Here is a 144,179-nt window from a genome sequence, read left to right on the forward strand (position 1 = left end):
CTTGGCCAGAACTTTCGCCTTCACATTCAAGAGGGAGATGGGACGGTATGACGCATGCTGCTCCAGAGGCCTACCCGGTTTGTGGAATACCACCACCTCCGCGTGCCTCCAGTCCGGTGGGAGCGAGCCGCGCTTCCCCGCTTCCTCTATAACCGGTCTAAAATGCGGGGCCAGCTGTATAAAGAATTTTTTGAAAAATTCACTGCAGAATCAGTTGGGTCCTGGAGCCTTCCCGGGGTTCAGTTCCCCCAGTGCAGTGCCCCACTCCTCATCTGTCAGCGACTGCTCCAATTGGTCCCGCACCTCATCCGACACAGCCTTGGGTGGTAAATCATCAATGAATTTATCGATGACGGCAGCCGAGAGGCATTCCTTCGGAGAATAGAGTTCCGCATAGTACGCAGCAAAGCTTTTGCCAATAGCCGGGGGATCGGTAAGTGGTTCCCCCGCCAGGCCCAGGACTCCCAGTAGGGCCTGGGAATGAAAGGCGCCCTGGCAAAGTCGATGCAGCATCTTGCTGGACTTGTCCACCCATTGATACACTTTACTACGCGTCGCCAGCCAGGCGGGCTTCATCCATTAAAAGGGCCGCATAAGTTTGTTGTGCCAGTATTAGTTGCCGCCTGACTGGGCCCCCCTCCACCTCCCGGCTCCTACGTTCCAGCAACTCTATGCCCGCCTCTGCTTGCAATAGTTCCTTCTTACGCTCCCGATGCGCTGCTGCACACCAGGAAATATCCACCCCTCTCAGTGTGGGTTTCAGTGCCTACCACAGTGTCACAGCACAGGAAACGGACCCCACGTTGACAGTCAGATAGTGCTCGATAGCTTCACTCATAAGGTCCCTATAATCATCCTTCTGCAGGTGCCACACAGACATACGCCACCTAAACGGCTGTCGCCCTCGACCCATCTGAAGCGTAAGGGCCACCGGTGAATGGTCCGACAGGCCCTGGGGCAGAATGTCAGCCGATACCACCCTGTGCACCATTACCCTGGGGACAAAGAGATAGTCGATTCTGGAGAACGAGTCATGTACTGCGGACAGGTAGGTGAATTCCCGACTATCCCCATGGAGGCACCTCCAGACATCCACCCAATCAAGCCCCGTCACTAGGGAGTGCAATTTCGTGGGATGACCGCTCTCCAGTCCGCCCCCATTTCGCCATCTATCCCGACCCAGCTCCATGACATCATTCCAGTTCCCACCAACCACCGAGTGCGCCTCTGGCATATCTGCCCAGATGTTCATGAGCCATTCCATTGCAGAGGAGGGGGAGCATAGACACTACCCAATATCAGAAGATCATCCCCAACCTTGCCCCAAAGGAAGATATATCGCCCCTGTGTGTCTGACCAGTGTTTTTCGTGTGTATAGGGGACCCTGCGGTGTATCAATTTCTCCACCCCCTGTGAACCCTCATAAAGCCAGAGTTAAAGACGTGTTGGAACCCGTATCTCTGCAGATAGAGGGCCTTGGTGCCCATTAAGTGTGTTTCCTGTAGCAGGAGCACGTCTGCCCCAGCCCACTTGGCATGTTGAAGTATGGCCTGCGTTTAATCTTGTCTAGAGCCCCGCAGACATTCCAGCTGGTAATGCGGAGGGTACCAGGGGTCACCCGCATCCCTTGCGATGTATTGGCCATCCGGACAAACAGTCATCGCAAAGGCGGGTTAGGGAACTCTACGGTGTATATGCAAAAATGTATTGACCCTCAGTGGACGCGCAACCCAGGAACAACCCCCCAACAACAAACCCCCCACCCCATACCTCAAAAACACTGAAGTATCTTTCGCGGCCGGCCAGGAACCCAATCCCCAACTGGGGGACAGGAGCCGCTCCGGCCAATGGATCCCCAACTCACAGTCCATGCCCCTCGGACACCTCCCCAGCCAGCAACAGCCTGGCATAAGGACCAGCCCAAGTTCAAGCCTATCCGACAGTCATCCCACAGTCTGGAGCCCCGCAGCACCCCGCGGACCACAAGAATCAATCTGCTGATGTCTGTCTCTCAGAGGCGGAGCCCCCCCGGGAAGGGGCATTACATGATTGGAAGCGACGTCTGGACCGTGACCTTCAGCTGGCTCCGGGGGCCTCTTGATCTACATTTTTTAACTAGACAATCAACACCTTAAAGCCTGGTAGCTCAGACCTGAACTAGCAAGGTCAATTCAAATTCTTTTCCAATCAACCCTCCAGCTGGGGAGCTTGGACCTCAGATTTCTCAATATGCCTTTTGGGTAGATACACCCATGCTTCATCGGGCACGGCTAGAACTGTCCTGCTGGACATCTTGGGTGACCTCAGGACCTCATCGAACAAAAAATACAATAGGAACAGGACACAGTCTAGTATGTGTTGCGTGCTAGCCAAGACACAACAGACGGTATAGCAAGAACTATCGGCACCAGTGCAGTGCTTAGAAGGCATGCCTGGAAGCCATTAACCACATTTTCAGGGGCCTTGCACGTGTCTTTGCTAGATATGTCTTTTGATGAATCAAGGTTGTTTGGTTCAAAGCCAGTTGAGCACTAGATCAATTTAAGGTTAGGGAAATACAGCACAATTTTGAGATTATTGTCTCTTGCCAAGCAGTTTCACCAACAATACCAAAAAATCAGTGGGCAATTCTATAGGGCTGGCTTAACAGATAACACAAGCCCTTCCATTCTGTAGCACAGCAGACCCCCATCATTTCGAGGCAGGATGTGGCAGCAGCCGAGGAAGCTAGCACCGGCAGGGATAGTAACTCTCCAATTGCTCTTCCCCTCCTGCATTGCCCTGCAAGCGATTTTGGTTTGCACTCACAGGCACAAGAACAGCCAGTGGAAGGCAGGATACTTTATTTTTTCCAAAGAGATCCATCACATCACCTCCCCTTTCCATCCCTGCGTCGAGCTGTCCCCTTTAATTACCTCCCCCCCTGCCGATCTGCCTCACACTATCTACTTCACTTACCCCATTTACCTTTCCCCATCCACCTTCCTTTCCGCTTTAGTAATGTGTATTTGCTGTGCTAATAACTCTTGTTATTGTGTAATCACTATTTTTCTCCTATGTTTACACTTGCTCCTGGAACTGATGTCATTTTGCAACATGTACCTCACTGATCCTCATGTAAAGCGGTCTGATACCTCCGGGTCTAGCCAGCGCTATATAAAACTCTGCAAATAAAATAAATAAACAAATAAATCAGACAGGTGGGTCTTGCAACTTATTCAGGGCTACACCCTACTTCATCTCCTCCCTACCCCATATTTCTTTCACACCAGGGTGACTTTTAGAGCATCACTCCGCAATCTTAATGCAAGAAGCAATGCTATGTCCAAGGGTGCCAGTGAGCTAGTACTGGACTCGGACAGAAGAGAAGGGTGCAACTAGCACTATTTACTTGGGTCAAAGAAAGACGGAGGCCTTAGGAAAACACTGTGTCACCAGCCACTGAATATCTTTTTAAGGATATAAAGATTCAAATTACTCACTTTGTATTATCTTCTAACCACTCTGGATCCTGGAGACTGAATGGTGACTGTGGACTTGCAGAATGCATACTTTCATATACTTATCCTGTAGTCTCGCATATATTATTTACAGTTCCTGGAGGGGTCGGAACACTTCCAACATGCAGTTCTCCCCTTCGGCCTTACCTTGGTTACTGGGGTGCTCAGAAAAATGATGGCAGTGATCGCTGCCAACTTTTGGAGGTCAGGGATAAATGTGTTCCTCTAGCTCGATGATTGGCTGCTCAAGGTGGGCTTGCAACAGTCAGTTGTATGCTGGCTGATCTCTAGGCATCTTTGGGGTTCTCAGTTAATGAGTCAAGCTCCCACCTGTTCCCCACGCAGAGGACACCCTGGGGCTGCCCTGAAACAATAGTGTTCAAAGCCTTCCCACTACAACAGTGAGTCCAGGACATTTAGGTTATTATCCTAATATTCCGGATCAATCCTGGGTCTTGGTAGGATTAATATGGGGATTCTTGGGCTCCTAGCCTTATGCATTCTCCTCATCCAAAAGCCAGATCGCATAAGCAGGCCATGTAGTGAAACCTCAGATTTCAGTGAAGCCAGCCTCAGGCTGCCTCTTCAACTCGATCCAGATCTCACAGAGGACAGCCCAGGAACTCAGTGTGTTCTGTGGTGGCAGAAAAATGACAACCTGACCTGCAACTGTCCCTTCTCCACCTAGACTTCATGGTTGTTACAGAAGCATCGCTGGCATTCGCTGCTGGATTTGGGGTCACCTGAGAGAGGTGACGATCAGAGGTCTCTGGTCTCAGACAGACAGCTAGCTCCACAACAACCTTTTGGAGCTTCAGAAACTCCATCAGGCCCTGAAAGCCTTTCTTTCATCCATAAAGGGGAGGGTGGTGCAGATCCTCATGGAGAACATGACTGCGATGTGACACTTAAACAAGCAGGGTGGAGTGGGGTAATGGGTCTTGTACCAGAAGATCTTATGTCTATGTAAGTGGCTAGTTCAGCTGAACATCTCTGTGGTAGTCAACCATCTGTCTTGATCTCTGAATGCCAGAGCAGATAAGCTGAACAGATTTCGGCTGGTAGATCACAAGTGGCATCTACACCCCAAAGTGAAAAGAGGAATCTTTGACTAGTAGGTTCTTCCTACGTTAGATCTATTAGCCATTGGTCAAGCATGTGCAGTGTCTGAGGAAAGACAGGACAGTGTCAGCCCAAACCATCTTAATGGCCCCACTTCCAAAGGATCTCCCATCTCAGCAACAGACAGCATACCATACACCTCCATACATGCCATTGATGAGTGGCAAATTAATGCTTGTAATATGCTGACTAAAGTTATTGATGTCTTCCTTGTTACCAGACGCCCTTCGATGAAGTCCACCTAAACTGGGAGGACGAGGAGCAACACCATAGGCTGAACACGGGACACCCCGCCTCAGACAGTAAGAGTATGAATGCTAATACTACGTAACTTAACCCCTCTGGTGGGTTACAGTATGGATGATTGTGGTTTTTTCCTGCGTGCAGGCTTGCAAGGGTCCATACTCTGGGCACTTATAGTCTGTTGACTATTATATTTTCCTTCTCTCCCTTTAGATTGAACAGGAGTGTCTCCTCCCTTCCCCCCATGTGGCAAGTAGTTGTTCCAATTAGGGTAAGCCTTACGAGAGCACTTTTTGACTCTCGATATGTTTGTGTACTCACATAGAGTGGCACATGTCACGTGATTTGTCACTCACCGTAAGGTATTACGCATGCGTGTATCTTTCCATTTAATGTTTTCATATCTTGACCCTTTTTCTACAGTTTTTTTCTTTACATTTGATTGTTCAATTTCCCCTATAGGCTTGACAGCTGGAAGCCAATTAGGTAGTGGAGTGTGGCCCCCGCAACACCCGCGCAGTGGTACTTTCTTGCTACCTGTTGGTAAGAACGGAGCCCAATTTTGTAACTCTAGGTCCTGATGAATGCCCTGGACCCGCTCGGGCCAACTAGGCAGAAACATGTCGACCTTGCACAAGACGGCTAGGGGACACTAAATACCCCACTCACCGTCCTTTTGTTTTTATTATCATATAGTTATTGGTCACAATAAAAAAAAATTCTGGTAACTATAATGATTTATTACCTCACGTTCCACCCCACGGGCCCCCACTCTTTAGTTTAGAAGTGCATCCCTGTCTCCAGGTGTATGCCCGCGCTCCATCAAACGAAGGTTTTGGAGGGCGAGGACTGGCCGATGATGAAGCATGACACCAGGTGGTGTGTGAGGCCAGTCCGTCACTTTTTGTGAGATGTCCCAACTCACAACAATTCTAGAACTGTAGTAGGGTCACACTACTCTAGGAGCAGCTTTCTGTGATTAATATTTGTAATGGAGGCTGCTAGCTCCTAGAACCCTGCGCTTCTCGCTCCCCCCTCCACACACTGTGGAGTTCCTCTTGTGATTACAATTTATGTACAGCTGCTGGCTGTGGGAACATAATTAGGGGTACCACTCCCTCAGGATAGGGTGATGTTCTGAGCCGCATATCTTTTCGACCAGAACAAGCGGACAGACCCTCCTGTGTCTGCCCCCCGAACTGAAACAGTTTATTCCAAAGTGTGATAAATTATCACACTCCCCTTACCCTACTTGCACCATGGATACCGAACTCTCGTTCGGGGATGAGATTCTAGCAGAGATCCTCAACACACCATCTCTACTAGCAGAAACCACAGTCACCAACACGGTCAAAAACTCGGATGAATGGGAAGCTCTCTCTTCTAAGAAAAAAGAACAAATACGCACTACACTTCATGGGGCATTTATGACGGAGTACCTCCGGAAGAACACGGCCCCGAGAGGACTTATCGTCACCAACGAACCAAGATTGTTCCTTAACAATAAGGAGTTCAGAATTAATTGGTCGAGCATTGCCTGGAAGTGTACGAAAGACTGGCTCATTCTTATTATTAACACCGCCAGACAACTGGCAGATGCCCTCCTTATCGAGATACAACAGAGTGAGGGTAAACTTAAGGCAACGGTCCAGCTTTCAGCCTTTAAGAAGAAACTTGAGGAAATCAACAAAGATCACTCTGATTACAAAGAGTACCTTACACAGTCGAAACAACTACCTGTTGGTAAGAACGGAGCCCCATTTTGTAATTCTAGGTCCTGATGAATGCCCTGGACCCGCTCGGGCCAACTAGGCAGAAACATGTCGACCTTGCACAAGACGGCTAGGGGACACTAAATAACCCACTCACCGTCCTTTTGTTTTTATTATCATATAGTTATTGGTCACAATAAATAATTTTTCTGGTAACTATGATGATTTTTAACCTCACGTTCCACCCCACGGGCCCCCACTCTTTAGTTTAGAAGTGCATCCCTGTCTCCAGGTGTATGCCCGCCCTCCATCAAACGAAGGTTTTGGAGGGCGAGGACTGGCCGATGATGAAGCATGACACCAGGTGGTGTGTGAGGCCAGTCCGTCACTTTTTGTGAGATGTCCCAACTCACAACAATTCTAGAACTGTAGTAGGGTCACACTACTCTAGGAGCAGCTTTCTGTGATTAATATTTGTAATGGAGGCCGCTAGCTCCTAGAACCCCGCGCCTCTCGTTCCCCCCTCCACACACTGTGGAGTTCCTCTTGTGATTACAATTGCCTGTTAGAAAGCCTGACACACAGTCTTTCAGCATGCCAAGCTATTAGAGTATTTGTCATTTGTTCTTTTATCTGCCCAGCAAGGCCTTGTGGTGGGCATTATAAAAGGTTATTTATCACTGTGGTGCAAGGGTGCCTGTCTTGTAAGGAGGATTGTTTTACTGCAGTGAAGGAGCACTTTCCTGCACAAAAACAATGCCCTGAGGCATTTTCCTCTTCTGCAGCACAAATAGAAAGAGTAAGTAACGAGGAGAAATTTAGATATTTCTCCTTGTTACGCCTCACATGGGGCGATGTATTTTTTTGGTGCATTCCCGGGTGTACCAGTAATGTTAAATCTGGGAATGCGTCAAAATCCATGGTAGTTGCTTGGGAACACCCACGCAACGCCGATGGTACGTCTTCCAAGGACAGAATAACGTTACACAGTGCCTTGGGCTGTGTTCCAATACCCTGGATTTATGAAGCTACTCAGGGCAATGCAATGTAGCCTTGCTGGCTTCATAAATTGCATTTTAGGCTTCCGCCGTGCATGCGCCACATTGTGTGGTGCAAGACTGATGCAAACCCAGTCATAAATGTGCCCCCCAATATTTTATGCTGTGAACCCTCTTTCCTTCCTTCATTCTTTCTATCTTTCTTTTTTCTATCTATCTATCTATCTATCTATCTATCTATCTATCTATCTATCTATCTATCTATCTATCTTTCTTTCTTTCTTTCTTTCATTCTTTCTTTCTTTCTTCTTTTCTTTCTTTCTTCCTTTCTTTCTCTCTTTCTTTCTTCCCTTTTTGCTTTCCTTTTTTCCTTCTTTATTTCCCTCCTTCTGTATTTTTGCCTTCTTTTTTACTTCTTATTTCTTTTTTGCCTTTCATTTGTCTTTCCTTCTTTTTTGTTTTTTGCCTTCTTTCCTTTTTTCTTTGCTTCACTCCTTTTCTTCTTTCCTTCATTCTTTCATCTTTACCTTTTTAATATTTTTTCTCTTTTTCCATCTTTCTTTCACTTTTGCCTTCCTTCATTCTTTTTTCTTCTTGCTTTCTTTTTTGCCTTCTTCCTTTTGTTCTTTCTTTCCTTTGTTCCTTCTGTTTTTGCATTATTGACAGATTTCTTTCTTTCCTTCCTTTCTGTTTTTGCCTTCAATCCGTTTGCTTTCCCTTTTTACCCCTTTATTTCTTGTAATCTTTCCTTTTTTCTTTCTTTTTTGCTCTTTTCCTTTTTACTTGCATACTTTCCTTTCTTCTTTCTTTTTAGATTCCTACTTTGTTCCTTTCCTTCTTTCTTATTTGCTTTTTTTCTTTCCTTCTTTCTTTCTTTTTTGCCTTCTTTCCTTTTTCTTTCTTTCTTTTTCTATCTGCCTACTTCCCTTTGTTCTTTCCTTTTGCCTTCTTTCTTTCTTTGTTTCTTTCTTTCCAACTTTCTTTGCTGAATTATTTTTTTTTTCTTTCCTTCTTCCTTCTTTTTTGCTTTTTTCCCAATTTACTTCTTTAATTCTTTCTGCCTTTCTTCCTTAAATATTTATTTCCCTCACTCTCCTCCTTCCTTTTTTCTTTCCTACCTTACATTTTTGCACTTCTTCCCTCCTTTTTGTCTGCTTTTCTTCCTTTTTGTTTGCCTACTTTCCTTTTTCCATCCATCCTTCCTTACTTTCTTCCCTTATTCATTGGCTTCTTTCTCAAAAGAAGGGCTAGAAGCCAATGCTGATGGCTTTTTTAGGTGTGTGTTAGCCAAGACCTTTTGATTTTACTAAATGTATGTATAACACAGTTATTCATAGGGTTTTCAGCCAGACTTCATGAATTAGTCTGTGATTGTGTCATTCACATTTTTCTTCCACCCACACCAGCATACATTAAGGGCCATTTTTAACCCACTTCAGCCATAGACTTACTTCGTTATGAGTTATGGATGACGCCCTTTCACATGGAACACATCCACACACAAGGTAGTTCCCTTCAGTACCTGGTCTACCATGATAGTGTTTACTTTTTAGAGACCTGGAAAACACTATTGCCTTTAGCCACTGTTTTCTTTAAGATTATATGAGGGCCCACCAGCTTCCCAAACAATAAAGTTTTGCAAAAATCCAACAAAACAAAACAAGAATTTCTAAAAGTCTGGTGGCCAAAGCCTGACACCAGACCTATTAGCTTTGCCAATGCTTGTTCCCAGTGGTGCACAGTACTTGGAGGGGCCTTCTGATCAAAATGTGTGATTTCTCATTGTCTAATCGGTTCCTCTGACAACGTTTTTTATCTGTTCCTCACAGCTCAAGCAAAGCATCATCATGTGGAAATTAGCTCTTTGTAGGGTTTTCTAGAGCAAAGGAAGGGAGGGAAGGAGCTTGTCAAGCTGCATAGTCCTCTACATCAGAATCTGTTGCGCATTGGCCAATAAACAGCCTCTTGAAGGTCTGCAGGCTCATTCCGTTTGAGCCAAGCCTTATGGTGGCACAGGTTGAAGCAGTTTTGGTATCGGACATCTGTGAGGCTGCAATATGGGCATTGGTGCATACTTTCATGACTGCCTGATGGTCAGGTCTGGCTGAAAGGTCCCTTTCTCCGGTCCAGCAAGACTTTATGGTCCACTCCCAAGACCCCTGTCATTTTGGAATGTACTACTTTAGTATTTATTACTCTAAAAATAGATCCCTGGCTGCCCTTCCATTCTGACAAGTGTACTCCTGAACATCATAGTAAGGTCCCAGTTTCGTTCTGTCATCAACATTTTGTAAGATGCTCTACTTCTGAGAGTGTGGAAGGAGAAAGGCTGAAATGACTAATGTCAGCATGAAGTGGAGGCACTGTCACTTCTAGGGCAGGATAGAGTCACTGCAAAGCCACATAGCACCACCTACTGGTGCGCTGGAACTTTGCTGGAAATTGTTTCTGGATCAGGTCTGGCACTTGGGGATGTTCTAAAGGTGTGGAATCTGTAGTTAGATATCCACCAGAAAAAAATGTTCCAGAAGGTAAGTAACGTTTTCTTCGTTCAAGGGTTTTCTGTACTCTGCATCGTAGTGAGGAGATTGTGTTTTTCTTTTCAGATGATGACGACGAGTTTAAAGTGTGTGTGGGTGGGGTTAGAATATCAAACGTGTTATGGAAAATGGCATGAACTTGATTTTTCTCAGCCAATTCTCATGACCTGATTTATTTACCTTTGTAATATGATGTTGTGTTCTGGTGAGTTGGGTAATACTGTAGAACATAATATTGCTTGATAAGATAATGACCTAGTGATATAAAATCTAGAGTTATACCCTCAAAAAATATTGGAAGCATTATTTGTTGGACGTCATTTAAATGTCCCTAGACACCCTATTAACATTTGCCCATATAAAGGTGGCCTATCTGGTAACAAAATATTTATATTTGCCAAAATCAAGATGAAGTGATGGTTCTGAACTCATGGGGGTCTTTTTGACTTTGCATTTGCCTGTGTTTGTTAGTGCTTTGGCTCTTACTCACGAGCTATTGTGAAAACGTGCCATGCAAATGTACACTATCAGTTACTAGGCATTGACATTTGTTGTTCACTAGATGCCTCATTGTGCACAGCTTTACCATTCATTCTGAACCATATCCTTAGATATTTGATGTTGGGTCTGTGTGGTGCTGTGCATAGTCTATACATTGCACTGCATAATGATCTCATTTAGAAGCTTGCAAGATGGCACCAACCTTAAAGAAAAGAAGAGATTGAGACACAAAATCATCAAAGTTGAAGAAATATTCGGATATAAGGTAAACAAGGTGGGTTTGAAGCGTCTTCTGAATCTCTGAGGTGATGGCATGGATTCCTCTTGTAATTCCAACTATCTGACACAAAAGAACACAAATAAAACACTTGCAGGATACAGCTCAGTTTGATTTTTTATTTAAGTCTCCAGCCAATTAATTCAGCTAAAGCTGGCAGAGAGTAACAGCCTCAATCGGTTTCCATTGCATGTCATGGAAATCTGCGGATTAAAAAACGAAAATAATTAATGGTAATCACAGACCATCATATTCTTGACAACAAAACATATTAGGTGTAACATGAGAAGGTGTTTAGGTCTGTGTCAATCTCGCGGTGATTACTAATTGCGGTGAGGGTGCAGGTCAGCTGCTGTGTGATGTATTTGTGGGTCAAATCTTTTTATTATCATTTTCAGAAAAGGCAAACAGCCTGCGCCGACCATCACGAGCCAAACAATGTCCAATGTAGTGCATATGTACGTATTCGGTGAACATATGTACATTCCAAATAATATTAATAGCCACCCATAAATCCTCCCCAAATGTGCCCTCTCATTCTGTCGCCATCCCTTTAGATGTCCACGACTGCACTCATCAGATCTGGAGCATAATTTGTCCTCCTACCTTTCTTTTAAGCATTCCTAATAACTTCCCAAATTTAGGCTTGATCCCTCAATTCTACTGTTCTGATCAAGTGATTTTAAGCATCCTCACGAACCTTGGACAAGTCATCTCCTCCAGTTTAGTTGCCAACATATTCATATATGGTTTCCACGTTTTTGCAAATTGTTCTCCCTTCCCTTCCACTGACATAGACATTTACTCCCTTCCTATGAGCTCCCAAATCTTGTACAGCCATGTCCAATAACTAGATTCCTCAGCTCTACCCCACATACCGAGCAACACCTGCATACCTGCACAGAGCGGCAGAGTAATCAGACCCCACCTCAGATAAAGTGCAGTGTATGATAAATTGTCTTACACCCCCAAAATTATGTGATCCGGCCATCCAATCAATGTAGGGTTAAGCATTAGGGCCCCATTTATGGGATTTTGGTGTAAGGCAGTGCAGAAAGGCACCTTGCTGCTCTGCCCTACACCAAAGTGAAAGGCACGAAATGCACTTTATTTAAGCAATACAGTGCATTCCTGCCCTTTCTCCCTGTGCTAGAGCTCCTTCCTGCACAAAACAGATTGCAGCTCACATGACTAAGAGGAAAAAATTAACATATTTCTCCTCATTACACCTCATAAAGGATGTAATGAGATTTGGTGCTTCCCCGGGTTTACATCACTTTGTAAATCTGGGCAGCGTCAAATTCCATGGGTGGTATGTGGGAAAGACCACCGCAACGCCCATGGAACGCCTCCCGGGCACACAGTTTGTGCTGCTTCACCTTACTCATGATTTATGAGGCCACTCAAAGCCATTCATGGTGGCTTCATAAATCGAAATGAGAGCCCTGTGCCATGTATGTGCCACTTTACATGGTGCAAAAGGGGCGCAGGGCTCTCTTAAATAAGCCGCAAGTCTATTTCTTCAGGTATGTCTGCCCATTATCTTATCAGCTTTGGGCATTTCGACAACAAACTTAGCAAATGCCCCGTATTTCCAACTCCCCCCCCCCCGCCCCGAACAGAGAGCACTTCTACCCCTATTCCACTGTTGGATCCATGCGGAGTGTAGAACCAATGTACTGCTATGTTCATACGGGTTTCTATCACTGCTTCTCTGAATGCACTAGTTGCAGACCTGATGAAAATGTCCTTCCATGTTTTTGCAACTCAGTTATCGCCCCATTTCTTGTTCCCAGCATTTCTGTATAGCGGTTTCACGGGTTGACGGCATCATATTTATAAATCTAGTGCAGAACTCATTTCTCATCGCTAGTATCCATCTCTCAAATGGAGTCGACCATTGTATTATATATTCAGTTGTAAATCGCACTTGTAAGTAGAGTCACTGATGTCTGTATTAATTTATGTAAATGCTTTCTACGGTGAATTGCAGCGCTGATGGTCTGTTGGGTGTCTAGACCATGTGTTATACCAGGTAAAGCATTTTTTCAATTTTTTTTATTTTTCAAAAACCTTTATTGACAAATTCAATACAATCATAATTCATTTTGCATTGGATCAGAGCGACGTACACAGTAGATTTATAATCGGATTACGTAAATGCAATGACATTACCAACATACAAGAGACAAATTCCGTGAGGCACTGCTGTGACAACAAAATGAACACTTTGTTCCTAAAGGAGATGGGGGCGCAACTGCAGGGATGGTGGCAAGCACAGTGAGCAGGGGAGGCAGAGGGATAGAGGGAGGCAGCTACTGACCAGCATCGCCGTCGGGGAGCATAGGCGAGGCAGCACGGCTCGAATGTGAAGTGAAGATATGTCACCAACGGACCCCATATGTCAATTGGGCGAGATCTCGAGGGAAGTAAGTCCCAGAATTCTGATAGCAAGGTCTAACTCTCGAGGTGTCTTCAAGCCAATGAGCAAATTGGGGTGCCGGTTTGCGACCCCAGCACATGGCCACCCTACGCCTTGCCAGAACCAGCAGCATTGCTATCAGGTGGCGAGAAGCATCCGGGCAGAATTTCACAAAGCCTAGCAAACACAACAATGAGTCGGGCTGTACCGGTGCAGAGGTTATTTCGGAGATAGCGGACCATACCGCCTGCCAAAAGTCTGACACCTTAGGGCACAGCCACGCTAGATGAGCAAAATCCGCAACGGGGGCAGCGCAAAGCATGCAACTGTTGTTAGGTATGAGCCCTAATTTGTGAAGATGAGCAGGAGTGCGATATAGCCTATGCAAACAATTTGAAATGGATAAGACGAAGCCGGTAGTTGGGTGACAGTTTCTTCGTCTGATTGCAGCAGTGGAGCCAGTCAGCCTGGGCGATGTCCATGCCCAAGTCCTCGCCCCACGCCACACGTGCCCAATCTGTGGTGATGGATGTAGACGATAGCGTGAGGGTGTATAATCTAGTGACTATTTTGTGAGGAGTTGGTGATGTATATATGAAATCAAGAGCAGGCATCGTGGGCGGAGGCTGGGGGAACGTAGGATGTAACTCCCGACATGTAGCGCGCAACTGATAAAACAACTAAGTGTCCAACAGACCAGAAGAGGCGGGAAGAGAGTAGAACATGTCACCAGGATAAAGATCAGCCATTGTTGACAGGCCCAAGCGTGAGGCGTGTTTGGACATGCCGGATGGTTGGAAAGGGGGAAAAGCAGGATGCCGCACAATCGGCTTGGTGTTAGCTGATAGCATCGGAAGATTGGAGAGCTGGCGCAGCCCGGCCAAGGCCCAGCACAAGGTCTCGACCATGTCTACCTCCGCGCGCGGGCGTCTCACTGGGGCAAATAGGGCAGTGGTCAGCGGCCAGAGAGATGCAATGTCAGTCTCCACAGCCACGTGTGGTTGATAAGGAGAGGGGTGAATCCAAAAATGCAGAAAACTGGCCTGGGCGCTTAAAGCGTAAAGCTTGAAATTAGAAGCGCCCATACCTCCCACTGACATAGGGAGAGTGAGGATATCATACGCAACTCTAGGCTGCTTACCGGCCCAGACAAGAGAGATGATCAAGGAACAGATTTTACGAAAGAAATGAGCAGTGAGGAGGATAGGGATGTTTAAAAAGAGGTAAAGGAATCTCGGCAGAACCACCATCTTAGCAATGGCTATATGGCCGGCAAGAGACAGTGAAAGCCGATTCCAATGCCGAATTTTTGACTCAAGCCAATCCACTGCACGCCCGAAGTTAGACCTCCAGAGGTCGTTCAAGTCCCTACTCATCCAGATGCCCAAGTAGTGGGTGGGGCCAGTGGCCCAAACGAAGGGAAAGTCCGGCGTAAATGGTTTGGTGGCATCCGTAAGGGGGAACAACACGGACTTGCTCCAGTTCACCTGTATGCCCGACAGTCCACCGAAGCATATTATCTCACGCACCAGTGGGCTGAGATTGTCTTGAGGGTGGCGGACGTATAAAGTGATGTTATCAACATACATAGAGAACAGGAGGGAGCGGGCCGAGAAACCTATACCCCTCTGAGTATGATGCTGCCGAAGTCTGGCCGCAAGAGGCTCCATCGCGATGGCGAAGAACATAGGTGATAAAGGGCACCCCTTGCCAAGTGCCGCGTTCAATCAAGATGGGATCCAATAACTGCCCATTGATTCGGAGGCAGGCCGAGGGGCGAGTATAGAGAAGAGATATCTTTCGTATGAACGCATTGCTAAAACCAAGGCGTGGAAGATGAAAAAATAAAAAGGGCCATTCGAGCGTGTCGAACGCCTTAGTGGCGTCTAACAGAGCGGCAACAGCGGGGAGACTGGGGTTGATTTGATGAAGAACCAAAAAAATGGTCCTGAGATTATGCGAGGTGGCCCAGCCAGAAATAAAGCCAACTGGTCAGGGAGAGCAATGAGAGGCATGAGGAGGAGAAGGTGGGAGGCAACTAATTTAGCGAAACTTTTATTGTCAGTATTAATGAGGGAGAGGGGGCAATAGGAATTGTGAAAGTCAGCTGGTTTGTCAGGCTTCAGAAGTAGTGTTATCATCGCCTCACGGAGGGACTGAGGGAAGAGGCCATTGTCGAAGGAGTCGTTGTACATGGTGGCCAAATGTAATTCTAAAAGTGATGCGAAAGTTTTATAAAAAGAGGCTGGGAGACCATCCAGACCGGGGTGCCCATCGCTAGGTAGGCTATTTATGGCAGCAAGTATCTCCTCCTTGGTGAAGGGCTCGTCTAAGAATTTCCGATGATAATCCTCTAGCCACACCAACGCGATGGTCTCAAAATATTGTATGAAGGCCTCGCGCGAGGGGGAGGAGCCGGTGGTGTAGAGCTGCGAGTAATAGTATGTAAAACGGGCCTTGATTTCCCCAAGAGAGGTGGTTCTGGTGGGGCCACCGTCACTAAGAGCCGTAATGTACGACGCAGCATGAGGGGGGCTCAGGAGGTTGGCCAAAGTCTTTCCAGGTCGATCGCCCTCCCCGAAGCAACGGGCTCGGGCTTTTCTGCCCAGCAAGGCAAGCTCTCTCTCAGCCTCCTGAGTAAATTCAGTGTGCTTTTGTCTTAATAGCGCGAGGGTCTCGGGCCTGGGGTGGGCAGCCTGAGCGGCATCCAGTGCCATGATTTCAGCCTCCAGCTTCGCCAGGGTGGTGCGGATAGAATGAAGGACACCAGCCTGTTTAGAGATGCACTCGCCCCGTATTACGGTCTTGAAGCCTTCCCAAAGAACAGAAGCAGAGTCTACCGAACCCACATTTAGATCAAAATAATTGGTGATAGCTATTTGGATCTCGTCACAGAAGACTGTATCACGCAGTGCGTTCGGAGGGAGCCGCCATGTGAATGCTCGCTGTGGGGAGTGAGGGAGGCGGAGACAGATTTGAACCGGTGCATGATCCAAAAAAGTACGTGCCATGTGAGTGGCCGAGGTGAGCCAGGTGAGAACATCCGGGGACGTAAGCCAGAAATCAATGCGCGACCAGCAGCCCGAGCCCCTGTGTCGCAGGTGCCCTCGCGGGTGTTGGGCCACACATGACGCCAGGCATCATAGAGCGAGTTGTTAGTGAGAGTGGACTGAAGTAAGGTGGTAGCACGCGGATGGGAAGAATGGGGGCCAGAACGGCCCAATACTGCTGACAAAGTAACATTAAAGTCCCCCCCAGAGAAGAGCTGCCAGGCCGAGGGAAGAGATAAGATGCCATAAATAGGCGAAAAAATCGGGGTCTTCCGAGTTGGGGCCGTACACAGCAGCGATCGGCATGGGTTGAGTCAACAAAGAGCCATGTAGAATCACGTATCTACCGTCGGGATCCGTAAGCACCTGAGTAGTTTGCCAGGGGAGACCCCGACTTATCAAAATGGAAACCCCCCTTGCGTAGGAGTAGTAAAACAAGGAATGTGTTTCACCCCAATATCGCAACTGGAGTCTGGAGGAGATCTCGGGCAAAATGTGCGTCTCCTGTAAGAGGCAAACATCTACCCTGCAAGTCTGAGTGGATGAGCCTGGCTTTTTCGGTGATCATTAAGAACACATATGTTCCAGGTCCAACAAACGGTGTCAGTCATGTTGTGCTATACCCTAGCGAAATGGGGCGCAGAGCGAATAGGGTAGGCATCAAGCAGAACCAGATGATGTGCTGCAAAGTAATGGCTCCAGCCGGCAGGGAGGCAGGATGGTCATCCTTAGCCAATAGTTGGGAAAGTCGGAAGCAAACAGCATGGGCAGGCCAAGTCATGAGGGAAGCGTCAATGCGCAGAAACCGGGGAAGAGAATAGAAACAAGCATTTGCAATGCAAATAGGTCTCGCATTTGTGAGTTAGAGCTATTGACATTGTAAATGGCAATGTTTTTTACCTACACGTTTTATTTTTGGAGTGAATGTATGTAGTGTGCAAAATCCCTTGGAAAGGTCCTGCACTTTGTAATTAATATATTGAAAAAGACGCAAAGTGTGGATTGTGTCAACAATTGCTTGGCACGTACCTCATGGGGGAAGTGTCGCCACACATACACACCGTGGTGCTTTACTAATGCAAAACTCATTAATAAAAGTAATGCTTACAGACTAACCAACGCGATAGGGATAGGAGCATGTGAATCCGAATCCCGGCTTCTCTTTCATTTTCTAGACTATTTGACTCACTCTCCTGCGTCTTGGTTACCCCCCAAATACTGGGAGGCAATGAAGTTTGCCAAGGGGGCGGGGGGCAGGCGTGCTTCAGGTGTACATGAAAATGTATTCATTGCATAGTTGTCAACGGTTGCCCGGTGCTATTAGTTAACCATGTGCAGATTTTATTAGGAGTACTTTACTCACATCTATGAGAAAATCGACATTAACGAAACAAAATGCCAGAATGCGTGTCAGTCTTCACAGTGTTTTAGACAGTACTGGTTGCTTAGTTTCATTGCATTATTTTTAGTGTTTACTCTTTTACACAGCATCCAAAGTAGGTTACCTAACCGCAAAGCCCTGAGTTGTTAAATGACCCATAGAAGGGAGTATTTTAGAGTTGAGCAAATGTGTCCAAATTGAATTTTGGTAGTGCCATGAATGATCAGCCAGTGAGGTACTCAATGAGCAAGTATTTAACTACACGTTCAAAATGTGCCGTATTGTGGCTGTTGTTTGTTTGTACACAACCACCTCTCTGAATGTGTTTATTAATACAAAGATTCATCCACTAGACAGTGCTCACAGAGGGACGACTAAAGCACAGAACAAAATGTATTAATTTATCCTGAGTGTGAAGGCATCAGGAAGGCTTAGGTGCCCGACCAGAGAGGCTAGGGATCCCAGCACTTCTACAGACTCTGCCGAGCTCCTCTGCACCAGCAGGGCACAGCTCAGAATCTGCTGCTTCTGCATAAATAGGTGAGGGGGATGAGGTTGGGGCATGCAGGAGTTGCCGGCAGATTTCCAGGTTATTGAATGTGATGATTCTGACGTGAGGCAATGGAGACTAACTTTATCTGTTTGTCTGCATCAGTCTATTTCTCTACCATCTACCGGGCTCACTGTCATGTATCCATTCATCTCTCTTTGTCAGAGGTGCGCGAGCCAATATATTCATTAACAGGTAGAGCCAGCCGGAGACGAGCCAAGCATATACGAGCCAGTGGGCGAGCCGTGAAAATGATCAGCATGTTAATCATACAGTAAACATGATGTAAAAGTGCGATAATGTCTCTTCAGAATCTTACAAAGTGCATTTCTTTAGCGTGTCACCTCAGTACACAAGATTATAGCACTGAATTGAGAGGAAGTTATTAAAAGTGCTCATTTTAAGCATGAGTTTAAACACTGCCACACCTCCCGCCCAACAACAATGCCATTTGTGAACTAAGAGGCGTCAGTTGCCATGCATACCCCGAATGTTGCCTAGAGTCTTATTATATTTAGAGTAACATTAAAATCTAGTTCATTAAACACAAGAAGTTGTTGTACAGCACGCATCTTGAACTCGCATATTTCAATGAGGCAATTATAAAGATGAAAACGGAAGTGCCGGCAGGAAAGAAAACACAAATGGGAGGGGGGTTGGGGGAGGGTGAGAAGTCCAGACTGTGGGAGGGGGCGGTGCGGTGGGGAGACAGGGAAGAAAATAGCGTTAGGAGTAAAGGGGCCAATAGCCGTGGAAGGATACAAATGATGAATGAGGAGGGACTAATAAGCCTCAAACCAATTGGATGGCAGCATTTAAGACAAAAGTCAATGGGCAGAGAGTGGGCGGAGCTTCCACGGAGCTTCCACACTACAGTATATTAAGCCTGGGCAATGCACTACGCTACGCTCGCGTAGTTAGCGAAGTTTGCGCTACTTCGCACCACGCAAATTGCACGTAGCACAGTGCAAACATGCGTAGCATAGCGTTGCGTAGTGCAGCGGTCATTTTTTGCTTGCTCGCGGACCTCAACATCAAGTTGGCGACCGCAAGCAAGCAAAATGACATCCCGGCGAGACTTTTTCCTTGTTTGCGATCAGCAACATCAAGTTGCCAATCACGAGCGTGGAAAATAAACATCCCGGCGAGATTCTCAACGTGAGGAGTTCAGGTTTCTCATTGCGAGTGGTCGGGTATGCTCGCGACCGCTTGCGATGAGAAACTACCAGTTCGCGTTGAGAAAGCTGCCGCTCGAGTAAAAATCTACTCGAGCAGCAGAAAACTACAGCTCGCACTGTGCAAGATGTCGTTTTCAATGATTGCACAGTGCCGGATGCTTTTCCGCACTGTGCAATCATTGAAAACGGCATCTTGCACAGTGCGAACAGGGTACTATGCAGTTCGCGAAGTGCTACGCGTAGCTCGCGTAGTGCGAAGTGCACTTTGCGTAGCTTCGCGTAGCGCTACTTCGCAAACTACGCCCAGGGTTACAGTATATACTGCATGTCTCGCACAGCGATGGCAATTCATTTGCGCTGCAATGCTAGGCGAGACCTAAAAGAAAATAGTGTCAGGAGTAAAGGGGACAATAGCCGTGGAGGGATACAAATGATGAATGAGGAAGGACTAACAAACCTCAAATCAATTGGAAGGCAGCATGTAAGACAAAAGCCAATGGGTAGAGAGTGGGCGGAGCTTCTACGAAGCTTTCACACTACAGTATATACTGCATGCCTCGCTAAGTGATGGCAGCACATTCGTGCTGCAATGCTAGGTGAGACCTAAAAAGGGGAAAAGCAGTCCCACCTGGGCAGGGGGTGTGCCATGCACAGACTTGCTGCAGAAGGAAACAATAATTTCAATGAAGTGATGCGATCTGACCATACAGAACCAGTTAAGATTAAACGTCAAAACCCCAACCCCAGTGTCACGCAGGGAGAAATCCAGCACCCCCGACCCCGACCCCACCCACCCCGCCGAACCCTCCCCCAACCCCCCACCAACCCTGATCTAGGTAAATGCAGTACCCGAACCGCCCCACATAGCAGACCCTCCCATAATCGCCACATGAAAAGAAATCCTGTAAGCTTTCCAATTTCCCAACCACCACCCAGCAAACCCACCCCAACAAATTAAAGAGCAGCGTCAAAAGGACCCCCAACCCCACACCCACTCCAACCCCCCCAAACAGGCTGAGATATCACCCAAACCCACCCCAGGAACCCACAACATTAAGAAAGGGAATTATCCCATGAGGGCATGGCAGGGCGCAGCGTACACCCCTGCAGTGAAGCAGGGTGGCCAAGCTAGAAGAACATCAAACAATTAGTATAAGAATAAACATTTTACATGACACAGCACTTCAATCGTTATCATTGAGGTGTCCAGTAGCGTCAAACTGAGAGCTAGATGGACTTGTCGAGTTTTTTGGCAAAGACAAGGGTGTCGCTGGGGTCCGGAAACACAAGTGTTTTTGCGCCCTGCTTGACTCTCAGCTTTGCCGGGTAGGCCAGTGAGTACGAGACCTCATGATTTTGTTGAAGCCGTGTCGTGGGAAGGAATTCACGTTGGGTGGCCTGGACGGTGAGGGTGTAGTCCGGATAAAACGATAATGAGTTGCCTTGATGAATGGTTTTCCCCTTATCACGAGCCTCATGGAGGATAGCGTCCCGATCTCTGAAGTTTAGGATTTTCGCAATGATGGGACGAGGCGGCAGCCCGGGACCAGGTCGAGGGCCAAGGGAGCTATGTGCACGTTCAACAATAAAAACTGGAGAGAGAACATCATTGAAAAGATCCTTGACGAGTTGCTCCACAAAGTCCTTCATGCGAGAGATATTGGTGGATTCCGGAACGCCAGTAATGCGGAGGTTGCTCCGGCACGAGCGCGCATCCAAATCCTCATTTTTCTCATGGATCACAGCTAGAATTTTATCCATCTGCAACATCTTCTGGTGATCCCGGGTGGCAGCGTCCTCGGCATCCGAGACCCTTGACTCGACGTGGAGGAGGCGATTGTCGTGAGAGTCATCCCGGGCCTTAACCAAGTCTAGGCGGGTGGAGAACTGGTCAAATTGAGGTGCAATGCTGGTGACCATTGATTTTATGTCAAGCATAATTGCTTTCAGGTCGTCATCGCGAGCATGAGTCGCATCCGTGGGGGGTGAAGAGTCGCCACCGTCCGAACTGGCGCCATCCTGGCGGGTAGACTTATGCTGATCAAATGCAATTTTGGGCTGTTTGGGATCAGTCCTCCCCATGACGGCGAAGACCAGACAGCAGGCGGCGCCAGGCAGCAGAGGAAAGGTGGTGCAATCTGGATGAGCTGCAGTAGGGAGTCAAAAGAGCAAGCCTCCCAATCACAGCAGGTAGGAGCGCAGTCAGGAGAAACAGGTGAGGCGACAAAGGGAGATGGCAGCAACGGCCAGCCACCAGGAGCAGCAAGCACACCAACAGCTGGTGCAAAGGGGCTGCAAATCACATATGCCGATAGGGGGATCCAAAGTGCAGAGAGTACCCCACCAACGCAGCACCGCACCAGTGCCGAGGACCTAGAGGGAGGTAAGTAGACGAGCCAAACACCGCAGCAAGGTAAGTTGAACACTCAGCGCACAGTCCTCCAAGCACAGCAAATGGAAGCGGTGTCAAGAGAAAAAGTGACATGGCAGGAAGGAGTGCAGGATGACTCCTCAGAGTCGCAAATGCCTCCCACGCGAGCGTCTAGCGTGGAGAGTAAGGAGCTTGGAACCCCAGCAGTGTGAGGTGCAGTCGCCAAAGAAGTGCAGGCTCCACTCCCGGGGGAGGCGGCAAGAAGAGTGCAAAACGGCCACACACACAGGATCCATAGCAGTGGTAAGCATCAATGGCGGGAGCACAGGGGCGGCAGGCGGGGCGAACTATGGAGCTTCAATGCCGAGTAGGAGCCCTGGGTGCCCACCCGGGGCTCGAGTCAGCCCAGGGAGCCAAAGCAATGTCACACCGCCAGCAGGACCCACCGGGGCAGCACAGTAGGCAGGCAAGGCAAGGGCCTAGAGCAGAGTCCACCCGAGCCTCAAGTAGTAGTATCCGTGTATCACCGACAGCAGACTGGACGATCAAGGGCACAGGGAAGTTGAGTGCGCTCTGTACCCCACAGTGGGTAGTAGGCCGGGGGGGACGCACGCCAAACCAGGGCACCGCCAGCAGGGAGACGAGGGGGGCCCACCGCTTCCGTCGGCCGGTCCAAGCACGCGTGACCACAGTATAGTGCTGGCCGGGTTAGAGGGAAAATGGTGCCTCAGCTGCCACGGCCCAGACCGGGCGGTACAGCCCGTGAGCCCCCACCCCCCCAGAGACCACCACTGGGGCCACGACACTCACCAGACCAAACCGTGTGGAACACAATGATGTCCCTCGGGCAGTGGAGGGCCCGGGAGTTTTGTGCAGGAGACTCTGGAGAATGGCCTGGTCCGAAAAGCCCCGTCGCGCAGAGCAGTCACTAACTTCAGGCGGTGTAGCTCAGTCCTAAGTCACCGCCAGGAGACCGGAGCGGGATCAAACGGCACCGCAGGAGGTCCAGACTCATGAAGTGCTGTGAAATGTCAGGTTAGGTGTCTAAGGGCCATATGTATGAATGTTTGGTTTTGCAATTCTAAAATACCGAAATTTAGAGAATCACTATTTGAGAATCGCAAAACGAGATGTATGTAAGATTTGCAAAATAATTTATGAATCCTACATATTCCTTAATCACAATTAAGGAAACACTTTCCATTCATTTCTATGGGCCTAGAGGCCCATGGGAATGAATGGGAAGACATTCACAATTTGCGATTCGCAATTAGAGAATCGCAAATTGCACCCCTGAAATAAGCATGGGTGCACATTGCACTTTGAAAAATGCAAAAAAGTAAATCTTTTTAAAGAAATTGCAAATTACCACCAACCTTAAGTTGTGATTCCTTAAGGCCAAATTGCACTTTTTCAGTACTTCTTACATTGCATTTCAGCAATCACAATTTGCGATTCCTTAAATGCAATTGCAAAATAGGGAATCGCAAATTTTGCAATTCCCTATTTTGCCAGGCAGTTTTTCATCGATACATGCCACTAAGCCCAATTGCGATCGCAATTTGGAATGATACATATGGCCCTAAGTGTTGATGACAGAAGTGATAGAGAACTTGGCGGGGGAGCTACTTCGGGTAGGGTTGAAAGAAACAGATGTGTCATAAATGGGGTAAGCTGTGCAGGAGACCCAACTGGTACACAGTGTGCTTGAGAATCGTTGGCCACTTACATTAGAGTTGTTCTACCATATTTCTTGTACTGGAATCTGAAATAAATTATTAATTTAGAATTCCCAGACCATGGTTGTGGCTGCAAATCTAATGGGAAACAGGTTTCCCTTGCTGAGAACACTAAACAGCCTAGCATCCTTTAAGAGATGCATGACATTTAATAAGGCTCTGATATTTCCCAGACTAGAATGTTGTGGAATGGGGACTATTTACAGACTGGTGGAAAGGATACATTGCCACAAATCTGGTGGAGTACCCTGTCCACCAAACTGATGGCCGATCCTCTCTATTTAGAGTTGAATGAACTATCATAATTAGGGCAGTGAAGGCCCCCAGGCAAAATAAATTTGACTAATGATCCAACAGACATCCAGCAATCAATCTAAATATCTCAGACAATCCTCCCCATTCAGGGCAAACAATCTCATGTATTAATATTCCTGTTTGAGCCCACCAGGAAAAGCCTGGTGGCCCCCAACGTGTTTTTTATTAAATGCTTACTCATAATCTGGGGGATTTCCCAGAGAGTATGGCGTATTAGTTTCTGTTTCTCAAGTACAAACTCTTGCTTTGAAAGTTGATTTTGAAAACAAAATTGTTAGCTGAGTGGCCGGCTGAAACATGGCGGATGTTCAGCAAACTTACAATGTCTTTAGAGTAGCCCTCAAAGTGGTGGTGGCATCTCTGAATGCACTGAGGTCTGCACCAGGCAAGCAGAGATCTCTAAATACGGCAGGTGTATTCTGCTAGATTTGGCTCAAGGTATGACCTCCACCCTGTTGGTGGATGGCAGGCCACACACCATAAATCTTAATAACACCCACAGAATGGGTGACTTACAAAGGAATACTAACCTCTAGAGGCTTCCGAACAAAGTAGACAGACTCTGCTTGAACTAGAAGATAAGAACAATCTGCTTGTAATGCTCCTCAAATCTGCTGATATGTATTTCACTTTTTCCTCGCCCCCTCATACACTATGTTTTATCTTTAATCCATCGAGGCAATGCCAGAGCCTTATTAAGTTCAATTTTGTTGTTCATTTGCATGCTAAGGAGCACCATCTTGGCAAAATGATTGGTAAGTTTTGACTAATCAAGGCAGCTGCCATTTGTTTTGAAAAGCAAAGGTGCTGGCCACGGCAGACTCCTATATTTTTCACTGTATTTTGGATGGCGGTGTATCTTCCAGCTCTGGTGATCCTGGGAAACGGCACATGTTGCCAACGCACCAACTAAAACTGCAGAGAGCGTATTTGATCAGTGAGGTGGCCATGGTAATGGTGATTTGTTAACATGCTTCTGATGGGAAAAATTAAATCCATTTCAGGGGAATATCTGGCATATACAATATGATTACTTGAACCTACTTCAGGCTCTGTTGCGTTACCCCATTCTTACCATGTTTGAATGAGCTTTCGAAGATGTGTCCCATTTCGTTTCTCCTCGTCATCGTGTCTCTCGCTGTAAACAGAAATAAGAGATTTGTATCTGTTAGCTCATGTTTTGTCGCAGTTATACAAAGCTTATAAAGTCCAACTAAGTGATACAATTATCATGTAGAGCTACCAAGAAAGACTTACTGTAAAAAACACAGTACCTGACAATGTAATGTTATCCGAGAAGAAACAAACATAGAGTAATAGAAATTTATTTAAATTTTCCTGAAAATGGCAAAATTAATATTCAACAATCTAAAATAATTGTAAATGATATTGACTATATTCCCAGAGTGTTCCTTATGCAAAAGGAAATAACTCACCATAAGCATCTAAACCTGTTAGAGCCAGACACACACCAGTAAATAAGTAAAAAAACTGTTGCAAATAATTTATTTCTGAGGTCATAATAGCACCTTTGAGATGAGTCCAGATTGCACTCACTCCTGTGTTTGAGCACCCTTTTATCATCAGTTGTAACCTAGGCCCTCATTATGAGTGGTCCATTAATACTTCTGTCTGAGGATATGGATGAGTGTGTGCGCCATAAGGGATGGAGGCCCCATGAGCCAAGACAATGTTATGCTAATAATGAAGGCGAAGTTTAAAGGTCAGTTTAAGATTCGTAGTCAGTCATTTAGAGTATGGCAGAGTGAGTGATTCTCATTTCCACGCATCCAAACTAACAGTTAAACAACCTTAGTTAGAGGTGGAGAAATAGGATGGTTTCCACCAGCAGCCTTAGTTTATTAGGTCTCGCCTAGCGTTGCAGTGCATGCGCTGCACGCTTTGCGAGGCATGGTGTATATTCTATACCAGGGAAGCTTCGTGTGAGCTCTGCCTACTCTCCGCCCATTTTTTGTTTGCCTTACAGCCTAAATGCTGCCTCCTGATTGGTTTTCATCTTGTTAGTCCCTCCTCCTGTTGGCCATGGCGTAATTTGTATGCTTCCGAGACTTTTGGCCCCTTTCCTCAACACTATTTTTTCCCCTGTGTCCCTCTTCCCGCCCCCTCATGCAGTCCATGATTTTTCACCAACCCCCCACTCCCGTTCGTGCCTTCTTACACGCACGCGTTCACATTTTGAATGCAATACGTGGCGCGTAAATGCGATTCGTATTGCATTGCAAATGCTTCTTTTAAAATAGTGACGACCCTCGGGTGCACCGAAAAATATCCTCGGTTGCTCCGGAAGTCTACTGTAATCAAAGGGGAGCCTCCTACTTATAATATGGCCTATCTGCGCGCTTGTTGCCTCCAGCCCACTCTTCCAGCAGTTTCGCTTGCACTTTCTTCGCCGCGTCAGTCCCTTTTCTATGTTGGCACTGTATTGAAGGACACAGTCAGCGGCTGGATCCAATGTCACCTCCCCTGGCACCGCAGCTTGCAGTGTTAGTGTGAGCACCGGGCCAGGGCCACAAACTTAATGCCACGTCAAGACTAAAGCTGGGGTGACGGAACACCGACATGAACCCGGCACACTAGCAGCATCCATGAGAGTAGTTCCTGCCAGCAGCAGCTGCAGCCATGGAAGCCCGCTACAATCTGAAGAGCCCCAGTGAGGACAAGCAAGCCCCTCCCTCTGCACTCATTGTGATCCTGGCACGGGGGCAGCTGCCTGTGTCACCCAACCACCGCCCTGATAGGAAGTGCTGAGAGGCTGACCATAGGCACCTAGGATTTAGGAGTTTGGGACAAGCCAGGATGTAAAGCATTGTAGAGCCTTATCTGGACGTTTCGTGAAGAAATGAAAGTTGTACCTCCCCGTGATGTGTTGTGAAGTCACCTCCTCTCTTTTCATCTCATTCATTAAGTAAAATAACATCCCTCTCTGGCCCCCCAAATCAGAGGTAGAGCCCTCAATGACAGCCTTGAGGAGACTTAGTGCAACATTAGGATGGCGGGCGGACTTTGCCCGCCCTCCATCCTGACGGAAAATGGGACCACCCGCCATATGTGTGCAGTCCCGTGGGGGATATTAGGATGCGTCCGCCACACTGGTGGGTCCATCACGCATTTTTAACATTGCGGCCAGCGGTGCTTTTAGCAGCACTCGCTGCAATGCCAAAAGTGCATGTTGTGCATATGCATGCACAACGGGGCAGGCACTGCGCGGTGCCTGCCATGTTGTGCATGCACATGCAGGGGGGTACCATAGGCACCCTCCATGTGCCCCCCACCCCCTCAAAATCCTGAAAATCCGCATACCTCCCGCCTACATCCTGATATGGATGGCAGTGTCTAGAGGACACCGCCACCATATTAAACCATTTTCCTCCCGTTCGACTTGTCGACCGGGCGGAAAAGCGGCAGACGGTCTTCCTGTCCACCGTAGTCCCCCCGCCATACTAATATGGCGGGGGGAAATGCGTGGCGGGCAGGGAAGGATGTAGGGCGGATCGCCACCGCCATGCGGGCAGTGGTGATCTGCCCTACACCCTAATGGGCCCCATAGTTCCAAATCAGATGGTACTCACTTTTATCAGATCCCTCACTGCAATCACGAGATATAGTCCTTTCCTAATATCCAGTACTATTGCCTAATTCTCTGAACACCTTCCGTGAGTCGACACCCCCTCCCCCACCCCGATGGGCACTTTGGACTAGTGGCACATTAAATATGTCTACCTTATATATGTAAGTCATGTGGACACGCAGTATCCAGTCCTGGGTTTTACTTAACAATTTATTGTCATGAAGAGTACGGCTAGTTTTGTTCAATTAAAGCAAACCAAAGTTTCGGACTGTATACATCTGCTCATGCTATAGGCCATGTTCCACTGTATAAAGACTTGTATATATCAAGATTTTCCATTCCTGTTGCGTCGCTGAGGGGGCATTTCTGTTGTACATTTACAAAATAGCCCAAGCTTCAACACACGGATGATTACAGATGTTTGAAGAAGCTCTCTGCTTTGGTACTATTCTTGTGAGAAAACCGGATTTACAATTAAATCAAACTAACCCGTCGGTGCGGCACCTTCTAAAACTTTGACTTTAAATACCAGGTGCGTGGCTAAAAGAAAAGGTGCTCAGCAAGCAGCCCTCTAATTAGATTTTATTCTCCGCGAGTGTGTGCCTACAAATTTCACCGTACTCTTAATTTCAACCCAGGCGACCCTCCCTACATGTCATTTTTGGGTGACAAATAACAGATCTTCACACAACATTCTTTTTAAAATATGCGTAGAATATTCGATGTCTAAAGCGCATTGGTTCGTGTGTCATGTGAAATAAGCACTCGAAGCATTAAGTTAAAAATACACTTTAAATTAAGGGAGTGCTTCATTGCTCCTAATTCTCTTTACAACCGTATTATAAATGGAGGATTTAGGAGGCAGCAATATGCGATAAGAACGTTCACACGTATTTGTTGAGTGGTATTTTGTTGTGGTGATCATGTGTTTAGTGGCGGCTGGTAGATTTGAAAAGTCGCAAGGCGTGATTTTAAGATCTAATGTGTAGCAAGCTAGCATAGTTAAAACTGAACAAGTGGTCTCGCCATTAGGATCCTATATGTATTGAGCTATGCAGCACATTAGCGTGGGTGCTGAATCACTTTCGCACTAGAAGTCAGAGTAAGTGCGTATCAATAAAGAAGGTGCTTTTTGAGGCAGCAGAAGCCCTCTGCAGACATTAGCTAAAATGCCGAGTGTTGCTCTCCCCCTACGCTAATGTGCTGCATAGCTAAATACATATAAGATCCCAATAGCGAGGCCGATTGGCATTGCCAATGCTTGTTTAACAGGTGAAAACTCTGTGCCTGATGGCATATCTGCCACAGCTACATGGTCATATTTTGGTGAGCACAGTGACAGTTCCTATCTCAGCGTCTTCTATTTTCCTTCTATGCTTGCTTTAAGAGGCTGTGTAACTGCAACAAATGATGGATGGAATGCTGAATGGTTCAAACATTCTCCCCCAGTCAAGAGATCTGGGTTAAATCCATCGTTCTGTTACACTTTGTGCCCTAAGTGCGACGGGTATGCCCAGATGTGGGTCCCTTGCTCACTGTGCCACTGGACTCAAGCTAGCCTGGCTGATGAAGGAGGACATACCCTTAAAACGGTCCCAGGATGCTTGTTTTCGGACAGGGAGGACCTGGCTTGACAGTTCAGTCTGGACTGTTCTCATGAGGCATTGGGTCAAGACTGATTTGCATATGGCTGGGTACAAACTGGGGTGGTGTTGTGGGCAAAAGAACGATGGCTTTAACCCAGATCTCTTGAATAGAGGAGAATGTATGAATCATTCGGCATTGCATCCATCATTTGTTGCAGTTACACTTTGTGCCCTAAGTGGAACGGGTATGCCAAAAGTCAAAACCTTGCTCACTGTGCCACTGTATTCAAGCTAGCCTGGCTGATGAAGGGTGACATACCCTGAAACCAGTCCCAGGATGCTTGTTTTCGGTCTAGGGAGGACCTGATTCGGAAGTTCGGTCTGGACTGTTCCTATGAGGCACAGGGTCAAGACTGATTTGCATATGTCTGGGGCCAAACTGGGGTGGCCTAGTGGGCAAAAGAACAATGGATTTAACCCAGATCTCTTGACTGGGGGAGAATGTTTGAATCATTCACCATTCCGTCCATCATTTGTTGCAGTTACACTTTGTGCCCTAAGTGGGACAGGTATGCCCAGACGTGGGTCCCTTGCTTAGTGTGCCACTGGATTCAAGCTAGCCTGTCTGATAAAGGTTTCCGGTCCAGGAAGGACCGGGCTAGGCAGTTGTGCCTGGACTGTTCCCATGAGGCACAGGGTCAAGACTGATTTGCATATGGCTGGGTCCAAACTGGGGTGCCGTAGTGGGCAAAAGAACGATGGATTTAACCCAGAACTCTTGACAGGGGGAGAATGTTTGAATCTTTCAGAATTCCGTTCATCATTTGTTTCAGTTACACTGTGCGCCCTAAGTGTGAGGAAATGCCCAGATGTGGGTCCCTTGCTCACTGTGCCACTGGATTCAAGCTAGCCTGGCTGATGAAGGGTGACATACCTGTAACCGGTCCCTGGATGCTTGTTTCCGGTCCAGGGAGGACCTGGCTTGGCATGTTCGGTCTGGATTGTTCCCATGATGCACAGAGTCAAGACTGGTTTGCATATGCTGTCTCCAAACTGGTGAGGCTTAGTGGGCAAAAGAACGATGGATTTAACCCAGATCTCTTGACTGGGGGAGAATTTTTGAATCATTCAGCATTCTGGCCATCATTTGCTGCAGTTATGCTTTAAGAGTCTGTCATCTCTTTTTAGGAAGTGTGAGGTTTTTAAATATATGCAGAAATGTTGACATCATGCCTGCATGTTATGTATACTAACGTTTTTAATGTTTTTAAGTTATATATGCTGCCATAGCATCTTGGATGCTCACTGTTTTAGCTAACATTTTAATTGTTTTTAGTTATCTGATCATATTATAAATATGTGAATTAAGATGACACTTTAATCACCATGTCTGTTTATTCTTGTTGATGCTTTAGTGTCTGCAAGTGATGTTTTGTTTTATAAATATAAGATAGAATTGGTGATCAAATAATATAGAAACTCTGGTATCTGACCATAGGGTAGAGGGATTTTGTGCTAGGACTATCATCCAGAAATCATGCTCGTTTTCAGAGCCAACCAACTTCAGTCAAAGGTGTAGCCAGTAGCAGTATAGAGATGTAGTCGGCAGCCTCACACTGGTTTTCATTCCAGGACAAAGCTGTGATCTAAAATAGCTGTGTTGGTATTTTCTGGACGAAATCAGGTATGCTGTGTGATCCATCTCAAGAAACGTGAATAACATGCTTGCTGTTAACTCCCTCAGCTAAAAATTAGCAGAGAACCTATAAATAGATTTAGGATTTTAGGATGTTACGAATTTGCTAAACATGTTAGAAATGTGTTGCTGTATTCACTGACCATAACATACAATGTTTCATTCTTTTTTGCCAGCTGTGTGTTACCATTCATGTTTTATTCACTATCCTAGGGCTTTAAAATAAACATTTCAATGTATACATCCTGTTTCTTAGTGCTATTTTGAGTGTGTTATTCATTGATGAAAGAGAATTTGCTTTACTACTGTGTCCCTGAATGAATCTTGTGGGATTGTTGATACCAAAAAACACTTTCTGTGCAGATATGGACTGGGATAGTAATGGAGCAGGTAAAACAAAATGTTGTATACCTCCTCTAATTTGCATGAAATTAATTACGTAATCATTCTAAAAGTAACATGTAATAACAGGTTTGCAGTGAAATATTATTAATCAACCTTTGCACCTTGATAAACATGAGATATACGTGGGACTAAACTGTTAATTGCATGGCCAAACAATGAATTAATTAACTATGGTATGCAAACTAATCATAGATTGGGGTGAAATAGAAAACTGCATGATTTATGTTGCTTTGTGATTGTTTGTGCTTTAAAATCATCAAATGGTAAGTATTATCACTTTAAATGTTGCTGCAGCTAGAAAAATACTAATATACATTGGAATTAGTGTGGGTTTAAATATTAGAATCTTCATTTCTACATTTTAATTACTGTTATGTCTATTTTTGTTCAAGTTGGCATTCGGGCCTACTAGACCGCAGTACCCAAGATGGCGTTCTCTGAAGCAGATGCCACCATGTGAGCGCGATGATTTCTGCGCATGTCCCGATGGCTCTGGAGCAAATGACCTGAACTCTTGACACTGTGTTTACTGTCAAGGATAGGGACTAGTTTGCCTGCCAACAGATGACTATGTGGGACCAGCGGAAAGGACAATAAAGAACCTGTGTAATACGATTTTTTCACCTTGGAAAGTGTTATATTCACTGCTCTCGCCTGGGAGCCGGAACAAAACTTAATAATTTGTGCCTTCCTATTCCAAGTCATCATGAAGAACCAGTTTTGCCCTGGGAAACTTTAATAACCTACAGATAATCCAGAACTGTCCAATCAGAACATTTTCTTCTATCCCCAAATGTTGCATGTTAGCATGAAGTAAGACGGAAAAAGGATATAAAATGCCCTCATCCACCATTGGGTGTCGTCAATAGGTTTTGATCGTTCATGGTGTTAGGTTGCATTGAGCTGTTGGCGATTTGTTGGTTTGCCTTGGGTTTATTTGGCGTTTGGGAGAAAAAGCTTGCAGTGCATCCTATATTTTCGTCTGACGGTTTGATCCTTTGCTGTGAGTCAGACAGCCTGCCTGGGAGTTGTACCTGAGAATGCGGACAAGTCTCTGTTTGATCAGTAGCCATCACCGTTGGCAAATTGGTAATTAATTGACTGTGTTTTTCTAAATTCATGTTTATTTACTAAATGTTTGATTTCTCTTTCAATAAAACTAAATTTATAATATGAGTTGTAGTGAATAAATGCAAATCTAAAGACATTTACTATTAGATAAACAACATTTGAAATAATAAGAAATTAGTTTGCGGTTCTTTAATTAACTGCAGAAAATATCAAATGTTTCCTAGGCTTTAATTGTGTTTTAGCTGGTTCTAATTCACCATCAACCAGTCCAACTAATTGGTCCATCGACCAAGTGGTGGGGTGCCTTGATGTTAAGGTCAGGATTCTGAAGATGTAGATGTATAATGTGTATATAATGTAAAGCAAATTAATCCTGATAGGTAATAAGGTAACCACATGTCCAGCGCTTTTCTCCTGTGTACAGAATCAACTGGGATTTATTGAATGGCGAGTGTGTGTTGGTGTTATGGGCCCCACCAATGAATGAGTGTATGAATGAGTTGTTGTGATTAAGAATCTGTGACATAGAGAGAATATGTAAATCTTGTCCCTTGCGCTGCATCAATAGAAAAGCGGCCCGGGCACCAAAATAAAAGTTGCCCACATAAGTGAATTAGTTGGTTTAAAAAGTGGCACATGTTTGCAAATTGGTGCAGTTTTGAACTTGTAATGCATGCTGTATGAGTGTTTTGCAAGGTATGGAGGACTGCATGGATTTGAGCTTGTCGCAGGTAATATTTCCTTTGACATCAGGGAAATCGACAGTATAAGAGTCTCAGCAGACCCAGCAGCACTATTGCTCAGTGGGTTGTGTATGAGTTGCATTCCAATTGGATTAACTCTGTCCTTGCACCTGAGGGTTAGAAATCCTACTACTGGATGGCAGGCAAAAAATGTGTCAATAGTGATGGCCAGTAATTGCTTTTTCCTTTTCAAAAGCAAAAAAAAGTAATATTTGCAGAGTGAGCCAAATCAATGTGGTTCTTCTTCAGAAAACTCTTCTGCTTCATAGCAACCACCCAATTAGTATTGACTATGATGCCAGCGAGAACCATCCTTGCTTAGAGGGGATTTCACAATAGAGTTTGAGCGGGTCATTTAGAGTTTGGCAGAGTGGAAGCAGCACCATAAATTGCCTGCACTCCCACAAAGCTTCTATTTCACTGGGAGGGCTGGTGATGTCCGAGGTGCATAAGGTCATGTAGTATGTTCTAAAGATCTCCAGAATATCCAGTGGCAATGTGTGGGGTGTGACTTCAGCATGGAGGATGGCAGATATAGTGTGGGATGCTTTTTGTTGGCAGGCCAATAGGCCAGGATAAAATGTTAAGAAACACTGCTCAAGAGCTTTACAAATGTGGTCTTAATTTACTAATCAATGTGATTTGGTACAAAGACAGGGACAACTCTTTCAGGTCCTCTCTTCCTACTGAATCTCAATCAGTCGCTGATGAAGTTGTTAGAGGTAGAACTTATTTTCTGATTCGCAGTGTGTTATTTGTGTATTTTGACTTTCAATTTTGCTGTTGCAATGATTGTAAAATGAAGGCTTTCTGACAACCAAAATGTAGAGAACATTGGGCACCAAGGTCTTAATTTATTCTTTTAGATTGCATTTTTGCAACGTAATTTGGATCTAAATGCGCAAACAGGATTATGAATTGATTATTATTGCGCCTTACTTCATTTGAGGCAAACCTTTATGAAGGGAACACATGTAGAAGAAGACCAGTGCAGAGAGTTTCCTAAACATATGTCAGAAATTCCAATCTCTGATGGGATTTACTATATAAAGACTGCCACTTGACCACTTGGTAGAAGAGGTCCTTTACCCAGATTCTCGAACAAGATGCAGTCTCACCTACTGGCAATGCATTTAAAAGATGCTGCATCTCGCCTAATGCTGATAAAGGTAGAGTCCCAGAAGAGGGTAGCTACCATAGCACGTGTTTGTCTTTCACAGGGAACACTGCCTTCATGCATCCAATGATAAATACATCTCTTACTGTCAGCAGGGTATGCAATACATTGCTTCTCCCTAAAAAACTCTAAATTGTGAGTTGTTCTACTCTCCATGCTCTCCTAGTGTAGTGCATCGAAGTAGGTTTTGAGGTGTTAGGTTTTTTAACCATGTTGGAAATGCTCATTTTGTTCTCTTTGTTTACAAAGTGCCTTCTTGCTGGTTTTGTGATATATTGTGTAATTATTTTATATGTGCTGAGAGACAGGTTCGTCCTGTTATAATAAATGTTTTTAGTTAAATCTGTCTATTCTCCTTAGTCCAATGTGTGTGTGTGTGAAATTGTAAATAACGAAATAGGCTTATTTTTCTTACCACAGTGCCTCTGATCCTGTTGCAAAGATTGTTAATAACCAATAACTCTACTTCGACTATGTTTTGGGTGGGGACTGTGGGGCTAGGATAACTTGTCTTTCACATTTAGTTCAACTGTGTTACCTGTGGGTGGGAAAGTAAACCTTGTAGAACTATGCCAAAGTTGTACTTTATAGAACAATCTGGACTACTCTTTTGCTCACCTAAACATGGTATTCAGGGAGATAGCAAATGGCCAGTAAGGGGAAGTTCCTCATTTCTGGTTCTTAAAAGCATTATCTGCTCTAATACCACAATTTAAAATTAAACATAGTTCTCTAAAAAAGATGCAAATAAGAAATGTAAAGATGTTTTAAAAATTGTACAATGTGCACCCTCATTTAGAGAAGGTGGGAGACAGAAAAACATTTTGTACATTGTACATTCAGTCGATAAGTTCACCTTTCCTATGGCTTTGGAATCTGGGTCACAACTGCAGCAATACCATTGTATGGCATGGGAAAGCTGTGCACCTTAATATTAGCACAATGCTAGTGTTAACTTCAGATCATTAAATGTGAAAAGACAGGCAGAAACACTGTTGTCACCGGGCAATCCTATTTTAAACTTGATCCACATTAGTATCATGATTACTGGGTGCGGAAACGCAATAACCGATTTGTGGATTTATCCCAAATATTCCAAAATTCTTTAGATTTGTCCATAAGCTAGTGTAGAAGTGATATTTAGAAAAGACTAATCTATGAGCGGAACTCAAAGATCTAGGCTTCTGGGTATGGGCCAGGCACTTGTTCATGGGAAACCGCCACAAACGTTCACACACCCTGCCTTTTGCGGCGCTTGCCTACCTGCTGTCCCGCCAAACTCCATCTGGTAGGCCTTTCTATGGAGGACAGGACTCTCAACGATCAGGTTCTCTCACTCCCTCGTGTGATTTGTGTCCTGGGATTTAGTTCTGTCACTCCTATTGCCATCACTCAGGGCCATTTGTTCCAAGGATCCTTTGTGTTCCAGTAGATCATTCCCAGGATCCTTTTATTAATAAGACCCTTTGTGCTGCCATACACTATCCCAAGGGCCTTTTGCCCATTTTAATCCAATCCCCCATTAAGGCCTTATTCAGCCCCTACAACACTTTTTGCTTACTGGTGAAAAGGTCATCTTGTTGAGCAGAGTTTTGGAAAAGATCCCAATATTTGGCCCACATCATAGGGAGAATACCACACCATCTAACCATTCTGCTCACAGTAATCATTTAACTCCAACAACGAAAGGTCTTGCCTATATATTAGACTAAAGAGCTACTGGCAATTTCCTAGATCTCACTCTTGAAACCTCCCAATAAATTCCTCAAATAAAAAAAGAGAAACTTGAACCTGTGTGAGCAGTCGATGGCTCAGAGTTCTCATCAATTATAATCCAATATCAAACTCCACCTTTTCCTTTGGTTTATGAAAATGATCACACCAAGACCCTGACTTTTGACCTCATAGAGACTTTCACCTTCGGACGATTTTTGGGGGTGCCTTGGTTGCAGCTCGACAACCATCATATTGATTGGACTCTGTGTCTCATGGCTGTGGGTTAGTGACATTGTCAACCATATGTTATTCAACTGTTAAAGACCTTGGGGCAGATTTACAAGAAAGTGACGCATCTGTAGAGATGCATCATTTTCCCTGCGCCACCATGCAAAACCCTTGTGTCATCATGGATGCGACGTATTTACAATACGGTGCACCATGGTGCAAAGATTGACAGATACGTCAGAAATTCTGACGCATCTGTTGATAGAAAAGTCACGCATTGCTGGAGTTGTGTCGCAAGCCAGCAATGAGTGTTGCGGCCTATTTTCAATACACTGCGCCACTCCTTACGCCTGCTTCAAGCAGGCGTAAGTTTTGACGCAGTGGTGTCCTAAAAGTCACGCAGTGAAATCTTGTAGATTTCACTGCATCACTTTTATTGAGGCTTTCCTGCGTGGGAACGCCTACCCTGCATACATTATACCTGACGCAGGTATAATGTCACGCAGGGCTTTAGAAAATGACGCATCTCCCTAGATGCGTCACGTTGAAAATAGGCCGCAACTTTTACGCTGCCGATGTGTCACAAAAGTGACACAACAGCGCAAAAGTGAATCTGTCCCCTGTCTCCTTTGACCTGTGCAGTTATCGATCAGGGAACTATCTCAAACCTACCCATCAAATATGAAGACATACAGGATGTCTTTGACAAAGAAAAGGCCACTCAGCTACCTCCCCATAAAAAGTTTGACTGTAGAATTGATCTAATTCCCGGGGCCATCCTGCTGTGTAGTAGAATTTACGCCCAGTCCGATTCAGGAACTCAACATCTAAACTACTAGCTAGGAGAGTTACTCACCTCAACTGTTCAACATTTACATGGAACCCCTCATCACCCTACTCAAAAATGCTAATATCCCTTTCCACCTCTATGCAGATGACACCCAGATCTATCTAGAAACCTCCTCCATAGATGACATTCACAGACTAAATGTCACTCTGAAAGAAATCCAAAATTGGCTGTGGCTTAACCACTTAAAACTCAACCAAGATAAAACCGAAATCCTCCTCATCTCCAACAAAGAAGAGAACCCTCAAATTTCAGAATGGCTAAAAGCTTTGGATGCTCTCAATGGCAATCACACTCTGACCCACTCTGTAAAATCATTAGAAATCACCCTAGACCCAAAACTCGACAAGGCCAAACACATCAAGAACTCCACAAAGAGTGCCTTTGTCAACCTGAAGCTACTCAACAAAATAAAACCATTCATCCCAACCAAAGACCTCAAACAAGCAACCCAATCACTGGTGCAATCCAGACTTGACTATGGGAATGCCACCCTCACTGGTACAACAAAATCTCACCTAGCTCCCCTCAAAACTACTCAACGCAGCAGCTAGAATGGTCACTGGAATCAGGAAATACGACCACATCTCACCAGCACTCAGAGACCTAAAATGTAAATGTGTTGTACTTGTATAGCGCACTGTTACCCTGGGGTGTACTGGCGCTGTACTCATACCGCTGTGGAACCCTTCCTGGCTTTTCCCTGTGAAATATCCACTCCTGGGCACCCCCAAGGTGAAGCCAGGCATCCCAGCGCTGTTGGGGCCATTGTGGAGATCAAGCAAGCTATTGCCCAGAGTTGCAGAGTGGGACCCATGATTAGAATAGGCACCGAGGAAAGAATTAACAGGTCTGAGGAAACTGAGCCCAAGACCCGCCGAGGCGGGAATTGAACCCTGGTCCCGGGCCAGACCTCTGCTTCAGGGTCTGCCGCTCTAACCATTGAGCCACACTTCTCCACTGGCTCCCAATCGAACTGCGTGCCAGTTTCAGAACTGCCTGCCTCACACACAAAGCCCTGCACACAGGAAAACCTGAGTATTTGGCTGCTAAATCAAAAGGGCTGGTCAAACATGGAACCTCAGAAGCTCCAGCACCCTACTACTCATCCCTATGAAAACACGCAAACAAAAAACTGCTGCACGGTCCTTCGCTGGAAACGCACCCAAAATCTGGAACGCCATCCCAGTCGGTATCAGAACTATCTCGTCCTTCACAAAATTAAAAAAACACCTAAAAGTCCTTCTCTTCAACCGCTACCTCCCGAATGGATAGCCAATATCTAAACGCGAATCCCTGCTCATCGTCTCTCCCAGACATTGTAGCTCTAAGACTTACCTCCTCCCTGCTGTTTGACCCCTAACTGCTCCTCCCCCCTAAGTGGTTCAAGCCCAAGACAACGTACACTCTATGAGGTTATCTCAAGACTCACGGACTACCTCAATGCTGCTTAGCACACTTGGACTTCCGAACCTATATGTAGAATACTGCTTTATTGTATCAACCCCAAGACAACGTGCTCTCTATGAGGTTATTTCAAGACTCACGTACTACCTCAATGCTGCTCAGCACACTTGGACTTCCAAACCTATTTATAGAATACTGCTTTATTGCATGAATCTTGCTCAAAAACTGTTGTGAAGCGCTCCGATACCCTTGGGTCAGGCTAGTGCTATATAAAACCCCTTCATAAAATAAATAAATATAAAATACTAGACATTCATTTCATCCACCATTCTTTCTTACCTGTATCCTCCCCATTGTTTTTTGGCCCTTAAAATGAATGAAAAATTGTGTGTATCTTGATTACATGGTGCTTAGCAAACTAACTGTAAAAAAATCAGTATCCTTTACCTTGATTCTGTTTCTATTTGAGCAGGTGTGGAATTTAACCATTTACACCAAATTGGAGTGTAAGGGGTTTACCCCCTCAGCAGAGTTAAAGAAGGCAATGAATGGAAGATGTACTTCCAAACTAAGTTCAGCCTCTTTGAATACATAGTAATGCCATTTGGACTCTGTAAATCCCCAGCGGCGCTCCCGTTCTTTGTTAACGAGGTCCTAAGAGACTTATTGCATATATGTGTCATTGTGTACATAGAAGACATCCTCATTTGCTCCCAGAACCTGATTGACCACGTGACTCATGTTGGGCCATTCTACAATGTCTCTTTGAAAACAATCTATTTGCTAAATTTGAAAAATGTACATTCCACACCTCTATAGTAGAATTTTGGGATTATGTTCTCTTCCTGGAAGGCATAACTATGGATAAGAAAACGGAAGCTGAAATTTTGGATTAATGTTCACCTACTAAAATGAAGAACATACAGGGCTTCCTGGGGTTCGCAGTTTTTTTTTATAGGAGAATCATTACCCATTATTCTGAAACTATTACACACATTACCAGACTTTTTGAACAAGAAAGTACCTTTCCACTGGTCAGAGGAAGCTGATCAAACCTTCGCCTTGCTTAACGACAAGTTAACATAAGCCCTGGTGCTTAGGCACCCTGATGCTATGCAGGATTTTTTCGTAAAAACAGATGCCTTTGGCAGCAAGATAATTCTACAGGACAAATGCATCCCATAGCTAAATTATCTAAAATCTGTTACCTGCTGGACAAAATTACATGATTGTTGAGAGAGAGTTACTCACCATCAAGTTGGGTATTCCAGAATTGCAACATTTCTTGTTGGGAGCTGCTCACATTGTCATGATATTCATAAACCACAAGATTTTGCATTTTTTTAATCTCTCAAGGCTTTAACCTGATGAAAATTTGGTGGCCACTGGTTTTATACCAACCTATCACCCAGGGCCTCAAGAAAGAAAAGCAGATACCCTGCCACAGTGTGGATGTACCTCCCTAGGCACAGACATTGTGCCCAGAAATGGTTCTAGGAGGATGCCAAAAAGAAGCCTTTCTTGAAAGATTAAGGTAGGACGCCCTTCAGATTGACAGGGGAAATGGTTGATTGATAAGGGGAATAGAATACAAGATGGCCTTTTTTACAATAAAGCAATGTATTACTACCTTCCCCAGAGATAGTGCAGGAAACGTTATATCCTTCTCAATGGACATTCAGGTATTTAGAAAACCATAGTAAGTTGCAAAAGATGGTTCTGATAGCCCAGCCTGTCTAAGGACATGCTCAACTATAATCATTCTCGTCCAATACGCATTCAAAATAAGATTCCCTACTCAGTGCCAAGGACTCGCATATCTTCTCCCAGTACCCCCATACCAATGGCATAACTTAAGCAGGAATTTTATCACAGTCCTTCCCAATTCCAATGAACACACTACAATCTGGGTAACTGTGGACCTGTTTTCTAAAATGGCACACTTTGTAACTCTAAAGAAACTTCTCACCTCAAAGGATTTGTTCTCGCTTTTCCTTCAGATTGACACACAGCTTCATAGTCTCCATTCTGTTAGAATTTCTGATAGGAGGGCACAATTTATCTCTGTATTATGGCAGAGCTTGTGCACCTCGGTGGACATTGATGCTCGACTCTTGGTTGTCTATCACCCACAAACTGATGAGCAGGCAGAGCAAGTAAATCAGTAATTTGCACCAGATTCTTTGATTTTTGTTAGTCACTAATTCCGCAGAATGGGAACAGATACACACTTTAGTAACATTTACACACAGTAGCTCTCAGTCTTGTGCCACTGGTACTTCCCTATTTCACTGTCTAATAGGTAAGCATCCACAAGCTCTATTTGCAGATCCACCAAGAACTCTAAGCAATATTCCATCTATCCAGGACTATCATGATCTCTAATCTGAAGTCCAAAAATACATTAAACAAGAGTTGAAGCAACACATGGAGGTGCAGACTAAGAACCATAAAAAACAGCTGCCTGAATACAAAGAAGGGAATATGGTATGGCTCAACATCAAGAAACCTAAAATGGAAGGACCCTGCAAGCTACAGCCAAGGTATCAGGGTAATTTGTATATCTTCAGGGTCATCGACCCAGTGGCAATGAAACTCCAATTGCCAGATGATTTGGCAATGCATCCAGTGTTTCTTACTCCTTTGCTTCTACCTTTTGGGGCTCAAACTTCGCTTAAGATATGAGTAGATGATCACATGAAGTTTGAGGTCCATCGCATCTTGTGTGCCAAGAGAGTCATGGGTCATCTATTATCTTTAGTGGATATAAAAGGGTACGGGCCACACAATCGTTCATGGGAACTCGCTGCCAATGTCTGCATATTCGGAGTTTTCTGGTGCTTTCATGGATGCTATCCCACCAAGTCGGCCCAACAGGTCAATGTTTACACGGGGGTAGTTAAGGATCTTGGTTCTCTCACTCCCTCTTTGGAATTTGTGCCCAGGGATTTTGTTCTGTCGCTCATAAAGCCACCCCCCCCCCCCCCCCAGGTCCTTCCTTCTACTGCCTTTTATGTTCCAATAGATAATTTCTTGGGGTCTTTTAAGCCAAAGACCCTTTATTCCACCATACATTATCTCCAGGGGCCTTTTGTCCCTGTTGCTTCAAGCTCCCATTAAGTCCACATTCATTCCCCGGGGCCCTTTTTGCCTACTGATTGTCTGGCACACTCTCCCTAGGAAAAATCAGTGAAACATAGTAACAGTGGCCATCTTGCTTGACCGCGGTATAAATACTGCGCCCAAACGACGATGCCCTGCGTGACTTCATTCCTTTTGGAGAGAATGGATCTCTCTTCCCGTAGTTGCTTGAAAATCTGCATTCCTGCCCAAAGACCTCCAGCCTGGAAGCCTGATACTCCACCTGGAGTCCCCACAAGCTTCTTACCTGAATTTTTCATCATTCAATACACGAGTTCTGTCTGAGAGGAAAGGGAGAAAGAGCAGCATTACCATGTTTTTTAAGGATTCTGTACCAAGCTAACTGAACATTAAACAAAGACAAAGATTAGTGCACCAGCTAACTTTTTTCTCTTTTTCGTGTTCAACTAACATTGAGAATTCCTAAAAAATTGAAAACATGGGACTAACTCTTGGGAGACATTTGAATCTAATGTACGGAACTAACAATTTTATCCTCTCCTGCTCAGTATTTAGAAAGAGACTCAGTGAATAAGAGCAAATTTCAAGCAAGGGGGTTCTCTACCCAAGTAGTGGTTAAAGCTTATAGACCATAGGTACACAGATATTTGTACTGAATGATTCTTTGTGTATAAGGAGATATGATGTACAGTAAATTGAACACATTGGGTAAACTACGGTATCTCTCTCTCTTATGATTCATTAACAGGTATACAGCACCAGTCTCAGACTAGGAACAGTCTGACTGAGAAACCACAGCAATAAGATTAAGAGAAGTCTTTTTGGAGGTTCCCATATACAAGATCTTGATTAAGGATCTTTCTCTTTTTTCTTATCCTTCCCCATTCCCTTCTGGGACACCTGCTGATTTGGGGTTTTAGCCCTGGTCAGGATTTGTCCCAGAGGAGAGTGGAGGTCCAGCATCGACCCCGCAGACAAATATTCCAAGTTAGAGGCCTTAACAGAAAGCCAAGGTACAACTACCTTTTCCGCTTGGACAATATGGACCCTACTGATCATTTAGACAAACATGATTTAGCCCAATCCTTAATAAAGGAGTCCCCTTGTGCACTGGACCTGGTCTGAGCCTTGCCACACATGCAAACTGAGGTCCAGACCTTACGGCAGGAGAATCAGACACTTAGGGATGATTTAGGGATCATTTGCGGAACTCCCCTTGGTTAAGTTACTTTGGAGCAATACCAGAAATGACACGCCCAATAATTCAACCTTCACATTTTGTAAACCCTGATCATAAGCCCAATTCTTTCCCTACCATTGGAAGGAAACAGTCCATGAATGTGACCGGAAAAGACCATACCCCAGTCCCTCAGGCCCCACCCAAGCAATTTATGGGTCAGTTTCAAATTCAATGCCTTCTGGCGCCAATGTCAGTTGCAGTTATTGTGCAAGCCTGGGCAGTCACTTCCAATGCAACCAAAGTAGCATTCAAAATTCCCTATCTGACTAATTGCAGAGTGCGACTTGTCACCTTTGAGGCTATCCAGGGGCTGGCAGGGTCCAAGGTCTCAGTCAAAGAGCCAGGTTTTTCAGTTCCTACAGAACTCCTGTACAGTAGGGGACGTCCTGAGGTGCCAATGTCTGGACACTTCGCCTTTAGTGATGCTTTCATGGCTGCTATCCCACTAAGTCCATCCAACAGCTCACTCTTTGCGCAGGCAGGGGGCAGTCAAGGATCTTGGTTCTCTCACTCCCTCTTTTGTGATTTGTGCCCTGGGATTTTGTTCTTTCACACATATTGCAACCCCCCAGGTCCTTCCTTCTAAGGGCCCTTTATGTTCCAATAGATCACTTTCCGAGGTCTTCTAATCCAAAGACCCTTTATTCCACCGTACATTATCTCCAGGGGCCTTTTGTCCCTGTTGCTTCAAGCCCCCATTAAGTCCATATTCATTCCCCGGGGCCCTTTTTGCCTAATGATTGTCTGGCACACTCTCCCTAGGAAAAATCAGTGACACACAGTAGCGGTGGCCATCTTGCTTGACCGCGGTATAAATACTGCTCCCAAATGACAATGCACTGCATGACTTCATTCCTTTTGGAGAGAATGGATCTCTCTTCCCATAGTTGCTTGAAAATCTGCATTCCTGCCCAAAGACCTCCAGCCTGGAATCCTGATACTCCGCCTGGAGTCCCCAAAAGCTTCTTACCTCTATTTCTGGCTCCTTTCTCTACATGAGTTCTTCCTGAGAGGAAAGGAAGAAAGAGCAGCATTAACATGTTTTTTTAAGGATTCTGTACCAAGCTAACTGAACATTAAACAAAGACAAAGATTAGTGCACTAGCTAGCTTTTTTCTTTTCTTCGTGTTCAACTAACATTGAGAATTCCTAAGAATTGAACACATGGGACTAACTCTTGGGAGACATTTTAATCTAATGTACGGAACTAACAATTGTATCCTCTCCTGCTCAGTATTGGGAAAGAAACTCAGTGATTAAGAGCAAATTTCAAGCAAGGGGTTCTCTACCCAAGTAGTGGTTAAAGCTTATAGACCGTAGGTACACAGATATTTGTACTAAATGATTGTTTATAAGGAGATATGATCTATGATGTACAGTAAATTGAATACATTGGGTAAACTAATGTCTCTCTCTCTCTTGTGAATCGTTAACAGGTATACAGCACCAGTCTCAGACGAGGAACAGTCTTACTGAGCAACCACAGCAATACGATTAAGAGAAGTCTTTCTGGAGGTTCCCATATACAGGATCTTTATTAAGGATCTTTCTATTTTTTTCTCATCTTCTCCCATTCCCTTCTGGGATACCTGCTGATTTGTAGTTGTAGCCCTGGGATTTGTCCCAGAGGAGAATGGAGGTCCAGCATATACCCGCAGACAATTATTCCAAGTTAGAGGCATTAACAGAAAACCAAGCCACAACTGCCTTTACAACTTGGACAATATGGACCCTAGTGATCATATAGACAAACATGATTCAGCCCAATCCTAAAAAAGGAGACCCCTTGTGCACTGGACCTGGTGTGAGCATTGGCAGACATGAAAACCGAGGTCCAGACCTTACGGCAGGTGAATCAGACACTTAGGGATGAGTTAGGGATCATTTGCGGAACTCCCCTTGGTTAAGTAACTTGGGAGCAAAGCCAGAAAAAGACACGCCCGATAATTTAACTTTAACATTTTGCAAACCCTGATCATAAGCCCAAGGCTTTCCCTACCATTGGAGGGAGACAGTCTATGAATGTGACCGGAGAAGACGAGGTGTGGCTCACTCGTTAGAGGAAGCAGACCCAGAAGCAGAGGACGGCCCGGGACCAGGGTTCAATCCCCGACGCGGCAGGGTCGTGGACCAGGGCCAGCGGACTCGATAATTCTCGCTTCGGTGCCTACTCTAACCAGGGATCCCACTCGGCGACTCTGGGCATTAGCTTGCCTCATCTCCACAACGGCCCCCCACATTCGCTGGGGATGCCTGGTTTCACCTTGGAGATACCCTGGAGGGACCATCTCACAGGACGGGTTCCCCAGCGGTCTACAGCGCCAGGACGCCTCAGGGCAGCAGTGCGCTTTACAAGACACATACATTTACATTTACATACCCCTGTCCCTCAGGGCCCACCGAGTAATTTTACGGTGGCAGTTACAAATGAGATTCCTTCTGGAGCCAATGTCTGTTGCAGTTATTGTGCAAGCCTGGGGCATTCACTTCCAATACAACAAAAGTAGCATTCATTATTCCCTGTCTGTCCAATTGCAGAGTGTGACTTGTCCTCCTTGAGGCTATCCAGGGGCTGGTAGGGTCCGGGGTGTAGGAGAGTAAGATCTGCTTCACATTGGTACCCCCACTTTTTGCTGGTGTTTCACTATTTTTCGACCTTAGTCTGGCTGTGGCCCTGCTAATCAGGACCACAGCCTAGCTGCTTCATCTCTAAAATGGTTTCCATGTACATTAGGTACATATCTAATTGTATTCTGGAGTGCCTTATAAGCCCCTAGTATATGGTATACTATGTACCTAGGGCATAGGTACCTCAGAGGCCTACCAGGGGCTGCAGCATATATTATGCCAACCCTGGGAAGCACTCCAAAATGACACCACAGGTCTGCTACTGCAGCCTAGGTAAGGGTGTGCTTGCACCCCTTACTGTGGTATAGGCTACCTAGAGCACTACCCTATACAGACACATATAAACCTATAAGCCACTCCTATGGCAGGCCTTGACAATCCTGAAGGCCGAGTGCTTGGTTTTATGTGAGAGGGTGCCCAAGCATGAGCTGAGCCCCTCTGCAGCTTTTGGAAATACTTCCTTATGGCTGTTCTGTGATACAGCCATACCATATACTCTTAAGAGCATTATAACCTCGCGGTAAATGCTATCTTTGGGATGGCTGCATCAAAACATGTCGTGTTTGGTGTCAAACGCTTTGGAATACTAACCCCCCCGCTAGTTCTGGCGGTGGGGTTAGCATTCCACCCTTTTGAAGGGAAAGACATGTTCACACTGGCTAAACCCGGTAGGACTTTCCTGAGCCCTGGCATAAGAAAATGGATGCCTCTGCCACAGACACGGGTCTGGCCTCCTGCTGTTTGGTCACCCTGTCAGGGGTCCATTGTATTTGGTGAAGTAAGGATGGGAGTTACCTCTCAAGCCCCCAAAGCAAGACATAGTGGACGATGTACTTGGTCTCTGCTCCCGGATGGCTGAGTACATGAAAAAGGCAAACAAAAACCTTGAGGCTAGCCAGGAACTGTAAAAAGCCTGGCATGACCAAAAGGCTGTACTGACTTTTTATCAGCCAGGACAGAAAGTGTGGGTGTTGGAGCCTGTGGCCCCAGCAGCTCTCCAGGACAAGTGGAGTGGACCCCACACTATTGTTGAACAGAAGGGAGAGGTTACTTATTAAGTAGACCTAGGAACTCCCAGGAGTTCCCGTAGGTTTCTCCATGTCAACAGGCTAAAGCCATATGTGGACAGGGCTGACATGGGCTTGCTCATGGCAACTGATGAGGGACAGGAGGAAGAGAGTGACCCACTCCCTGCCCTCCTCTTACAGAACCCTGATGATGGGTCAGTTGATGGTGTAGCCTTGGCAGGCAGCCTCACTGCCCAGCAGCAAACTGATTGCAGACAGGTTCTCAATCAGTATAGACACATGTTCTCACTGACTCCAAGTCAGACTACCTGGTGCACTCATGAAGTTGACACTGGGGACAGTCTGCCTATTAAAAATACGATTTATAGGCAATCTGACCATGTCAGGGACTGTATACGGACAGAAGTCCAGAAAATGTTGGATTTGGGAGTTATTGAACCCTCAGATAGCCCTTGGGCTAGGCCAGTGGTCCTTGTGCCACAACCGCACACCAGTGGTGGAAAAAGAGAGATGAGGTTTTGTGTGGAGTATAGGGGTCTCAATGCAGTCACTAGCACTGATGCCCATCCAATACCAAGGGCAGATGAGCTTATTGATACTTTGGCCTCAGCCAAGTACCTTAGCACATTTGATTTGACAGCTAGCTACTGGCAGATCAGACTAGCTGATGATGCAAAGCCAAAGACAGCATTTTCTTTGAAGAATGCACCTGCCACTTTCCAAAGGTTGGTGAATACAGTTCTCACAGGCCTGGAAGCCTTTAGTGTAGCATATCTAGATGGTATTGCTGTCTTTTGCTCCACCTGGGAGGATCACCTGATCCACCTAAGGAATGTTTTGGAGGCCTAACTATCAAGGCTACTAAGTGCCAGATAGGGCAGAGTCAGGTTGTGTACCTGGGCCACCTTGTAGGTGGAGGCAAGGTTCAGCCATTGCAGAACAAAATCCAGACCATATTGGAATGGAATGCTCCAACTACCCAGACTCAGGTGAGAGTCAAATGGTATGGATCAATAGTGACACCCTTGAATGGCTTAACTTCTAAGAAGATGCCCAAAAAAGTTCAGTGGACAGCTAGCTATCAAAAGGCATTTGATGACCGGAAGCGGGCCATGTGTACTGCTCCCATTCTGCAGAGTCCTGACTACTCCAAAAAGTTCCTTGTTCAAACTGATGCATCTGAATTGGGGGTTGGGGCTGTACTGTCACAATTGAATGAAGAAGGTCAGGATCAGCCAATAGCTTTCATAAGCAGAAGAAACGTTGGTCAGCCATTGAGAGGGAGGCCTTTGCTGTGGTTTGGGCTCTGAAGAAGTTGAGGCCATATTTGTTTGGTACTCACTTCCTTGTTCAGACAGACCATAAGCCCCTCTTATGGCTAAAACAAATGAAGGGTGAAAATCCCAAACTGCTTATGTGGTCCATTTCCCTACAGGGTATGGACTTTACAGTGGAACATAGACCTGGGAGTAACCATGCCAATGCAGATGGACTCTCTAGGTATTTCCACTTAGAACATTAAGACTCAACTGGTCAAGGTTAGTTTAATGTCCCTGCGTTTGGGGGAGTTTGTGTAGGAGAGTAGGATCTGCTTCACATTGGTACCCCCTCTTTTTGCTGGTGTTTTACTGTTTTTCGACCTTAGTCTGGCTGTGGCCCTGCTAATCAGGACCACAGCCTAGCTGCTTCCTCTCTAAAATGGTTTCCATGTACATTAGGTACATATCTAATTGGATTCTGGAGTGCCTTATAAGCCCCTAGTATATGGTATACTATGTACCTAGGGCATAGATACCTCAGAGGCCTACCAGGGGCTACAGCATATATTATGCCAACCCTGGGAAGCACTCCAAAATGACACCACAGGTCTGCTACTGCAGCCTAGGTAAGGGTGTGCTTGCACCCCTTACTGTGGTATAGGCTACCTAGAGCACTACCCTATACAGACACATATAAACATATAAGCCACTCCTATGGCAGGCCTTGACAATCCTGAAGGCCGAGTGCTTGGTTTTATGTGAGAGGGTGCCCAAGCATGAGCTGAGCCCCTCTGCAGCTTTCGGAAATACTTCCTTATGGCTGTTCTGTGATACAGCCATACCATATACTCTTAAGAGCATTACAACCTCGCGGTAAATGCTATCTTTGGGATGGCTGCATCAAAACATGTCGTGTTTGGTGTCAAACGCTTTGGAATACTAACCCCCCCGCTAGTTCTGGCGGTGGGGTTAGCATTCCACCCTTTTGAAGGGAAAGACATGTTCACACTGGCTAAACCCGGTAGGACTTTCCTGAGCCCTGGCATAAGAAAATGGATGCCTCTGCCACAGACACGGGTCTGGCCTCCTGCTGCTGACCGAAACTCCGGCAGGGGAGGCCTAGATAATAGGTTTCCTGTCGAGGGGAGGTGTCCCCACCTCCCCAGACAGGCTGATGTGTATTGGGGCTGGGCGGGAGCACTCCCTGGCGCTTTGAAGTCCTGCACTGGGGGCACACTTGGTGTCCCTGTGCATACTCCTGTTCAAACCGGTTGCAGGGGCTACCTGCCCCTGCTCTGGTGCGAAACTGGACAAAGGAAATGGGTAGAGTTAGTCCATCCCTTAAACACACTATAAGTATAGGAATCCAGTCCCTAGGACTTTAGATTACCCTGGACAAAACTCTGCAACGTACATCCTGGACCTTCGATGTTCTATCCTGGCTAGAAAACTGAAGAGATCTCCCTTGGGGTTAAGGAGTGACTCCCCTGCTTGGCAGGCACCAAAGAAGCATCAGACCATTCTGCAATTCTGAAGCTCCCACCCGACGCCAAAGTCTCTGCATCCCCAGTGGTGGATTTCCAGAGTTCCCCGAGGCTACCCTGAGTCCACAGCAAAGCTGAGGCCCGTGGCTATCGTGGGTGATGTGGAACTGTGACCCCTGGACACCGTGAACTTTTGCAGCAACACTATCTTCCTGGTCCTCCTCGAAGTTGTGCTTCGAGTAGCCCCAGCCTTGAGCACCTCCTGCACCGAAGATTGTTGGCCTCCACTCCACGAGTGACCCGTGGGCCAGCTTCAAGTACGATCGCTCGAGGCTCCTTCGCGATCACTAGCCTGTTGGCTAGCAGGTTCCCATGAAGGCAACTCCTTTTCTGATTGGGCGTTCCTGGTAGCTCCGGACGTGCCCTGACTTACCCTCACTGGGTGAGTCCCTCAGACCTTGCTGGTCTGCACCGCAGTCCTTTCTCTGCATTCCTGTGACTTGCCGTTGCCAAGGCTTGTTGGGTCCATTCTGGTCGCCGACACTGCAGCACTTGACAGACAGCTCGAATCCGGCTCGTGGACTTCGTCGATGCCTCCTGGACCTCGTGGCTGAAGAGTCAAGACACCCATCAACTCACCTGAAGCACCCGACATCTGTGGGCATTGGTCCATCCTGCCCTATATCACTGGCAAGTGACCCAGACTCTGTCCCCTCTGCTTTCAGGTTCCTTACATCCCAGATCCAGGCTTGGATCTCTTCGGACACTTCTTTTCTTCACAGCAGCAGTAGTTCTTTGCAGGCTTCCGTTGGAATCGACGAAGAGACCCGACACCAAAAGACACCTATGCACCCGGCTTCCCTGAGTGAGATAACTCGAGTACTCCAGTGCTCTCGTGGGTGCTGGCCCTAGAACTTCTTAAGTCCAAAAGGGTTTGGTCCTGTCTCAATTTGATGTGTCCCTAATCTTTAAAATTTTAACCGCGACATTGCCCATAGAAGATAATAGGAACCTGCGGTTGTGTTTTCACACTGCATACAGCTCCCGTGGGTCCCTTGGGTGGTTCTTTGGGGTCCCAGCGATTCTAGAGGCAATAGGCCTAGTGCCTATTCCAGTTGTGGTTCTTACACCACTTTCTTGGTATATGGTTTGGTACGCCCCTAGGGCCCAAACGTGTATTTGTGCTTTTACCGATGCTTGCTTGCTTGTAAACTAAGTACTTCGAACTCAAGTGTCATAAAGAGACTAGAGGGGTGTGTTTTATCCTAAATACATATATTTTGAATATATACCTGGTGTGGTTGTCCTTTCATTTGATCATTCAAGAGATTATAGACTGGTAAAACAAGCTGCTTTACATTCCTTCAAGACTTAGCCTGAAGGCTGCTCTCCATAGCTACCACTAGGATAGCTTTCATATAAGGTTGTCTTTAACCATTCACCATAAGGGGTTGTTTGGACTGATACAAGGTGCCCACTAGAACTAGTGGACAGCATATATCAGGCCACCTTCTCACACAGGGTCTCAGTCAAAGAGTCAGGTTTTTAAAATCCTACAGAATTCATGTATAGTAGGGGAAGTCAGAAGGTACAAGGGCAGGCCATTGCAGACTTTGACTGTGAGGTAGGTGAGGGAGCATTCTCCTGCTCACCTACGTTAAAAGCAGGGGGTACGAGCCAGCATGAGTGAGGAAGAGCAAGGATGTCCAAAGAGTGGAGCTGTGAAGTGCCTTGAACATGGGATTGAGGAGCCTAAACTGGCATCTCCTCTAAAAAAGGAAATCAGTGGAGTTTTTGAGGTGCGGGGTGATATGGGTGTGACAAGGGAGAACCAGGATGAGCCTTGCTGCAGCTTTCTGGATTGTCTGTAGTTTTTGAAGTAGGTGGGCCTTGATTCCCACATGGAGGGTGTTTCAGTAGTCCAGCCAACAGGTGACGAGGGCTTGGTACCTCGCGTTTTTGGGAAAGAAACTTGAAACTCTTACATAACATTGTCAGGATGAAGAAGCAGGAGGATGACACTATGTTGCTTGGGACTTGATGGTTAGTTTGCTATCCGGGATGATACCGAGGTTTCTGGAGTGCTCTGTTGAGGTTTGAGTGAGCCCCAGGTCTGTGGGCAACCAGGAGGCATCCCACAGGGAGTTGTTACTGCCTAAGATCAAAACTTCCATATTGTCTGTGTTGAACTTGAGGCAGTTATCCCACAAATAATTGGCGACATTGGTCATGCATTCTTTAAAGTTGTTTAAGGCAGCAGTGGAATTTTCAGAGAGGGAGAGGATGAGTTGCGTGCCATTGGCACTGGATATAATGTTGAGTCTGTTGGATCTGACTACATTGGCAAGGGTGGACATGTAGATGTTGAATGGAGTGGGGCTGAGTGATGAGCCCTAAGGAACTCCGCAGGTGATTGGTTTGGGTTCGGAGGTGAAGGATGGAATGTGGACTTGTTGTGTTCTGTCGGTGAAGTAGGAAGTGATCCATCTGAGGTTAGCTCTTTGGATGCCTATGTCATAGAGTCCGGCGATAAGCGTGTGTTGGTAGATGGTGTCGAAGGCTGCTGAGAGATAGAGGAGGATAAGGGCGGCTGTCTCTCATTTGTCAAGGAGGGCCCAGATGTCTTCTGTGACTGTGATCAGGGCTGTCTCAGTGCTGTGGATGCTGCACAGGCGCAGACAGGCGCAGATGTGCTTGCCTTTTGCGCACCTTTGGTGTGCCAGCAACGTGCATGCTGCGCGGTCCCGCTGCAGCCGGCATTATGTAGGTCCAGGGAGGTGGGAGGGGCACTATGAGTCAAAGGGCAAAAGGTGTGACGGAGATGGGTAGATGGGAGGAGGTAGGAGAATGGGGTGGGGCAAGGCAAGAAAGGGCAAAAGCAGACTAAAATGGACCAAAGAGGGCAGACAAAAGCAAAAGAGAACATGGGGGCATATTATCAAGCACAGCATAAAAATTATGCCCGCTTGGACTTGAAAATATGCCGCAGAGAATTCCAATAGAAGCCAATGTTGACACCAGAACATGGACTTCTATGGGAATTCTCAAGGGCATATTATCAAGTCCATTATCGCCGCTTTAGCGGCAGTTTTTTGCCGCTAAAGCGGCGAATATTTTAACTCCGTTTCTTGATAATATGCTCCATGGTGAGAATGAAGCAATAGGGAAAATACTGACTGGGAGACTAAGAAAAATAGGTGGGAAACAGGTGAGAGCAGCAGCAAAAAGGGCATGAAAAACAGCAGGAGCAGCAAAAAGTGTGGGAACTAGAGCAAGAAGAGGCTTCAGGAGAAAGTGACGTATAAGCAGGAAGAGGAATAAGAATGGAACAGAGAAGAGGGGACCTGGAGCTGTCCGATGGCCAACAGAAGCAGATGGAGAGCTGGACCAGGGCAACTGTTGACTGTTGACTGGTTGCTGAGGCCCAGTGTCTGGAGGAAAAAAGGGTTTCTCTCTTCTATATGGGGCTGAGGGACAATTTAAAGGATTGCCTAGATTGTATTGTCGACCCCCAACAAATTGCTATGAGTTTATAGACCAAGTTGTCAAATTTGATCACCAACTACATGAGAGAAAAGGTGAGCGACACGAAGCAAGACTAAATTCCTTGTAGTAAAGACAGACAGGAAAGAAGTGGACAGTATTTTCCCAGTCACCCTAGAAACTATGCGGTCAGGAGGGGTTCCCTTATCAAGTGAGGGAAAAGAGTGAAGACAAAAGTTAAATTAATGCCTCTATTAATAGCAAGGCTGGGTACTTTGCTGGGACTGCTTAAAACCATGTGAAAGACAGTAGGAGTTGTCAGTAAACAAATTCCAGAGAACTAGAAAGATCAGCACTGAAGAGGTTGCCTTCTCGAGTAGTGTTTTGGAAAAGACCTCACAATATTTGGCCAACACCATAGGAAGTATTCTATGTCAGGTAACCAGCCTTTGTTACAGTAATCATTTGACCTCAACAACGAAAGGTGTTGCTTATGTTACTAGATGAATGAAAAAGCTACTGGCAATTTCTTAGATCTTACTCTTGCAACCTCCTTAAAAATCCCTTGAATAAAAGAAGACAAACTTGAACCTGTGTGAGCAGTCAACAACTCAGAGCTCTCATCAGATATAATCCAATATCAAACTCTACCTTTTCCTTTGGTTTGTGAAAATGGTTACACCAAGACCCTGACTTTTCACAATATTGGGGGTGCTTTATTTGCAGACCCACTATGCTCATATTGATTGGGCTCTACGTCTTGTGACTTTGGATTTGCAACATTGTGGATCCATGTTCTATAAAACTGCTCACAACCATATATCTTCTTTGACCTGTGCAGTTATTGACCAGGGAATTATCCCGGACCTACCCATCAAATTTCAAGAAATCCATGATGTGTTTGACAAAATAAGGTTACTTAGTTACCTGCCCATAGGGAGTTTGACTATAGATAGAATTAATCTAATTTCTGGGGCTGTTCCACCATGTAGTAGAATTTATGCTTGGTCCGATTTAGAAACTCCTCATCTAAAGAACTATGTAGATGAGTTACTAGACATTCATTCCACCCACCATTCTTGCATACCTGTATCGTCAATATTGTTCTTTGTCCTTTAAAAAGAATGACAAATTGTGCGAGTATTGATTACAGGGCTCTTAGCAAAGTCACAATAAAAAACTTGCTAGCCTTCACCCTTAATCCTGGTTCTATTTGATCAGGTGTGGAATTGAACCATGTATACCAAATTGGACTAGTGAGTTGCTTATTACATCATCAGAGTTAAAGAAGGCAATGAATGGAAGACACACTTCCAAACTAAGTTCAGACTGTTTGAATATATTATTGGTGCGGTTCAAACTCTGTAAATCCCCAGCGGCATTCCTATTCTTTGTCAACAAATTCCTAAGAGACTTAATTCACATATGTGTCATTTGTACAATGATCACGTTCTCATTTATTCCCAGAATCTGACTGCCCGTGTAACTCCCTCTGGCCAGTTCTACAATGTCTCTTTGAAAACAATCTGTTTGCTAAATTTGAAAAGTGTTCCTTCCACACCTCTATAGTAGAATGTTTCGTTCTTTTCTCTCCCCACAAGGCATACTATGGATAATGAAAAGGTAGATGAAATTTTGGATTGGTGAGCACCTACTAAAACTAAGGACATAAAAGGCTTCCTGGGGTTAGTAGTTTTTTACTGGCAATTCATTACCCATTATTCTGAAATTATTACACCCGTTACCAGACTTTTGAACAGGAAATTACCTTTCCACTGGTCCGAAGAAGCTGATCAAACCTTTGACTTGCTTAACGACAAGTTCTCATCAGCCCCAGTGCTTAGAAACCCTAATGTTATGCATGATTTTTTCGGCAAAACAGATGCCTTTCAAGTAGCAGTGGTGGGGGTGTTCTTTGGCAGCAATATAGTTCTACAGGACATATGCATTCCATAGCTAACTTATCTAAAAAGCTGTTACCCACAGAACAAAATGAATCGATTGTTGAGAGAGTTACTCACATCAAGTTGGGTTTTCAAGAATTGCAACATTACTTGTTAGGAGCTGCATATACTGTCATGATATTCACAAACCACAAGATTTTGCATTTTATAAAAACCTCTTCAGGCTTTAACCCCGAGGAAAATTTGTTGGCCACTGGTTTTATACTAACCTATCACCCAGGGCCTCAAGAAAGAAAAGAAGATACCCTGTCACTGTGTGGATATTCCTCCGAGGACACTGACGTTTTGCCCAGAAATGGTCCAGGAGGTTGCCAAAAAGAAGTCTTTCTTCCGCCACAGCCACATCACACCCCACCTGAGAGACCTGCACTGGCTCCCCGTCAACAAGAGGATCACCTTCAAGCTCCTCACCCACGCTCACAAAGCACTCCACAGCACCGGGCCAGCTTACCTCAACAAATGACTCACTTTCTACAACCCTAACCCAGCTTCGCTCTGCTGACCTCGCCACCGTTCCCCGCATCTGACAAGCAACCACCAGCGGCAGATCTTTCTCCCACCTCGCCGCCAAGACATGGAACACCCTCCCCATCCGCCTGAGGCAAACCCAGGTCAGCACCTTCAGGAGACTTCTCAAGACCTGGCTGTTTGAGCAGTAGCAGTCCCCCCCCCCCCCCCGTGCCTTGAGACCCTCACGGGTGAGTAGTGCACCCTACAAATGCATTGATTGATTGATTGATTTCTTGAAAGAGTAAGACAGGATGCCCTTTAGATTGACAGGGGGAATGGTTGACTGATAATGAGAATAGAATACCAGATGGCCTCTTTTACAATAAAACGATGTATCTCTACCTTCCCCAGAGCTAGTGCAGGAACCTTCATACCCTTCTCACTGGACATTCAGGTATTTAGAAAACCATATCAAATTGCATAATATGGTTCTGGTAGCCCAGCCTGTCTAAGGACATGCAAAATTAGGTTCAATCTTGCCCAATACGCATCCCTACTCAGTGCCTATAGCACACATATATCTTCTCCCAGTTCCTCCGTACCCATGGTATTACTTAAGCATAGATTTTATCAGGTCCTCCCAATTCCAAAGAACACACTACAATCTGGGTAACTCTGGACCTGTTGTCTAAAATGGCACACTTTGTACCTCTAAAGAAACTCCTCACATCAAAGGATGTGTCCTCTCTTTTCCTTCAGCTTGTCACATGGCTTCATGATCTCCATTCTGTTATAATTTCTGATAGGAGGGCACAATTTATTTTGGAATTCTGGCAGAGCTTGTGCCCCATGCTGGACACTGATACTCAACTATTGGTAGCCTATCACCCACAAAGTGATGAGCAGGCGGAGCAAGTAAATCAGTCATTGAAACAGATTATTCATTGTTTGTTAGTTACAGAATGGGAACAGATACATCCTTTAGCAAAATTTGCATACAGTAGCTCTCAGTCTTGTGCCACTGGTACTTTCCTATGTCACTGTGTAACAGGAAAGCATACACAAGTTCTAACTGCAGATCCACCAAGAATCCCAAGCAATTTTCCATCTATTCAGGACTATCATGATCTCTAATCTCAGAGAGAGCAGTGTTAACATGTTTTTTTTAAGGATTCCGTACCAAGCTAACTGAAAAAGACCAAGATTAGTTCACTAGCTAACTTTGTTTCTATTCATCGTGTTCAACTAACATTGAGAATTCCCAAGAATTAAAAACATGGAACAAACTCTTTTCATGCAGTCTGGCAATGAGCATGTTGTTGGAGATGGTGTTGATGGCTTATGAGAAATCAAGGAGGATAAGGCAGCTGTCTCTTCTTTGTTAAGGTGGGCCCGGATGTCATCTGTGGCTGCAATAAGGGCTGTCTTAGTGATGTGGTGAAGACTAGCTTGTCGTTGGAGCACTATTGGCATGCCAGCAGTGTGCACACAGCGCGGCTGCACTGCATCCTCCACTAAGTAGGTCCTGGAAGGTGGGAGTGTCACCAGGAGGTAATAGGCAAAAAGGCTCAAAGGAGAGTAAGAGGTGGGAGGAAGTGGGAGAAAGGGGAGGGGAAAGGGCAAAAAGGGACAAAAGTGGATTAAAATGTCCCAAAGAGTGAAGAAAAAAGCAAAAAGAGAGCAAAAAAGAATGTATGAACAAGTTGAGAGTGACACACTAGGGAAAAGACTGAAGTGGAGAAAAGAAAAATGGACGGGAAACGGATGAGAGAAGAAGCAAAACGTGCAAGGGAAAGAGCAGGAGCTGCAAAAAGGGCAGAAAAGAGAGCAGGAAAAGGCTTGAGAAGAGAGTGGTACAGAAGCAGGAATAGGAAGAAGAATGCAGCAGAGTAAAGGGGCCTGGAAGAACACAGATCCTGAAGCTGGCCAAGGGCCCACAGAAGAAGGTGGAGAGCTGGACCGGCGCATATGCTGATTGTAGACTGGTTGCTGAAACCCAGTGGCGGGAGTAAAAAAGGACTACGCACTTCTATAGGAGGCCGAGGGACGTTTTAAATGAGTCCGTAGCTTATATTGTACACCCCTCCAAATAATTGGTCCGAATTTATAGACCATGGGCCACATTATACAAATAGCACATTTCCATTGTTTGCGCCAGGTGCACCTTTTAAAAGGTGTGCACAGCGTAAACAATGACAATGTGCTGTACCAGCATGAATGCGCTGCCCCTAGGGCAGCCACAAACTCGCGCTACAGTGGGGGCAGCTAATTACTGTGAAAAAGCAAGCAGCTACTTTGAACTGCTCTGTGTTTTCACAGTGCAGGTGGCAACCCTCCTTCACTTTGAAGGGGGATTATAGATCTCCTTGCAGGCGGGTGCAGTGAGTGACGGCACCCACCTGCAAGGGGATGTCTGAGGGTCCATAGGACCCCATTATCCCCTCAAGAGGGCTGCCACCAAGGGGTGCACTGACTGCTTCTTTGCCTCTGGCCACGTCTATAATAATGCATGGGCGTAGAGGCAAAGGGATGTTTTCATTTACAAAGGACCACGCCTCCATACAAATGAGGGAGCAGTCTCTGAAGATAGCGCCAGCGCTTTATGTGCAACAGTGCAATCGTTATTACAGAGTGGGATGCACTAGTGTCCGCTGCCCCTTCTGTAATAACAAAGTGCCCCGGGGCAAGCAAAGCGGGGCACTTCCTTAATACAGCCCCAGCTTCTCAAATTAGATCACTGACTAAATGAGAAAATAGGCAAACAACCCTGAGGTGAGACAAAATTCCTTGTAGTAAAGGCAGACAGGAAAGAAGTGGGCAGTATGATCCCTGATACCATAGAACCAATGCAGATAGGAGGAGCATGAGGTCCCTTATCAAGTGAAGGAAAACAGCGAAGACAGAAGTTAAAACTCTGCCTCTATTGCAGCAAGGATAGGCAGCTGTGGCCGTGATCAGGCTGTCTTAGGGTTGTGGTTGCTGCACAGGTGCAGATAGGCTAGCCGTTGGCGCACCTTCAGCCTGGCAGCGACATGCACACTGCGCGGCCGCGCTGCAGCTGCCATTAAGAAGGTTCTGGGAGGTGGCAGGGGCACTAGGAGGCAATGGGCCGGGCTTGCAAAAAGGCAGGACGGAGAGGGGTAGGCGGGAGAAAGGGGCAGGGCAAGGGCAAAAAAGGGGAAAAGCAGACTAAAATGGCCCAAAAAGGGCAGAAAAAAGCAAACGAGAGCAAAAAGGATTCAGGAATACGGCGAGAATGAAGCAGTAGGGAAAATACTGAAGGGGAAAAAAAGAAAAACGGGCAGGAAACAGGCAGGGAGTAGCAACAAAAAGGGAGTAAAAGACAGCAGGATCAGCAAAAAGTATGGGGAAGAGAGCAAGAAGAGGCTTGAGAGCAAGTAAATCAGTCATTGGCACAGATTGTGTTTGTTAGTATCTAATTCTGCAGAATGTTATGTTATGTTATAACAATTTATTACGCGCACAGCGACTCCAGCAAAGGAGCATCCCGGCGCAGAGACAAGGAGCAGTCATAACACAACATGGAGATGATGCAACAGAAAAGTACTAAAACAAGGGAGCTAAAATAGGAAGGTTTTTATGGCTCTGCGAAATGGCAGCAAGTCCTCTATCAGCCGAATTTCAACTGGGAGGGTGTTCCAGATTGACGCGGCTCTCACCCTGAAGGACCGGCCCCCCATCCTGCTGAGCCTAAATCTGGGGACAACAGCAAGAGCCTGACCTTGAGATCGAAGATTGCGGGTGGGAACATAAAAAGAGATGGAGTTAGCCAGGATCTCAGGGCCTATGCCTCTAAGGATTTTGAAGGTCAGACACAAGACCTTGAAGATAATACGCTTCCTCACCGGAAGCCAGTGCAAGGAGCGGATGACATGAGACACCGGGCAGAACTTAGGAAGTCCAACAATGGCTCTCGCAGCGGCGTTCTGCACCCGCTGCAGACGGGTTAACTCAGCCTGGTTAGCCCCCACCAGCAAAGAGCTGGCGTAGTCCAGACGGGAGATGATGGTTGCCTGGACCACAAGCTGTCTGGTAGGGGCATCGAAGAACTTAAGCACCGGCCGTAAGCCTCTTAGTAGACCGAAGCAACAGGCTGCGATTTTTTTGGTGTGCCCTATAAATGTAAGACCAGCGTCTAACCAGACCCCAAGGTTCTTCACCTCCGACACTAAGGTCGGAGTGGGGCCCAGCTCCGAAGGCCACCACTGATCGCCCCAGAGCTCCACTCCCTTCCCGACAACCATAACCTCTGTTTTTGTGGCATTAAGCTGGAGACAGTTACCTGTCAACCAGCTGGCCACCGCCTTCAGTCCGGACTGAAACCTGGGGGCATCCTGTTCCGCATCCCCGCTGAGAGTAACCGCCAGCTGTGTGTCGTCGGCATATGAGACCATGGTTAGGCCCCACTGCCTTGCGACATCAGAATGGGGACAGATACACCCTTTAGTAAAATTTGCATACACTAACTCTCAGTCTTGTGCCACCGGTACTTCCCTATTTCACTTTGTAACAGGAAAACATACACAACCTCTACCTGCAGATCCACCAAGAACCCCAAGCAATTTTCCATCTATCCAGGACTATCATGATTTCTAATTTCCAGTCCAAAAATACATTAAACAACGGTTACAAGAGTTGAAGGAACACATGGAGGCACCAACCAAGCCCATCAAAAACAGCAGCCTGACTACAAAGAATGAAATATGGTATGGCTCTCCACCAAGATATCAAGGTCCTTTGTCTATCTTCAGGGTCATCAATCCGGTGGAAATGAAACTCCAATTGCCGGATGATTTGACAATGCATCCAGTGTTTCATGCTCCTGTGCTTCAACCTTATTGGGCTAAAACTTGTCTTAAGGGCCCCTCTCCTCCGATATCAGTAGATGATCACATGAAGTTTGATGTCCATCACATCATATATGCCAAGAGAGTCATGGGTCACCTATTTTATTTGGTGGATTGGAAAGGGCACGGGCCAGACGATCGTTCATGGGAACCCACTGCCATCGTCTGCACACTCCATCTTTAGTGATGCTTTCAGGAGTGGTATCCCACCAAGTCTGCCCAGCAGGTCGCTCTTTTTGGGGGCAGGGAGGAAGTCAAGGACCTTGGTTCTCTCACTCCCTCTTTTGTGATTTGTGCCCTGGGATGTTGTTCTGTCTTTCATATTGCCATCCCCCGGGGCCATTCCTTCCAAGGACCCCTTGTGTTCCAATAGATCATTTCCCAGGGTCTTCTAACCCAAAGACCCTTTGTGCTGCCATACACTATCTCCCGGGGCCTTTGGTCTTTTGCCCCTGTTGCTCCAAGCCCCCATTAAGTCTACATTCGTTCCCCAGGGCCCTTTTTGCCTACTGATTGTATTGTATTGTATTGTAATTGCATTTATATAGCACTCACTACCCCTGATGAGGCGTCGAAGAGCTTTTTCGGTGAGTAGGACGCTACTCTGGAACCCATAAAGGATTAGTGGTGAATTAGTATAGTAAAATATGAAATTAATTTAAGTGATGGATATGTTAGTCAGGTATTTGGATTGAGAAGGATAGTGGAGGGATAGAAGAGGGAAAAAGGTTTCTATTTATTTAGCGCTTGCTACCCCTTAAGGGGTGTTGAAGCATTTTTTTGGGCGAGTAGCACGCTACTTCGGAACCCATAAAAGATTAGTGGTGAATTGGTATAGTGAAATATAAAAATAATTTAAGTGGTGTATATGTTAGTCAGTTATTTGGATTGAGTATGATAGCGGAGGGATAGAAAAGGGAAAAATGTTTGCATTTATATAGATGAAGTGTTGAAGCTCTTTTTTGGTGAGTAGCACACTACTCCGGAAGCAATAAAGGATAAGTGGTGAATTAGTATAGAGAAATCTGAAATTATTTTGAGACGTTGACATGTTAGTCTGTTATTTGGATTGAAAAGGATAGTGGAGGGATAGAAGAGGGAAGAATTTAGAATGTTTTGGTTGCTTTCTTTTTTTTTGGAAGTCGAAGCAGTAGGAGGAGGCTTGGGATGAGTAAAAAAGGGTCTGGAGGGGGACGAGTCCTAGGTAAGGGTTTAGAAAGGCTTGTTTTAAACACTTTATAAGTGCATCTTTAAAAAAATTACGGAGGGGGCATGGCTAGGATGTGCATGGGGGCGTGGCTAGGACATGCATAGAGCAAGATGTGCCTTGTTAAGTCTCCGCTCCAGGGCTTCCCTTAACCAGCCGTAATCCTGCCCGCCTGGTTAGTTTTTTACCACGGACGAGTTGCCCTGTTGTGGTGGTGTGGCAAAGCTGCCTAGATCAACAGGGACCCGACGGATTGCTCTGTGAAGTGGAGATCTCCAGGCGATTTGCGGCACCCTTCCCAGCGGGCGCCATCTTGGAAGAGGGAGGCAACAGAGCTTGCCTTAGGTGATCAGCAACCTGGTCCTTGGACGCTGGGGAGCCCTGCCTTTACCCGTGTGCTGTTGGGGGCTCCTGGTGGCGACGTGCCGGGTTGAACCCTTGAGAGCAACTTGGACCTCCATCACCCTCGGCGCTGCTCAGCCTGGATGCCATTTGGGGCCTTCTGATCGCCTGGCGCACTTTTCCCCTGGACACCAGGTGCCACATCAACGCAGGTACGGGGTGAGTAACTGCTACGTCTGCCTGTGTCCGGTCAGGCCTTTACTGTCTCTACCTGTCCGAGTCTGGGCCCCAAGTAATTTCTCGCCTCAGCTCCGGCTGCTGTCTGTGCCTCCCCTGCTCCTGAGGCGATGCCTGAAAGCGCTGGCCTGGGCCCTGTGGTTGGGCCCTATCCTGCACGGTGCTCCGCGCTTGGATTCCTGAGTCTGCATCACTTGTCTGTGCCTGCCTGTCCCCCCTGACCTCATACTGCCTGTATTGCTGCCCGAGTGGGTAGGGGGGACACTGGTGTCGGCGCTGGAGGCGACTTGGAGGGGAGCTGCCACCCGGCTCCTAAGAACATTACAAACCCCCGGGGAGACGTCTGCACTTTGAGGCCTCGCAGGAGCATTTCTTCTCTATCTGGCTGACTGGCCACGTACACTCTCACCCTGCAGCTTGCTTGGGGCAGACACTGGTGAGCTTCCCCTGCACCCGACGCCCCTAATCTAGTGGCCCGCGGCAGCTCATCGACAGTCGCAGGGGGTGAGCCCAGTACTCCCGCCGGGCGACCGAAAGAGCTTTGTGGCCCCTGGACTTCTGCCTCTACCTCCACCCACCGCGCCTAGGCCTGTGGCCCCTAATACCTTTGCCCCTCCTTCAGCATTGGTGTCCATGCTGCTGGACGGCGCACTGGGGTGGACCCTGGTGTGTGGGCCCACACAAAGTCAGTTCGCCCAGTGCTCTCTGTGGGTGACTGGCCTGCCTGCCTCTCTCACCTAGTCGGCCCTGCCAGCCATGCTGCACCTGGTACCTCTTTTCTCCTTCTTGGGGGCCGGATCTGGTCTGCCTCGTTCCTCTTGGCCTCTTGTTGTCTGCCTCTCCTAAGACTCCTCTTCACATCTCTTCTGAGCTTGGTCTCCTGGCCCTCCTGATACTCACTTCCTTTCAGGTGGAGACCTGGTCTCCCTGCCCGTGGTGGATATGCCTCCCAAGAACAGGAACAACAAGGATGCTGACTCTAGTGCCTCCTGCGGTAATCCAGTCACCTCCTTGTGGTCCAAGGCAGCCCCACACTTGCAAGACGACTTTTCATCCTCTTCGGCGCCTGCTGGGCTGTGACCGCCTCTGGTGCCCCAGTCACCCAAGCTTTCATGTCCTCCTTCCTCCAGGAGACTAAGGATGAGATTAGCGCTCTCCGGCAGGAATTTAAATCTGGGCTTCAGGACATCTGTAAAGAGGTTACAGAAATAGGTGACAGGGTGGATGGCCTGGAGCGTACAATGGACACCCGGACAGAAGATCTTGACCACTTCTGGCGTAAGGTGTCCGAGCTAGAAGACCAAAACATCTCCTTGCAGCTGAAGCACAGATTTGGAGAACCGAAGTTGGCGAAATACCCTGCGTATCAGGGGCATTCCTTTGGGGACAGAGAGGGCAGACATCCTGAAATATACAGCAGACCTCCTCCATGCTGTGCCAGAGGGTGAAAGACCCTCCCCGCCAATGCTTGATAGAGCGCATCGGGTGTCTGGCCCCCGCAATTGTCTTGACTTCATCCCGGACATTATCACCAGAATCCACTTCTTCGCCGACAAGGAGGCCATCCTTCGCAAGGTACAGGAGGTCAAGTCGGTCTCCTACAATGATTTGTCCATACAAATCTTTCAGGATCTGCCCCCCTCCACGCTCCGTAGACGGAAAGAGTTCAAGTCCGTTATGGACAAGCTCAGGGACTTTTGGATTAAATACCAATGGGGCCATCCGTTTGCTCTGATGTTCACCTGGGAGAGTCGACGGAGGCTTCTTCAATCCTTGCGGGAGGCCCAGTGACTTCTTCATCTTCCTACTGAGGCTGGGGATGAGGATCCCCCCTCCAAACAGGGGCGGGGGCCCAGCAGTCATCGTCCTGAATGATCTACACTCCCTATCCCCAGGTCCAGACGTCGACCAGTGGGACTAGACTTCTCACAAGCCAAGCAGGATATCATTGGCCACACCCGCCCCTTGAGCAGCTCCCGGTACTTCTGATCTAGATGCTTGGACTTCTGCTGCTTCTCTCCTCCTGACTTCACCTCTGCCCCTCCGCTTGGAGATCTCTGCAGCCTGGGCCTGGTGGTACGGTTGACCCGTGTTTGCTCTACTGCTACATGGGATGCGGACGGCAGCGGCCCTAGCCCCCTTGTGTGCCTGCTGACCCCCATAGGAGAGTGACACCTCCAGAATGGTACACCTTCGGAATCCTGGACTACTTTCAATTGACTCTGTGTTCTCTTGGCCCAGTTGGCCAGTTGATGGTTTCTCTCTTCTACTTTCTTCTTTTCTCTTTTTTTCTTCTCCCCATCTGTCTGTGCCTCGTTTGGAGGCGTCGCCTCTGCAACCCTCCGGGGGTGCTCTGTGGGGTCCTTTACAGTTTGATGAACTTGTCGGGGGCCTGGAGATGTCCTTTTCCTTCTTCTCTTCCTGCTGCCCTTGCCCTCATGCATTGTTCCATCCACTGCGCATCCATGGAGGGACTGGTCCTTCCTCGGCGCTGGGGACTACACTACCATGGATGATCGGGGTGTGCTTGGCGAATGGTGCGACCTGAACTGATTTGGCTCCCGGCGGAGTGACGGCGACACAAGTTCCTCTTTTATCTATGATATGACAGACACGGTCAAATTTCTTTTCTTCAATGTGAAGGAGCTGAACTCCCATAATAAGCGCCGCCAATTTTGGCGTTATTTGCTTCACCACGACTCTGATGTAGTCTTCCTTCAAGAAACCCACCTGCTCTCTTCCTACATCCACCTCATGTCCCATCGTAGATACCCTATTCAACACTGGGCGTGCTCTCCTTCCAAGACTTGCGGTGTGGCCATTGATTTTAAGGCAGGCTGGTGAGCCGCGTCTCTCAAATGTACAGCTGATGCAGAGGGGAGGTTTCTCATGGTCCATATGGACCGAGGGCGGGGTTCTGATGCTTTCATTAATGTATATGCCCCCAATCAAAACCAACACGCATTTCTTTGTTTGCACTTGGGAGCCCTTATCCACTCCCTTACCACCCCTATTGTCCTTGGTGGCGACTTTAACTTGGTCTGGGACCCTGTGAGAGATCGCACTGCACAGGCCCATCACGCGAACGGGGCGATGTCGGCCTCGCTGAGGGACCTCCTCACTGATTCGGGCCTTGTGAATGCTTGGAGACACTTACACCCGGATTCCAGCGATTACTCTTTTTTATCTCACATACATCACTCTTATTCCCGTATTGATTATCCTTGATCCGTCTGCTGCGCAGGTCTGAAATCTCTGATTTAGCGATCTCAGACCACGCTCATGTCTCGCTTCTGCTTCAACCGCTGGACGCCCGGCATGCGCCTCTGCCTCGGTGGCGGCTGCCTCCCCAGGTCCTCCGAGACCTTGTTGATGTGGCGGAGGTTCGCAAAGATAATGAGTCCTTCTTCCTCACCAAATAGCTCTCTGACACCCCTGCAGATGTCCGGTGGGACGCTTTCAAAGCCACCGTTTGAGGATTTATCACCTCCATATCCATAGCCCGTTCCAGGGAGGCCCACTTGGTTGAATCCAGCCTTTCCAGGGAGATTAAAGACCTGGAGCACAGAGATCATGCCCACCCATCCCTTAGCAACAATAGACATCTGGCAGACCGCCGAGGCCATTTGCGTCTTCAGCGCACTAACAAGGAAGAGCGCCTTCTACTCACTCGTAAACAAACATTTTATACAGGTGGCGATAAGGTCGAGGCGTGCCTTGCCCGGCACCTCCGGGCCCAGATGGCTCGATCCCACATCACCAAGCTTAAGATACCAGTCGGCTCCTGGGCCATCTCAGATGCCGACAAGGGCCACATCCTCGAGGAATTCTATAGGTACCTATATACTCCGGCCCCTTGGTCTACGGAATGTGTTGCGACCTTTCTTGATTCATGCCCCTGGGACCAAATTGATTCCTACTTCGCGAAGCTGCTGGAAGACCCGATCTCCCATGACGAGATTGCTAAGGCGCTGAAGCAGCTCTCGGTGGGCAAAACCCCGGGCCCTGTTGGTCTGCCGGTCACCTTTTATTGAGTCTTCTACCCGCGACACAATGATCCTTTGCTTCAGCTTTTTAATACCTTCACTGAACACTCGGGCCTCTCTCTCACGATGAACGAGGCAGAAATAGTTCCTATTGCCAAGCCGGACAAGGATCCGACCCAGCCTGTCTCCTTCCGTCCTATTGCATTAATGAACACGGACTCCAAAATATACACGAAGGTTTTAGCGAATCGCCTAGAGCCCCTCTTAACGGGTCTTATTGACCTCGATCAGGTTGGTTTTATTTGCCATCACCAGGGACCAGATAACATCTGCTGGATAGCTCACCTGGTGGAGAAGGCACGCATCAGAAACATTCCGGCTTGTCTGGTGTTCTTGGACGCCGAAAAGGCGTTTGATCGAGTTGGCTGGGGCTTCCGTCGGACGGTTCTTCAGAAAGTTGGCCTGGGGCCGGGGATGATCTCTAAATTGATGGCTCCCTATGTGAAGCTTGTCACTCGCATTCGCTTCAATGGCTCTTTAACGAACCCTATCTTTATCCACCGCGGTACCAGACAGGGGGGTCCCCTCTCTCCTCTCTTATTCACCCTTGCGGTTGAACCCCTAGCCATTGCTCTATGTTGTAGCCAAGACATCTGGGGCATACGTATGGCAGGTACTGAGCATAAAGCCTCCTTCTTCGCTGATGACCTTTTGCTGTCCTTGTACTCTCCGGACTGTCCCTCCCAGCAGTGGTGGCTCTTTTGGGGACCTTGGAGGCTGCCTCCAGATACCGACTAAACCTCGCCAAATCCCACCCCCTTAATCTTACGCTTTCGGCCTCAGTGGTCCAGGGACTGCGGGACCTTCTCCCGGTCCAGTGGTCTGATGACTCGATTCGATATCTCGGGCTGGACCTGACCCCTAAGCAGGAGTCTTGGACCTCGGCTAAGTGGCCCAGGTATAGAAAGTCCATCCGGGACGAGATGCGTCACTCGGAGGGTCTCCCCTTGGCGTGGTTGGGACGCCTCAATACAATTAAAATGTCTCTTCTTCCCAAAATACTTTTATCTTTTCCAATCTCTTCCTACTCCTATACCACGGACGAACATTCCAGCTCTCCAACGCGATTTTACTAGATTCATCTGGTGGAAATCGGGGCCGCGCTTCTCTCACAAAATTCTTATGCTTCCTAGATCTGGGGGTCTTGCTTGCCCTAACCTGCTGGAATACTACTGGGCCTGCCACCTTCGGTTTCTCTCTGAATGGATTGTCCCCGAGAGTGAGAAACACTGGTTCCATATGGATCGGCGGTGGCCTGCCAGCCCTTATGGGACCTTGCCTGGATTCTGCGTGAGGCCTGCCCCCGGAGCGCCTACATAGCCACTCCAACGAGAACGGTGTTGGAATTTTGGCATAGAGTGGCAGTCTTCCGGGGCCTGACGACGTTCCCCTCTCCGAATACGCCCCTAACGCGTAACCCTCTGTTTCCTCCTGCCAATCGCCTACTGCCTTCGCCGCTTGGACGGTGGAGGGGCGCCGCGTCATCCAAGATTTCTTTCAGGGCCCAGCCCTCCATACCTTTGAGCAGTGTAAACAGCCCTTTCGCCTTTCGGACACCGCGCTCTTGCAGTATTACCAGCTGTGTCATTGGCTTAGCTCGCCGGACTATGTCCAGGAGACAACCCGCCAACTTACCCCCTTCGAGTCTTTGGTCCACAGATTTGATGGTTCACGGGGCTGATCTCTAGAACCTATTCTGTTTTGCAGCAATCTCAGCAGTGTCCTCCTCACAGTTATCAGATGCGATGGGCATCTGATTTGGCCACCAAAGTCGCTCCGGAGGCATGGACTTGCCTGTAGAGGGACATCCCCAAGGTGTATCATAGTACTCCCCAACGCAAATCATCCTACAAGTTGATGACACGATGGTACTATACCCCTACTTGCTTACATCAGATGTTCCTGACCTCCCCTTCGCTTTGCTGGAGATGCCAGAATGCCGAGGGGGACTTCCTGCACATCTGGTGGTCCTGTTCGGGCCTCACACTGTTTTGGAAGGAAGTCCTCAGCCATATCAAAGACGTGTTGGGGTTCCTGATCCCTTCTGACCTGTCCATGATGCTTCTGAGCATTAAACCAGGAGCACTTAAGGCTATGACCATAGCGGAGTGGCACCTGATCCTCCATTTACTAGGGGCAGCGAGGCAGTCCATTGCAGCTGCCTGGAAGAAGCCCCACCCTCCTCCCATAGCGACCTGGTTACTGAGACTGTGTCCTGGCCCTCAAACTTCTCACAGCACGCCTTAATCACACCGACACCCGATTTGACCATGTGTGGCAACCACTTATTCAACATTTCACTAAAATTGAACACTCCCACCTAATGCCCCCCCAGGTCACGCACCCTGCAACTCTTTGAGGACTCCCTGGTGCCTTTCTCTCAGGGTTGGTTGCCGGATTTCCCGAGCCGCCCTACTTCCACCCAACGGGGGGATCTGCCCCACCCCTGAGCACACAGACCCCCACCCTGACCCCCGGACCCCTATAGCGCACCTGGCTTCTATACACCCCCACTTACTTTCTCTCACCTCCGTACCCGGATTAGGGGATTGCCATTCCTCCCGGTTGACTTTCCTCTCTCCTCTCTCTGTGCTTCCTTTTTCTTACTCTACACTTTCTGTCTTTCCCTTGGGGATGGTTTTAGTTTGGGCTTCTTTTTTTCCTCTGTGAACCATGGCTTGTTTCTTATTGCTGCATTGTGATATAGTTACTAATTGGGTGGGGATAACGTCAGGGACATCGAAGTTTTAGCAGTTTGGTTTCTATTGCATGCCCACTCAAATAGCGATGTTGACTTTACTTGCACTGGATGTTCAGACTTTAACAGGCAGCCTTCTTTCGACCCTTTTCATGGGCCCTCCTTGGACTCTGGCCCTTTGGCATTATTGCCTGTGTCCCGGGAGGATACTGTCCTGCACCCTATGCTGCCGCATCAGATTTGTTGTGAAGGGGATGCTTGCTCTCTCCTTTTCTTCTATTTTTTTTTTTGGCTGGGTAGAACCTCGCTCCCCTGGGAACTTTTCCACCCTACTTTGTATTGATTCTTTCTTGTTAATCATTGTAGCGATGTTTAAGTATGATGTGCTTGACTTTAATAAACAGAATTTCAATATAAGAATTGACGGAAAATAAATCACCATCTAACTGTGCACCCCGAAATTCGGACAAAATAAAAGGCCAGTATTTAAGGTAAAATAAAAAAACACACATAGTATCAGGTTTGTTACTGAAGAGGAAGGAACTATTGTTAGGTGAATGTGAAGTATGTGCACTGGCTTTGCGCTGTCACTCAAGGTGAAAGAAGCCAATAAGTAAAGTGGGATGATCCACTGCTCCATGCTGTACGCTGCATGGATGTAAGCAAAATGTGAATTACAATTAAATAGACCAATAGATGTAGCCGGCTGACCAAAAGCACATCTATGTATGTATTTTATGTGTGATTTTCTTTTTAAGAACCCAAAAAGTCTTGAGGGAAAGCTTAAGTGGTCTCAAAGGCCACAAAAACTGTTTGGAAACTAGTTCAGCCAAACTAAGGGGCAGATTTACAAGCCCCTTGCATCACATTTGCGCTGTTGTAGCATCACTTTTGTGATGCATCGGCAGCGTAAAAGTTGCGGCCCATTTACAACGTGAAGTATCTAGGGAGATGCGGCACGTTGTAAAGCCCTGTGTGACATTATACCTGCATCAGGTATAATGTATGCAGGGTAGGCATTCCCATGCAGGAAAGCCTCGTAAAAGTGACGCAGTGAAATCTACAAGATTTCACTGCGTGACTTTTAGGACGCCACTGCGTCAAAACGTATGCCTGCATGAAGCAGGCGTAAGGAGTGACGCAGTGTATTGGGAATAGGCCGCAACACGCATTGCTGGAGTTGCGCCGTGCTTGCGACACAACTCCAGCAATGCGTGACTTTTCCATCAACAGACGCATCTGCCAATCTTTGCGCCATGGTGCGCCGTATTGTAAATACGGCGCATCCATGATGACGCAAGGGTTTTGCATGGTGGCGCAGGGAAAGTGACGCATCTCTACAGATGCATCACTTTCTTGTAAATCTGCCCCTAGATGTTTCAGCTTAAAAAGAAATAGGTTTCAGTTGATTGGCAAAGAACAACCAATGAAGGCATAAGCACACCCAGGTGTACAGTGTGGCACTGAACATTCCCCACCTAACAGCACAACACTAAATGGACCTCCCATCTGGAAGAAGTGTTTCCATGACTCAGAGCCGTCCTACAAGTTATCCTCCCCCCCAAAAAATTCTGGTTTATGCTTAAACATGCCCAATTCAAGATCATTTTTAGAATTTGAATATCTAGAATGGGTTAAATCGGGAATGTCCAATGTAGGGCGAAGAGGGTTGGAGGCATGGCAAATTTTCAGGATATCATCATAGGCTAAAAGTACATTCCACAAATCTAAACACAAACAATTTACATAGTCCATGGTTATCTTGTAAATATGAAATGTACCTGGCCATCCTAGACCTATCCTGGCAACCCTGCAACGAGTTTCTCATATAGAAATCAAATGAGAATTCTAATAGCCAGAAATCAAAAGGGCGTGATAAAAAAAGGCCAATGAAACTATACAAATAGCCACCAAATTCAAAGACTAGTTTGTGTGAACGTAATATTTTAAACTCGTTTTGGCAACACACCCTACTTCAATTTTCTGGCAATTTCTAATGAAAATAGGTAGTTCATGTCATACATATATTTTTAACTGTAACCACAGGCTTCAGCGCTTCAGGTTCCTAAAATATGTCACTCCACATCCTTTCTTCTGCAGAATATATATCTTAAATAGGACCCCAGGGCAAACGTGTGCACACAGGAGGAGTCTGCAGTGTTACACTGATCTCTAAGTCACCTTTGGCACGATAAAGGGAGGAAAGATTCTGACATACCTAAGACGACAGAAAGTAATTGTTAGACCTGGCACCATTGGCGTGAGTCTCCCTTCCTTTTTTCGCTGTGTCTCCTCTGTTTTTGCTGGTTATAGATGCTCTGGGCGCTGTGCCGCTGCCATTCAGTGCCACAGCGCGAATGCTCCCTTTGTAAAGATGACATATGAATTGGTACATCCATGATTGGCTTATTCAGTTTACCTGTTAGTCCCTAGTAGCGTGGCCGGTGTGTGCCCAGGGCTGGTAAACCGAATGCTGCTGGTGGGCCTGCAGCACTGGTTTGTGCCACCCACAGAAGCAGCTTGTAAAGTGTGTCTCAGACCTGCCACTGCAGTGTCTGCGTGCAGTCCAGAACTGCCATCTTGGCTGTGAAGTGCACCCGCTTCCCAGCCCCTAAACCTTCCCTTGGCATCATGTAAGCCCCCCTTATGATAGGGCGCATTGTATGTGTAAGGTAGGACATGCCCTGTTGTATGTAGCATGTCCTAGTAGTGAATTACACCCAATTTCGTTTTTCACTACTGTAAGGCTACCTGTTCTCCATAGGCCAGAATGGGAGGTCTGGGCTATTACATCCTATAGTCCTAACTGACCCACAGAACATGGTAGAAAAACGAATCTAGTAGGCCTGAGCTCAGAATATTAAAATACATCTTTTAGTGAAGGTTATTTTTCTATTCTGTGTTTGAAACTACCACTTTTAGAGTATAGGTACTTTCTTGCCTAAGCCTTCCAGTTGCTCTGCTATTATGTGTATTGGCTGTCTGGTTTTGGAGGGACAGGGCAGGCTGAGTCAGACCTGGGTTGAATAGAGCGACCTGCCTAGGTGTGAGGGGAGGGGTAGCTCCTGCACTTGAATAGGGCTGTGCCTGGCAAGGTGAAAGCTGGCTCCACCTCCCACTGTGCGTCTGAGGCAGACCCCCTCTTTCTGAAAGGAAGGATGCAGCCTGATCAACAAAGTGCTCCAGGGCTGGGCAAAACTGGTTCTGGCTGGGTTCAGAGGCTTGGGACCCCTAAGAACAAAGACTTTGGGGGTATAAATATTTGTGCACAAACCCCTACAATTTGTATTGCTCCTGGATAACAAGAAGAACCTCTGTCCGTGTGGCTACAAGAATCTGCAGGAGAAGGACTGTCCTTGTGCTTGTGTGCTGTTCCTGGGACTGGCCTGCAGCTGTTACTACTGGACTTCAAGAAGAGGAAAGGAACTTTGATTGGACTTTTATTTCTTTTGCTACAACAACTACCCAAGGGCTAGGAGAGAGCTAGCCTCCTGCTGGAGTCTCAGGCACATCAGACTCCACCATCAGCCTCCTGTTTCTTCCCAGCGAGGATTACTATCTGCAGGTGAGGCTCCTGTGTGTTCCAGGACCTCTATTTCTACTGCTGAGAAGAGAGCGCTGAAAATCGTCGCTAACCTCCGTTAGCCAGCCGCTGCAGCTGGTGAGCGTGAGAAAAATCGCCGCTCCGCTGTCGCCGAGCGCTCGCTAACCCCGAAGATCGTCGCAGCACCTGTCTGCGGGCCTGAAAACGCCCGCTATCCGAAGATCGTCGCAGCACCTGTCTGCGGGCCTGAAAACGCCCGCTATCTGAAATCATCGCAACAGGATCATCGCAGCGCGGACGCCGAGCGTTCGCCATTTTCCCCGCATCAAATCCGGATCGTCGCTCCCTCGCGGAGCGCCATCTTTGTCAACGCAGCAAGATCGCACACGCAACAGGCTCGGTGCATCCTCCTCCCTTCGCGGCAAGGATTTCATCGCATCACCGGCTTAGCGTGAGGAAGTTTGTCGCTTTGTACTGCCCGCAACCCAGCGCATCATCCTCCCTCGCGGTAAGGATTCAACGCATCGCTGGTTAGCGTGAGGAAATTTCTCGCTACAACTCCTTAGCGACATTTTTGTTGCTTTGCTCCAGGAACCAGATACTTTGTGAGTAAAAGGGTCGCAGAGACCCCTGCCTTGAACTAAACATCATTTTGTGCATCCTGAACTGTTTTTCCTTGCAGCATTTCTAAAGTAATTATATTTTTATAGTATTGTGGATTTTTACTGTTATTGGTCTTGTGATTAAGTCTATATAAAAATACCTATTTTTCATAACTACTTGAGTGGTGTCCATTTGTAGTGTTCCTCATTATATTACTGTGTATGGTCATAAATGCTTCACACACTGCCTCTGAGATAAGCCTAGCTGCTCGTGCTACGTTACCACAGGGTTGAGCAGGGGTTGTCAAAGGGTGTAGGCTGCTTACTCTGACTTAGGAAGAAGGGTCCCTACTTGGACAGTGGCCAGCCATTGCCAACTAGAGACCCCCATTTCTAACATTGGTGGTCAGCGGTGAGGATCTGGACTTGCATTTATGATTACATACAGTAATTATAGTGTACACTACTAGTGAGTGCAGACCATAACATAACCACGTACGTTTTTGAGATTGTTGATTCTATTTCTGATCGATATTGCCAGTTATTATTACAATGGCCAAGCCCAGATCCAATGCCTCTGAGGATCTCTCCAGGGAAGAAGAGAAATTAGACACCTACAATGCCAAGCAGCTCAAATATTTTTGCAAACGCTTCACAGTCCCTATCACAGGTCTCACTAGAAGGGAAGAGTATTACAAGGCGCTGAAGGCCTGGTTAGAAGCCAGGGACGCCCCGAAGAATGTAGAAGAGCCTGTGGAGGGGGGAGAGAATGCAGGAGAGCGGCAGGACGAAATTGTAGATTTGGTAGGGGATAAAGCAGTTTCCAGCCCGGGCACTAGTGTGTCCTCAAGGGGCCTGACTCCAGAAGAGATGGAGGACAGGGAGAGAGATAGGCGGCATAATATGGAGATGGCCAAGCTTAAATTGGATGGTCAGAGAGACCTAGAGAATAAGAAGTTGGAAGTTGAGATAATGAAGATGAAATTTGAACATGAGAGAATTTTGAGGGAGTTGGAGATTAAGGCCAAGAGTATTGAGATCTCCCCCTCTGGTGGCAGCATACCGGTAGTGCATAATGAAAGTAGAGTGTATATACCTAAAGAGGTTATTAAGGATTTTCATAAAAGTGAGGATATTGGGCAATGGTTTGCCGCTTATGAATTAGCCATGGTGTCCCACCGGGTCCCTGAGAAGGATTGGGGAGCGGGGTTGTGGGGACGGTTTGTGAGTGAGGGGAGGGATACCTTGTTGGACCTACCCCCAGAAAGTAGGATGATTTACGCCCACATGAAGGAAGCTTTGATTACCCGCTATGGTTTGACCCCTGAAATGTACAGGCAGAGATTTAGAACCTGCAAGAAGATAGAGGGTACCACATGGGTTGAATATGTGTCTTTTTTTGGCAGAGCAATGGAGCGCTGGGTAAAAGGCAGCAAAGTAGAAACTTTTGAGCAACTGTATGACTTGATTGCATGGGAGCATTTTTCTAGTAACTGTTTTCCTGAGCTACGCCAGCATCTGATAGATTGCAAGCTGACTAACCCTAGGAAGCTTGCTGAGGAGGCGGACCGCTGGGTGAGCACCCGGGTTCGCAAGGGTCCAGTGGGAGACTTCGCCAAAGGTGGGCAAGGTCCCCAGCAGAGAGGTGGGGGGACAGGGGTAAACCAAGGGAGTTCCACCGAGGGCCCCAAGATAATTCCCAAGGGAACCAGGCAGTGGTATCCCAGCCTCCCCAGATAAGAAGCCAGTGCCTCCAACAGGTAATCCTGTTCCAAGGAGGCCCCTACTTGTTTTAAGTGTGGCCAAGTGGGCCACAGATACTTTGACCCCCAGTGTCCCCAAAGGGATACTCCTGCACCACCCCGTGCACTGCCCCGCCAGCTTGCTAGTGTAGCCCTGGGGGAGGATGAGATGGGTGCCCAAGGTGGGTGGGACCCCGTAGAATTGACCCTTGTCTCACTAGGAGACTTTGAAATGGTTCCTAAGCCTGCACTGCCTGATAACACTAAAAAATACAGGCAGTGGGTAACCATCAATGGCCATAGAGTGGAGGCTCTGAGGGACACAGGAGCCAGTGTAACTGCTGTCAGCTCCCGGTTGGTGTCCAAAGAGCAGGTTGTGCCCCATGCATTCTACCCAGTAGTGTCTGCAGACAACACAGAGAGCCACTGTGAGGTGGCTCAGGTTCCCTTTGAGTGGGGGGGTCTCAGGAACTCTTCAGGTGGCTGTGAGGCCCGCCATGCCTGTGGACTGTCTGTTGGGCAATGATTTGGAGAACTCCCCGTGGGCTACGGTGGAGAAGAGAGCTCACTTGCAAATGTTGGGACTGCCTGAGTGGGCATGTGCTACCACTCGGTCCATGGCAGCCAAAGAGAGTTTTGAGAAAGACCTGGAGCCTGAGAATATGGCCCAGGTCCCTGCCTTAGAGGGAGGGGGCAGGGGGCGCGGGAAACCGGCCCCCTTGGTTCCCACGGCCCAGGAGGGAGCAGACCCTGAGGGGGATGCCCTGGAGCCTACCGGGGAGCAGAGTACCGACCTGGGGGACCTGCCTGAGCTGACCCAGTGGCAGCAGGAAGGGGGGCCCACCAGGGAGGAGTTTTGTGAACAGCAGAGAACTTGCCCCTCTCTTGAGGGTATGCGGCAACAGGCTGCAGCCCAGGCAGCAGGTGATGTGTCCGGTTCACATCTGATTTATTGGGAGAACAGTCTCCTGTATAGCGAGCCTAAGGTTGCTGAACCGGGGTCAGCCCGTGTGCTGGTGGTACCCGAGTGCTTCAGAACCTTCCTACTGGGGTTGGCTCATGACATCCCATTGGCAGGACATCTGGGGCAGACTAAGACCTTTGAAAGGCTGGTCATCCACTTTTATTGGCCCCAGATGCGCAAGAGTTCAGATACGTATTGTAGGACCTGTGAGACTTGCCAGGCAAGTGGGAAGAGTGGGGGGAAGATCAAAGCCCCACTCCAACCCTTCCCAGTTGTTAGCACCCTATTCGAGCGAGTGGGCATCGACATTGTGGGGCCTCTGGACCCCAAGACAGCCATGGGCAACAGGTACATCCTGGTCTTGGTGGACCATGCCACCCGGTACCCTGAAGCCATCCCGCTCAGGACAGTGATGGCCCCCGTGGTGGGACGTGCACTGATGGGGATCTTCTCCCGTGTGGGGTTCCCCAGAGAGGTGGTGAGCGACAGGGGGACCAACTTCATCTCCCAGTATATGAAGTCCCTGTGGAAGGAGTGTGGGGTGACTTACAAGTTCACCACTCCTTACCACCCCCAGGGTAACGGTCTGGTTGAGAGATTTAACCGGACCTTGAAGGGCATGATCATGGGCCTAGAAGAGCCCCTGAGGCGTAAGTGGGACGTCCTCTTGCCATGCCTGTTGTTTGCATACCGTGAAGTGCCACAGAAGTCCTTAGGGTTCAGTCCCTTTGAACTGCTCTATGGCCATCCGGTAAGAGGACCTCTGAGTTTGGTCAAGGAAGGCTGGGAGCAATCTCCCAGGAAACCTCCCCAGGATGTATTTAGCTACATCCTGGCCTTCAGGAACCAAACTCGGCGTTTCAGAAAAATTGCTGAGGCAAATCTGGAAGCCAGCCAGGAGGAGATGAAACGTTGGCACGACCAGAATGCCACTCTGGTCGAATTTCAACCTGGTCAGAAGGTTTGGGTACTGGCCCCAGTGGAGCCTTGTGCGCTCCAAGATAAGTGGACCGGTCCCTTTGAGGTGGTGGAGCGCAAAAGTCAAGTTACCTATTTGGTGGACTTTAAATCTCCCAGGAACCCCCTGCGGGTCCTGCATGTGAATCGCCTGAAGCCCCACTTTGAGAGGTCTGAAGTGGGCATGCTCCTTGCCACAGATGCAGGGATGGAGGAGGAAAGTGAGCCTCTTCCTGACCTCCTGTGTGCAGGAGAAAAGGATGGGTCAGTGGAGGGTGTGGTCCTCTCCACCACACTGACCCCTGAGCAACAGTTAGATTGCCGCCAGCTGTTGGGGCAATTCCCTGATTTATTTTCCCTGGTGCCTGGTGTCACTGACTGGTGCGTCCATGAGGTGGACACCGGGGACAGTCCTCCTGTCAAGCACAAGGCTTACCGAGTGACTGACCGGGTAAGGGCCTACATCAAGGAGGAGGTCTCCAAAATGTTTGCTCTAGGGGTGATTGAGTCCTCTAGCAGCCCCTGGTCCAGCCCCGTGGTCTTGGTACCAAAAGCTGCAGCGCCTGGTGACACTCCAGAACTTAGGTTCTGTGTGAACTATCGAGGTCTCAATTCGGTCACGAGGACCGACGGCGCACCCCATCCCCAGAGCTGATGAGCTCATAGATCGGTTAGGGGCTGCCCGGTACCTCAGCACGTTTGATCTAACGTCTGGGTACTGGCAGATCGCCTTAACTGATGGGGCAAAGGAGAGGTCAGCTTTCTCCACCCCAGATGGGCACTACCAGTTCCGTGTGATGCCCTTTGGAATGAAGAATGCCCCTGCCACCTTCCAGAGGTTGGTCAATCAGGTGTTGGCTGGGCTGGAGGATTTCAGTGCCGCCTACCTGGATGACATTGCAGTATTCAGTTCCTCGTGGGAGGACCACTTACACCACCTCTGGGAAGTGTTGATGGCGCTGCGCAGAGCAGGCCTCACAATCAAGGCCAGTAAGTGCCAGATTGGGCAGGGTTCGGTGGTGTACTTAGGACACCAGGTAGGGAGTGGCCAGGTGGCACCTCTACAGCCCAAGATTGAAACCATCCTGGCGTGGGAGCCCCCAAGGACCCAGACCCAGGTGAGGGCCTTCTTAGGACTCACGGGTTATTACAGGAGGTTTGTCAAGGGGTATGGCAGCATCGTTGCCACCTTGACTGAGCTGACTTCCAAGAAGCAGCCCAAGATTGTGAACTGGACTGACACCTGTCAGAAAGCTTTTGATGCCCTCAAAACTGCCATGTGTACAGCGCCCGTGCTCCTGGCGCCCAACTTTGCTAAGGAATTTATTGTCCAGACAGACGCTTCAGAGCATGGGGTGGGGGCTGTTCTGTCACAGATGAATGAGGAGGGACTAGACCAACCCGTAGCCTTCATCAGTAGGAGGTTACTTCCACGGGAACAGAAGTGGAGTGCAATTGAGGCTGAGGCATTTGCTGTGGTCTGGGCACTGACGAAGCTGAGACCATACCTTTTTGGGACTCACTTCCGGGTTCAGACAGACCACAGGCCCCTCAGATGGTTGATGCAGATGAGGGGTGAGAATCCCAAGTTGTTAAGGTGGTCCATTTCCCTACAGGGTATGGACTTTACGGTGGAACATCGCCCTGGTACAGAACACGCCAATGCTGATGGTCTGTCCAGATTTTTCCGCCTTAGTGAAGAGAACTTCCAAGCGGATGGGTAGTTCTCCCCACATTTCAGCTGGAGGGGACGCGTGTTAGACCTGGCACCATTGGCGTGAGTCTCCCTTCCTTTTTTCGCTGTGTCTCCTCTGTTTTTGCTGGTTATAGATGCTCTGGGCGCTGTGCCGCTGCCATTCAGTGCCACAGCGCGAATGCTCCCTTTGTAAAGATGACATATGAATTGGTACATCCATGATTGGCTTATTCAGTTTACCTGTTAGTCCCTAGTAGCGTGGCCGGTGTGTGCCCAGGGCTGGTAAACCGAATGCTGCTGGTGGGCCTGCAGCACTGGTTTGTGCCACCCACAGAAGCAGCTTGTAAAGTGTGTCTCAGACCTGCCACTGCAGTGTCTGCGTGCAGTCCAGAACTGCCATCTTGGCTGTGAAGTGCACCCGCTTCCCAGCCCCTAAACCTTCCCTTGGCATCATGTAAGCCCCCCTTATGATAGGGCGCATTGTATGTGTAAGGTAGGACATGCCCTGTTGTATGTAGCATGTCCTAGTAGTGAATTACACCCAATTTCGTTTTTCACTACTGTAAGGCTACCTGTTCTCCATAGGCCAGAATGGGAGGTCTGGGCTATTACATCCTATAGTCCTAACTGACCCACAGAACATGGTAGAAAAACGAATCTAGTATGCCTGAGCTCAGAATATTAAAATACATCTTTTAGTGAAGGTTATTTTTATATTCTGTGTTTGAAACTACCTCTTTTAGAGTATAGGTACTTTCTTGCCTAAGCCTTCCAGTTGCTCTGCTATTATGTGTATTGGCTGTCTGGTTTTGGAGGGACAGGGCAGGCTGAGTCAGACCTGGGTTGAATAGAGCGACCTGCCTAGGTGTGAGGGGAGGGGTAGCTCCTGCACTTGAATAGGGCTGTGCCTGGCAAGGTGAAAGCTGGCTCCACCTCCCACTGTGCGTCTGAGGCAGACCCCCTCTTTCTGAAAGGAAGGATGCAGCCTGATCAACAAAGTGCTCCAGGGCTGGGCAAAACTGGTTCTGGCTGGGTTCAGAGGCTTGGGACCCCTAAGAACAAAGACTTTGGGGGTATAAATATTTGTGCACAAACCCCTACAATTTGTATTGCTCCTGGATAACAAGAAGAACCTCTGTCCGTGTGGCTACAAGAATCTGCAGGAGAAGGACTGTCCTTGTGCTTGTGTGCTGTTCCTGGGACTGGCCTGCAGCTGTTACTACTGGACTTCAAGAAGAGGAAAGGAACTTTGATTGGACTTTTATTTCTTTTGCTACAGCAACTACCCAAGGGCTAGGAGAGAGCTAGCCTCCTGCTGGAGTCTCAGGCACATCAGACTCCACCATGAGCCTCCTGTTTCCTCCCAGCGAGGATTACTATCTGCAGGTGAGGCTCCTGTGTGTTCCAGGACCTCTATTTCTACTGCTGAGAAGAGAGCGCTGAAAATCGTCGCTAACCTCCGTTAGCGAGCCGCTGCAGCTGGTGAGCGTGAGAAAAATCGCCGCTCCGCTGTCGCCGAGCGCTCGCTAACCCCGAAGATCGTCGCAGCACCTGTCTGCGGGCCTGAAAATGCCCGCTATCTGAAGATCGTCGCAGCACCTGTCTGCGGGCCTGAAAACGCCCGCTATCTGAAATCATCGCAACAGGATCATCGCAGCGCGGACGCCGAGCGTTCGCCATTTTCCCCGCATCGAATCCGGATCGTCGCTCCCTCGCGGAGCGCCATCTTTGTCAACGCAGCAAGATTGCACACGCAACAGGCTCGGTGCATCCTCCTCCCTTCGCGGCAAGGATTGCATCGCATCACCGGCTTAGCGTGAGGAAGTTTGTCGCTTTGTACTGCCCGCAACCCAGCGCATCATCCTCCCTCGCGGTAAGGATTCAACGCATCGCTGGTTAGCGTGAGGAAATTTCTCGCTACAACTCCTTAGCGACATTTTTGTTGCTTTGCTCCAGGAACCAGGTACTTTGTGAGTAAAAGGGTCGCAGAGACCCCTGCCTTGAACTAAACATCATTTTGTGCATCCTGAACTGTTTTTCCTTGCAGCATTTCTAAAGTAATTATATTTTTATAGTATTGTGGATTTTTACTGTTATTGGTCTTGTGATTAAGTCTATATAAAAATACCTATTTTTCATAACTACTTGAGTGGTGTCCATTTGTAGTGTTCCTCATTATATTACTGTGTATGGTCATAAATGCTTCACACACTGCCTCTGAGATAAGCCTAGCTGCTCGTGCTACGTTACCACAGGGTTGAGCAGGGGTTGTCAAAGGGTGTAGGCTGCTTACTCTGACTTAGGAAGAAGGGTCCCTACTTGGACAGTGGCCAGCCATTGCCAACTAGAGACCCCCATTTCTAACAGTAATCGTAAGAAAAGGACAGTTAATGGCAATGAAAAGTAGTATCTGACGCTACAGAGAGCTAAGCATGTGTGGTCAAAGTCACAATCGAGGCTAAAGGCTGGGTATATTTTGCATGGTATATCCTTGGTGGGCCTACACAATGGTCTGCTTGGGTACACTAGACTGATCGGCAAGGCAGGTGTATGGAAAGATGTGTTTCTAAGATGAATGTGCATGTCACCACCACATAAAGATGGCCTACACAAAACAGAATCGCCTTCTTATTGGCCCTGCTCACCATAACTTCCAAAAGGGATAGGCTTGACCTCCTTGCATTACCCTGTTGAAGAAATGTCCCTGACCTCTACAGACTACTGAACCAAGATTGTCTGGCACACCCTCCCTAGGAAAAATGTGGGTATCACACAGTAGCGGTGGCCATCTTGCTTGAGCGCAGTATAAATACTGCGCCCAAACAACGATACCCTCCATGACTTCATCCCTTTTGGAGAGAGAAGTTCTCTCCTTCCTTCCTTGCTTGAAAATCTGCATTCCCTCCCAAAGACCTCCAGCCTGGAAGCCTGATACTCGCTTGGAGACCCCACAAGCTTCTTACCTGAATGTTTGTCTTTCAGCAGACTAGTTCTTCCTATGAGAGGAAAGGGAGAAAGAGCAGCGTTAGCATGTTTTGTTAAGGATTCCATACAGAGCTAACTGAAAACTAAACAAAGACTAAGATTAGTGCACTAGCTGACTTTTTTTCTCTTCATTGTGTTCAAATAACATTGAGAATTCCCAAAACTAAAAACATGGGACTAAATCTCAGGAGTTATTTTAATCTAATGTATGGAACTAACAAGTTTATCCTCTACTGCTCAGTATTGAGAAAGAGACTCAGTAATTATGAGCAAATTTCAAGCAAGGCGGTTCTCTACTCCAGTATAAAGGGTGGTCCTGAAGTAAGGGTCAGAAACCAAAGTAGTGGTTAAAGCTATTGACTGTAAGTGCACAGATATTGGTACTGAATGATTGTGTGTGTGTAAGGAGAGCTGATGTACTGTATATTGATCACTTTGGGTAAACTAAGGTTTCTCTCTCTCTTGTGAATTGTTAACTGGTAAACAGCAACAGTCTGACAGAGCACCCGCAGCAATCAGATTAAGAGAAGTCTTTCTGGAGGTTCCCCTATACAAGATCTTGAGGTCAAGGATCTTTCTCTTTCTTTCGTATCTTCCCCTCTTCCCTGATGGGACACCTGCTGATTTGGAGTTGTAGCCCCAATTGGGATTCGTCCTAGAGGGGAGTGGAGGTCCAGCATTGTCCCCGCAGACAAGTATTACAAGTTAGAGGCCTTAACAGAAAGCCAACTCACAACTGCTTTTTCTGCTTGGACGATATGGACAGTAGTGATAATTTAGAAAATCATGATTCAGCCCAAGCCTTAACAAAGGAGACTCCTAGTCCACTGGACCTGGTATGAGCCATGGCAGACATGCAAACTGAGGTCCAGACCTTACGTCAGGACAATGAGACACTCAGGAATGAGTTAGGTATCATTTGCAGCACTCCCCTTGGTCAAGTAACTTGGGAGCAATGTAAAAAAAGACACGCCCAGTAATTCAACCTACACATTTTGGTAACCCAGATAATAAGCCCAAGTCTCTCCCTACCCTTGGAGGGAAACAGTCTATGAATGTGACCGGAGCAAACCATACCCCCGTCCCTTCGGTCCCACTGAGCAATTTTATGGGGGCAGTTCCAAATTCGATACCTTCTGGAGCCAGTCAGTTGCAATTCCTGTGCAAGCCTGGGGCAGTCACTTCCGATGCAACCAAAGTTGCATTCATTATTTCTTATCTGTCAACTTGCACAGTGCAACTTGTCACCCTTGAGGCTATCCAGGTGCGTGCAGGGTCCAGGGTCTCAGTCAAAGAGCCAGGTTTTTAAGATACAACAGAACTCCTGTAGAGTAGGGGGAGTCCTGAGGTGCTAGGGTTGGCCATTGCAGGCTTTGACTGTGATTTAGGTGAAGGAGCGTCCTCCTGCTCTGCTGCGTTATAAGCAGGAGGTACGGGCCAGTGTGAGTAAGAAAGAGCAAGGATGTCCAGAGAGTTAGTGGAACCTCAGGTGTTGGATGATGTAGGTGGGTCTAGAGTCATGCAGTACATTGAACATGTGAGTGAGGAGCTTAAACTGGCATCTCTTCTGAACTGGGAGTCAGCGAAGTTTTCGAGGTGCGGGGTGATGTGGGTGCAACAAGGGAGATCCAGGATGAATCCTGCTGCAGACTTCTGGATTGTCTGTCGTCTTTGAAGAAGGTGGGCCTCGATTCCCATGTAGAGGGTGTTTCAGTAGCCCAGTCAACTGGTGACGAGGACTTGGGTGATGGTGCTTCTCTCGTTTTGGGGAAGCCACTTGAAAATCTCACATGACATATGCAAGATGAAGAAGCAGGAGGATAACACTACATTGACTTGGGACTTCATGGTGAGTTTGCTGTCCAGGATGATACAGAAGTTCCTAGCATGCTCTATTGAGGTTTGAGTGGGCCCCAGTTCAGTCAAGACTTCCGTCCTGTCTGTATTGACCTTGGGGCAGTTATTTCACATACAATTGCTGCTGAAGGTCGTGCATTAATGGAAGTTGGTTCTGGCAGTTGAAGATTTTTCAGAGAGGGAGAGGATGAGTTGTGTGCCATTGGCATTGGATATAATGCTGATTCCGTTGGATCTGACTACATTGGCAATGGTGGACATGTAGATGTTGAAGAGGATGGGGCTGAGTGATGAGCCTTAAGGGACTCCACAGAAGATTGGTTTGGGTTTGGAGGTGAAGGGTGGAAGAGTTGAAGGTGTACTTCTTGAGTTCTACTGGTGAGGACTGAGGAGATCCTTCTGAGAGTGGCTCTTTAGATGCCTATGCCATGCAGTCTGGCAATGAGCATGTGGTTGGAGATGGTGATGACGGCTGCTGAGAGATCGGGAGGATAAGGGCAACTGTCTCTACCTTGTCAGGGAGGGCTGGGATGTCATCTGTGGCTGCAATCAGGGCTGTCTTAGTGATGTGGAAACGGACAGAAGAAAAAGCAAAAAGCAAGGTAATGAGAGCAGGAGCTACAAAAAGGTTGGAAAAGCGTGCAGGAAAAGGCTTGAGAAGAGACTGGCACAGAAGCAGGAAGAGGAAGAAGAATGCAGGAGAGAGGAGGGGCCTGGAAGAACACAGATCCTGAAGCTGGCCAAGGGACCACAGAGGTAGGTGGAGAGCTGGACCTGGGCACCTGCTGATTGTAGACTGGTTGCTGACACCCAGTGGCCGGAGTAAAAAAGGACTAAGCACTTCTATACGGGGGTGAGGGAAGTTTTAAAGGAGTCACTAGCTCATATTGTCGACTCTTCCCAAAAATTGGACCCTGTTTCTAGACCATGGGCCGGATTACACAAATGGCACATTTTCATTGTTTGCACCTTTTGAAAGGACTGCCCAGCGTAAACAATGAGAATGTGCTGTACTAACATGAATGCGATGCCCCTAGGTCAGCCGCAAACTTGCGTTGCCATGGGGGAAGCTCATTCCTGCGAAAAACAGAGTGGCTGCTTTAAAGCTTTGCACCCTTCAGAGTGCAAGCCGCCTGCACTTTGAAGTGGGATTATAGATCCCCCTGCAGGCGGGTGCAGTCTGTGACTGTACTCGCCTGCAAGGGGATGTCTGGGGGTCCCCTTTTCCCCCTACAGAGAGCTGCCATCAAGGGGCGCACTGACAGCTTCTTTGACTCTGCGCCCGCGCTGGTAATAAGGCACGGGCATGGAGGCAAAGGGATTTTCTCATTTGCAAAGGGACATGCCCCCATACAAATGAGGGAGCAGTCTCTGAAGATAGCATCAGCGCTTTATGTGCGCCAGCGCAATCAGTATTACAGAAGGGGCTGCACTACTGTCTGTGGCCCGTAATGTAACACCAAAGTGCCCCTGGGGCATGCATAGCGGGAGCAAACACCTGTTGTGCCCCTGGGGCACTTCCATAATATAGCCCCAACTTTTCAAATGAAATAACCGACTAAAAGAGAAGAAAGGCAAACAACCCTTAAGCGAGGCGGAATTTCTTGTAGTAAAGACAGACAGGAAAGAAGTGGACAGTATGGTCCCTGATACCATAGAACCTATGCAGATAGGAGGGGTTTGAGGTCCCTTATCAAGTGAGGGAAAAGAATGAAGACAAAAGTTAAATCTATGCCTCTATTGCGGCAAGACTGGGCACTTTGCCCGGGACTGCTTTAATTGAGCCTAAAGCTGTGTGCAGGACAGTAGGAGTTGTCAATCAACAGATTCCGGAAAACAAGAAAGATTGGCAGTGAAGAGGTTGTTTTGTCGAACAGAGTTTTGGATAAGACCTCCAAATATTTGACCAACACCATGAGAAGTATTCATGTCAGCTAACAATCCTGATCACAGTAATCATTTGTCCTCAACAACGAAAGGTCTTCTTTATGTTACGTGATTCAGGAGCTGCTGGCAATTTCTTCGATATCACTCATGCAACCTCTTTCAAAATCAATCGAATAAGAAAAGACAAACTTGATCCTGTGTGAGCTGTGAACAGCTCAGAACTCTCATCAGATATAATTGAATACCAAACTATACCTTTGTCTTTGGTTTATGAAAATGGTCACACCGAGACCCTGATTTTTGACCTCATAGGCACTACCAGCTTTGTGATAAATTTGGGGGTGCCTTGGTTGCAGACCCAGAACCCTCATATTGATTGAGCTCTGTGTCTTTTGACCTTGGGTTTGCAACTTTGCCGATCCATGTGGTATAATACCGCTCAAGACCTAATATCTCCTTGGACCTGTGCTATTATTGACCGGGGAGCTATTCCATATCTACCCATTGAATATCAAGACTTCCAGGATGTCTTTGACAAAAAACAGACCACTCAGCTACCTCCCCATAGAAGTTTCACTGTAGAATCGATCTAATTTGTGGGGCCGTTGTACCATGTGGTAGAATTTACACCCTGTCCGACCCAGAAACTCATAATCTAAAGAGCTATCTATATGAGTTACTGGACAATGGTTTCGTCCACTATTTTTCCTCACCTATATCCTTCCCATTGTTCTCTGCTCATTAGAAAGAATGGTAAAATGTACACTTGCATTGATTACAGGGTGCTTAACAAACTCAGTGATAAATAACCATCTATTACCCTTGATCTCAGTTCTGTTAGATCAAGTGCAGAATAGAACCATTTACAGCAAAATGGACCTGTGAGGGGCTTACCACCTCATCAGAGTTATAGAAGGCAATGAATGAAAGATATGTTCTTCCACATTAACTTCGGCCTCTATGAATATACAGTAATGCTGTTTGAACTCTGTAACGTATTAGCAGCATTCTAGTTATTTATTAACAAGGTCCTATGAGACTTATTCAACCTATGTGGCATTGGGTACATAGATGACATCATCATTTACTCCCAGAATATCAACAGTGGCATATTTGGTTTATTCTCTGTCCCCCGAAGTCATAACTATAGATAAGAAAAAGGTAACCACAATCTTGGATTGGTGAAAACCTACTACCTTTAAGGAAATAGGGAGCTTCCTAGGGTTTGCAAATTTTTATAGATGATTCATTACCCTTTAATCAGAAACTGTTACTCTCATTACCAGGCTTTTGAAGAAGAAAGTACCTTTTTACTGGTCCGAGGAATCTATCCAACACTCGCCTTGCTTAAGAAGAAGTTCACATCAGCCCCGGTGCTTAGGCACCCTGATATTATGCAGCATTTTATCGTTAAATCAGATGCCTCTCAAGTAGCAGTGAGGTTTGGGGGGTTCTTTGAGAGTGAGATAATTTTACAGGACACATGCATCCTATTGCTAACTTCTAAAAAACTGTTACCCGCAGAACAAAATACACAATAGCTGAGAGAGAGTTACTTACCATCAAGATGGGATTTTCAAGAATTTCAACATTACTCATTATGAGCTGCTCATATATGGTCATGATATCCACAGACTACAGAATGTGCAGTCTTTTAAATCTCTCAAGGCTTTAACCCCAAAGAAAATTTAGTGGCTAATGTTTTTTAGTAAATTTGAATTTATAATAATCTATCACCCAGGGGCTCATGAAACAAAAGCAGATACTCTGTAACAATGGGGATATGCCAACTGTGATATGGACTTTGTGCCTCCACCAAACATCATCTCTTCAGAAAGGGCTCTAGAGTCTGCCAAACAGAAGCCTTTTTCGAAAGATAAGACAGGAGGCACATCAGATTGACTGGGGAGAATGGTTGATTGATGATGGGAATAGCACACAGGATGGCCTCTTTTACCATAAAAAAATGTATTTCAACCTACTCCAGAGCTAGTTCAGGAAGCCTTAGTTTAGTGTCTTGATACCCTTGTCACTGGACATCCAGTTAATTAACAAACCTTAGCAAATTGCAAAAGATTGTTCCGGTGGACCAGCCTGTCTAAGGACATTCACAACTATGTTCATTCTTGTCCAACACGCATCTGAAATAAGACTCCCCACTCAGCACCAGTGGGACTCTTATTTCTTCTTGAACTACCTCCATACCCATTATGTAACATAAACATGGATTTTATCACAGGCCTGCCCAATTTCAATGGACATACTACGGTTTTGGTAACTGTAGACCTGTTTTCTAAAATGGCATTCTCTGTACTTCTAAAGAAACTTATGACGTCAAATGATTTAGCCTCTCTTTTCCTTCAGCATGACATGCAGCTTCATGGTCTCCCTTCTGTTATAATTTCTGATAGGAGGGCACAATTCATCTCTAAATTCTGGCAGAGCTTGTGCACTTCATCATACATTGATGCCCGACTCTTGTCTTCCTATCACCGGAAAACTGATGGGCAGGCAGAGCGAATAAATCAGTAGCTGGAACAGATTATTCAATGTTTGTTAGTCACTAGTTCAATAGAATGGGAACAGATACTCCCTTTCGAAAAATAGCCAAACAATAACTCTCAGCATTGTGCCACCGATACTTCCCTTTTTTACTGTGTAACAGGAAAGCATCCAACAAGCTCCAACTGCAGATCCAGCAAGAACCATAAGCAATATTCCATCTATTCAGGACTCTCATGATCTCTTATCTCAAGTCCAAAATCACATTAAAAACGGTTACAAGATTCAAAGGAACACATGGAGGTGCAAGTCAATAAACATCAAAAATAGCAGCCTGATTACAAAGAAGGAGATCTGGTATGGCTCTCCACCAAGAACATTAAAATGAAAGGACCTTGCAAACTACAGCCCAGGTATCTGGGTCCTTTGACAATCCTCAGGGTCATCAACCCGGTGGCAATGAAACTCTAATTTCCTGATGATTTGGCAATGCATCCAGTGTTTCATGCTCCTTTGCTTCTACCATATTGTGCTCAAATTTGTCTTGAACGCTGCCTCCTCCAATATAAGTAGATTATCACATGGTGTTTGAGGTCCATCGCAAGAGAGTCAAGGGTCGTCTATTTTATTTGGTGGATTGGAAAGGGTACGGGCCCAATGATCGTTCATGGGAACCCGCTGCCAACGTATGCACACTCCGTCTTTTGTGGCACTTTCATACCTGCTATCCCACTACGGTGCCTGGCAGGCCGGTCTTTTTCATGGGAGGAGACTGTCAAGGATTTACATTCTCTCACTCCTTCTTGTGTGATGTGTGCCCTTGGATCTCATTCTGTCGCTCATATTGGTATCCCCAGGCCATTCCTTCCAAGGACCCTTTGTGCTCCAATAGATGATTCCCTCGGGTCTTCTATTCCAAACACCCTTTATGCTGCCATACCGTAAACCCCGGGACATTTGTTTTATGTCCCTGTTGGTCCAAGCCCCCATTAACGCCATATTAATTTCCCAAGGCCCTTTATGCCTAGTGATTGTCTGATCCAGTCTCCCTAGAAAAAATTGGTGACACACAACATCTCCCAAGATATTGGGTGTCATGCATTAGCGGTGGACATCTTGCTCGAGTGTGGTTGGTATAAATACTGTGCCCAAACCACAATGCCCCGGTCAGGATTTGTCCTAGAGGTGAGTGGATGTCCAGTATGCATCATCCCCGCAGTCAATTATTCCAAGTAAGTGGCTTTAACAGAAAGCCAAGCTGCAACTGCCTTTTCAGCTTGGACGGTATGGACCCTAGTGATCATATAGGCACACATGATTTAGCCCAAGCCAAGCCTTAACAAAAGAGACCCCTAGTGCACTGGACCTGGACCATGCCCTGGCAGACATGTAAACGAAGGTCCGTACCTTACAGCAGGAGAATCAGACACTCAGGTATGAGTTAGGTATCATTTGCAGCACTCCCCTTGGCTAAATGACTTGGGAGCAATACCAAAAAAGGAACGCACAATAATTCACCCTTCCCATTTGGGAATCCAAATCATAATCCCATATCTTTCCCTACCCTTGAAGGGACATAGCGTATGAATGTGATCATATTAAACCCCACCCTGTGCCTCGGGCCCCACCCTAGCAATTTTTGGGGGATAGTTGCAAATTCGATGCCTTCTGGAGCCAATGTCGGTTGGCATTCTTGTACAAACCTTGGTCATTCACTTCTGAACAGTAGAATTTATTATTTCTAATCTGTAGACTTGTAGAGCATGACTTGTCACCTTCGGTGCAATTTTAAGGGTGCTTTGGTTGTAGACCCACAACCTTCATATTGATTGAGCTCTGCGTTCATGACCTTGAGTTTGTGGCATTGTTGATCCATGTGTAACAAAACCACTCAAGACCTAATATCTCCTTTGACCTGTGCAGTTATTGACCAGGGAACTATCCCGGACCTGCCCATCGAATATCAAGACTTCAAGGATGTCTTTGACAAAAATAAGGTGACTAAGTAACTCATAGCAAGTTTGACTGCAGAATTAATCGAATTCCTGGGGTTGTTCCACTGTGTGGTCGATTTTACGCCCTACCTGATCCAGAAACTCATCATCTAAAGAACTATCTATAAGAGTTACTAGACATTGGTTTCATCCACCATTCTTCCTCACCAGTATCCTTCCTATTGTTCTATGTTCCTTAAAAGGAGTGGGAAATTGCACGCATGTATTGATTACAGGGCGCTTAACACAGTCATGGTGACTAATCACAACCCTTTACTCTTCTTCTCAGTTTTGTTGGATCAAGTTTGGAATACAACCATTTACACCAACTTGGACTTGTGAGGTGCTTACCACCTCATCAGAGTTAAAGAAGGTGATGAATGGAAGATGGCCATCTGCATTAAGTTCCGCCTCTTTGAATATTTAGTAATGCCGTTCGGACTCTGCAACGTACCAGAAGTATTCCAGTTATTTATTAACAAGTTCCTAAGTGACATAGATGACATCATCACTTACTCCCAGAATCTGACTGACCATGTAACTCATGTTTGGGTCGTTCTACAATGGCTTTGTGAAAACATTCTGTTTGCTAAATTTGAAAAATGTACCTTCCACACATACACAGTAGCATATTTGGCTTATTTTCTGTCTCTGGAAGGCATAACAATGGATAAAAAAAAGGAAACTGCAATCTTGGATTTGCGAGCACCTACTACCATTAAGGAAATATAGAGCTTCTTAGGGTTCGCAAGTTTTTATTGGTGAATGATTACCCATTTGTCAGAAACTGTTAATCTCATTACAAGTTTTAGAAATTGGGTTTCTGACCAACAGAGGTATGAACCCTGATCAACCAGGAACCACAATCTTAGACATGGAGGAATATCAAGGATCTGTGTTCTCTTGCTCTCTCTTGTGTGATTTGTGTCCTGGGTTTTCGTTCTGTTGCTCATATTGCCATCCCCCAGGGACTTTCATTCCAAGGACCCTTTGTATTCCAATAGATAATTCCCCGGAGCCTTTTATTCCTAAAATCCTTTATGCTGCCATACACTATTCCCCGGGTCCTTTTGTCATTTTCCCTGTCAGTCCAAGCACCCATTAAGGCCTTATTCATGCCTGGGGGCTCTTTTTGCCTACTGATTGTCTGGCCCACTCTCCTTAGGAGAAATCGGTGACATCCAAAATCTTGTGAGGTTTTGGGTGTCACATGGTAGCGGCGGCCATCTTGCTTTAGCAGGGTGTAAATACAATGTCCAAACCACAAGGTCTTGCTTGGCTTTATTACATTTTAACAGAGTGGTTCTCTCTTCCAGCCCTTGTTGGGAAACCTATATTCAAGCATGAAGACCTCCAGCCTGGAACCCTGATACTCTGTCTGGAGTCCCCATGAGATCCTTACCTGACTCTTTGTGGTCTCTCGAATTGTGAGCATCCCTATCTGCAGAACTTATTCTTCCTGAAAGAGTAAAAGGAAAAAGAGCAGCGTTAACACATTTTTTAAGGATTCCATACCAAACCAACTGAAAACTAAACGAAGACTAAGGTTAGTGCACTAGTTGACGTGTTTTCTTTTCTTCGTGTTCATCTAACATTTGCAACTCTTAATTGTAGAAAACTTTGGACTAACTCTTGGGAGTCATTTTAATCTAACTTAAGAAAGTAGCTGTTTTTTCCTCTTCTCCTCAGTTTTGAGAAAGTGACTCAGTGACTCAGATTGGATTTCAAGCAAGGAGATACTCCAGTATATAGGACAATCCTGAAGTAAGGGTCAGACACCCAAGTAGTGGTTAAAGCTTATAGACTGTAAGTACACAGAGATTTGTTCTGAATGGTTATTTGTGTGTAAGGAGAGTTGATGTAACTTGAACACTTTGAGTAAACAATGGTCTCTATCTCTCTTGTGAATAGTTAACAGGTCAACAGTCCCAGTCTGAGACGGGAAAAGGTCTGACAGAAGACACTCAGCAATCAAATTAATAGAAGGCTACACAAAATATTGATGTCTAGGATGTTTCTTTCTTTCTTCTCGTCCCTCCTTCCCTTCTGGATTTTGGATCCCTGCTGATTTCGGGTTGTAGCACTACCTAGTGGAGATTTGAGGTCGAACATTATCCCGCATACAAATCCCATGTGAGTGCCCTTGACAGCAGTCACATGCTAGTAGGCACACAGCATTGATATCAAACAGAGAACTCTTTAATCAATAATTCAGTAAAGTCTCCAATATCATTGTCTTCATGCATTATTTTAAGGGAGAATCTATTTAGCATCTTAAAACTCATCATCTCACTCCCATTCATGTAGTTCATTAGAGTCTCACAGAAAGAGCCTGGCTCTACGAGCTCATTCTTGCTGTTGTCTTTTACTCAGGAAACTAAAGACCCTACTTTGAATTCTGGAAGTTTATGACCTATATAACATAAGATTAAGGGTTGCAAAGGGTGGTCTGTCTGCTATGTCTGTAGTGGGACCGCGACCTCACTGGGGTGATTTACTTAACCCATAGGTGTCGAATAGTTGAAAAAAAATGTTGAATCGCTTTCTTGGTAAAAAAGGGCTTATAAAGTGAATTCGCACAAACAAATCCCAAGATCATAACGATGTTTAATTTTCTCTGCTTGATTTGGAGTGTCATAAACATTGACTCCTGACTTGAAACCATTTGTCATCCATGTGCATGGGATTCACATGGAAAAAACAGCACCAAACGGAAAAATGGTTCTGCTAACTGCACAGACAGTTGAAGAGGGCAGAAAAACTAAATCATACTCAATTTATGAAATACAACATGTCTGCATCAACAGTGGTAGTCAACTCACGCAAAAGCACACATTCTGTTATCCAGGATTCTGACTAAACCTTCTTGAGTGCAAGCATATGAATGCTAGTTTGTGGACACAAATTGTGCATATTGAGTACTTCTATTAACAATGTAGGGAAATTCCAATAGCTAGGTGAGATTATTGGTTAAACCAAATGTGAATAGTGCTTATTGTCCCCAAAGGATAACTATAAAAGCGGACACTGTGGTGTGCCACAGTGTCTGCTTTAATGGAAGAGGTGGTTGGGGTTGAATTTATTGAAACATGCAATAAAGCAGGCATAATGGACGGTCGTTACACCGCGGTATGATTACATCGCGGGCATTACAGCGCAAGTCGTTACAACAACTTGCGCTGGATGGCACTCTAAGCTAAGGAATAGTATGATTTACTATTCCAACACCTTCCCTACTGTAATGTAGACTGGAGTTGGAATAGTAAATCATACTATTCCTAAGTCCAGCGCCCTGCAGTGCAAGTCGTTGTAACGACTTGCGTTGTAACGAACGCAATGTAAAATACCGCGTTGTGATGTATGCGTTGTAGCGTCACACATTCATAGTGGACCCACCTACACATGCCACAACAGGCTTTATCATTGTATAATGTTAATTTTCAGATGGGGAGAGTGACATCATCCCAGTATCCTCATGCAGAGAGAAAATGAAACAGAAACACGAGGCATATGGATGAGAGTTTCGAGAAGAAGGAGTAAAGAACAAAACAAATTTAGAGGGAGATGTAGCCATTATAGTAACTCCTCAACAATTAAAGGCAAATGTGGGTAGCCTTTACCGTCAGCTCTCTCCATCGTTCTAGTACTATGCTCTGTTAAGCGAGTCACATATTCACCACTGCTCAGCATATCTGCCACCATGAGAGGATTTCAGTATAGGTACCATACATGTCCAGTCAAAAATATGGATTGATGTTAACATCACTCAATAGTGCCAATAAAAGTGTCACAGCACAATCACCATACAACATTCCAATGGCAATCCATGGGAGAAGGCAAACCTCTTGCCCTGGCACTAGCATGTATGAACCCATCTGCAATGATCAGAGGTGTGGGAGGAGATAGACAATAATAGAGCAAAAGTCATTAATTCAGGAATATTAACATTATTATCCAAGGGAAGGGCAATCCCAGGTAGTTTTTGACCAGGGTTTGAGAACATGAGTCCAAGGGTAAGCCCAGACCCGTCTCTCTTCTATGATCAAGAGCTGCATTAGATTGCCTTAAACGTTGCTATTGTAACTCTGATTGCTCACAAACTTTTTTGTAAGATGTTAGAAGTATTTATTTGGAAATGTACAAACCTGTGCTGAAATGCTGTTGATGATTAAACCCTAGGATTATATCTTCCAAGCAGATCAAATTGCAATGCATTCAAATGGTCAACCATTAGCTTTTAGGCACAATTTAAACATTTGTCAGCAGCGCAACCTTGATTTTAGGGATATCAACTTTAAGGCATATTCACCATGGCAAAATTGTTCATCTGCACGCGTTAGCTGTATTGTCTTTTACTGAAAATGGTTTTGCTCGTAACATTTTAAGAGAAAAATGGATTATATTCTAAAAATGTAAAATGATGGGAACGTGTCTCTAACAGTAGAATGCTCTTCCTCACCTTGTCAGAAAAAAGTATTATATGTTGAGCAAAAGATGTAGCCACTACAACAGGTTTTCTTATTTCAATTCAAATATTAAATTGCAAAGGAATAGCCAGGCAAAAAATAACACCACTTGAAACCCATCAAGTTGTTTTGAGCTGGTGAAGTTTTCCTGCAAGAATTCTTGTGGTAAAATGGGGCCAAGGTTTCATTCCGCTGAGCATCATAATACAGAGGTTTTTGATAAGCAACACACAGATGTATGCACAGATACCTGCCACAGACGCACTAACTCCTGAGCAATCCACGCCCCCCTCCTTCTCACCATGAGTTGTGAAACCTGGTGCACTAGGCCCCCATACCGGCCAATAGACGTCACCTGTGTCTACTTCTCCTACAGCCCATACATTGTCATAGAACTGCCTGGGAGCCAGGGCCTGCTACCTCTCTGAGCCAGTGTCTCATAGAGCTCTCATCCCCTTGTTACTTTGTGAAAATATCATACACCGATGAAAATGGCATACCAAACCCGCTAAGCTAAAGTGGACCATCCGCTGAAAAGCCTTAAAGCACGATTCTCTCAATATCGTTAGATATTTGCAGAAAATATTTTTGTTACAATGATTTCAATGGCATGTGAAACTCGTAATGTTGGCAAGTATGCATCAGTTGTCCCAGGCCAGCGAAGAGATACACGAGCAAAGGTATTTCTATGGGCTCAGTACTTTTCTAGCAGTTAGTCACCTGGTTCGGATGTAAGGCCATTTGACTGAGCCTTGTGTAGGCGTCCCAAAAGACAGAGTGGGCAAAATGTTTGAAGCAGTATTTACTTTCTTGCCCTCATGGCTCCTTCTGACCAATCCTCCCTTCTCCTCATCCACAAGTTATTGAATATCTTTGCCTGATTGTTTTTTCAAGGTACATAACAATTCTTCCAGAGGGAGGGATACCACACATTTAGTTATGCCAATAACTAAGTCAGTTTTGTCTTGTTTTCTTGTCATGTTACAGGCAAAGATGGCTGAAGAGACAAAGGGAAAACCTGAACAGCGCTCAGATTCAGTGTTGGGTTTTGAACATGACTCGGACATCCTTAAGAGCAGTTCTTCTGCTGCATGCCTTCTCTCTATCCCTGTGATCACCACATGAAACCAACCTCTGCTCAGCCTTTGATGCTGTTTGTGGTGACAAGTGCTGGTCCTACAGGGTGCCCCATCAGCATGTTACTGCCGCAGCGCTAGTATGATTCACTCCACCCCACTTCTTCACCTTGTGAAAGATGAAAAACTCCATAGGGTTTCAGTGAGGAATGCACATGTGAACCGCAACCGCCAAGAAGATGCTGTGCCTTAAGTAACCGCTGCCTGTGAACCCTTGCTGGCTGCCCTGTTCCGACAAGTGCAGGTGGTATTAGAGCCTGTCTGATCAGCCCAGACTGCCCTGAAAGCAGCCCTTTTGTTCCCGCTTCAGCTGCTAGAGCAGGGGCCTTAGGACACCACTGCTGTATTATGGCTTCGTCACCGAGGTTCAGCAGTGAGCTAGAGTGCCAGCATCCTTTAAAGAGGATAGAGCGCACATGTGGCACCGTTGACGCCATGTTAAGAGAACTGGGGATGATGAGTTTACTGCATTTCGGATGGAGCAGACTACTGGAAAAGAGCAGGAAGACAATGGAAGTTGTCACATTGTTTTGTACTGTGTGATGGTACCATTCTCTTCCCTTATTTATTTCCCCAGTATATCCATTTTATTTACCACTTAACCAGTTTTAAATAAGAATAATGCAGCTTTTGAAGACCAAAGAGGGCATTCTCTGCCTTCAGCTGTAATTTATTGGAGTAGATGTGTAGAGAACGGGGAATCTATTTGCAGATAAATGTCATGTTTAAAGTTATACGTTTTGTACTCAAATTGTTGGACATGGCCTCCACTGGAGGCGGTTTTGTGGAGACCAGCCTTAACCCCCGGCACAGAGAGATTGAAAATGAATGACTAAATGACAGCAATACATTTACACTACTCAGGGAGCTGACGTGCTGTACCTAGTTGTAGTCATGGCATGTAGCCAGATCCATTGATCAAAGGCCACTAACAGTCACCTCCACACCAAGGGCCCGATTCCCAGAACTAATTTAAGACAAAATCCTAAACTTACTACCATTTTGGTATTTACAGAAGGCATTTACTCATTTTGGTATTCACAGAAGGCACTTACTCATTTCGGTATTCACAGAAGTTAGGAGTCCTAACTTTAGGACTCCTAAATGCCTTCTGTGAATACCGAAAGTCTTAAAGTTAGGATTTTTCTCAGTTTAGGAGTAGTAAAGTTAGGACTCCTAACTTCTGTGGATACTGAAATAAGTAAGTGCCTTCTGTGAATGCCAAAATGAGTAAGTGTCTTCTGTGAATACCAAAATGGTAGCAAGTTTAGGATTATGTCTTAAGTTAGTTTTGTGAATCGGGGCCCAAGAGCCCAGCTCCTCTCCAATCACCTATCTTTACCTTTGACCCGGATAGCACTCTGCTGCCTTTTGACTACGTTCATGCCTTAAGTACCATATAGATATAGACACATACACTGATTGTGACTGATCATCTCATAAGATTTGAAAGGGTGAACAGTATAGTTTGTGCTTCCTCATTACCTCCACTCCTGCTATTCAAATGCCCATTCAGAGCCCAGTGCCACGCGTTGTATTTCGCTGCTCTTCAGGGCTGCATCTGCTGTGTACTACTGCCTTTTTTTACATTTTACACTTGCTGAATTGGAACCATTTTCAAGAATGAACAACTGAACGTTTTCAAGAATGAACAAATGAAAGTTGTTCTAAATGTCATATTGTGCAAAGCTTTTATAAAGTCATGATACAGATTTCACTTTTGGACCATGGCAGAGCTGTTAGCAGTCAATCATTTATTAGAGTGTTCAAATGTTTTCGTATTTTGCCAAAACATCCCCTGAACCTAGTTTTTTTTGCTGACTCTTTCAAAGATATACTAAATAAAAGACCTTTCAGATGTACCCTACCTTGAAATAAACACCTTTCGACTCTAAGCTACTAAGAAAGGACACATGTGCCACATAGATAAAAAGAAATGAACACATTATGTGAAAATAAAACCAAAATCTTATTCTGTGTTACAACCCAACTACATTTGTGTTCATATTTTGCTCAAGAAATTATGGGTCAACCTACAGATTTGCCCTGATGAACCTTATTTTCAAGTTGGGTGATCTACACAATATGGATAAATTGATCATACATTACCTTCGTCAGATTCAGCAGGTTGTACATTCACAAGTATAACTCCGATAATAAGGGCCAGAGCCAAGCCATAGAACACCTTGAGAGCCATGGTTTACTGTAGTTTCCTTAATTCAATCTGTTTGGTAGATTCTGGAAGTGGATTGCTCCTCAATTGGTTGACACCACCTTTATATTCTCAGATTTGTTTGTTTAATATTTTGATATTTTTGCACCAGTATCATCTCTGTCACGCAAGCCACATAATATGGTAGTAAAACTAGTCAGCTGTTGTAGGGCGCATTGCCAAACAGGAAGATGACTTTTACTGTATTTGCTGATGGACCCCTCTGGCACTCTGCTTAGGGGACCAGGACTCTCCTGATCCTGATAAACAGCTTGTTGGCAGCTCACTTATGATGTGTAAACAGTGCAAGACATATGCAACCCTCTCTAAACAACAGTAATGAGCAGTCTGGCTTTGCTGCTAGAGAGGAACAGGGAGAGATTATATGATCGTGAATGTAGTGAGTCAGGGCAGTATGTGGGGTGGGTGCTCACCAAAACAGACTTTAAAATGGGCCCCAATCAGGCCCTAGCTTTCAGGGTCGCAACTTTACAAGCAAACACTTTGTTTCTTTCTTAGCAATGTTGCATTAACCCTTAGGGCAATCCATGTCAACAATGCATTCACTGTTAATTTCACACGTTTTACTTCATGTTGAACATTGCACATGTCCCTATTTCTTAAGAGTATTTTCTTTACCCAGATGCTGTGTATCTGCAGTTGTGTTCTTCATGTAAGATATTAAAAGCCCATATTGTATATAGCATACTGCAAACTGAGTTTCCTCAGTGAGTCAGGTGAGTTCAGAAAGTGGATGGGTGTCCATGGTCGCACAGCAGAGAGCTCTGGATTTGAGGATGAATGCAGTGTGAAGTCCTGACAGTGCCAGTATGTGGGACATACATTTTTTTACCTCCTCCAGTGTCTTTCAATCCTCGGTATCTCAGCAGATGGCATATAGAAGTGTCCGCATAACTACAAATCTATGGGAATCGCCTGAGTTTGCGAAGCTGGCAGAAAAGAGCTATGATGAAATATTTAAACACGGGTTGGGTAAAATTGCGAAGGAGTTGCATCTTAACTTGACAAACGTTTTAAAACTTTGCTAGTTTCATTATATTTTTTTTAAATTAATCTAAAAGGGGTCCTCCACTTTGGAATTAACTATTGTAAAGTAGTGAGTCCTAGGCCCACTTACTAAGTCACATAATGACATGTACACGAGTGTTGGGAGTACATAACTGGCACAGGGCACGTGCATCTGGCCCCATTTATGAGTCGGGTCACCTGACTGGTGACTCCTGTGTTGGATGGGTGTGAGGCAGATGTTAGCACTTCCCCTAGGAAGGGACTGCTGCATAACGTTTCCAGAAGGACACTACAACTATTACAAAATTACATCGTTCTCGGAACGGCAGCTACTGGCTTTGCCAGTGGTGATGCTGTACTTCATTTCTCCTGTCTGCTGCTGTAGTTTAATGGTTGAGACTTCTGCCAAAGAAAACAAGCATTTGCAATGCAATAGGCCTCTCATTTGCGAGAGTTTGAGCTATTGGCATTGTAAATGACAATGCCTTTTATTTTGAAAACCTGCAAAGCATATAGTCCTTGCTTATGAGAAGCAAGGCTGGCAGTAAAAGAGGTGCAGTTACTGCCAGCCTTGCTTCTCATAATCAACAACTATAAGTACAAAGTGTGTGTTTACGCACTGCTTGTAGGTTTTCAAAACATAAATAAAAGGCATTGTCATTTACAATGACGATAGCTCAAACTCTTGCAAAAGCGAGACCTATTACATTGCCAAGGCTTGTCATTTTAGGAGCAATGTAGGAGGAAGCCTGAAGCCTGAACATTGGATCTGGTTCTGTGCATACTTGGGGTGTGTGTGAGTAGGAGTCGGCTGGAAGGTTTGTGAAAGGAGATATGGCTAGGCAGGGCTGATGTTGTGTAGTGCTTTGAAAGTGAGCAGGGGCAGCTCCTCCATTAGAGCAGAGGAGCGTCGTCTCACTGCTTTTTCGCAGTGCAAGAAGCAGAAACATAAAATGGTATTTTAAATACCATTTTATGTTTCTGCTTCTCATGCTGCTAGAAAGCTGAAGGCAGGGCATGCCTGGTTGAGGGGTGGGCGGGAGGGCATGCCTGGTTGGGGGCGGGTGGATGGGCGGGTCGGACAGGAGTGGCTTGCCCATGCGCACTGTACATTTTCTCTATGTAGGCTGCGTGCAGCCTACATAGAGAAAATGGCCTCCTACAGGTGCCCGGCTGGGAGCTGTCCGCACCAATCACAATGCTGTCATTTCAGCGTTGTGAGTGGTGCAGGAGAGAGGAGGGAGGATGCACGCTTCCTGTTCCAGGAAACGGGACGCGGACAGGAGCGGAGGCGGTGCGGGACCCGGTAAGGTAAGTTTTTGTAATTATTTAAACCCCGCCACGCAAACCCCCAGGCGACCCCAAACCCGCCTCTTCACCCGCGAGTCATGTGAGCCGCGACTTAAAGTAAGGATGATGAGTTAGAACTGTGCATGCTTGTGCATAGGGAGCCAGTGGAGATCCATGAGATGTGGTGCTTATTTATTTATTTACTTGAGTTTTATATAGCGCTGGCTAGACCCGGAGGTATCAGAGCGCTTTACATGAGGAGAGTTACATAGGTTACAAATTACACATTGTTACAGAAGGTACAACAGTTACAGTTACATCGTTGGTTCTTGGCATGTAGAGGGGTAAGAGGGTAATGTCAAAGGATGAGGGGGAGATTAGGCGGAGTAAAGGAATAAGGATAGACAAAGCAGGCAAGTGGAGAGAAATTCTGGGGAGAGAGGAAAGGAAAAAGGGAGGTAGCCAAATAATGAAGGAGGGAAGCAGAGGTGGAGGGAGCAGGGGACACAGCGTGGAGACGGGGAAGTAACTGTGTCTGGCTTCCGGCTGGGTGGGAGACGGCTCCCCGTGGGACAGGGCTCATTCTCAGTCCTCAGTTATGTGTGATTCCCATTGTCACGGTGGACTCTCTCAGCGGGGTCGCTGAGACTCCAGGGCATAGATGCTGGATCCCTCCCCAACAAGGGGAGAGGAGTGCTTTGGTCACGGACACACTCTGAAGAATGAAGGAGGGAGGAGGTGGGGGAGGGGGTAGGAAACCCAGTGTCTGATGTCCGGCAGGGTAGGAGACGGCTCCCAATGAGACAGGGCTCATTCTCAGTCCTCAGTTATGTGTGATTCCCATTGGCACGGTGGACTCTCTCAGCGGGGTCGCTGAGACTCCAGGGCAAAAATGCTGGATCCCTCCCCAACAAGGGGAGGAGGAGTGCTTTGGACAAGGGCATAGTTATGGGGGCCATTTAAAGGAGTCAAGCTGGTAGAGAAAGGCACTCCCTGTAAAAGGGTCTTATGGCATTGCCGACGAGGAAAACAATGTCCGATGTCCGACTGGGTAGGTGACAGCCGAGGGGTGAACCAGAGCCAAATTCCTCAATAACTGCATCGGACAGCTCCACAGGGCATCGGCCAACGTTGCTTGGGCATCGAGGTGAGTATATTAGAAAAGGTTTATATAGCGCTGGCTTGACCTGGGGGGTATCAGAGCGCTTAACAGTGGGTAACATGGTTACATAAGATACTGGAGCATAAAAATAGCATTGAGAAAAGAAACGTGTGATGTGTTGGAGGCTGAGGGTTTTGGTTATGAGAAACTCAGCAGTGTTGCATGCAGTCCCATCTGAAATGCTGCTGTTACTCTAAGCTCTCTTAGGTGAGCTCTAGTACCGCCAGTTTGGTCTGCCTGTGCTCCCCACCACTAACCGAGTCAAAGTGCCACAGAGGCGGAGTTGGTATCTGCATCACCAAGCTGCGCGGCGTGGTGTCATTCTGCACAGCCTTCCACCACTGCTTCGCAGCAAGAGATATCAGAGATGAAATGCTAGTTGACCCAAAAGTCACCTCCTGCTGCCTAATCCTGCTACGGCCTTCTCCCCTAATGTAGCTGGACTGCATTATTGCATGTATGTATGTATGTGGTATTTCCATATTAGGAACTTAGCCACAAGGCTGTGGAAAACTGTACATTGTCAACCACACAATGGAAATCAGGTGATGGGTAGATATTGACAGAAAGGAAAACACATAAGAGATGCATGGTTAACGACCTTGCCGCAGGAATTCAGGGATTGCCGTAAAATGCATACATGTAACAAATAATGTGTGACAATAGATAGACATGGAAAAGCTTGAAAAAACTGCTGATAAATATTTTAGTGATTTGAGCAAAAGACAGAAACTTTGAGTTAGATGTTATGACTACACAGCACTCTAATGAGACCACACGAGAGGCACCTTGTCTGCTGTATAGATGTTTGCAACCTGCAGGCCAAAGAGGAGGGGAATGGAAGAGAGAATACGAAAGAGAAATAGTGGAAGAAGGAATGGGTGATAGAAATCAAGTGGGAGAGTGAGAGAGAGATAGGAAGAGGGAGAGGTACAGGGACGGCGGAGCATGCCACGGAAAAGAAAAGGGGGGGCAATTTACCCAGAATGCTGGTAAGGTGAGCTGGGCTACTTCCAGACGCTTGCACGGACAGGCCTGCTTAGCACTCTGTGAGTGACTGCCAGAGGTGTTGTGACCAAGAAAAACGATTGTTCCAGGACTAAAGGTTCCTATCACATTCCTGAAGCTTTAGGTTGGGCAACACCGGAAAATGTTGCAGAAACACCATGTTGCTTTATGCAGAGGCTCGAAGGTCACGACATGTCTGCACTAGGTCAAGGGGATTTATAAAAGTGTTATTGTAAGGCTTTACAACTTCTGAAAAGAAACAAAGTGAAAATGAAACCTTTGTTTTTTTTCAGGTTAGAGATAGAAACTTTGCATATTGTTGCCATTTCTGGAAAAATACTGAACGTTTTTTATAAAGTAAACGACTAAGTGTGTTTAGGAAATAGAACAGAGGATTGAAAGAAATTAAATCAGAAGGATGAAAACTAAGTTTACAGCAGCTTTAACACTAATGTTGGCTATTTAGAAAGGCCACAAACAGCAAAAGGAATTAGCCCTTGAATCACAGCTCATATTATTACCCGTCAGAAGAAGGCATTTTTTATCGACATTGAAAGAATGACAGATGAAGTCAGCTCTGCCAGAGCTGGAATCTGTGATGGTTTTTGCACGAGAGATCGACCTGGCAGCTTTTCAGACAGGTTCCAGATGGTTGGGAAAATGTAACCACTGGATTCGTCTGCGCCCGTTTACTAAACTGTAAAGGAACTTCAACATTGTGTGACACTCTGATGAATGGGAACGGTCCTTGTTTCCAAGCAAAATTATAGTGTTTTCTTAATGTCTTTTTCTCTTGAGGGAGACCTGGTAATATGAAACTGTTACAGTTTCATAAGTATTTCACTAGCTGGTCTTAGAGATGGCACTATCAGAACAATGGTCAAACATACCTCATCACCACACCCGGAGAAATTGCAGGTGAATTGCCACGATATTCTTTTATAATACAAAGTTTGAAAATTCGAGTTATTTTCTACATCATACGTCTGCTCTACCATAAAAAAAATGTACTCCCATTCACACAGTAGTGGCCACACCAAGCTTTGCTACTCTTTGGTTCCTGCCGCCAAGTCGCAAGGGGCCAGTGAAGATATTTAGGAAAGGGTGGAAATATGTTGTGCACCTCTGCAATGAAAGCATTACAAATCTCAACAAGGCAACTTTCTCTCCTCGTGCTGCTTCTCCATTTACTCTTGCGAGGCCATCTTAAAACCAGATGTTTTTGTGCAAACACGCTTAGAATAATTAATAATAATCAACAGATGCAGCGGCAGGTGCACATTTTAAAGACAAATAATTGTAGATTGATGACCTTGAATTAAAGGAATGTTCTTCGAAAAAGAGACTACACGAAGAGCGGTCCTTGAGGAAAGCAAGCCTACAGTCCGCGCCCATTTAATGGTAAAGACAGTAGAAGGTATGGAACCGTACCTTGCCCTCATACATAATGCACAGGACAGGTTCCTAATTACACGATTTAGGTTTAACCTTCTCCATCACCTACTGGCTGACCCGCTTGGTTTTACTGTTACAGTCGAACAGAAGGGTACCTGCGGCTGCGACAATAGGTCTCCGCAGGATACCCTTCATTTCGTTTTACTATGCCCTTTTTATTCGATACCTAGACGCAAATATTTAGTAAGGATTCTTAAACAAATGAAGTTTAGACATGCTAAGGTCGCTCTTTTATATTTACAAAGATCGGAGAACCCACTAGCACTGGCTTGCACTTTAAACTTTATCAAAGTTGCAATAAGACTTAGGAACACCAGGGGACTTCCTTGAACGAACTGTGAATTTGGAATGAATTGATGATAATGGTCTGTGTAGTTACTAGTTTTGTAATGAACTGAATGTTGTTTTTTAATTGTATATTTGTACTTTTATGATATTTTTTTAAAATATCGAATAAAGGAATTGAATTGAAATTGACCTTTTTTACGTTTAGATTCCTGGGGTCATCATTCCTAGGGAGCACAATTATTTTAATGTTGTGTATATTTAACATATGAATTATAATAATAATAATAATAATAAAAGAGCTTGTAAAGCGCCTGGTTACACTAGCTAGTGTGTCCCCGCGCTGCGTACGGAAGATGCTACATGAGATGCGATAAAAAAGCAGGCAGAAACATAAAGAATCTCATAGATGCCCAGTTAGTTTTACTGCGAGTCAAAGCAGCTCCCAACAGACTCTGCCACCGTCTGTCTTTGCCGCTGGTAGCAGCGTTAAAGTACGAGTCGTTCTCGGAGCTTTGTTTCTCCTGCGCACATAAAAAATCTACACTTGGGAGATTAAGGGGGGAGGAGGGGCAAGCCGACACCAGACCACTTATTGTGTGTGAAAAAGGCCGCTTTATTGAAACAGGTGCATATCACAATTTTAACTCCTTGGCCACTGCCTTACAAAACTACTGCCTCGCTATACAATAACTTCCTGACCCCTTGGTCTTTCCCCCCACCCCTACGATCCCCACATCAGTTCCCCCATCCCCCAAAATACAACATAACATTCCATAACCAACATATAACCCAATCCTACACCATGTAGCCTTTCCAACTCCCAAACTCCCCTGACCGTAACCCCTACCTGCCTTCTGTGCAACTGTAACTATCCAACCTCTAATCTAAACTTATCCAAACTGGTTACCCTTTCCCTGTTCCTGGACCCAAACTACCAAACCTATAACAACAAACTCTAGCCAATCCCGGCCAACTGTCAACCACCCCGCCTGCACCTGTTCCAAGCGACAATACATCAACTGCCCCTATGTACCTGTTCCAACAAATGCTGCCCACCAGGTTTCCCCCTTATAACCCCACCCCAAGGACCTAACACCCCCTCCACCCCTAAAATTAGGGTGGGCGGGAGGGGAAAATTGTTTTATCCTGCTACTAGCGCTCCCAGCCACCAGGTCACCAAACATAAAATGGTGGCTGGGAAAGCGCGTAACTGTCATATATAGCCCTTGGGCTACTTTTACGAAAATTGGGCTACATTTGGGCTATCCCCAAATGTAGCCCAAAACTTACAAAATGGCTGCTTCGGCCACTCCCCCTCCTCCCCCCTCCCAATCTGCCCGAGGGGCAGACCTCGCTGTGCTCGGCTGCCCCCCAAGCTCCCATTGGGAGATTAAGGGGGGAGGAGGGGCAAGCCGACACCAGACCACTTATTGTGTGTGAAAAAGGCCGCTTTATTGAAACAGGTGCATATCACAATTTTAACTCCTTGGCCACTGCCTTACAAAACTAACGCCTCGCTATGCAATAACTTCCTGACCCCTTGGTCTTACCCCCCACCCCTACGATCCCCACATCAGTTCCCCCATCCCCCAAAATACAACATAACATTCCATAACCAACATATAACCCAATCCTACACCATGTAGCCTTTCCAACTCCCAAACTCCCCTGACCGTAACCCCTACCTGCCTTCTGTGCAACTGTAACTATCCAACCTCTAATCTAAACTTATCCAAACTGGTTACCCTTTCCCTGTTCCTGGACCCAAACTACCAAACCTATAACAACAAACTCTAGCCAATCCCGGCCAACTGTCAACCACCCCGCCACCCAGAAAAAAGGGGGAAGTGTAGGCGGATATGCCCCTCCTCCCTTTTTTCTGCCCCCCCCCCCCAAAAACCCTGCAGAACCGCCTGCGACACTTAACGCCTGTAAACCCCTAGCAACCGTGCTAGGACCTCCCGCAACTCCAACAGATAAAGGTCCATCCCCATCCGGGACAAGTGTACCCCATCATCCCGTAAGAGCTCCCGCGCATCATACCGGAGGTCCTTATGAGCCACCCGTCCTACCCCCACCTGACGACAAAACCGCACCATCTCCGTGTTGAGCTTCCTCTTCGCTTTATCCACCGCCCCAGGGTTTACAGCCCCCCTCCAACTCCTCCGTGGAACAAATTCTGTCCATACAATGGAACACCCTGCCAATCTCTCCTTGATCAAGACCAAGTCCTTTTTCATAGCCCGCATCAGCGCCAAACCTGTCTCCCTGACCATGTCATTCTCCCCCAAATGTAAAACCAACACATCCGGGCACCGCCCCCCCCCTCAAAATCCCGTTCAATACTGTTACCAATTCCTTCCAGCGCATGCCATCCCTACCCCGCCATGCCACCGAGAATAAATCTTTATTGAACCCCAGGCTGTCCCCAAAGTAACTCTCCCGGGCCTGGACCTGCGCCCATCTCACAAACGAGTGCCCCACAATCCAAATGGACATCTCCCTGGCGAGGGGTCCCATAACCGAACCTGAAAAGAAAAACAAGAATGAAAACCAGGAAAACACCCACTAACAACTCTTCTTCTTTTTTTCCTTTTTTTTTTTTTTTACAGCATCCCACCCCCAGTTTCGCTGCGCACATACCGCTGATAACAATTCGATGACCAACTACCCAACTTCATGATGTCCCCACTCTCCCAACCCCTCGCATGTGCCTCTGATGCCGCCCCAATTCGGAAAGAATGCGTGCCAAAACCCTTCTCCTCTACACCCAGCCTCCGCAGCGCTTTACGCAGCACTGCTAGCAGTTGTGAAGCCTTAACGCCCGCCCCTGCCGATGTGAAAAGACCAAGTCCCCCAGCCCCCCCGAGCATGCCCTCCAACGCAAACCCCATCGAAACGGACAAACCGACGGCGAGCTCCCCTTCTTCAAAGGAACCTACTTCCCCCGGCTCTTTTGGTCCGTTTTAGCCTTTCTGAGCCAAATACTAACCACCTCCGCCCGAAAGAGACCTCGCCCCAGGCCAGACCCCTATTCCCTTTGGACCCCAACAATTCCGACACCCAAAAGGCCCCGAAAAACATCCAAGACATGAGTGTGGAAAAAAGTATGGCCTCCCCGTCATCCAGACAAACCCCGGGCAGAACCCCCATCACCCCCTCCAAGAGCGCCCAGGACAGTGGTTTCCTCACCCGAGCCGTGCTCCCACATTCCCGCGCCCACCCTTCAAGAATCCGTGCCCCCAGTTCCCCTGCGGAGGGGGCGTAGCCCCACAACAAATTCCCGACAAAAGCGATCCCCGCTAACTTGCCCCCAATCGTCACCTTCGTCAGGCCTCTTTCCACCAAGTCCAATATGAACTGCACCACATCCTCCTGTCTGGCCGCCCTGGAAGCCCGCCACCTCGCCCCCGAACGGACAAACTCCTCCCATGCCGCCCGGTATGCCAACCATGTAAACTGTGCTAATGAGCCTAAAACCAATTGTAGCATCCTGTGTTGCCTACTTCCCATAGTTGGTTCGGCATTCTGTCTGGATTCACGTCCGCGTCCTTGGCGAGCCCACGGAATCTCCCCCACTGCAAACGAGACAAAGCATCTGCAATGTCATTGTCCACACCTGGCACATGCACCGCGCGAAACGCAATATCATGTCTCAAACACCCCAGCACAAAAACCCTCAACAACTTGAGCACCTGCTCGTCCCTTGCCGACTGCCTGTTGACCACCTGCACTACAGCCATGTTGTCAATCCTGAACGTGACCCTCTTGTGGGCCAACAAAACTCCCCACAATGTGACCGCCACTACCAAGGGAAAGAATTCCAAGAAGGCAATACTCCTGCCGCCCGCCAACCATTCTGAGGGCCAGGGTTCTGCGCACCACCTCCCCTGCCAGTACAGGCCAAAACCCTTGCTCCCTGCAGCATCTGAGAAAATCTGCACATCCCACACCATGGCCACATCCTTCATCAACGGCACCCCGTTAAACTGCTGCAGGAAAAACTGCCACATCCTCAAGTCTTCCCTCACCCCGGCTGACAGCCACACATGGTGGTGCGGGGGCCTCTGCCCCTCCAATGCTCTCCCCAGTCGCCTACAGAACGTCCGCCCTACTCTGACCACCCTACAGGCGAAATTTAGATGTCCCAGCAACACTTGGATGTCCCTGACCGTCACTTTTTGTCGTGCCAACACACTCGCCAGCAGCTCCAACATGTTTTGTTTCTTATCCGCCGGAAGGCGCGCCTCCATCAAAACGGAATCCAGTTCAATGCCTAGGAAAGCCAGTGCCGTGCTAGGCCCTTGTGTTTTCTCTGGGGCCAGCGGCACGCCCATGTCCCTCGTGATCTCTTGGAAAATGTCCAGAGCCTTCTGGCAGTCCGCGGAGCCCGAGGTGCCGACAAAAAAGAAGTCATCCAAGTAATGCGTCACGCCTTGGTGACCCGTCCGTTCCGTAAACAACCATTGTAGGAACGTGCTGAAACATTCAAAAAGTGCGCAAGACATGGAGCAGCCCATCGGCAATGCTTTGTCCACGTACCAGCGGCCGCCGAATTGTATGCCCAACAGATCCCAGTCATCTGGGTGAACTGGCAGCAGCCGGAAAGCTGACTTTATGTCGCACTTTGCCATCTGCGCTGTTGCGCCCGTGGTCACCACCAGTGACATAGCCACGTCAACAGAGGAGTAAGATACAGTGGCCGCACTTTCCTCATTGACCGACCCACCTTCCGGCCATGACAGATGCTATATCAGGCGAAACTGACCCTGCTCTTTTTTGGGCACCACTCCAATGGGTGACACAATCAAATTATGCAAGGGCCAATCCTGAAAGGGTCCCGCCATGCGGCCCTCCTGTACCTCCTTATCCAGTTTCGCTTGTACCACCTGTGGGTGCTCCCGTGCCGATCTCAAGTTGTCTGCCCATCTACGTACCCTTGGACCCTCATACCCCAGCCTGAACCTGTCCAGAAATCCCAACCGTAGCCGCTCTGCCGCTGTCCTGTCCGGATACCCCCCCAGAGCCCCCAACAAAACCTCCACCTTAACCGGAGTATGAGCCCTTTGGCCCAGGCCCCTTAGCCCCCCTCCCCCCTCCCATCTGTTGTGACTACTGCTGTCCCCCAGCCTTAAAGGCGCCTGACTGCCACTGCTGCCCACCTTGCGACTGTCCCTGGGCCCCCCAGCACTTGACCAACGCATGCCGCTTTCCGCAGCCTGAGCATTTGTGCCGAAAACTGCAATATTCCCGCGTGCACATTCCTTTATTATAGTCCCAGCACGCACCTTTCTCTCCTGTCGTACCTCTGCCTGCTCCTCCCACCCCCCCTCGCGTGGGACCCCCTCGAAAGGGCTGATACACGAGCGGTAGCCCGCTGGCCGTAAAAATAGTCTTCCCCGACCCCGCGAGCCCCATCGTGTGCTGCCACAGATCAGTGTCCAGCTCTCCCCACTTCGCCTCTGTATCCCAAGCCATGCGCGCCCTGAACTCCTCGTCGTACTGTGCCCATGCATATCCACCCCCTGTAATTTGTGCCTTCCGAATGACATCCATGTATTTAAACATGGCCACCGACCTCTCTGGAAATTTCTCACAATATACACTAGCGTAAATGAGAAAAGCCGCTGTCCAATTTTCGATTGTCAACGGCACCTTAGGCCGCTTTGCCAACTCAAACTCCTCTTCCTTCGAGCCCTCCTTAGCCCTGACCTCCCTGTGCAGTAGTTTGAGCATCTCCACATATTCCCCTTTCCATATCCTCTCTTTCGTCGTCACCATCAGATGCGCCCCCAAGGGCTTCGTGACCCCCATATACGGCAACCGTTTGATCTTCAGCTCCTTACTTTCCAACTTCGTCTCCCCTTCCCCTGTCTTAGCGTCGACTGTCCCCTTCTTGTCCGTCACCCCCGTGTCGCTCTTCCCTTCGTCCCCCTTACCTGTACCGTCCGTACCCACCGACACATCCACCAAGTACGCTCCCCTGCTCAACCTCCCCCCAACCCCACCTCCTCAACAGGCCCCCCCCACTCCTCTGGAGACCAGCACTGGGCGCCCGAGCAAATGTTTATTACCTGGCGCCAGTGTCTCTGTTCGCCTCTGCTCCTGGCGTCCTGTCCTGAGGGCCGAATCGGTCTCCCACCTTGATGTCCGACCCGTGGGCCGCGCCTGGCGTTGTGACACCTGCAAAAAACTAGTCACAGCATTACTCGGCCCCCCCGCCCTGTCGTCCACATCACGCAACTCCCCCTCTTCCATACTCTCTTCCTCTTAATCTAATTCCTCCTGCCCTACACCCCCAGCAATCCCCGCTGGTGGCGCCAACTGCCTGTTCAGTAAACCAACATCCTCCGCTGCGTTGCTCCTCTGCCGCTGCCCCCCGGGGCGCTGCGACCCCGTGGGTGTTGGGGCTGGCGAGCCCGTACCGGGCCTACTTATGCCAGCCGCACCGGGATCCCCCGCCGGTACAGGATACGCCGCCCAAGGCTCCACCCTCCCTTCTCCTTGGTGCCGTCGAGCCGCTCCCAGCCCTACCAAGTCCGGCTCCCCGCGACGTTCCAGCTGTCGGTCCCCCGCCTGAAAAGAAAAGGAATGGTCTGGTGTGCTGGGCCTACCTCCTTTCCTCCTACCATCCCATCCCCGCTTACTGGCCCCCCACGTACCCGCTACCCACGCCTTCCCCACCACGCTCAGATCCACCGCCTCCCCCCCTCACCGTCCCTGTCCTCCCCGTCACTCCCCTCCCACGCCCCCGACCCCCCACCCCCTGCCTGCTCGGCCCAGCACCCTCCGCGTCCCCATCCAACCCCCGAACCCCCGCCCCTCCGTCGCCCCCCCTCTCTCTGCCCCACCCCACCCCGAACTCCCCCCCACCCCGTCGCCTTCCTCCCCCGCCCCGGATGCCCCCCCTAACCCCTCAGCCCAGGACTCAAAGATGTCCAGGCCTTCCCAATCCCGCTCGCTTCCCTCCGATTCGAACAGCACCGGGGAGTCCCCCCCTGCTGCACACCCCACACCCCCGTCGTCCGCCTGATCCCCCACCCTCCCCCCGACGTATGTCATCAAACCCGCGCCCTCACCCTCCCGGTCGAAAACCCCGCGCCGAGTGCTCCCCCACTCGCCCCCCCCCACCCCTGGGCAAGCCTCTCTGCAAGCCTCTCTGCCATACTGACGCAAACCCCCAATGGGGCCAGGGCCATCCCCCTGCCGGTGGTCCCCGTCTGCCACACGCCCCACCTGGGAGCCCAGCAGCGTGCCCCCCCCGCCGCACCGTCCTCCCCGGCCTGTCACGCCTGCCCTCTGCCCCCCGCACCCTCTCCCAGCCTTGCCAGGGACGGGGCCGTGCTTCTCCACCCTGCGCCGACCAGAGATCCCGCCACCATCCGCCTCCTCTCCGCCGCCCCGCCCCCCCCTGCACCCTCCCCCTGCTTTACCACGAACGGGGCAGCGCTCCTCTGCTCTGCGCTGCCCCGGGATACTGCCGACAGACGCGGTCTCTCCGCCGCCTCGCTCCCTTCGTTCCCCCCACTCTCCGCCCCCCCCCACCGACCCGGCGTCTCCAGGGCCGCTTCCCTGCCAGAAGAGCGGCCCTGCCAAGACTGTCCCCGCGCTCCCTCCGCCGCTCTCGCTACGGCCGCTCCCCGTGTCCGGGAGCGGCCTTCATATGACTTCGCCCGCGGCGGGAGAGCACCGGATGCGCTCCCCCGCCGGTGCGCTCGACCCCGCCCCCGCACCAGCGACGCCACCCTCGGGCCCACACCCGCGGTCCCTGGGGCAGTGCTCCTCACATACGCGCCGCCCCTGCCACTCACCGTCCTTCCGGGGGGCGAACATGCCGCGACGGCGGCCGCCACTCCCGCAGATGCACGCCGCACGGGGCGCGCCAATAACGCTGACGGCGCCTCCGGGATCAGTAGATCCATCCTCCCCGCCTCACTCAGCAGGCGAATCGCCTCCAACACACGATAGTCGCCGCCTGCCATGACAATAACGATCGCCGACTACTCTACCACAAACCGAAATTTTTTTATCCTGCTACTAGCGCTCCCAGCCACCAGGTCACCAAACCTAAAATGGTGGCTGGGAAAGCGCGTAACTGTCATATATAGCCCTTTGGCTACTTTTACGAAAATTGGGCTACATTTGGGCTATCCCCAAATGTAGCCCAAAACTTACAAAATGGCCGCTTCGGCCACTCCCCCTCCTCCCCCCTCCCAATCTGCCCGGGGAGCAGACCTCGCTGTGCTCGGCTGCCCCCCAAGCTCCCATTGTACATTCAAGTATAGTAAGCAAAGTGAGTGACTGCATGTCTGAGCGTGAAGAGACATGGACAACCTTAACACGCCAAACACTGTCGCCACCCACATGCTCTCTGCACACCCAGTCCCGATACACCACTGTGCCGACTCAAGGGACTTCCACCAACGCGTCCCTACTCCTCTCCAACTGCCAGGAACACTACAGGGAAGGAGGGCATCAGGGATCCTATGAGACAAAAGGACGTCACAATCAGATAAGGGAATTAAAGCGGGCACCAGGTGAGCCGAAGGGAGTTTGGTGCAGGGAAGAGATGGCTGAAGTCATCAAGACTGAGCATGGTGCCTGCCGTCCAATGGCTTTTAGGCTCGAGTTCCCTGTGTAGCCGTTCTCTCTGCTCAGTGCCATCTGGTAGCGGAAGGGGCGCAGGAGCAGGCACAGGCAAAAGTGGGCAGGGTCTATGGGTGAGCGTGTCTCGCACTCAACTTAAAGTTAAAAAAGAATTTGCATGGCTAAAGCTGGGAAAGGACAGGGATTTGTTTATACACTTGCAACTTTAAAGTTTTAAATAAAATCAACAGCACGGATGAAGCAGCGACAGGGCAGGTCTTCGTTTATACACTCACTTCTGGAGTATGCGGCCAATGCGGGGAGGGATTAAAACACAATGCGGAAGAGAGAAGGCAAGCTATACAGGCAGTAGGTGGTGGCAAGCAGTGAGCGGCGGAAAGCAACTAAAAAGAGTTCTTCCAAACAGCAACTGTAATTGGCCGTGGCTCCTCACCCTTAAACTGAAATGAGGCATCGGCTGCAGGAACGAATTAGGAGGCAGGAAAGAAGACCGAAGCTGCAATGAGCCTATGGGTAAGCAGCAGGTGGGAATAGAGGAGTACTTATATCCACAAAATGAACAGGGGGGGCGTAAGGGCGCTTTTTGAAAAAAGGTCCAGCTATGTGTGCCCTCAGAAAATACAACAATGATAACAGAGCTGTTCCTATAAGTGAGATGAGAAAAGGGAAGGAATGTGTTCACGGACACTTAAAATATTGGATATTGAGGCCCTCACACAAACTCCAGGGTATCGTAATTCACGTTACCCCTTCGAATGTATTGCATCATCATCGGGCTGCTCCTGCGTCGAGTCGGCTGGTGCAATACCCGACGGGCTCTTGTTTAAGGAGCACTTTTATGGAGATCTTTTTAATCCAATGAAGCCGGTGGATGCATGCGTGTGTGGGGCTCTAAAGTGATGTAGATGAAAAAGCGTTGGTATTTAAAAATAGGGGTCGAAGTACTTGCTCAACTAATTTATTAGGAAGTCTTCTCCCCTAGTTAAAAGATTCTGAGGTTAAGTGTTATTAACCTAGAGTTATTAACTAAGTTATATACACTGCCTCAGTTGGGTCGACATGTTTCTCGCTCCATTTAGAGAAGTACTCTGGCGATTCTTCAGGACCAAAAGGATGTTTATCTATCTACATCTAAAAATTAAACATAATATCTAAATAAACAGTATGCATTCTCTGTCACAAATTTAGTGTTACCTGCAGCTCGGTCTACCCTAACAATTCATAAGGATAGTCCACTGCAGTTCCTGGTAGATGAACGCAAGGAGTTCCTCGCGTTTGACACGCCGAGTCCGTGTCTCGTACACACCTACCCCGTTCTACCAGGACTGGGCGGCCTTTTCATCTACATCACTTTAGAGCCCCACACACGCATGCATCCACCGGCTTCATTGGATTAAAAAGATCTCCATAAAAGTGCTCCTTAAACAAGAGCCCGTCGGGTATTGCACCAGCCGACTCGACGCAGGAGCAGCCCGATGATGATGCAATACATTCGAAGGGGTAACGTGAATTACGATACCCTGGAGTTTGTGTGAGGGCCTCAATATCCAATATTTTAAGTGTCCGTGAACACATTCCTTCCCTTTTCTCATCTCACTTATAGGAACAGCTCTGTTATCATTGTTGTAATAGAGGAGTACTATCAATTACAGCAGGTCTTGCAGACAACGCATGCATGCTGAAGCAAAAATGACATGTGAGAGTAACTGACTTTGTGTTTCAAAGTCTTGCAGAATGATGTTTCCTCCATGCTGATCAGGACATCTGGCTCCGGAGTACAGTTCGGTGAAATGAAACTATATATTCCTCAGGCAAACCAGTTTTTTTTCCTTTGTTTCACAAAGTTCAAAATTATCTATTTCGGTATGACTATGCTGGCACAATTAGCCAGTTAGTGATATTGTAAACACTTTGTTCCAATTCACAACAAAAAAGTAAAAGGTCATGCAGAGAGTTTATATGTATAATTAAACATATTTTTCTTTTTTTTCTAATTCACTAACATTCCCTGTGGTAGTCCTGAAAAGCCGCACCAGAAACAGGTTTCCCAACTTGGGAATGTTTTGTGATATGTCTTCTGGACTCCTATTACACCTGCCCAGAAATCTAGATATGGGAATTTTAGCATGAGGGGTGGAGTTGCTTCGAAAATGCACATTTTAGACTTTTATTTCTCTGTGGGTAAAACATTTTTCCCTGTAAAAGAAGCACTTCCGCTATACAGTCAACAAATGTTATGTTATTTTCTGTGTATTTGTAGGTGAACTATCACCTGTGAGGGTATCCTGGTGCTGAGCAAGTGTGTGCACCTAGCCTTGCCTATGGTAGGTTGATTAATTAAAAAGTCAGGTCTTAAGCTCTTTGCAAATTCGAGAAGATCGGAGGAGGCTCTGATGTGCAGCGGAAGGTTGTTTCATGCTTTAGGACTGATGTAAGAAAATGCCTGTTCTTATCTGGTTCTCCATTTGCATGGGCTGGGTGTGAGGTGTCCTGTGGAGGGGAGGTGTCTGGCTGCTTGGTAGAAGAAGAAGCAACTTTTCCAGCTAGGTGGGACCTGAGTGGAGTGCCATGAATGTGTATGTAAGACTTTGTATTGAGGGTGTTTGTGAATCAGGAGCCAGTGTTCCACGATGTGTGCTGCAATGTGGATTCTGTGTGGGAAGCTGAGGATGAGTCTGGCTGCTGAGTTCTGGGTGGTTTGTGGACTTCTAGCGAGTTGCTTCGTGATCCCAGCATAAATGATGATTCCATAGTCCAACATGAGTAGCAGTTTTTTTAGTGTTGCTTGGGAGCCATTTGAAGATATTCCTCAGTATCTTCATGGTGTGAAAGCAGAATGCAGTGATAGAAATGACTTGTGCAGTCATGTCAAGTTTTATGTTCATGATTTTTCCAAGGTTACTGAAGTGGGTTTCGGATGTGGATTCGAGTTCATTTAGCCACAAATGGAGTTCCATATGTAGTGCTGTGTAAATATAGAATGACATAACTCTTTTGGTTACTGATGGACTCTGTAGAACTGTGACGTAGGAGCTGCAGGGTAATTAGGTGAATGCAGGTTTAGAACGTTGTGTTCTTGCTTACACGCTGAAGAATAAAGGCATCTATAACTTCTCTTCATGTGTTGGGTAGTCTCTGATGAGTGTCCAGGCTGGGTAGGGTGCTAGAACTGGCAACAGGGAGGGGATAGTAACCTGTAGATCTACAGTGCTCTCCCAGAGAGTTTGCTGTGGCCCAGAAAACTGTGCGTGCATGCCACATGTGTTGCAGTCGAAGCGCAGACTTGATGCCGGCACCTGTGGAGTCAAACAGAACTGCCAGCCTGTGCAAAGCTTTCAAGGAAAAGAAAGCGTCACTAAAAATCTGCACATGGATGGGTGAGAATCAAATGAAAAGGCAGCGAACAGAGGTACCGCTCTACTACTCAAATTAATGATACATGTCATATGGAGTGAGAACACTAAAGGCGGATACAACCAGGTTTTGAAAGACTGTGTAAGGCAATAATCCAAAGTGTGGTGAGCTGTAATCTGATGTGCTCTGAAGCAGAGATTAACCCGGTTTTTAAGAAGAGACATTTAAGCACAAAGTCAATTGAATATCATAGTGCTGTCTGCTGATCAAGGTTGTTTGAATGAGAAAAAGATTTTTCTACTTACCGAAACAACTCAAGAGAATCACCACACCACGGCCTGCTGTGAAGTGACCCTAGAGGCCAGACCGGGGATGTCCTTGCAGTGCTGTCCATAATCGAAGTGGCCCACCATCAAAGCTGCCATGTGGGGTCTCCAACAACTCCACATATTTCCATCAAGGTAACAAGCCCCAATGGAGAGCGAGGGTGAGGTCAAACTTCCTACACATGTCAAAGATGATCCTGAAGCCAGCACGTCGCAAGCACTTACAGATGGTATGAATGGTGCAGGACCAAGTGAACAGCATAGACTCTAAATGTCAGTAAGAAACACAACTAGTTCTACTTCTGCTGCCTTCTTAAAATCGCCATCAGCATGTGATACTGCCAAAAACACAATATTGACAAAAAATTGCATGCCTGTAAAGAGAATTGTGAGGATTTCATAGATGCTATGGATGAGACAGATGACAAAAAGATTACCAAGTATCTGAAAAACATGATGACAAAGTGCTGTATATTCAAATCAAAGCAGCTTTGATTGTCAAGTTCAATCTAGTGCTTCATGTAGATTATGAACAATACATCTCAAGTCAAGAATGCCAGAGAGTAGGTGAAACCATCGATGAATATATTGAGTGACTGGAAATCCTCATAATGCACTGTAAGTTAAATGAATTTAATGATTAGGAAGCAACCCGCCTCAGAGATATAGATGGATGCCTCTCAGATTCCTTTCAATAAGGAATGCTAAAGGAAACTCTAACTGAGCTTAGAGCAAGTCCTCACAGCTGCCTGAACAGAGGAGTGTGCTAATCAATAAGTGACTGACATGGAGGCAGGAGATGCCCAGAGTCGTGAGTCATAAACGGGAAAAGTAGGCCAATGCCTAAAGCTGTGGGACGTAAAGCGGTGTCTCCACAGAAAAAAGAAAATGGGTTTCATATGTGGATTGTCATTTCCACATAACAGTAGATGTCCTGCCATTGGACAGATATCCAGCAACTGTGGCAAAGAGAACTGTTCTGTGATGATGTGCAAAGCAAAAGGAAAAGTGAGTGCATCACAGCGTGAAGATAAAAGGGCTGGCCGAGCGGTGCATCAATGACGTTCGACTAGCTCCCACAAGGCCAAGCATTCACATCAACCGAGACAAATCAACACCATACGCACACGATTGTCATCTAAGTTATCGTCAAAGAGTTCCTCAGTGTCGCTTTCCAGTGAAAGTGACAATGATAACTGTGCATTGTCGATGTTTATTTCAGAGAATCATGTGAATGTGGGACTAGTCGAATGTGAGACACATCACAGACTGAAGAAAAATCGACATGAAAAAAACACCAAAGACTTACAAACACTGTCTGAAGATTAATGGGTGTTCGATACCTTTTAATATGGATAGCGGTGCATCGACAAACATCACGCCTGAAGAATAATATTGTCAATTGTCTCCATTACCACAACTTATGCAGTCAAAAACTAAGGTATATACGTCAACACCTTTAAAAATTCAAGTTTCCTTTGTAGCCACGATGAAACACAAGAAAACTGTGGTATGAGCACCTATTCATGTGCTTCCCAGCACGACTTCCAGTGCCTGTTTGCTTAGTTTTAACATTGCTGTTGAAATGGGACTGATATCAGTGAACTACAATATGAGTGCTCATCGTGAAATAATAGGTAAATTTCCTTCATTATTTCATCGGCTAGGAAAGCTCAAGGCTAAGAAATTACAGTTATGTATAAAGGAGAATATTCATCCTGTTGCCTAAAGACAGAGACAAATTGCATATCACTTGCAAGAAGCTGTTGAAAGCAAAATTAATTAATTGCCAAAACACAATATCATTGAACGCTCCACTGGTCCAACACCATGGGTTTTCTCCATTGTAGTAGTGCCTAAAAGAGACAGTGAAGGAGTTGTACATCTTTGCGTTGACATGCGTCAGGCCAACAAGGCAATCGAGAGAGAGAGACACCCATGTCCGCACATTGCTGATATGATAGCTCAATTGAATGGTGCTATGTTTTTCTCTCAACTTGACTTAAACAAAGTTGGAACTTGAAGAAGATTTCAGGTACATAACATTTTCTACACACATTGGTCTGTTACACTATGAGCGACTGCGTTTGGTTCATCCTCTGCTGCAGAACTTTCCCAAGACTACATTCAACATAGAATATAACCTGTTGTGAATGTCTTTAACTATAGTGACAACATTGGTTTTCGGAGCTACTCTGAAAGAGCATGACAAAGCTTTTAATGCAGGTATGTTGTTTGCTAAATAATGCTGGATTAACTTTGAATGCTGACATATGTGAATTTCATAAGATCAATTTCAAATTCTTTGGCCACATCCTTTCTGATGGGGGCATGACACCTGATCAAACCAAAGTACAACCCCTATCTACTGCTAATCCACCACTTGACATTTCCATGTGACGTTCATTCCTTGGGATGGCCAGTTACTGTCTAGATACATATAAGATTAAGTCACAGTCAGTGCAGCGTTATGAGAACTGATGAAAAAGAATGCTGTGTTTCATTAGTCACACGAGTGCCGGGTGAGTTTCAAAAGGATCAACTTTGATCCCAAGCTTCATGCCGAGGTTGTAATGTGTGTTAGCCCTGTTGGGCTAGGTGCAATCCTTGTACAGCACAATGTACAGGCAAATGCTCATAGGCAAATTGTGACATACGCCAGTAAAAGCTTGGCACAAACTGAACATGCTTATTCACAACCTGAGAAAGAGAGCTTGGCAGTGGTGAGGTTTTGTGAATATTTCCATGTGTTCTTATATGGGAAACCTTTCACAGTAGTGACAAGATCATAAAGCACTATTGACATTATTTGGCAATCCAAAAGTCAAGATACCTCCTCGTATTGAATGTTAGGGTTTGAAATTGCAGGAATACAACTACATCATTGCTCACCATACAGGAAAAGATCCTGCTGATTATTTCTAAAGTGTGCCCATACAATGCCTTGGTACCCGATCTCAGACAGCTGAAGCCTACATAAATTTTATTGTAAAATCGAACACAAGAGCTGCCAAGTCATTAGAACAAATAGTCACTGCCACAAACCAAGACAGTAACATGCTCGACCTCTCCCCAGTGACAGTGAGTACTTGAAATACAGAAATGTCAGAGATGAACTGTCTGTGACTCAGAAAGGTCACATCTTGCGAGGTACATGTATTGTCTTTCCGGAAAGTCTACGACAACAAATAATTTAAATAGGCCATGAGGAACATCAAGGAATAGTTGCCACAAAGAGAGCTCTTCGAAACTGAATTGCGATTCTCCTATTAACATGACAAGAGAATCTGGATTTCATTAAAGACTCGGAGGCTGACATTATGCATATCACTTTTAATGCGTCTCCAAGCAGCCGCATACATCATAAAGCACATGAGTTCCAGAACAGAACACTCAAAGCAAGTAAGAGGCATGAGCCCATAATAAACAGCCTCTTTTGAATGTGGCGTAAAAACAGGAAAGGTCATCAAACGTTGAAGAAGTCATTGAAAACAGTCCATTAAGTCAACACCAAACGAAGAATGTGAAGAACGGAGAGATTGATGGATGTGCGGATCAGTTCATGAGAGATTATCTGAAAGAAAGGAAAAGATAAGTAGGTAAAATCTCCAAAAATAGAAAGTAAAGAGTAAAATGTTACTTGGGTAAACAAGGCATTCCTGAAAGGAGAGAAGAAATGTGAGTTAGGTAAAATGATAAAAGTCACAATAGAAAGTTAAAACTGTAAATATGTTCTAATAAACAAATTTGGTAATAGAATACAGGAATAACAATAAATGAACAGAGAGTATTATTAAGGTCTCAGGGGAAAGGGTGGGTGGGATAATGTCAGCCTCTGAGTCTTTAATGAAATCCAGATTCTCTTGTCATGTTAATAGGAGAATCGCAATTTCATTACAAGATCGGAGGATACATTATGCATATTGGTAGCCATGTAAAACTACATCAGACATATGAGTAATTGGTTTGCAGTAATGTTGAGTAAATGTGCTAGCATTAGACCAGTCAGCAGCTTTAAGAATATCATCCAACTTACCACCAGACCAGAAAGACTTACTGGCCATAGCACCTCTGATCGAATGACCTTGGAACAGGTTCAGATCGATGCCAGCTAAATTCATTACAATTTTAACCCATCTAGAGATAGAAGAGGAGGATACAGCTTTGTGCGGTTTAACAAAAGAAATGAGAAGTTGGTTAACACCAGGAGGATGAAGAGGATTCATTCTACGGTCATATTCTTTCATACATTCGACTACACAAAGTTTTTTGCATAAATCGAAACGAGGATAGAAAATAGAATTGGACATAGTTTTGGTTCTTTTAAAAAGTTCGAATTTGACTCCGAACATGTTATAGGACCTAGAAGAGATCTCCAGAGCTTTAACGTCGGAGACCCTGCGATAAGAAATTAGGCAAAGTAGAGAGGCCAGTTTGATAGAGAGGTTTTTTCTATTGAGGTGAATATTATCGGGCCAGTTTGAAAAAAGATCAAGAATTAGATTAACGTCCCAGAGAGATTGGTATCTGGGTTTGGGAGGACTCCTGAATCTAATGCTTTTGAGGACTCTACAAATAATGGGGTTTTTCCAATCATCTTACCATTGACCAGAAAATGACCTGCGGAAATAGCGGACCTGTAACAATTAATTGATCTATAGCTGAGGCCTCGGTCAAATTGTTCGACGAGAAAGTTAACCATGTCAGCGATAAGTGCTTCCACGGGATCCAAGTTCCATTCCAAGCACCGACGTGACTATGATTTCCAAATGCTGTTGTATCTGTAATGTGTGCCGGGGGCCCAGGATTCACTGAGGAGAGTTGCAGCAGATGAGGAAAGTTTTGAGAGTAGGTTGGATCCCCTGACACTCTCCAGGCAAGAAGGGTCAAAGTCCCTGCTTGAACCAGTGGGTGAGTTAGACCGTCTGTGTCTGTAAGGAGGTCTGGTAGAGAAGGAATTAGGAAGGGGAGGTCGTAAGCTAGTTCCAAGGCCATGGGGAACCATGCTTGAGATGGCCAGAAGGGAGTTACTAGAACTATTGAGCATTGTTGTTGTCTCACTTTCTGAAGGACTCTCTGGATCATTGAGAAGGGGGGAAAAGCGTATGCGTTGGTCCCCTTCCAGCATTGAAGGAAGGCGTTGACTGCTAGAGCACCCGTGTCGGGCATCCAGCTGAAATAATTGTCTAGTTGGAAGGTTAGTCTGCTCGCAAAGAGATCTAAATCTAGAGGCCGCAAAATTTGTTGATGGAATTGAAAACTGAAACGTTTCATTTCCAATCGCTGCGGTCTAAGAGGAATCTCGAGTTCCAATCTGCGGAAAGATTGGTTTCTCCTAGAAGATATTGTGCTTTCAGTGCGATCTTGTGTTCCAGGCAGAACATCCAGAGTTTTTTGGCTAAATTCGAAAGATCTGCAGATTTCGTTCCTCTGAGTCAGTTTATATAAGCAACAGCGGACATGTTGTCCATCTTTAAAATCACAGATCTGCCCTGAAGAGAATGTTTGAAACTCATGAGGGCATAGAGCCCGGTGGTGAGTTCTAGATAGTTTATATGGTGAGAGGATTCCTCTCGAGACCAAACTCCACCAGTGTTTTGGTTTAGGAGGCAGGCTCCCTAGCCATGAAGGCTCGCGTCGGATTCTAGAATAAATTCTGGTGTAGAGCCAAAGATTGCCCTGCCATTCCAGGCATCCAGGTTGTCTAGCCACCATGTCAGTTCCAATCTGGCTTCCTGGTCTAGAAAAATGAGATCCCCGTACCAATGACCAGATCTTAGAGCTCTCCCTTTTACTCTTTGGAGAGCTTGATAGTTTAGAGGGCCTGGAAAGATGGCTTGAATGGAGGAAGAAAGGAGACCTAGAAGTCTGGCGAGTTCTCTTAAGGATAATTTGTCTTGTTTCAGGACATGTCTTATCTCCTTCCTGATTTTTGAAATTTTCTTTGGTGGGAGTAAAAGAAGGCACTTCATAGTATCTATAGTAAAGCCCAGGAATTCCAGGGATCTTGAGGGAGATAATATCGATTTCTCTTTGTTTATAATGAAGCCAAGGTTCTCTAGAAGATCTATTACAGACTTCAAGTCCTGAAGGATTTGAGAATGGTCCTGTGAAAGGATGAGGATGTCGTCTAGGTAAATGATTAGACGAATTCCCTTTACTCTTAGGGAAGAAACAATCGATCTCATCACCTTGGTGAAACACCATGGTGCTGAGGAAAGCCCGAAGGCGAGGGCTTGGAACTGGAAGAGGTGATTCTTCCACATAAATTGGAGAAAGGGTTGGTGATGTTTGGCCATAGGGATGGTAAAGTAGATCTAATTTGACTAGCCAGTCCCCTTCCAGTAATAAGTCTCTGAGAAGATGGATGCCTTCCATCTTGAAATGTCTGTAGACGAGAAATTTGTTGAGCTCTCGTAAATTTATGACGGGTCTCCAGCCTTTGTCCTTTTTCTTTACTAGGAAGAGAGTACTTAAGAAGGTTAGCATTTTCAAAGGAAGTTCTATAATCGCGCCTTTCTGAAACATGGAGAGTATCTCTTCTTCTATTATTTTCTCTTGATCTAGGTTGTGAGGGATGTTTCTTGGGAAAGAAGATTGAATCGGAGTGTGAGTGAAATCTATTGTAAAACCTTTTATAGTATTCAGAACCCAAGGATCTTGAGTGATTAATTTCCAATTCTGATAGAAATATCTGAGTCTGCCACCGACTTTCGGGGAAAGGGAGGGTGGGGGAGAAAGAAAAATTGTACTCACTTTGGGAATTAATACCGCTGGAGATACCTCTTCCTCTGAAAACTTTGGAGTGTGGACCTCTTCCTCTTTGAGGGTAAAATTGAGGGGGATTAGATGGATGGCAGCCTCTCCCAAATCCTCTGTTTCTTGGGTATGGCCTGCAAGTGAATCGGCCGGAAGGTAGGCCACGTCTTCCGGCCCTGCTAAAAAGGTTATTGTTGAATACCCTTTTCATGTTTTGGTGAGCTTTATCCAAAGCTGTTAAGGTCATAACGTATTTGCCAAGGGTCTTGATAAGATCCTCTCCGAAAAGTAGGCCTCTAGGATTGTCTGAGGGTTCTTTATCAGCTAGGTCACCTAGTTTCTGACTAATTTTGGTGAGGACCACCCTTCTCCTTTCAGAGTTTAGGCTAGCGTTTGCGTTGCCTAGAAGGATTAAGGCTCTTTGAGACCAGCCTCTAATTGCTTCGATGTCCAGAGGTGTGCCGTTGGTGTGGCTCTCTTCTGTAGAGTCGATGATCTTTGCTAGGGGGCCTAGGATGTCTAATACGCGATCCTGGCAACCTTTACGGGATCGTTCCATTCCTTTTCTTGGATCCCTTCCCAGTTTGAAAAGGTATTTAATTAGCTCGGGATCAAGATTAGGGGTCTGAAATACTTTATCATCGATACAGGGCCTAGAGCTGCCGTGAAAATCAATAAAAAAAAAAATAAAAAAAAAGATACAGGGCCTAGAGCACTCAGCTCTCAATAAGTTGCAGGTTTCTCTCTAAAGGGTTTCTTAACCACTTCTTAATGAATTTACTTACATGCTCTTGAGGGTACCATTCAGAACTGTGAGGGTGTTTGATATTAAGGGGAGAGAACATCTCCTCTCCTGAGGTATCTAAGATTACATCTTTAGAGGTCGAGGGGAGTTCATCGTATAATGGTTGATCGTAAAATTCTTGATCATCATTGTCTAAGTCCAAGACGTATTCATCGTAAAAGTTTGAGGCATCATCATATAAAGAGTCATCATCATCTCTTAATAGATTATTTTGAGCACTGGGATAGTTTGTGCTGCTAGTGACACCCATAAATTGTGTGCCGCTAAGGACACCTTTATAAGTTGTGCCGCCAAGGACACCCGAAGTATTCGAGGTGCAGTAACCTCCCGTGAAAGTAGAGGAGTTTTGGACTCCTGAAGTGCTCTTGGGGGTCATATAATCAATATTTTTATTCTTTTTACTTCTTTTACCCCTTGTTTTGGTGAGATCGTTAGAGGAGTTATTTTGCGTGTCGCTGGTATCGTCCACCACAATAGGGAGTGACCTCTTGCGAGGTATGACTTTGGACAGAGTCTCCAGCATGCAAGATCTCATTTCATTGTGGATGATGCTCTTAAATGCTTGGTTATCCATATTAGGGATAGGTGCGCTGGCCTCATCTGAGTCTATGTCAGACATAATGCCTACGCGCCTTGAAATTTAGATATTAAATTAAATAAAAATTAATTTTTATGAAATTTACAATAAAGAGAAATGCCTTGAAATAAAATAGGACTCCCCTTTATTTTTTATTTTTTTTGGGTATGTAACTAAATGAGATGCCTCAGATTAATTATATCTCCTTTGATTATTTAATTTAATTTGATGTATAAGCTAATTTTAAATATAGAATTGTACCCTTTGAAGGTTAAAGTTATATAAATGAAGGAAAAATACAGAGAGAGCAGTAGCGTGATGCAAATCCCCAGCTGATCGGTGAACGCGAGCAACTGAAAGCTTGCTCACGCGTCGATCAGCTGGAGAGTTAGTTGTGACGGTGTTAGTTGAGGAAAGATCCCTGGCAACGCGAGTTCGTAACGTGGGCGTTGCCAGGGTATCTTCCTCTTATTCAGAATGAGGAAGTACGCGAGCGAAGTTTAGGCGGTAGGGGCGCAACGGGAACAGAATATAAACAGAAGCGCTGGTCTCCGTAAGTTGGAGAGCAGAGGGACGGGGCGATGAGCGATAGGAGCGCAAGCGTCTCGGGAGGGAGAGAGGCAGTAAAATGGTAAAAGCGGGCATTATTTTACATTTTTTAAGCCATACACAATAAACAAGGATAGCTGAAAAAGAAATAACATCGTATGACCAAGTGAAGTAAAGTAAGACTAATTAGAATAAAGTAAGCAGGTAAAACGCAAGGATATGGAAAGTGAACTTATCTGCTCGGAGCCGCATTCAAAAGAGGCTGTTTATTATGGGCTCACGCCTTTTACTTGCTTTGAGTGTTCTGTTCTGGAACTCATATGCTTTATGATGTATGCGGCTGCTTGGAAACGCATTAAAAGTGATATGCATAATGTAGCCTCTGATCTTTTAATGAAAACAGGTTTCCTCATCTCAATGAAAGGGTTGAAAGAGAGTTAAAGGCCTGTCATTTATGCAACTGTCTCTCATCTCACGTTACTCAATGTCAGAATTGCCTAACCATGCTTTCAAGAGAATTGCTGTTAATTTCCTTGGTCCTCTTGAGAATGGACATCATCTAATAGTCATCGTTGATAAGTACTCCCATTTTCCATTTTTATATCTTTCATCCATCACTCATGAAAAAGTTATTGAAAGATTAGATGGCATCTTTCTGACATGGGGTGTCTCTGTGATCTTGAAATCTGGCAATGGCCGGCCCTTCAATGTTCAGAGACTTTCTCAGCCATCTCAATGTAAAGCATCAGAAAAGTACTCCTATTTGGCCCCAGGTCAATGGCCTGGTAGAACGGTTCATGAGTGCTCTCAAGAAAGCTGTGCAGCATGCTGCATTAGAGAAGCTCAACTTCAAGGCTGTTTAAATACCCCTCTTCAAGCTTACTGATTGACCCCTCACTCAACTACAAGGGAAAGCCCTGCAACTTTAATGTTCAGGACAGCCATGACAGCCAAGTTGTCCCATCATGGGCCCAAACCCCAATGCCTGGAGCGACACCTGGTGGCCCCCCGCCCTCGGAAACCCGTCAACCCCCACCGACCATGCACACGACCTGGGAATCATCCTGGACTCCGAGCTCAAAATGGACCACCAGATCAACTCCGTCTCATCCTCCTGCTTCCACACCCTCCGCCTCCTACGTAAGACCTTCAAATTGATCCCCCTCGAACACAGAAAGACCGTCACTCACGCCCTGGTCACCAGCAGACTCGACTACCGCAAAGCACTCTACGCCGGAATAAACAAAAACCTCACCTGCAAGCTACAGATCATCCAGAACGCCGTCGCACGACTGGTCCTCGACCTGCCAAAACACTGCCACATCTCCCAACACCTGCGCACACTCCACTGGCTCCCCGTTGAGGCTAGAGTCACCTTCAAGATGCTCACCCACGCACACAAGGCCCTCCACGACACCGGACCAGCATACCTGAACAGCCGACTCAAATTCCACGCACCCTAAAGGACCCTACAGATCAGCCCAGCTCTCCTACGCCGTTATCCCCCACATCAGTAAGACCAGATCAGGAGGCCGCTCCTTCTCCATCCTCGCGGCCAGAGGCTGGAATGCCCTTCTGCTCCATCTTAGACAGACAACATCGCTCCCCATCTTCGCAAGAAACCTCAAAACCTGGCTCTTCGACAGATCACCTCCTTGAGGGACTGGAACCTGCACCCCCCCAACCCCTAGCGCCTTGAGACCCTTAAGGGTGAGAGTTCACGCTTAACAAAAGCCTGATTGATTGATTGAAAGGACCAATCTAAGAGCAAAGACTGAGTAAAACATTTACACCAAGGATTCTGGTCACAAACAAAAAATGAAAAACTATGCTGACAAGCGACCTCATGTGAAAGATATCACTTTCAGAAGAGGAGATCGAGACTAGTTCGACAATTCAGAAAGCAAAAAGCTGATGCCCCTTTTGAGGCTGATCCAGTTACTGTCACAACTACCAAAGGACACATGGTGACTGCCCAATGGCCTGGGAAATCCCTTACAAGATGTTTTTCTTTCTTCAAGCATGTGATTAATTGCTCACAAAACATCGAAGTCACTATATTGACCGGGTCTGGACAGCCAGTGGATGAGACTGTGACTACTGTTGTCTCCACCTCACCTATGCAGACTTCAACTGCCAGCTCCCGGTTTCCGATGACCCGATCATGCGTGTCATCCAAGCGCCATGTAGGCTCATTGAAGAGTTATAAGTGTATATGTATTTGTAATTGTTTATGTTTTTATTCATCTCTTTATTCACCTATTTAATTATAAACAAAGTTGTAACTTTTAATTTTACATACGGGGAGATGTAGTGTTGTGTAAATAAAGAATGGCAGAACTCTTTTGGTTCCTGATGGACACCATAGAAATGTGACATAGGCATTGACAGGAAATAAAGTGAATGCTAAATTGAAGGTTGTGTTCTAGCTTACAGGCTGAAGAATAAAGACATGTATAACTGCTTTCCGTGTGTGGCTTAGTCACTGGCGAATGCCCGGGCTGAGTAAGACTCTACACCAGGGTGTGCTGCTTTTGCTGAAGATCAAACTTGTGTCTTGTTGATGTTGAGCATGAGACAGTGGCATTCATCTAGTTAGCGACTTCGTTCATGCAGGCAGTTAATTTGATTCCTGTGTTGGGGGTCTTGTCAAAGTCCAAGGGAGAGCATGAGTTGTGTTATCTGCGTTAGAGAGAATGTTGATGTTGAGTGCATGGATGATGCTGATCAGAGGAATCATGTATATGTTGAAAAGGGTGGGGCTCAGCGAGGAGCCTTGAGGCACTCCTAAGATAAGTTTGTGGGCTACTGAGGAGTAAAGTTCCAGGTTGACAGCTTGTTTTCTATCCTCTAAGATGGAGCAGATCCCAATCTCATGCAGGTGCCTGATGAGGATGGGTTGTGAGACCATGTCAAATGCTGCAGAGAGTTTCAAGAAAATAAGGGCTTTCATGTCTCCTCTGTCAAGGACATGCAGATGTCGAATGTGGAGTTGATAAGCGGTGTTTTTATACTGTGGTTGGGCCTGAATTCAGAATATGAGGAGTCTAGGAGTTGTGTTTACTGAGGTGGACATTTAGTTATCAGTTAAATAGTTTCTCTAAGACGTTTGTCAAGTATGGTAGGAGCAAGATGGGTTTGTATTTGGAAAGTGTGGCTGGGTCAGCGGAGGGTTTCTTGAGTTGAGACATGACAGTGGCTTGTTTTCAACTGTCCAGGAATGTGGCTTAGTCGATGGAGGCATTGAGTATCTGTTACTGCTTCGCTGATTGGTAGGAGTCCTTTGGTGAAGGCATGATGATGACAAAGTGTCAGAGTCTCCGAGTGGAGGGTATTCATGGTAGTAGCGATTTCGATGACGATGATGGCAGGTAACAAGGGCAGGGTTCATTCATTGGCTATGATGGGGAGTTGAGACTGTCACGGGGTCCGGTTGATGGTCAAAGGTGTTGTATATGGAAATGATTTTGTTACAGAAGAATTTGGATTGTTTGTTTCAAAGGTCTTGTGAGGCAGTGATGTTGCTGGAGGGGGCAGGAAGTGCAGTAAAATCTTTAATGATGGCAAAGATTTCCTTGCTGCTTTTAGTGCTGACATTAAGGCGATCTACAAGAGCTGTGTGCTTGGGTTTTCATATCTGCTGATGGTAGAGCGCTAGGACTAATCTGAAGATGTTTTTATCGGTGGTGTCTCAACGCGTTCTCCATTTGTGATCCATTTGCTTGAAGTTACGTTTCGTCAGCATGAGTCAGTGGCATAAAAAAACCTTGGGATCCTCCCCCATGAAATAGTGCGGGAGCTGCTGACAATGTCTGTCCCCTTGCAGTCACCAACCACCCTATAGAAGTAATTCACCTTTGCTCCCTGCACCCACATGACATCTGCAATTGCTTCCATGATAGATTTAGCACCAAAGACAAAAAAGCTATCCTTGTGCGATGAGCATTCCCAAACATGCACTCTGAAAATGATGGTGTGTTCACTTTTTTATAATAATATTATTAGAGTTAATCTATATAAATTCATGAACCCCCATTCTACTTGACTGATAGATCTCCTTTCGATTTAAGACTGTTGCAGGAATTCTGCTCATGCACAGAACTATGCGCAGGAAACCAGGACCTCGGTGTATTGTTGTGTACCAAAAAAGCCCAGAACCCCAATCCAACTAGCAATAGTGTCTCATTCTTTCTCCGTACTACAGCGTAACTACCAATGATTAGACAGCCTAGAACATGCGACTTAGTAAACTCTCAGGAATAGTGGGAAATAGGAACACTCTTTCGTTCACACTCATACTTGTCCACAACGTGAGTAATCAGAGACACTGCATAGTTAGAATGTTTATTTTCAACTAACGTGCTCTAAGGTGCAGTACTCTAGCCAATACAAGCAGCATAATGCATAAGAACAATATAATCAACATTGTTATAATTCTATAAAGCACAAAAGGGGAAATCATATTATAATGACAGTGGAAAACAGGACTATAGCGCCTTTTACCAACCTCCCCGTGCTCATGAGCTAGTTTAGAATAATTATAGAAGACCTCTGGGCTTTGTCAGCAAGAACCCATACCTACGAGATCAGATGCAATGAATTACATCCCAGGATCAGCACAGCTCTTCTGTGTTGGAAAGGTTTTCTCCAAGTGCCTCCTCATGCATGTAATGCCATATTAAAAAGCACCCGAGTTTCAGTTGGGCTGCTGTGCTTCATGTTATGTCTATGTGCGTGGGACTGACCAAAGTGAATCACCAAAATACATTGTTATTCGACCTTGAACAAGCTGTGCAGACAGAGAGCGCTGTGCCCAGCTGGATATGTGAAAGGTAGACAATTCTCATGTGAAGCAGCGCCAGCAAAGTATTTCATGAGAACAGAGCCATGTAGTGTTGTGTGCAAAAGTGGCAAAAGGGCAGCCAAGCATATACTAGTTATGCTAACTTAGCAATTGTCTGCAGTTAACCCCATTACCTCACTACAAGGCCTTGGAGTTTTCGGGTATAGCACCTGGTAATTCCGATGATTCCACCGGAGCTGCCAGTAACTCTGGATGTCAGAGTAAATAGGTACTAAACTTTGAGCCCTAGTCTGCCAGTAGTCTACGATAGGAGGTAGTCTACCACCACAGGGTCCCCGCCATCAATATATCAGGGAGGTCTGTCCTACTTTAGGTGGGATTCCTGATACATACCCCAGTCAGGGTTTGCCATGCCAGACAGGTAAAATTGACCTCCACTTACAGGGGAAAAAAACTCCTTTTATGTGGAAACTTTTGTTTTTTTTTGGTTTTCAGAAACAATTGGATTTCTATTTTAGTCACTGTCTTTGGTGTGCTCAGCCACCATTGATGACATACCTTATTCTGTACTGAGTGGGAAAGGGCGGGGTTAAGAAGTAGGTATTCTTTATGACTGATCTAGAGCTGCTAAGCTCGTCCTCCTTGGCCAGGAGACAAGCGGAACCAACAAGACAGCTTGTGACTGTGAAGTCATGAGCAAGAATTAAACCACATAATTTATTCTTTAACATTTTTATTGCTGAAAGCAGAGCAAACAATTGTGTTCTGAGTACAGTAAATCCCACTGCGAACGGCACCAGCTATACTCACTAACTTCAACTGGAATGTGTAAGTAGGTGCTTAAATCATAGGTATCTGAGATGCAGTTATGTGAGTTGTAGTGGCATGGCAATCTACCATGTGGGCATTTCATAGTAATATTTTAAAATATTATTTGAATATCTCCACCATAGTGGCCTTTATTCCAATATATTTCAGATGACACTATATTGTCTCTCACTGATGAGAAATTATTTAAGAGTTTAACATTACCAGCTGTCTTTAGACCTATGGTAGTGCTTGAGAAAGTGTTAGCCGGGCTTGTGGCCACTTTTGTAAAGTTACTGACAAATGAGCGTGAAACATACCAAGTCTTTTGAGGAGAGGTCTGGCACATCTCGAAGTTTGAATGTATGTGTTCTGTTTCATTTGTTTTCCACGCTGTCTAGTAGTGCACTGGCACCAGCTATACTCACTAACTCCAATTGGAATGCGTAAGTAGGTGCTTACAGCATAGGTATCTGAGATTCAGTTATTGGGGTTGTAGTGGCATGGCAATCTACCATGTGGGCATTTCATAGTTTTTTTCGAATCAATTCTTTTTATTAAACTTATTCATCGACATGCAGTATAACATAGTAATATTTTTAAATATTATTTGGATATCTCCATCATAGTGGCCTTTTTCCAATTTATTTCAAATTATACAGTTATATTGTCTCTCAGTGATGAGGAAATATTTAAGAGTTTAACATCACCAGCTGTCTTTAGACCTAGGGTAGTGCTTGAGAAACTATTAGCAGGGCTTGTGGACACTTTTGTAAAGTTACTGACAAATGAGCGTGAAACATACAAGTCTGGCATATCTCGAAGTTTGAATGTATATGTTCTGTTTTCAGTTGTTCTCCATGCTGTCTAGTAGTGCTACCTTGCTTAAGTGAACATTTGCAGATTTGGTATCTCTAAAATGCTGGTATGGATAAGGCAGAATACGTTACATATTGGAAGCGTCTACTAGACATGGCTGACTCTATTCCAACCCTTGTTGACTTTTAGAGATGAGATGCCGGCATGTTGTGAAATACCTCTGGATTTCCACAAAGGTCAGTCTCGCTGAAAGTTACCATTCTGCTACTTACTCCAAGGCTTTCCCCAGTCAAATGTCCCATGTTTTCTGATTTCTTTCACCTTGGGCCTCCTGCTGGCAGGCAGGGGAATTTTTAGAGCCTTGGAATATTGCCCTGGAACCTAATGCGTATAAAACCAGGTAGGGAGGGGCATGGTAGGCCTTAAGAGTGGTTTTAAGTATTAAGAAAGATGCAGTTAGAGTAGCGCTTCCCAGACTATTTAGAACCATAGCCCAAAATTTAGAGGAACAAAGCTTTGTGACCCACATACCTTTAGCGGGCATCAGGACGGCGTTTTTTGAATGGAACTAAAGCATTTTGCGGTAGCATACTTACTGACAGCACATTTTCCATTGAAAGGCTCACTAAATTTGCACAGAAATACAGTTTTACTGATAAAACTATATTTCACTCAAATCATATTGTATTGAAATTGGGTTTCAATGAATGTTTCTCATTTGTGCATCATCAAGTAAAGTGTCTTGATTAGGGGTGGGCGGAATTTGCGAAATTAACTTTCGCAATTTATAGCGAAAATGCTAAAAATCTCCGCAAACACGCCGGAAATATTGCGAAGACGCGGAAGTTTTTTTCCCGCCGGTTCGCGGTATTTTTTGCGTAATCGCGGGTCACCAACTTACCCATGCGGTTGCTCACGGGCGCGGCCATCTTGTTTTCACTTGTCCCACCCTCTCGCGATGCTTACTTTCTGTTCCGGGTCGCGCAATGCATGTTCGCGCCCGTTCGCGGTCGATATTTCCTGTTCGCGACCGCTTTTACTTGATCGAGCTGCTTTTTGCTTGCTCGGGAAGAATAATATTGTCAATTGTCTCCATTACCACAACTTATGCAGTCAAAAACGAAGGTATATACGTCAACACCTTTAAAAATTAAAGTTTTCTTTGTAGCCACGATGAAACACAAGAAAACTGTGGTATGAGCACCTATTCATGTGCTTCCCAGCACGACTTCCAGTGCCTGTTTGCTTAGTTTTAACATTGCTGTTGAAATGGGACTGATATCAGTGAACTACAATATGAGTGCTCATCGTGAAATAATAGGTAAATTTCCTTCATTATTTCATCGGCTAGGAAAGCTCAAGGCTAAGAAAGTACAGTTATGTATAAAGGAGAATATTTATCCTGTTGCCTAAAGACAGAGACAAATTGTATATCACTTGCAAGAAGCTGTTGAAAGCAAAATTAATTAATTGACAAAACACAATATCATTGAACGCTCCACTGGTCCAACACCATGGGTTTTCTCCATTGTAGTAGTGCCTAAAAGAGACAGTGAAGGAGTTGTACATCTTTGCGTTGACATGCGTCAGGCCAACAAGGCAATCGAGAGAGAGAGACATCCATGTCCGCACATTGCTGATATGATAGCTCAATTGAATGGTGCTATGTTTTTCTCTCAACTTGACTTAAACAAAGTTGGAACTTGAAGAAGATTTCAGGTACATAACATTTTCTACACACATTGGTCTGTTACACTATGAGCGACTGCGTTTGGTTCATCCTCTGCTGCAGAACTTTGCCAAGACTTCATTCAACATAGAATACAACCTGTTGTGAATGTCTTTAACTATAGTGACAACATTGGTTTTCGGAGCTACTCTGAAAGAGCATGACAAAGCTTTTAATGCAGGTATGTTGTTTGCTAAATAATGCTGGATTAACTTTGAATGCTGACATATGTGAATTTCATAAGATCAATTTCAAATTCTTTGGCCACGACATTTCCATGTTACGTTCATTCCTTGGGATGGCCAGTTACTTTGTAGATACACATAAGATTAAGTCACAGTCAGTGCAGCGTTATGAGAACTGATTAAAAAGAATGCTGTGTTTCATTAGTCACACGAGTGCTGGGTGAGTTTCAAAAGGATCAACTTTGATCCCAAGATTCCTGCCGAGGTTGTAATGTGTGTTAGCCCTGTTGGGCTAGGTGCAATCCTTGTACAGCACAATGTACAGGCAAATGCTCATAGGCAAATTGTGACATACGCCAGTAAAAGCTTGGCACAAACTGAACATGCTTATTCACAACCTGAGAAAGAGAGCTTGGCAGTGGTGAGGTTTTGTGAATATTTCCATGTGTTCTTATATGGGAAACCTTTCACAGTAGTGACAAGATAATAAAGCACTATTGACATTATTTGGCAATCCAAAAGTCAAGATGCCTCCTCGTATTGAATGTTAGGGTTTGAAATTGCAGGAATACAACTACATCATTGCTCACCATACAGGAAAAGATCCTGCTGATTATTTCTAAAGTGTGCCCATACAATGCCTTGGTACCCGATCTCAGACAGCTGAAGCCTACATACATTTTATTGTAAAATCGAACACAAGAGCTGCCAAGTCATTAGAACAAATAGTCACTGCCACAAACCAAGACAGTAACATGCTCGACCTCTCCCCAGTGACAGTGAGTACTCGAAATACAGAAATGTCAGAGATGAACTGTCTGTGACTCAGAAAGGTCACATCTTGCGAGGTACATGTATTGTCTTTCCGGAAAGTCTACGACAACAAATAATTTAAATAGGCCATGAGGAACATCAAGGAATAGTTGCCACAAAGAGAGCTCTTCGAAACTGAATTGCGATTCTCCTATTAACATGACAAGAAAATCTGGATTTCATTAAAGACTCGGAGGCTGACATTATGCATATCACTTTTAATGCGTCTCCAAGCAGCCGCATACATCATAAAGCACATGAGTTCCAGAACAGAACACTCAAAGCAAGTAAGAGGCATGAGCCCATAATAAACAGCCTCTTTTGAATGTGGCGTAAAAACAGGAAAGGTCATCAAACGTTGAAGAAGTCATTGAAAAGGTCACTCAAACAGTCCATTAAGTCAACACCAAACGAAGAATGTGAAGAACGGAGAGATTGATGGATGTGCGGATCAGTTCATGAGAGATTATCTGAAAGAAAGGAAAAGATAAGTCGGTAAAATCTCCAAAAATAGAAAGTAAAGAGTAAAATGTTACTTGGGTAAACAAGGCATTCCTGAAAGGAGAGAAGAAATGTGAGTTAGGTAAAATGATAAAAGTCACAATAGAAAGTTAAAACTGTAAATATGTTCTAATAAACAAATTTGGTAATAGAATACAGGAATAACAATAAATGAACAGAGAGTATTATTAAGGTCTCAGGGGAAAGGGTGGGTGGGATAATGTCAGCCTCTGAGTCTTTAATGAAATCCAGATTCTCTTGTCATGTTAATAGGAGAATCGCAATTTCATTACAAGATCGGAGGATACATTATGCATATTGGTAGCCATGTAAAACTACATCAGACATATGAGTAATTGGTTTGCAGTAATGTTGAGTAAATGTGCTAGCATTAGACCAGTCAGCAACTTTAAGAATATCATCCAACTTACCACCAGACCAGAAAGACTTACTGGCCATAGCACCTCTGATCGAATGACCTTGGAACAGGTTCAGATCGATGCCAGCTAAATTCATTACAATTTTAACCCATCTAGAGATAGAAGAGGAGGATACAGCTTTGTGCGGTTTAACAAAAGAAATGAGAAGTTGGTTAACACCAGGAGGACGAAGAGGATTCATTCTACGGTCATATTCTTTCATACATTCGACTACACAAAGTTTTTTGCATGAATCGAAACGAGGATAGAAAATAGAATTGGACATAGTTTTGGTTCTTTTAAAAAGTTCGAATTTGACTCCGAACATGTTATAGGACCTAGAAGAGATCTCCAGAGCTTTAACGTCGGAGACCCTGCGATAAGAAATTAGGCAAAGTATAGAGGCCAGTTTGATAGAGAGGTTTTTTCTATTGAGGTGAATATTATCGGGCCAGTTTGAAAAAAGATCAAGAATTAGATTAACGTCCCAGAGAGATTGGTATCTGGGTTTGGGAGGACTCCTGAATCTAATGCTTTTGAGGACTCTACAAATAATGGGGTTTTTCCAATCATCTTACCATTGACCAGAAAATGACCTGCGGAAATAGCGGACCTGTAACAATTAATTGATCTATAGCTGAGGCCTCGGTCGAATTGTTCGACGAGAAAGTTAACCTTGTCAGCGATAAGTGCTTCCACGGGATCCAAGTTCCATTCCAAGCACCGACGTGACCATGATTTCCAAATGCTGTTGTATCTGTAATGTGTGCCGGGGGCCCAGGATTCACTGAGGAGAGTTGCAGCAGATGAGGAAAGTTTTGAGAGTAGGTTGGATCCCCTGACACTCTCCAGGCAAGAAGGGTCAAAGTCCCTGCTTGAACCAGTGGGTGAGTTAGACCGTCTGTGTCTGTAAGGAGGTCTGGTAGAGAAGGAATTAGGAAGGGGAGGTCGTAAGCTAGTTCCAAGGCCATGGGGAACCATGCTTGAGATGGCCAGAAGGGAGTTACTAGAACTATTGAGCATTGTTGTTGTCTCACTTTCTGAAGGACTCTCTGGATCATTGAGAAGGGGGGAAAAGCGTATGCGTTGGTCCCCTTCCAGCATTGAAGGAAGGCGTTGACTGCTAGAGCACCCGTGTCGGGCATCCAGCTGAAATAATTGTCTAGTTGGAAGGTTAGTCTGCTCGCAAAGAGATCTAAATCTAGAGGACCCCAAAATTTGTTGATGGAATTGAAAACTGAAACGTTTCATTTCCAATCGCTGCGGTCTAAGAGGAATCTCGAGTTCCAATCTGCGGAAAGATTGGTTTCTCCTAGAAGATATTGTGCTTTCAGTGCGATCTTGTGTTCCAGGCAGAACATCCAGAGTTTTTTGGCTAAATTCGAAAGATCTGCAGATTTCGTTCCTCCGAGTCAGTTTATATAAGCAACAGCGGACATGTTGTCCATCTTTAAAATCACAGATCTGCCCTGAAGAGAATGTTTGAAACTCATGAGGGCATAGAGCCCGGTGGTGAGTTCTAGATAGTTTATATGGTGAGAGGATTCCTCTCGAGACCAAACTCCACCAGTGTTTCGGTTTAGAAGGCAGGCTCCCTAGCCATGAAGGCTCGCGTCGGATTCTAGAATAAATTCTGGTGTAGAGCCAAAGATTGCCCTGCCATTCCAGGCATCCAGGTTGTCTAGCCACCATGTCAGTTACAATCTGGCTTCCTGGTCTAGAAAAATGAGATCCCCGTACCAATGACCAGATCTTAGAGCTCTCCCTTTTACTCTTTGGAGAGCTCGATAGTTCAGAGGGCCTGGAAAGATGGCTTGAATGGAGGAAGAAAGGAGACCTAGAAGTCTGGCGAGTTCTCTTAAGGATAATTTGTCTTGTTTCAGGACATGTCTTATCTCCTTCCTGATTTTTGAAATTTTCTTTGGTGGGAGTAAAAGAAGGCACTTCATAGTATCTATAGTGAAGCCCAGGAATTCCAGGGATCTTGAGGGAGATACTATCGATTTATCTTTGTTTATAATGAAGCCGAGGTTCTCTAGAAGATCTATTACAGACTTCAAGTCCTGAAGGAGTTGAGAATGGTCCTGTGAAAGGATGAGGATGTCGTCTAGGTAAATGATTAGACGAATTCCCTTTACTCTTAGGGAAGAAACAATCGATCTCATCACCTTGGTGAAACACCATGGTGCTGAGGAAAGCCCGAAGGCGAGGGCTTGGAACTGGAAGAGGTGATTCTTCCACATAAATTGGAGAAAGGGTTGGTGATGTTTGGCCATAGGGATGGTAAAGTAGATCTAATTTGACTAGCCAGTCCCCTTCCAGTAATAAGTCTTTGAGAAGATGGATGCCTTCCATCTTGAAATGTCTGTAGACGAGAAATTTGTTGAGCTCTCGTAAATTTATGACGGGTCTCCAGTCCTTTTTCTTTACTAGGAAGAGAGTACTTAAGAAGGTTAGCATTTCCAAAGGAAATTCTATAATCGCGCCTTTCTGAAGCATGGAGAGTATCTCTTCTTCTATTATTTTCTCTTGATCTAGGTTGAGAGGGATGTTTCTTGGGAAAGAAGATTGAATCGGAGTGTGAGTGAAATCTATTGTAAAACCTTTTATAGTATTCAGAACCCAAGGATCTTGAGTGATTAATTTCCAATTCTGATAGAAATATCTGAGTCTGCCACCGACTTTCGGGGAAAGGGAGGGTGGGGGAGAAAGAAAAATTGTACTCACTTTGGGAATTAATACCGCTGGAGATACCTCTTCCTCTGAAAACTTTGGAGTGTGGACCTCTTCCTCTTTGAGGGTAAAATTGAGGGGGATTAGATGGATGGCAGCCTCTCCCAAATCCTCTGTTTCTTGGGTATGGCCTGCAAGTGAATCGGCCGGAAGGTAGGCCACGTCTTCCGGCCCTGCTAAAAAGGTTATTGTTGAATACCCTTTTCATGTTTTGGTGAGCTTTATCCAAAGCTGTTAAGGTCATAACGTATTTGCCAAGGGTCTTGATAAGATCCTCTCCGAAAAGTAGGCCTCTAGGATTGTCTGAGGGTTCTTTATCAGCTAGGTCACCTAGTTTCTGACTAATTTTGGTGAGGACCACCCTTCTCCTTTCAGAGTTTAGGCTAGCGTTTGCGTTGCCTAGAAGGATTAAGGCTCTTTGAGACCAGCCTCTAATTGCTTCGGTGTCCAGAGGTGTGCCGTTGGTGTGGCTCTCTTCTGCTTCTGAGTCGATGATCTTTGCTAGGGGGCCTAGGATGTCTAATACGCGATCCTGGCAACCTTTAAGGGATCGTTCCATTCCTTTTCTTGGATCCCTTCCCAGTTTGAAAAGGTATTTAATTCGCTCGGGATCAAGATTAGGGGTCTGAAATACTTTATCATCGATACAGGGCATAGAGCACTCAGCTCTCAATAAGTTGCGGGTTTCTCTCTAAAGGGTTTCTTAACCACTTCTTAATGAATTTACTTACATGCTCTTGAGGGTACCATTCAGAACTGTGAGGGTGTTTGATATTAAGGGGAGAGAACATCTCCTCTCCTGAGGTATCTAAGATTACATCTTTAGAGGTCGAGGGGAGTTCATCGTATAATGGTTGATCGTAAAATTCTTGATCATCATTGTTTAAGTCCAAGACGTATTCATCGTAAAAGTCTGAGGCATCATCATATAAAGAGTCATCATCATCTCTTAATAGATTATTTTGAGCACTGGGATAGTTTGTGCCGCCAGTGACACCCATAAATTGTGTGCCGCTAAGGACACCTTTATAAGTCGTGCCGCCAAGGACACCCGAAGTATTCGAGGTGCAGTAACCTCCCGTGAAAGTATCGTCCACCACAATAGGGAGTGACCTCTTGTGAGGTATGACTTTGGACAGAGTCTCCAGCATGCAAGATCTCATTTCATTGTGGATGATGCTCTTAAATGCTTGGTTATCCATATTAGGGATAGGTGCGCTGGCCTCATCTGAGTCTATGTCAGACATAATGCCTATGCGCCTTGAAATTTAGATATTAAATTAAATAAAAATTGATGTGAATACGCAGGATATTATTTCTTTCCCTTTTTTTTTTTTAATTTTTATGAAATTTACAATAAAGAGAAATGTCTTGAAATAAAATAGGACTCCCCTTTATTTATTTTTTTTTTTGGGTATGTAACTAAATGAGATGCCTCAGATTAATTATATCTCCTTTGATTATTTAATTTAATTTGATGTATAAGCTAATTTTAAATATAGAATTGTACCCTTTGAAGGTTAAAGTTATATAAATGAAGGAAAAATACAGAGAGAGCAGTAGCGCGATGCAAATCCCCAGCTGATCGGTGAACGCGAGCAACTGAAAGCTTGCTCATGCGTCGATCAGCTGGAGAGTTAGTTGTGACGGTGTTAGTTGAGGAAAGATCCCTGGCAACGCGAGTTCGTAACGTGGGCGTTGCCAGGGTATCTTCCTCTAATTCAGAATGAGGAAGTACGCGAGCGAAGTTTAGGCGGTAGGGGCGCAACGGGAACAGAATATAAACAGAAGCGCTGGTCTCCGTAAGTTGGAGAGCGGAGGGACGGGGCGATGAGCGATAGGAGCGCAAGCGTCTCGGGAGGGAGAGAGGCAGTAAAATGGTAAAAGCGGGCATTATTTTACATTTTTTAAGCCATACACAATAAACAAGGATAGCTGAAAAAGAAATAACATTGTATGACCAAGTGAAGTAAAGTAAGACTAATTAGAATAAAGTAAGCAGGTAAAACGCAAGGATATGGAAAGTGAACTTATCTGCTCGGAGCCGCATTCAAAAGAGGCTGTTTATTATGGGCTCACGCCTTTTACTTGCTTTGAGTGTTCTGTTCTGGAACTCATATGCTTTATGATGTATGCGGCTGTTTGGAGACGCATTAAAAGTGATATGCATAATGTAGCCTCTGATCTTGTAATGAAAACAGGTTTCCTCATCTCAATGAAAGGGTTGAAAGAGAGTTAAAGGCCTGTCATTTATGCAACTGTCTCTCATCTCACGTTACTCAATGTCAGAATTGTCTAACCATGCTTTCAAGAGAATTGCTGTTAATTTCCTTGGTCCTCTTGAGAATGGACATCATCTAATAGTCATCGTTGATAAGTACTCCCATTTTCCATTTTTATATCTTTCATCCATCACTCATGAAAAAGTTATTGAAAGATTAGATGGCATCTTTCTAACATGGGGTGTCTCTGTGATCTTGAAATCTGGCAATGGCCGGCCCTTCAATGTTCAGAGACTTTCTCAGCCATCTCAATGTAAAGCATCAGAAAAGTACTCCTATTTGGCCCCAGGTCAATGGCCTGGTAGAACGGTTCATGAGTGCTCTAAAGAAAGCTGTGCAGCATGCTGCATTAGAGAAGCTCAACTTCAAGGCTGTTTAAATACCCCTCTTCAAGCTTACTGATTGACCCCTCACTCAACTACAAGGGAAAGCCCTGCAACTTTAATGTTCAGGACAGCCATGACAGCCAAGTTGTCCCATCATGGGCCCAAACCCCAATGCCTGGAGCGACACCTGGTGGCCCCCCGCCCTCGGAAACCCGTCAACCCCCACGACCATGCACACGACCTGGGAATCATCCTAGACTCCGAGCTCAAAATGGACCGCCGGATCAACTCCGTCTCATCCTCCTGCTTCCACACCCTCTGCCTCCTACGTAAGACCTTCAAATTGATCCCCCTCGAACACAGAAAGACCGTCACTCACGCCCTGGTCACCAGCAGACTCGACTACCGCAAAGCACTCTACGACGGAATAAACAAAAACCTCACCTGCAAGCTACAGAACATCCAGAACGCCGTCGCACGACTGGTGCTCGACCTGCCAAAACACTGCCACATCTCCCAACACCTGCGCACACTCCACTGGCTCCCCGTTGAGGCTAGAGTCACCTTCAAGATGCTCACCCACGCACACAAGGCCCTCCACGACACCGGACCAGCATACCTGAACAGCCGACTCAAATTCCACGCACCCCAAAGGACCCTACGATCAGCCCAGCTCTTCTACGCCGTTATCCCCACATCAGTAAGACCAGATCAGGAGGCCGCTCCTTCTCCATCCTCACGGCCAGAGCCTGGAATGTCCTTCTGCTCCATCTTAGACAGACAACATCGCTCCCCATCTTCGCAAGAAACCTCAAAACCTGGCTCTTCGACAGATCACCTCCTTGAGGGACTGGAACCTGCACCCCCCCAACCCCTAGCGCCTTGAGACCCTTAAGGTTGAGAGTTCACGCTTAACAAAAGCCTGATTGATTGATTGAAAGGACCAATCTAAGAGCAAAGACTGAGTAAAACAGTTACACCAAGGATTCTGGTCACAAACAAAAAATGAAAAACTATGCTGACAAGCGACCTCATGTGAAAGATATCACTTTCAGAAGAGGAGATCGAGACTAGTTCGACAATTCAGAAAGCAAAAAGCTGATGCCCCTTTCGAGGATGATCCAGTTACTGTCACAACTACCAAAGGACACATGGTGACTGCCCAATGGCCTGGGAAATCCCTTACGAGATGTTTTTCTTACTTCAAGCATGTGATTAATTGCTCACAAAACATCGAAGTCACTATATTGACCGGGTCTGGACAGCCAGTGGATGAGACTGTGACTACTGTTGTCTCCACCTCACCTATGCAGACTTCAACTGCCAGCTCCCGGTTTCCGATGACCCGATCATGCGTGTCATCCAAGCGCCATGTAGGCTCATTGAAGAGTTATAAGTGTATATGTATTTGTAATTATTTATGTTTTTATTCATCTCTTTATTCACCTATTTAATTATAAACAAAGTTGTAACTTTTAATTTTACATACGGGGAGATGTAGTGTTGTGTAAATAAAGAATGGCAGAACTCTTTTGGTTCCTGATGGACACCATAGAAATGTGACATAGGCATTGACAGGAAATAAAGTGAATGCTAAATTGAAGGTTGTGTTCTAGCTTACAGGCTGAAGAATAAAGACATGTATAACTGCTTTCCGTGTGTGGCTTAGTCATTGGCGAATGCCCGGGCTGAGTAAGACTCTACACCAGGGTGTGCTGCTTTTGCTGAAGATCAAACTTGTGTCTTGTTGATGTTGAGCATGAGACAGTGGCATTCATCTAGTTAGCGACTTCGTTCATGCAGGCAGTTAATTTGATTCCTGTATTGGGGGTCTTGTCAAAGTCCAAGGGAGAGTATGAGTTGTGTTATCTGCGTTAGAGAGAATGTTGATGTTGAGTGCATGGATGATGCTGATCAGAGGAATCATGTATATGTTGAAAAGGTTGGGGCTCAGCGAGGAGCCTTGAGGCACTCCTAAGATAAGTTTGTGGGCTACTGAGGAGTAAAGTTCCAGGTTAACAGCTTGTTTTCTATCCTCTAAGATGGAGCAGATCCCAATCTTATGCAGGTACCTGATGAGAATGGGTTGTGAGACCATGTCAAATGCTGCAGAGAGTTTCAAGAAAATAAGGGCTTTCATGTCTCCTCTGTCAAGGACATGCAGATGTCGAATGTGGAGCTGATAAGCGGTGTTTTTATACCGTGGTTGGGCCTGAATTCAGAATATGAGGAGTCTAGGAGTTGTGTTTACTGAGGTGGACATTTAGGTATCAGTTAAATAGTTTCTCTAAGACGTTTGTCAAGTATGGTAGGAGCAAGATGGGTTTGTATTTGGAAAGTGTGGCTGGGTCAGCGGAGGGTTTCTTGAGTTGAGACATGACAGTGGCTTGTTTTCAACTGTCCAGGAATGTGGCTTAGTCGATGGAGGCATTGAGTATCTGTTACTGCTTCGCTGATTGGTAGGAGTCCTTTGGTGAAGGCATGATGATGACAAAGTGTCAGAGTCTCCGAGTGGAGGGTATTCATGGTAGTAGCGATTTCGACGACGATGATGGCAGGTAACAAGGGCAGGGTTCATTCATTGGCTATGATGGGGAGTTGAGACTGTCACGGGGTCCGGTTGATGGTCAAAGGTGTTGTATATGGAAATGATTTTGTTACAGAAGAATTTGGATTGTTTGTTTCAAAGGTCTTGTGAGGCAGTGATGTTGCTGGAGGGGGCAGGAAGTGCAGTAAAATCTTTAATGATGGCAAAGATTCCCTTGCTGCTTTTAGTGCTGACATTAAGGCGATCTACAAGAGCTGTGTGCTTGGGTTTTCATATCTGCTGATGGTAGAGCGCTAGGACTAATCTGAAGATGTTTTTATCGGTGGTGTCTCAACGCGTTCTCCATTTGTGATCCATTTGCTTGAAGTTACGTTTCATCAGCATGAGTCAGTGGCATAAAAAAACCTTGGGATCCTCCCCCATGAAATAGTGCGGGAGCTGCTGACAATGTCTGTCCCCTTGCAGTCACCAACCACCCTATAGAAGTAATTCACCTTTGCTCCCTGCACCCACATGACATCTGCAATTGCTTCCATGATAGATTTAGCACCAAAGACAAAAAAGCTATCCTTGTGGGATGAGCATTCCCTTCAAACATGCACTCTGAAAATGAAGGTGTGTTCACTTTTTTATAATAATATTATTAGAGTTAATCTATATAAATTCATGAACCCTCATTCTACTTGACTGATAGATCTCCTTTCGATTTAAGACTGTTGAAGGAATTCTGCTCATGCACAGAACTATGCGCAGGAAACCAGGACCTCGGTGTATTGTTGTGTACCAAAAAAGCCCAGAACCCCAATCCAACTAGCAATAGTGTCTCATTCTTTCTCCGTACTACAGCGTAACTACCAATGATTAGACAACCTAGAACATGCGACTTAGTAAACTCTCAGGAATAGTGGGAAACAGGAACACTCTTTCGTTCACACTCATACTTGTCCACAACGTGAGTAATCAGAGACACTGCATAGTTAGAATATTTATTTTCAACTAACGTGCTCTAAGGTGCAGTACTCTAGCCAATACAAGCAGCATAATGCATAAGAACAATATAATCAACATTGTTATAATTCTATAAAGCACAAAAGGGGAAATCATATTATAATGACAGTGGAAAACAGGACTATAGCGCCTTTTACCAACCTCCCCGTGCTCATGAGCTAGTTTAGAATAATTATAGAAGACCTCTGGGCTTTGTCAGCAAGAACCCATACCTACGAGATCAGATGCAATGAATTACATCCCAGGATCAGCACAGCTCTTCTGTGTTGGAAAGGTTTTCTCCAAGTGCCTCCTCATGCATGTAATGCCATATTAAAAAGCACCCGAGTTTCAGTTGGGCTGCTGTGCTTCATGTTATGTCTATGTGCGTGGGACTGACCAAAGTGAATCAACAAAATACATTGTTATTCGACCTTGAACAAGCTGTGCAGACAGAGAGCGCGGTGCCCAGCTGGATATGTGAAAGGTAGACAATTCTCATGTGATGCAGCGCCAGCAAAGTATTTCATGAGAACAGAGCCATGTAGTGTTGTGTGCAAAAGTGGCAAAAGGGCAGCCAAGCATATACTAGTTATGCTAACTTAGCAATTGTCTGCAGTTAACCCCTTTACCTCACTACAAGGCCTTGGAGTTTTCGGGTATAGCACCTGGTAATTCTGATGATTCCACCGGAGCTGCCAGTAACTCTGGATGTCAGAGTAAATAGGTACTAAACTTTGAGCCCTAGTCTGCCAGTAGTCTACGATAGGAGGTAGTCTACCACCACTGGGTCCCCGCCATCAATATATCAGGGAGGTCTGTCCTACTTTAGGTGGGATTCCTGATACATACCCCAGTCAGGGTTTGCCATGACAGACAGGTAAAATTGACCTCCACTTACAGGGGAAAAAAACTCCTTTTATGTGGAAACTTTTTTTTTTTTTTTTGGTTTTCAGAAACAATTGGATTTCTATTTTATTCACTGTCTGTGGTGTGCTCAGCCACCATTGATGACATACCTTATTCTGTACTGAGTGGGAAAGGGCGGGGTTAAGAAGTAGGTATTCTTTATG

The 144,179-nt window shown here is 46.2% G+C and overlaps 1 protein-coding gene across 1 annotated transcript; it reads right to left on the bottom strand.

Moving 5' to 3' along the window:
* Positions 1 to 10,998: 10,998 nt before the first annotated feature.
* LOC146801734 (uncharacterized) lies at positions 10,999 to 96,996 on the bottom strand. Its single transcript, XM_085621211.1, has 7 exons — positions 96,842 to 96,996; positions 90,533 to 90,589; positions 80,869 to 80,901; positions 43,677 to 43,712; positions 41,753 to 41,786; positions 24,975 to 25,037; positions 10,999 to 11,096 (listed from the first exon to the last, which is right to left on the bottom strand). Coding segments are annotated over exons 1-7 (312 nt in total). The 5' UTR covers positions 96,930 to 96,996; the 3' UTR covers positions 10,999 to 11,095.
* Positions 96,997 to 144,179: the final 47,183 nt, after the last annotated feature.

This window comes from Triturus cristatus, chromosome 8, assembly GCF_964204655.1.
Source record: "Triturus cristatus chromosome 8, aTriCri1.1, whole genome shotgun sequence".
Classification (NCBI taxonomy): Eukaryota; Metazoa; Chordata; class Amphibia; order Caudata; family Salamandridae; genus Triturus; species Triturus cristatus.

Coding starts and splice junctions, on each gene's coding strand:
- LOC146801734 (XM_085621211.1), bottom strand. CDS start 96,929: ATGGCTCTCAAGGTGTTCTATGGCTTGGCTCTGGCCCTTATTATCGGA. Junction 90,590..96,841: donor ACCTGCTGAATCTGACGAAG/GTAATGTATGAT, acceptor TTACTCTTTCAG/GAAGAATAAGTTCTGCAGAT. Junction 41,787..43,676: donor GAAAGGAGCCAGAAATAGAG/GTAAGAAGCTTT, acceptor CTTTCCTCTCAG/ACAGAACTCGTGTATTGAAT.